We start from the raw sequence: 144,179 nt of genomic DNA, 5'->3' as shown, positions 1-144,179 counted from the left end.
TAAATAAATAAAATCAAGTCCAGCTCAAGTACAATAGGTAGAGTCAAGGGAAAGATACAGAGTGCAGGATATAGTTCTCAGTATTGATGCGCAGCGGTAGAGTTGCTGCCTCACAGCACCAGAGATCCGGGTTCGATCCCGACTACGGGTGCTGTCTGTACGGAGTTTGTACCTTCCCCCCGTGGGGTTTCTCCGAGAACTTCGGTTTCCTCCCACACTCCAAAGACGTGCAAGTTTGTAGGTTAACTGACTTGGTACACCTGCAAATTTTCCCTGGTGTGTGTGTAGGATAGTGTTAATGTGCGGGTGATCGCTGATCGGCGCGGGACCCGGTGGGCCGAAGGGCCTGTTTCTGCACTGTATCTCTATACAACTGTCGTACAGTGATGCAAATGAATAAAAGTTTATTGGCCAAGTATTCACATACAAGGAATTTGCCTTGGTGCTTCGCCCGCAAGAGACAACATGACATACAGTGAAAGTTAGGAATGACACATAAAACATTAAACATTAATAATAAAACATTATTGATTAAACATGTGAATTAAATAAAATACTGGAGCAAAAGGAGGCTAAAGATTTTTGATTATTGAGTAGAGCTACTACTCGTGGAAAAAAAGCAGTTTTTATGTCTGGCTGTGGCAGCTTTGACAGTCCTGAGAGAAGTGATTCAAAGATTTCAAGTGATCAGAAGGAGTTTGTTGGTTGCAAAGTACTTTAATAATCCAGGCGTTATCTAGCCTCAGAAAAGCAGGGTTTGCTTCAAGCTCTTCCTCCTTATGTATTTTAATTAATGATTAAAACTCTTTCTGTTTCTCCCCCCCCCCCCCCCTCCCCTCCCCCTCGCCTCTCAAGGAATTGAAGACACGTTCAAGACGGCCGCTACGGAAATGAGTCTAATGGCCGGAGGTGAAGACATAAATGCCACCGAATTATTTGGGATAGGTAAGAGGTTGCTTTTGCCTGATATAAAGTAAAATATAGAATAGAATGCCTTTTATTGTCATTCAAACAGCTTGGTTTGTAAGAAATTTCATTCCTACTGTCTTTTACATCACAAAAAAAACAGACACACACTTAACACAATTTACACAAACATCCACCACAGTGAATTTCCAACACATCCTCACTGTGATAGAAGGCAAAAGTCGTATCTCTTCCCTTTGTTCTTCTCTCCCGCGGTCCAGCAGTCCAACTGCAGCGTCAGGGCGACTGGGGCTCACGATGTTAAAGCCCCCGACGGGCGCTGGTAAATCCCGCGGCTGTTTAAGCCGTGCCGGGCGATGTTAGGCCCCACTCCGAGTCATTTAAACCCTGCGATTCCGGCGGGAGAAGCTCTGAAAAGCGGTCTCCCACCAGGGACCCGCGAGCTCCCGGTGTTCCTGTCCACCGGGCCTGTGGCCAGAGCCTCCGAAACTCCGAAGTCGGGTCGCAGCCGCCCGCCACCACAACTCTTCTCACTCCGAAGTCGGCCAATCCGCAGGCTCCGCGACTGGAGCCCTCAGGTTGGTTCCGGTTGGAGGCCGCCACCGGCTCCACGATGTTAGGCCCAACGACACCGGAGACCCGACAGGGAAAAAGTCGGGTCGCCGTACAGGGAAGAGATTAAACGGTTCCCCCCCTCCCCCACATATGCACAGCTAAAAAATTAATAAAAACTAGAATCAAAAACATACATTTAACGAGACAAAATTTAAAAAAAAGGCAGACTGCAGTCAAGCCGCTGCCGTTAGACGCCGTTAGACGCCGCCACTCTCCAAGTAAAATATAGAAACCAAAACATATAAATGTTGATCAATTGATTGATCGATCGATTGGTAAATTGATTGATCGATTCATTTACTGATTGATTGATTGATTGAAAGGTACAGCATGGAAACAGGCCCTTTTGCCCACCGAGTCCAGGCCGACCATCGATCACCTGTTCACCATAGTTTCCACTTTATCCCATTTTCACATCCACTCCCTGCACAAAGAGGGCTAATTAATCGACAAACCTGCACGTCTTTTTGAAACCGGAGCTCCTGGAGAAAACCCACGCAGTCCACGGGAAAAACGTGCAAACTCCGTACAGACAGCTCCCATAGTCAGGATCGAACCCGGGTCTCTGGAGCTGTGAGGCAGCAGCTCTACTGTGCCACCGTGCAGGTTATCCACTTTGGCGGCAAAAAAAAGGGGGCAGATTATTATCTCAATGGGGTTAGGTTAGGTAAGGGGGAGGTGCAGTGAGACCTGGGTGTCCTTGTACACCCGTCACTGAAAGTTGGCGTGCAGGTACATCAAGCAGTGAAGAAAGCTAATGGAATGTTGGCCTTCATAAGATGATTTCAGTATAGGAGTAAAGAGGTTCTTCTGCAGTTGTATAGGGCTCTGGTGAGACCACATCTGGAGTATTGTGTACAGTTTTGGCCTCCTTATTTGAGGAAGGACATCCTTGTGATTGAGGCGGTGCAGCGTAGGTTCAGGAGATTGATCCCTGGGATGGCGGGACTGTCATATGAGGAAAGATTGAAAAGACTAGGCTTGTATTCACTGGAGTTTAGAAGGATGAGGGGCTATCTTATAGAAACATATAAAATTATAAAAGGACTGGACAAGTTAGATGCAGGAAAAATGGTCCCAATGTTGGGCGAGTCCAGAACCAGGGGCCACAGTCTTAGAATAAAGGGGAGTCATTTAAGACAGAGATGAGAAAAAACTTTTTCACCCAGAGAGTTGTGAATTTATGGAATTCCCTGTCACAGAGGGCAGTGGAGGCCAAGTCGCTGGATGGATTTAAGAGAGAGTTAGATAGAGCTCTAGGGGCTAGTGGAGTCAAGGGACATGGGGAGCAGGCAGGCATGGGTTATTGATAGGGGACGATCAGCCATGATCACAATGAATGGCAGTGCTGGCTCAAAGGGCCGAATGGCCTCCTCCTCCACCTAATCTCATTGACCGGAAAGCAGCCGAGAGATATAACGTGCCTACCTGTGTTCCCACCTTATCTCCAATGATTATGAAACTGGTGACATGGCAGTGAACAGTCCCTTCTTCAGTCCCGACCCAAAACGTCACCCATTCCTTCTATCCAGAGATGCTGTCTGTCCCGCTGAGTTACTACAGCATTTTGTGTCCATTTTTGGTGTAAGCCAGCATCTGTAGTTCCTTCCTAAACTTAAAGAATGGTTCATTTGTTTAAGAAGGAACTGCAGATGCTGGAAAATCGACGGTAGACAAAATGCTCATTTTTGTCTACCTTAGAATGGTTCTTTCTTCGCTGAGTTCTCCGACTAGTTCTACTGTCCTCCTGATTAAATATTACTGATTGTACGCTGTGTTGTCACCTTCCCCTCAGCTAACAATGAACCATTCTACATTTCCTGATCACCATCCACTTTGATCTGTCATTTTCACACCTCACCCTTCCATATCTCTAGACTCCCCCAAATGGCCTAACTCTGCTCCTATCACTAACCCTGGGATGATTCCACAACTTTGGAACAATGGCCGTTTCATAGAAACATAGAAACATAGAAATTAGGTGCAGGAGTAGGCCATTCGGCCCTTCGAGCCTGCACCGCCATTTAATATGATCATGGCTGATCATCCAACTCAGTATCCCGTACCTGCCTTCTCTCCATACCCTCTGATCCCCTTGGCCACAAGGGCCACATCTAACTCCCTCTTAAATATAGCCAATGAACTGGCCTCAACTATCCTCTGTGGCAGAGAGTTCCAGAGATTCACCACTCTCTGTGTGAAAAAAGTTCTCCTCTTCTCGGTTTTAAAGGATTTCCCCCTTATCCTTAAGCTGTGACCCCTTGTCCTGGACTTCCCCAAAATCGGGAACAATCTTCCTGCATCTAGCCTGTCCAACCCCTTAAGAATTTTGTAAGTTTCTATAAGATCCCCTCTCAATCTCCTAAATTCTAGAGAGTATAAACCAAGTCTATCCAGTCTTTCTTCATAAGACAGTCCTGACATCCCAGGAATCAGTCTGGTGAATTCTCTGCACTCCCTCTATGGCAATAATGTCCTTCCTCAGATTTGGAGACCAAAACTGTACGCAATACTCCAGGTGTGGTCTCACCAAGACCCTATACAACTGCAGTAGAACCTCCCTGCTCCTATACTCAAATCCTCTTGCTATGAAAGCCAACATGCCATTCGCTTTCTTTACTGCCTGCTGCACCTGCATGCCTACCTTCAATGACTGGTGTACCATGACACCCAGGTCTCGCTGCATCTCCCCCTTTCCCAATCGGCCACCGTTTAGGTAATAATCTGCTTTCCCGTTTTTGGCCACTAAAATGGATAACCTCACATTTATCCACATTAAACTGCATCTGCCAAACATTTGCCCACTCACCCAGCCTATCCAAGTCACCTTGCAGTCTCCTAGCATCCTCCTCACACCTAACACTGCCCCCCAGCTTAGGGTCATCCGCAAACTTGGAGATATTGCCTTCAATTCCCTCATCCAGATCATTAATATATATTGTAAATAGCTGGGGTCCCAGTACTGAGCCTTGCGGTACCCCACTAGTCACTGCCTGCCATTGTGAAAAGGACCCGTTTACTCCTACTCTTTGCTTCCTGTTTGCCAGCCAGTTCTCTATCCACATCAATACTGAACCCTCAATGCCATGTGCTTTAAGTTTGTATACTAATCTCTTATGTGGGACCTTGTCGAAAGCCTTCTGGAAGTCCAGATACACCACATCCACTGGTTTCTCCCCTATCCACGCTACTAGTTACATCCTCGAAAAATTCTATAAGATTCGTCAGACATGATTTACCTTTCGTAAATCCATGCTGACTTTGTCCAATGATTTCACCACTTTCCAAATGTGCTGCTATCCCATCTTTAATAACTGACTCTAGCAGTTTCCCCACTACCGATGTTAGGCTAACTGGTCTGTAATTCCCCGTTTTCTCTCTCTCCCTCCCTTCTTAAAAAGTGGGGTTACGTTTGCTACCCGCCAATCCTCTGGAACTACTCCAGAATCTAAAAGAGTTTTGAAAGATTATTACTAATGCATCCACTATTTCTGGAGCTACTTCCTTAAGTACTCTGGGATGCAGCCTATCTGGCCCTGGGGATTTATCGGCCTTTAATCCATTCAATTTACCCAACACCACTTCCCGACTAACCTGGAAACAAGTGGATTGGACAGGCTAGATGCAGGAAAAATGTTTCTGGTGTTGGGGGAGTCCAGAACCAGGGACCACAGTTTACGAACAAGGGGTCGGCCATTTAGGACTGAGATGAGGAAAAATTATTTCACCCAAAGAGTTGTGAATCTGTGGAATTCTCTGCCACAGAAGGCAGTGGAGGCCAATTCACTGGACATTTTCAAGAGGGAGTTAGATTTAGCTCTTCAGGCTAACGGAATTAAGGGGTATGGGGAGAAAGCAGGAACGGGGTACTGATTGTAGATGATCAGCCGTGATCATATTGAATGGCGGTGCTAGCTCGGAGGGCCGACTTGCTTACTCCTGCACCTATTTTTCTATGTTTCTAAGAAAGAACTGCAGATGCTGGAAAAATCCAAGGTAGACAAAAATGATGGAGAAACTCTGGATACTTTCAAGAGAGAGCTTGATAGGGCTCTTAAAGATAGCCGAGTCAGGGGATATGGGGAGAAGACAGGAACGGGGTACTGATTGTGGATGATCAGCCATGATCACATTGAATGGCGGTGCTGGTTCGAAGGACCGAATGGCCTACTCCTGCACCTATTGTCTATTGTGAGGCAGCATCTATGGAGCGAAGGAATAGGTGACGTTTCGGGTCTCGACCCTATTCCTTTGCTCCATAGACAATAGACAATAGGTGCAGGAGTAGGCCATTCGGCCCATCGCTCCATAGATGCTGCCTCACACTAGGCAATAGATAATAGGTGCAGGAGTAGGCCATTTGGCCCATCGCTCGATAGATGCTGCCTCACACTAGGCAATAGATAATAGGTGCAGGAGTAGGCCATTCGACCCTTCGCTCCACAGATGCTGCCTCACACTAGACAATAGACAATAGGTGCAGGAGTAGGCCATTCGGCCCTTCGCTCCACAGATGCTGCCTCACTAGTTGAGTCTCTCCAGCATTCTTGTCTACTTTCCCTGTTTCTCCGTTTCCCTGACACTCTCCCTCTTCCCCCCCCCACCCCCCTCTCCATGGGCCCAGACACGGACAGCTGTGAGCGGTGGATGAACTGCAAGAGCGAGTTCCTGAAGAAGTACATGCACAAGGTGGCGACCGACCTGCCCAGCTGCCCCTGCTCCTACCCGACCGAGATCGCCTACAGCACGACGGACATCCACGACCGGGCCCAGCGCCGCCACTTCCGCTGGAAGGACGCCAGCGGGCCCAAGGAGAGCCTGGAGATCTACAAGCCCACCGCCCGCTACTGCATCCGCTCCATGCTGTCCCTGGACAGCACCACCCTGGCCGCCCAGCACTGCTGCTACGACCAGGCCATGCGGCTCGTCACCCGCGGCAAGGGCGGCGGCACGCCCAACCTCATCAGCGTCGAGTTCTCCGCCGAGCTGCACTACAAGGTGGACATCCTGCCCTGGATCGTCTGCAAGGGCGACTGGAGCCGGTACAACCAGGTCAGGCCCCCCAACAACGGCCTCAAGTGCACAGACAACCCCACGGACGAGGTGTACAGAAAACAGGTCCAGGAGGCACGGGAGTATTAGAGGCCGAGACTCTCTTTCTCCCTCCCTCTCTGTCATTCTCTCCATCTCTATCTCCCTATCTCTCTCGCTCACTCTCTTATTCCCTCCCTCCCTCCCTCTCCCTTCCTTCCTCTCTCCTTTCTTCCTTCCCCCTGTCTTTCTCCCCTCCATCTGCCCCTACTCTTTCCCCCTCTCCTCTCCCTCTCTCTCTCATTTCTCTCTTCTCCCTCTCTCCCCTTCTCCCTCTCTTGCTCTAGCTCTCCCCTTCCCACTCTCCTTCCCTCCCTCTCTCCCTCCCTCTCTCCTTTTCTCTCTCCCACTCTCCCTCCCTCTCTCCCTCCCTCCTTTTCTCTCTCCCACTCTCCCTCTCTCCCTCCCTCCTTTTCTCTCTCCCACTCTCCCTCCCTCTCTCCTTTTCTCTCTCCCACTCCCTCCCTCTCTCCCTCCCTCCTTTTCTCTCTCCCACTCTCCCTCCCTCTCTCCCCTCCCTCCCTCTCTCCTTCCCTCTCTCCTTCCCTCTCCCTCCCTCCCTCCCTCTCCTCCCTCTCCTCCCTCTCTCCCTCTCTCTCTCCTCCTCTTTCTCCTTCCCTTCATCTCTCCCTCCCTCCCTCCCTCCCTCTCTCCTTCCCTCTCTCCCTCCCTCTCACTCCTGGGCACCGATTCATGGACTGAACATCCTCCGCAGTCACTTTGTGGAGTAGCTGTCAGATTCCCGCCCGCTGCCAGACAAGCATTGCGTTAGGATGAGTGGAGGGAAGGAGCAGGAACACCAGGCTCTAGAAACTTCAGTCACTTGGCATCTTGTCCAAGCTTTCGAGGACCGTTTTGTGTTAGTCAGGGCTGGGCTCGCAGTTCAAAGGGAAAGTCGATGTCTCTTTTTTTCCCCTCGGGTCCAGGCAATGAAAGGGAAGCACATTTGTTTAATCTGATTCAGTGAGAGGGGGTGGGGGTGGGGAATAATTGCTGCAGTGTGCCCATGGCATTCAAAGCATTCTCTGGGCTGGAGTCACTTTCAGTGAATCAAACCATTAACAAAGGAAGTGCCACTTTTAAGAGTTTCGGCCCCTGTTTATTCTACTTTGGTTTTCGTTTCGTCTCCAGACCCCCCCCCCACCTTCTAATTTGTTTATACGGTTTTTTTTTAGCTTGTACAATACAAAAATGTTACCGAAGATCTTTGCTTTGTAAAGGTTGTGTCATAGAGAATTTTCTTATTGAAACCTCTTTTAAACAATGTCCTTAAGATTGTTAATGTCTGCATTATTTTTGTACAGTATTTATTGAGCCACAGAGACACACACGCTATCACACACACTCTCACACGCTCTCACATACACTCTCACACGCACACATACGTGCTCACACACACACACACGCACTCACGCGCACACACACATACGTGCTCACACACGCACACACACACGCGCTCACACACACGCACACGCGCTCACACACACACACACACATGCTCACACACACACACACACACACACACACACAGACACACACACACACACACACACTTACAGACACACACACACACATACACACACACACACACAAACACACACACACACACACACACACACACACACACACACACACACACACACACACACGCGAGCTCTCACACACACACAATACTTCATGTGGTTTGCTTATTTTAAATGCCATCTGGAACGTGAGCCAGATGAGGCAAAGTAAAGAATAAGCAAAGAGAATATTCATACACTTTTATGAAAAGCAAAACTTAAAATAAATATATATCTGAATTCCACGTCTAAGTTGGAGGTGTTCCTTCCCCTGACTCCCTCGGTTCCCCGTCCATTATTTCATGTTTAGTTTAGTTTACTTTTAAAGGTACAGCATGGAAACAGGCCCTTCGGCACACCGACCATTGGTCACGCTAGTTTAGCTCAGTTTCGTCAGATGTACCATGCATCTGTCTTAAAGCAGCTGATCGCAAGATAAATATTGGCCAGGATTTGCGGTGAACTCCACTGCTTTTCATCCAGGTTTGGTTTAATTTATTGCCACGTGCACTGAGGTACAGTGAAAAGCTTTTCCAGTCAGCGGAAAGACTATACATGATTACAATCGATCTGTCCACAGAGTGCAGATACAGGTTGAAGGTTGAGTAGGCTGGGTCTCTATTCCATGGAGCGCAGGAGGATGAGGGGCGATCTTATAGAGGTGTACAAAATCATGAGAGGAATAGATGGGGTAGATGCACAGAGTCTTTTACCCAGAGTAGGGGAATCGAGGACCAGAGGACATAGGTTTAAGGTGAAGGGGAAAAGATTTAATAGAAATCCGAGGGGTAACTTTTTCACACAGAGGGTGGTGGGTGTATGGAACAAGCTGCCAGAGGAGGTAGTTGAGGCTGGGACTATCCCATCCTTAGAGAAACAGTTGGACAGGTACATGGATAGGACAGGTTTGGAGGGATATGGACCAAACGCAGACAAGTGGGACTAGTGTAGCTGGGACATTGTTGGCCAGTGTGGGAGTGTTGGGCCGAATGGCCTGTTCCCACACTGTATCACTCTTTGACTCTAAAGGGAATAATGTCAATAACGTTTCGTGCAAGACAATGTCCAGAAAAGATAGTCCGATCAAAGATAGTCCGAGGGTCTCCAATCAGGGTGAAAGTAGCTGAGGACTGCTCTATGCTATCCCACATTCTCATCCACTCCCTACACATGTGGCTGGTTTTCTCTGAAGCTGAAGGGAGGCCATATAAAATGATGAGAGGCATAGATAGGGTAGACAGGCAAAGCCTTTTCCCAAGGGTAGAAAGGTCAAAGACTTAAGGGCTTGTGTCCCACTTAGATGATTTTGTAGGTGACTGCCTGTGACTGGACCCTCCCCCCACAACAATGTCTATGACAAGTTACCACCTAGTCGACGTCCAGCTACGGCAAGCTACCGACCATTGGCGACCCATTAGGACGTCCGCCTACGACCACACCCACGGCAACCTACGTCCACCCGCGCGCGACAAGCACGGACCCTGTCGGCGACAACTGAAGACGATCGTCAACCGGTACCTGTCGCCGGTTGCCGTAGGTAGTCGCCAATGGAATTCACCGAAGTCGGCACCCGGCGACGACCAACGTCACCCTGGCGACAATCTACGACAGCGCCTACGTCAGGAGAAGTCAAGCTGCGCTCATTGGCGTCAAACCCACTGTCGCTGAAACGTTTCAACACGTTGAAAATCCAGCGGCGACCAGAAAGACGCTACGACTCTTTGGGCGTCTGAGGAGACGACTCACGACCGTACGGGCGACACCCTAGCGGCCATGTGGCGACTGCCTAGTCGCTTGTAGTCGCCGAAAAAATAGCCTAAGTGGGACGGGGCATAAAGAGGGTGAGTGAGATGAGCAAAGAATTTGAGCGAGAGGGACAAAGTTTGAAGGAGATGTGTGGGGTAAATATTTTACACACTACGGCAGTCGCCAGGGGTGGTGGTGGGGGCAGATACGATGGCAGTCTTTAAGAGGGTTTTAGATAAGCACATGGATATGCAGGGAATGGAGGGATATGGATCACGTGCAGGCAGAGGGGATTAGTTTATCTTGGACTACGGTGTGGGGATTGTGGTCTCAATGGCCTGTTTCTGCACTGTACTGAACTGTGGAAAGGCACAAAATGCTGGAGTAACTCAGCGGGTGAGGCAGCATCTATGGAGAGAATGAATGGGTGATGTTTCGGGTCGAGATCCAAAACGTCACCCATTCCTTCTCTCCAGAGATGCTGCCACACCTGCTAAGTTACTCCAGCATTTTGTGCCTACCTTCGATTTTATCCAGCATCTGCAGTTCTTCTTTCTCATGCACTGTACTGCAACCGTGTTCTATCAAGGGGCAAGTTACAGGGGGGCCAATTAATCCGCAAACTCGAAGGGCTTCGGGACGTCACGAGGAAACCCACGCGGGTCATGGGGAGAAGGTGAAAACTCCGCACAGCCAGCACCCGAGACCAGGATCCAGCCCGGGCCTCTGGCACCATGAGGCAGCAACTCTACCAGTTATGCCACCTGGGCTTGCAGTCTTTTCAGGCCATGTCTTTGGACCTGCAATGGACACAAATAGACAATAGACAATAGGTGCAGGAGTAGGCCATTCGGCCCTTCGAGCCAGCACCGCCATTCAATGTGATCATGGCTGATCATCCGCAATCAGTACCCCATTCCTGCCTTCTCCCCATATCCCCTGACTCTGCTATTTTTAAGAGCCCTATCTAGCTCTCTCTTGAAAGCCTCCAGAGAACCTGCCTCCACCGCCCTCTGAGGCAGAGAATCCACAGACTCACCACTCTCTGTGAGAAAAAGTGTTTCCTCGTCTCCGTTCTAAATGGCTTACTCCTTATTCTTAAACTGTGGCCCCTGGTTCTGGACTCCCCCAACATCAGGAACATGTTTCCTGCCTCTAGCGTGTCCAAAGCCTTATATGTTTAAATAAGATTCCCTCTCATCCTTCTACATTTCAGAGTATACATGCCCAGCCGCTCCATTTTATCAGCATATGACAGTTCCACCATCCCGGGAATTAACCTTGTGAACCTACGCTGCACTCCCTCAATAGCAAGAATGTCCTTCCTCAAATTTAGAGACCAAAACTGTACATAATACTCCAGGTGTGGTCTCACAAGGGCCCTGTACAACTACAGAAGGATCTCTTTGCTCCTATACTCAACTCCTCTTGTTATGAAGGCCAACATGCCATTCGCTTTCTTCACTGCCTGCTGTACCTGCATGCTTACTTTAATTGACTGAAGAACAAGGACCCCCAGATCCCGTTGTACTTCCCCTTTTCTTAACTTGACGCCATTTAGATAATTATCTTCCTTCCTGTTTTTTTGTGATACCAAAGTGGATAACCTCACATTTATCCACATTAAACTGCATCTGCCATGCATCTGCCCACTCACCCAACCTGTCCAAGTCACCCTGCATCCTCATAGCATCCTCCTCACAGCTCACACTGCCACCCAGCTTTGTGTCATCTGCAAATTTGCTCATGTTACTTTTAATCCCTTCATCTGGTATTGGGCAGGATTGTGGGAGCAGTGGTAGAGTTGCTGCCTCACAGCGCCAGAGACCCGGGTTCGATTCTGACCTCGGGTGCTGTCTGTACGGAGTTTGCACGTTCTCCCTGTGACTGCATGGGTTTTCTCCGGGTGCTCCAGTTTTCTCCACACACTCCAAAGGTTTATAGATTAAATTTAGTTTAGTTTAGAGATACAGCGCGGAAACGGGTATTTCGGCCGACCGAGTACCTACCGACCAGCGATCCCAGCACACTAACACGACCCTACACACACTGGGTACAATTTATACATTTACCAAGCCAATGAACCTACAAACCTGCACGTCTTTGGAGTGTGGGAGGAAACCGAAGATCTCGAAGAAAACCCACGCGGGTCATGGGGAGAACGTGCAAACACCGTACAGACAGCGCCCGTGGTCAGGATCGAACCCTGGTCTCTGGCGCTGTGAGGCAGCAAATTTGATATGGGTGTGCAGGTAAGTCAACTGACCAGTGTCAAGGTCTGTTTTGGAACTGGGCGATGAGAAACAGGAGACAGAGATGGCAAATGTCCAAGTGAAATGCTGGAAGTGAATTTACAGACAGTTCTGTTCAAGAAAGAACTGCAGTTGCTGGAAAAATCGAAGGTAGATAAAAATGCTGGAGAAACTCAGCGGGTGAGGCAGCATGGAGACCCGAAACGTCACCTATTCCTTGGCTCCATAGATGCTGCCTCGCCCGCTGAGTTTCTCCAGCATTTTTGTCGACCTTATAGATAGTTATGCTAACTTCAAATAACACTGACTTAATTCCCTTCGCTTTGGCCAAAACCTCCGCTGCATTAATAGAATAACATTTCTTTGGAATTAAGTAATGCAAATATTTTGCTGGACAAGGAATAAATGAGTCATGTTCAGTTTGCGAAACTGTTAATGAAATAGTATTACAATTACTGGTGTAAATATTGATTGTGGCTTTCGTGACTGTGTGTTTTATAGTTAGGTACTTTTGAAGTCACTGTTGTGATGCAGGACAAAACAGCAGCCAACTTGTACAGCAAACTCTCTCAAACTACGAGCTAGCAAATAATTGGACCATCTGTGTTATAGCAGCTGATTGAAAGATAAGTATTGGCCAGGATTTGGGGGAACTCCTCTGCTCTTTATCCGAGTTTAGTTTAGTTTATTGTCACGTGTGCCCAGGTACAGTGAAAAGCTTTTAGTTTAGGTTAGGTTAGAGATACAGCTCGGAAGCCGAGTCTGCGCCGACCAGCGATCCCCGCACACCCAACGCAATCCTACACACACTAGGGGGACAATTTACATTTATACCAAGCCTATTCACCTACAAACCTGTGCGTATTTGGAGCGTGGGAAGAAAACGAAGATCTCGGAGGAAACCCACACAGTCACGGGGAGAACGTACAAACTCCGTGCTGACAGCACACGCAGTCAGGATCGAACCCGGGTCTCTGGCGCTGCGAGCACTGTAAGGCAGCAACTCTACCGTGCTGCACCATGTTGCGTGCTAACCAGTTACCAGAAAGACAATACATGATTACAACGGAACAATCCACAGTGTACGGATAAGTGATAAAGGGAATAACGTTTGGTGCAAGATTAAAATCCAGTGAAGTCCGATCAGAGATAGCCTGATGGTCTCCAATGTGGTAGATGGTAGCTCAAGACTGCTCTCTAGTAGTTGGTGGGATGGTTCCGGCAACAACTAAATGCAACGACAAAGGATCACGTAGAATGCAAAACAAGGAACTGCAGTTGCTGGTTTACAGAATAACCATATAACAATTACAGCACGTAAACAGGCCATCTCGACCCTTCTAGTCCGTGCCGAACACATATTTTCCCCTAGTCCCATACACCTGCGTTTGGACCATAACCTTCCATTCCCTTCCCGTCCATATAACTATCCAATTTATTTTTAAATGATAAAAACGAACCTGCCTCCACCACCTTCACTGGAAGCTCATTCCCTTCAGCCACCACTCTCTGAGTCAAAGAAGTTCCCCCTCATGGCCCCTAAACAGTTCCTTAATTCTCAAGTCATGTCCCCTTGTTTGAATCTTCCCTACTCTCAGTGGGACCCCTTTTCCACGTCAACTCTGTACAGAATAGAACATGAATTGCTGGAGTAACTCAGCGGGTCAGGCAGCAACTCTGGAGAACATGGATGGATGATTATAGACAATAGACAATAGGTACAGGGGTAGGCCATTCGGCCCTTCTAGCTATTCAATGTGATCATGGCTGATCATCCCCAATCAGTACCCCGTTCCTGCCTTCTGACTCTGCTATCTTTAAGAGCCCTATCTAGCTCTCTCTTGAAAGTATCCAGAGAACCGACTTCCACCACCCTCTGAGGCAGAGAATTCCACAGACTCACAACACTCTTTTCCTCATCTCCGTTCTAAATGGCTTACCCCTTATTCTTAAACTGTGGCACCTGGTTCAGGACTCCTTGTTTCGGGTCGGGACCCTTCTTCACACAGGTTGATTCCCGGGATGGCGGGACTGTCACATGTAGATCGAATGGAGCGGCTGGGCTTGTGTACTCTGGAATTTAGAAGGATGAGAGGGTATCTTATTGAAACATATAAGATTATTAAGGGTTTGGACACGCTAGAGGCAGGAAACATGCTCTGATGTTAGGGGGATCCAGAACCAGGGGCCACAGTTTAAGAATAAGGGGTAGGCCATTTAGAACGGAGATGAGGAGAAACGTTTTCACCTAGAAAGTTGGGAATCTGTGGAATTCTCTGTCTCAGAAGGCAGTGGAGGCCAATTCTCTGGATGCTTTCAAGAGAGAGTTAGACAGAGCTCTTAAAGATAGCGGAGTCAGGGGATATGGGGAGATGGCAGGAACGGGGTACTGATTGTGGATGATCACTGTGAATGGCGGTGCTGGCTTGAAGGGCCGAATGGCCTACTCCTGCACCTATTGTCTATTGATTGTGGTGAGAGGGTGGGGGGAGAAAGCTGGAAAAGAGGTGGGGACGGGACAAAGTCTGGCGAGTGATAGGTGGATACAGGTGAGGTGGGGGAGGGGTGGGGGAGGTGATTGATTGGCAAATGGTTGGACAACGGCCTAAGATGAAAAGGAGATGGAAAGGATGACAAGAGTGGACTAAAGAAGACAAAAGGGTGTTGGTGAGGAGAGGAGAGGAGTGAGATGTAACTCCTGAGGGAGGGACATAGGTGGAAGGGGAGAGGGGAGAGGGGAAGGGGGATAGTAGGAACATCGATCAGGCAAGAAGGGGGAACGGGGAAAAAAATAATGGGATCGGGTGTTACCTGAAATAGAACATTGAATTCACCTTCTAATTGAGGTGCACTCTGAGCAATAGGATGGAGTAGACTTGATGGGTCGAATGGCCAAATTCTGCTCCGATAGCTTATAACTTCTTAAGTAGATTTGCCCGCCCTCTGATGTAAATCATTACACCACTGTCGCCTGTATGTTCAGCTGCCCCGAACATTGGCCAAAAAAACTTTCAGTCTCTCTCTTCTTTGTGAAAATGCCTCAAAAACATGTGCCTGACCAAACGTTTGGCTCTCCGCCCTGTGGCCTACTTGCGTTACTTTGTACTGAATTCTGTTTGATAATTGTTTTTTGCTGAAGCACATTTGGCCAGCCCTGCTGCTAATAGACACTACATGGGTACGTTGATATTCTTATGTTTATCATGTTTCAACGGGATCCTTCCCAAAACAAGAACAGCCGTACAGATCGTACAAGAGACGCGAGCGGGCAGAAACTTGCGTTAGGTTGCCACAAAAGTAGAACTTGAGGTCAAATCCACAAAACGTTTACAAGCTGAAAAGATAAGACGTCGGAGCAGAATTAGGCCATTCGGCCCATCGAGGCTGCTTTGCCTTTCAATCATGGCCAAACTGGAATGTGGAATTCTCTGTCTCAGCACTCATTAGTAAGAGTGTCAAAGAATCAGGGAAAAGGCAGGAGAATGGGGTTGAGTGGGAACTACAGATAGACAATAGACAATAGGTGCAGGAGTAGGCCATTCGGCCCTTCGAGCCAGCACCACCATCAATGTGATTATGGCTGATTATCCACAATCAGTGCCCCGTTCCTGCCTTCTCCCCATATCCCCTGACTCCGCTATCTTTAAGAGCCCTATCTAACTCTCTCTTGAAAGCATCCAGAGAACCTGCCTCCACCGCCCTCTGAGGCAGAGAATTCCACAGACTCACAATTCTCTGTGAGAAAAAGTGTTTCCTTGTCTCCGTTCCAAATGGCTTACTCCTTATTCTAAAACTGTGTGGCCCCTGGTTCTGGACTCCCCCAACATCGGGAACATGTTTCCTGCCTCTAGCGTGTCCAAACCGTCAACAATCTTATTTGTTGTACTAGTGAGTTTGAAGGATACTGATGTAGCAGTCAAAGAGGGAATCAGAACTTTATTCCCCAGGGTTGAAATGACAATGACTATAGTGTCTAGCTTTAAGATGAAAAGTAGCAAAGAGACTTGCTGGGCAACTTTGTTACACAGTGCGTGATGCAGGAATGTCATGATGAATTTCTGCACTCGGGTGCAGGAGTGGGCCATTCGGCCCTTCGTGCCAGCACCGCCATTCAATGTGATCATGGCTGATCATCACAATCAGTACCCCGTTCCTGCCTTCTCCCCATATCCCCTGACTCCGCTATCTTTAAGAGCCCTATCTAGCTCTCTCTGTTCCCTCTGTAACCTGGCTTCTAAAAGGTACTGTTTCCTCGCTGTATCTGTAAACTAAAAATCCTCCCATAATCTGGGGTACTGTCCGATTCACCTCTACCCCATTGCGGACATTGGACTTTGTCGCTGGAACTGATGCTCTACAATGCTGACAACTATATTCTGAACTCCGATTCTTCCCCTTTGCTCTACCTATTGTACTTAAGTTTAACTTGAATGTATTTATACGTATTTACTTGATGGTGTTTTATCATTAATGTTTTATTATTATTATTAATGTTTAGTGTTTTCGGAGTCATTCGTAACTGTCACTGTATGTCATGTTGTCACGTGCGGGCGGAGCACCAGGGCAAATTCCTTGTATGTGAATACTTGGCCAATAAACTTACTTACTTACCTATATATAGTATTATCTGACTTGATTGGAGAGCCAATTAACCTACAAACCTGTACGTCTTTGGAGTGTGGGAGGAAATCGAAGATCTCGGGGAAAACCCACGCAGGTCACGGGGAGAACGCACAAACTCCGTACGGACAAGCACCCGTAGTCAGGATCGAACCTGGGTCTCTGGTGCTGTGAGGCAGCAACTCTACCACTGCACCACCATGCCTCCCATTAATGCAGAATGTTGTACCTAAGCGGAGACAACTGCATCATCCATCCCACCACAACCAGAGAGCAGCGCTGAACTACTAACTACCTCTCTGGTCACCCTCGGACTATTCTTGATTGGACTTTGCTGGCTTAACCTTGCACTAAACGTTATTCCCTTATCGTGTATCTGTACACAGTAAATGGCCCGATATTAATCATGTATTATCTTTCTGCTGACTGGTTAGCACGCAACAAAAGCTTTTCACTGTACCTCGGTGCACGTGACAATGGACCAACCTGAATTAGATTATTTTGTGAGAGTTAGTCATAGAGTGATACAGTGTGGAAACAGGCCCTTCGGCCCAACTCGCCCACACCGGCCAACAATGTCCCAGCTACACTAGTCCCACCTGCCAACGCTTGGTCCATATCCCTCCAAACCTGTCCTATCCATGTACCTGTCTAACTGTTTCATAAATGATGGGATAGTCCCAGCCTCAACTACCTCCTCTGGCAGCTTGTTCCATCCACCCACCACCCTTTCGACAATAGACAATAGGTGCAGGAGTAGGCCATTCGGCCCTTCGAGCCAGCACCGCCATTCAATGTGATCATGGCTGATCATCCACAATCAGTACCCCGTTCCTGCCTTCTCCCCATATCCCCTCACTCCGCTATCTTATTCCATAAGTGGAATTCTCTGCCTCCACCGTCCTCTGAGGCAGAGAATTCCACAGACTCACTACTCTCTGTGAGAAAAAGTGTTTCCTCGTCTCCGTTCTAAATGGCTTACTCCTTATTCTTAAAACTGTGGCCCCTGGTTCTGATCTCCCCCAACATCGGGAACATGTTTCCTGCCTCTAGCGTGTCCAAACCCTTAACAATCTTATATGTTTCAATGAGGTACCCTCTCATCCTTCTAAACCCCAGAGTGTACAAGCCCAGCTGTGTGAAAAGGTTACCCCTGGGATTCCTATTAAATCTTTTCCCCTTCACCTTGAACCTATGTCCTCTGGTCCTCGATTCACCTACTCTGGGCAAGAGACTCCGTGCATCGATTCTCCTGATCATTTTGTACACTGTAGAATTTTACAATGAAATTCTCCCATTATTTCAGCCAGGTTTATTTTGTGGATCAGAGACTGGCGGAGAGGTCAAGGGGGCATCACACTGAAGCTCTGGAGGGTTTGATGTGGTGAGGTATCCTGCTGATGTTTGAGTTGACATGAAAGCTGCCCTCAGTGATTTATTGAAGAGCCACAACAGAGCCCGGGCTTCAACCATTCATCAGCTCTGTCAACTACCTTTGATCTTTACTTGATCTTTGAAAAGTTTGATGGCAGCTTGGTGCCAAACAGGAAGCTTTCATGTCCGTTTTAGATGACAAATGTTAATCCGGGAAGAATCCACTGCAGATTAGAGGAAAAAAATAGTCTTTGAATACAACCTACAGTAGTGTATGTATACCAGGCTATTAGATTAGCAACTCCCACCATCACTAATTTGTTCACTAGATACAGGAGTTGAGGCTATGTTTTAAAGTTACTCTGGCAGTTGTCAATTCATTTCCCCATCAATAATAATTACTGAATTAGAGAAAATTATAACATCCTTTCCAATCATGTCATGCACATGTAACAGTTCCAAAAAAACTTTTAAAAGAAATTATTAAATCTCGATCTGTCAGCTTCACTTGCCTATGAGGAGATTTACTAGAATGTTGCCTGGGTTTCAGCACCTAATTTACAGAACAAGATTCTGAGGAAGGACATTCTTGCCATGGAGGGAGTACAGAGGAGGTTCACCAGACTGATTCCTGGGATGTCAGGACTTCCATACGAAGAAAGACTGGATAGACTCGGCTTGTACTCGCTAGAATTTAGAAGATTGAGGGGGGATCTTATAGAAACGTACAAAATTCTTAAGGGGTTGGACAGGCTAGATGCAGGAAGATTGTTCCCGATGTTGGGGATGTCCAGGACAAGGGGTCACAGTTTAAGGGTAAGGGGGAAATCTTTTAGAACCGAGATGAGTAAAACATTTTTCACACAGAGAGTGGTGAATCTCTGGAATTCTCTGCCACAGAAGGTAGTTGAGGCCAGTTCATTGGCTATATTTAAGAGGGAGTTAGATGTGGCCCTTGTGGCTAAAGGGATCAGTGGGTATGGAGAGAAGGCAGGTACAGGATATTGAGTTGGATGATCAGCCATGATCATATTGAATGGCGGTGCAAGCTCGAAGGGCCGAATGGCCTACTCCTGCACCTATTTTCTATGTTTCTATTATAGGTCTTTATTCTTTGGAGCACAGAAGGTTAAGGGGGGACTTGATAGAGGTCTTTAAAATGATGAGAGGGATAGACAGAGTTGACATGGATAAGCTTTTTCCATTGAGAGTAGGGAAGATTCAAACAAGAGGACATAATTTGAGAATGAAGGGACAGAATTTTAGGGGTAACATGAGGGGGAACTTCTTTACTCAGAGCGTGGTAGTGGTAGCTGTGTGGAATCGATTTTATCATTTAAAAATAAATTGGATAGGTATATGGACGGGAAAGGAATGGAGGGTTATGGTCTGAGTGCAGGTAGATGGGACTATATGAGAGTAAGTGTTCGGCACGGACTAGAAGGGCCGAGATGGCCTGTTTCCGTGCTGTAATTGTGATATGGTTATATGGTGTGCAGGAAAGGCTAATTCAGAAGATGACGGCAGGGCGGTGCAGCGGTGAAGTTTCTGCCTCACCGCGCCAGAGACCCGGGTTCGATCCTGACTACGGGTACTGTCTGTACGGAGTTCGTACGCTCTCCCCGTAACCATGTGGGTTTTCTCTGAGATCTTCAGTTTCCTCCCACACTCCAAAGGCGTACAGGTTTGTAGGTTAACTTAATTTGTGAATTGTCCCTTATGTGTAGGATAGTAGTGTACGGGGGGATCGCTGGTCGGCGCGGACTCGGTGGGCTGAAGGGCCTGTTTCCGTGCTGTATCTCTAAAGTAGGAATAGGAATAGGAATAGGAATACTTTATGGTCACGTGACTACACACAGTGAGATTCTTTGCTTGTATATACAAGTCTAAAGTCTGTATAATGTCTACAAATCCAAAGTCTAAAGTGCTCTATAAACGATAATTGAATTTTTTTTCTATAACTAATAGCTAATCCAATACCTTGTTCGAATTCAATAACATAGAAAATAGGTGCAGGAGTAGGCCATTCGGCCATTCGAGCCTGCACCGTCATGCAATACGATCATGGCTGATCATCCAACTCAGTATCCTGTACCTGCCTTCTCTCCATACCCCCTGATCCCTCTAACTCCCTCTTAAATATAGCCAATGAACTGGCCTCAACTACCTTCTGTGGCAGAGAATTCCAGAGATTCACCACTCTCTGTGTAAAACAATCATATTAATGATGAATTAAGTTTTTAGATGTTTTTGAAATCTGCATTGATGTCTTCATGAATCTAGTGGTGATGTTTCATTTTCAAGAATTCTGTTGTTTTGTTACCCCGAAATATATCACTGCAGTTTCAGTTTAGTTTATTGTCACGTGTACCGAGGTACAGTGAAAAGCTGTTGTTGCGTGCTAACCAGTCAGCAGAAAGACAACACATTATTACAATCGAGCCATTCACAGTGTACAGATACAGGATAATAGAATAACGTTTAGTGCAAGGTAAAGCCAGTTAAATCCGATCAAAGATAGTCCGAGAGTGAGGTAGATAGTAGTTCAGCACTGCTCTCTGGTTGTGGTAGGATGATTCAGTTGCCTGATAACAGCTGGGAAGAAACTGGAGGTGAACGTTTTCACACTTCAGTACCGTTTGCCTGATGGGAGAGGGGAGAGGAGGGAGCGGCCAGGATGAGACTGGTCCTTGATTATGCTGCTGGCCTTGCCGAGGCAGCGTGAGGTGTATATGGAAATGGAGGCAATGGAAGGGAGGTTGGTTTGTGCGACGGTCTGGGCTGCGTCCACAATTCGCTGCAATTTCTTGTGGTCTTGGATGGAGTTTCCTTGTTGCTGCTCTTTACACTAATCTCGTTCACTTCCTCCTTCACTGGCTGGGTCTGTTCTTAAGTTGTTGTTGAGGGAGTTTTATCATTTCTGCACATTTTCTTCTGTCTGGGTCCAAATTAGTCCCAGCACGTACTCCCGAAACACACATCTTGCCAATTCCCCCCAAAGAAACGTTTCACCTGCCTGTCGTATCTAATCCAAGGTGAGGTCACCTGCTGGCTGTTATTAAATATTATTCTCTAAGCTTTATAGCCCAGAATAATCAATTTGGTGATGCAAAGTTTGTCTGAAGTTCCTCAGAGTTTTGAACTTTTTCAGTGGTTTAAATCAATATCCAAAGAAATTGTTGGACAAAACCATCGCAGTTTAGATTGTCCTGCTCCCACACATGTGGGTTTTCTCTCTATGGCAAGATCAGGAACGCCGTGTTATAGGTTTCAGATGAACAGAAGGAAATATAATATATTTTAGTGCGCAATTTAGTTTTAAAGATACACGCCCTTCGGCCCATCGAGTCCGCACCGACCATCGATCCCCGCACACTAACACTATTCTACACCCACTGGGGACAATTTACAATCTTACCAAGCCAATTAACCTACAAACCTGCGCGCCTTTGGGAAGTGTGGGAGGAAACCAAAGTTCTCGTAGAAAACCCACTAGGTCACAGGGAGAGCGTACAAACTCCGTACAGACAGCACCCTCAGCCAGGATCGAACCCGGGTCTCTGGCACTGCAAGCGCTATAAGGCGCCTGTCCAACTTGGGCGTTATTTGCGCGTCATTTACGTGACATCATTTACGTACGCATGGCGCGTGGTGAGACGTGGTGGCGTAGGCAGTGATGCGCGGTCACGTGCAGCACCCAGGGAAATTGGGATTCACGAAGTCGTGACGCGCAAATGGCGCCCAAGTGGGACAGGCCCTTGAAGCAGCAACTCTACCGCTGCGCCACCGTGCCGCCCCAACTCTGTGGAAAGAACATGCCAGATAGTTTTGGCTCGCTCTCAACTTCAAACCCTTTAGTAGTGAAACGTGAAAACCTGATTTTGGTTCCCGATTAAAGATGCATCATATAAAATGAATGTTATTTTACAGTTTAGAAGGATGAGGGGAGGATCTCATTTTTGTGCCTCAGGATGAATGGATGAACCTTTCGGAAGGAGATGAGGAGGAATCTCTTTAGTCAGAGGGTGATGAATCTGTGGAATTCTTTGCTACAGACGGCTGTGGAGGCCAAGTCGTTGGGTATTTTTAAAGCAGAGATCGACATATCCTTGATTATTAAGGGTGTCAAAGGTTATGTGGAAAAGGCAGCACAATGTGGTTGGGAGGGAACGATAGATCAGCCACAGAAACATAGAAAATAGGTGCAGGAGGAGGCCATTTGGCCCTTCGAGCCAGCACTGACATTCATTGTGATCATGGCTGATCATCCACCATCAGTGACCCATGCCGGCCTCCCCATACCCCTAGATTCCACTAGCTCTCTTTGAAATTAATCCAGTGTATTGGCCTCCATTGCCCTCTGTGGCAGAGAATTCCACACATTCACAACTCTCTGGGTGAAAAAGTTTGTTCTCATCTCAGTTTTAAATGGCCTCCCCTTTATTCTTAGACTGTGGCCCCTGGTTCTGGATTCGCCCAACATTGGGACCATTTTTCCTGCATCCAGCTTGTCCAGTCCTTTTATAATTGTATACGTTTCTGTAAGATGCCCTCTCATCCCTCTAAATTCCAATGAATACAAGCCCAGTCTTTTCTCATATGACAGACCTGGCATCCCGGGGATTAACCTAATGAACCTAGGCTGCACTGCCTCAATAGCAAGGATGTCTATCCGCAAATTAGGAGACCAAAACTGTACACAAATGTCCAGGTGTGGTCTCACCAAGGCCCTGTACAACTGCAGAAGGATCTCTTTGCTCCTATACTCAAATCCTCTCGTTATGAAGGCTAACGTGCCATTAGCTTTCTTCACTGCCTGCTGTACCTGCATGTTTACTTTCAGTGACTGTTGTACAAGGTCACCCAGGTCTCGTTGCACTTCCCTTTTTCCTAATCTGAAACCATTGAGATAATAATCTACCTTCTTATTCTTGCCACAAAATAGATAACCTCACATTTATCTACATTATGCAGCATGTGCCCTTTCACTCAACCTGTCCAAGTCTCCCTGCAACCTCCCAGCATCCTCTTCGTAGTTCACACTGCCACCCACCTTTGTGTCATCTACAAATTTGCAAGTGTTACTTCTAATCCCATCATCTAAAACATTTATATTGTAAATAGTTGTGGCCCCAGCACCGAGCCTTGCGGCACTCCACTCGCCACTGCCTGCAATTCTGACAGGGACCCGTTTATTCCTACTCTTTGTATCCTGTCTGCCAACCAATTCTCTATCCATGTCAATACCCTACCCCCCAATACCATGTGCTCTAATTTTGCCCACTAATCTCCTGTATGGGACCTTATCAAAGGCTTTCTGAAAATCCAGATACACTACATCCACTAGCTGTCCTTCATCCATTTTATTTGTCACAGCCTCAACAAATTCCAGAAGATTAGTCAAGCAGGATTTCCCTTTCATAGATCTATGCTGACTTGGACTAATCATTTTACTGCTATCCGAATGCGCTGTTAGTACTTCTTTAATAATTGACTCCAGCATCTTCCCCACCACCGATGTCAGGCTAACTGGTCTATAATTCCCCGTTTTCTGTCTCATTCCTTTCTTGAAAAGTGGGATAACATTAGCTACCCTCCAATCCACAGGAACTGACCCTGAATCTATAGAACATTGGAAAATGATCACCAATGCGTCCACGATTTCTAGAGCCACCTCCTAAGCCACTGTCTATAGTATCCTGGGATGCAGACCATCAGGCCCTGGGGGTTTATCAGCCTTCAGTCCCATCGGTCTACCCAATACTATTTTGCGCCTAATGCAAATTTATTTTAGTTCTTCTGTCTCCCTAGATCCTCTGTCCTCCAGTACATCTGGGAGATTGTTTCTGTTTTCATTAAGGAAGCCTCAAACAAAGTACCTGCTCAACTTTTCTGCCATTTCCTTGTTCCCCACAATAATTTCACCTATTTCTGCCTTCAAGGGACCCACATTTGTCTTTACTAATCTTTTTCTCTTAACATACCCAAAGAAGCTTTTAATATTCTTCTTTATATTCTTGACCAGTTTACCCTCGTACTTCATCTTTTCACCCCCGTATTGCCCTTTTTGTTACCTTCAGTTGTCCTATGAAACCTTCCCAATCCTCTGGCTTCCCGCTCCTCTTTGCTGTTATACAACTTTTCTTTTAGTTTTATTCTATCCCTAACTTCTCTTGTCAGCCACGATTGCCTTACTCCCCTTAGAATCTTTCTTCCTCCTTGGAATAAAATGATCCTGTATCTTATGGATTATGCCCAGAAATTCCTGCCATTGCTGTTCCACCATCATTCCTGCTAGGATCATTTTGCAGTCGACCTTGGCCAGCTCCTCTCTCATGCCTTCATAGTCCCCTTTGTTCAACTGAAACACTGACACTCCTGATTTAACCTTCTCCCTCTCAAATTGCAGATTAAAACATCATATTATGGTCACTACCTCCTAGCGGTTCCTTTACCTTGAGTTCCCCTATTAAATCTGGTTCATTAGACAACACTAAATTCAGAATTGCTTTCACTCTGGTAGGCTCCAGTACAAGCTGCTTATGATTGAATGGCAGAGCAGACCCGATGGACTGAATGGCCTAATTCTGCTCCTATGTTTTATGAACATAATAACGTTTGTTTCTTTTAGCATGTATATTTACCAGATAATTACTCTTTAATTACTCTGTGGAATTCTCTGCCTCCGAGGGCGGTGGATGGCAGTTTTCTGAATACCTTCAAGAGAGAGCTAGATAGGGCTCTTAAAGATAGCGGAGTCAGGGGATATGGGGAGAAGACAGGAACGGGGTACTGATTGGGGACGATCAGCCATGATCACATTGAATGGCAGTGCTGGCTCAAAGGGCCGAATGGCCACTCCTGCACCTATTGCCTATTGTCTACTTGAGGTAGTGGAATCATGAAATACATGGTACAGGTAACGCTCAAAGAAGCAGACATTTAAACAAGATTTTTATTGTATTTTCTCATATTGATATACAATTTCCTATTAGTTTGAGCACTTCATATCCTAGTCTTGCTAAAATTGCAAATATCCACACACACATCTTTTGCAAGTGAGAGAAATCTGCAAAATTTTATTAAAGCTATATAAAACATGAACAATATTTTGTCTTTGTCAATTTTAAAGCACCAAAGCAAGCTCTTCATTTAGCCCTGACAATCTACGTATAATATAGTGGAATCACTACAGTGCAACACCAATTCTGATCAGATCAAGCTTTACTCGAGATAGTTACATTTAAGACCTATTTTTACCTTTGCCGTAAACTCGATTTAAAATAGCACATTTAAAATCAACGGTAAAATATCAAGTTACAATATATAACGTCTGTCATTTTCCCATTTTCGTAATTTGAGTTTAGGTTCAACATTTTCATTAACTAGTGACAAATCCCCACTAGCTTGTTTTTTCAGTTGGTGAGGGAGTCCTTTGTTGTTTTTTTTATCACGTTTAAGATGAAATAGTACTGGCACTCCAAAGCAGACAGCAAACGACATCAACTTATTTTAAGAAACATCTGAAGGAAGACAAAAATGCTGGAGAAACTCAGCGGGTGAGGCAGCATCTATGGATAGAAGGAATGTGTATATATATATAATCAATGGTATATGGACACACTGATCTGTTCTGTATTATTTATGCCTACAATCTTCTGTTGTGCTGAAGCAAAGCAAGAATTGAATTGTCCTATCTGGGACACATGACAATAAACTCTCTTGAATCTTGAATAGGTTCCCTGAAACGTCACCTATTCCTTTGCACCATAGATGCTGCCTCACCCGCTGAGTTTCTCCAGCATTTTTGTCTACCATCGAATTTTTCCAGCACCTGCAGTTCTTTCTCAACAAACATTTGATGTCAGTCCACATACAGCTTTGAGGCACGTCTGTAATTCAGACTCCTTCAATATAGCGGACCAATAGTCACCAAGTGTTTTGACAAGCTGGTGACAATATCCTTTCAACTGCATATGGGAGAGAATGGCAAATAAAGACTGTCATAGCAATTTGAGGGACTTCTCATGCCATGAAAACAAAGTGCAATCTTACAGACTGTCTTTAACATTGTATCACTAGACTTGCTCACTATGATTGTCCTGGGTCCACACACACAATAAGAGTAAAAACTAGCTCTGGCTTAATACCTCCGATACAATCAACTTCCAGCATTTCAAACTCAAGGGGAAATTATACGGGCTTTGTTCCCAAACCAGGAATTCACTGGCGTTCTGAGTTCCCCCATCAGTTACCAAGAACCGCTGAGAAAATCTGGTTATACGTGAGAGAGATTCACTATTACTATTGGTTGCAGAAGCCTCACCAGAGGTTACAGCCGATTCTCTTAAAGCAAACACTGGATTGCCAAAGGAGAAATGGACATTGGATTACAACATCATTGCTTCACCATTGGCGGTGATAGCAACTCCAAGGCCCTGTCCCACTGTACGAGGTAATTCAAGAGTTCTCCCGAGTTTTCCGCTGATTTGAACTCGGAGAATGTTCCTAGCAGGTCCGTAGGAGTTTGTGGATGTCTCGTAGCGGCTCGTACGAGTAACGGCCGCTACTTGGGAAATCTGGTAAACGCGCGACGTTTTTTTCAACACTGAAAAATGTCCACGAGTAAAAAAATACTTGTGATGAAAAAAATGGCTACTTTTTACTCGTACGAGCCATTACGAGGCGTCCACGAACTCTTGCGGACCCGCTACGGACATTCTCCGAGTTCGAATCAGGGGAAAACTCTGGAGAACTCGTGAATTAACTCGTACAGTGGGACTGGCCCTTAAAGCTCCATAAATATCTTCTTGTTTCCTCCCTCTCTTAATCTCAAAACCGACCCATCTGTTCAGCCTCTGGTCCTTCACCTTGGTATCACCATATGTGGTTCAGTAACATCTGAAGTGCCTGTGGATATTTGAACCACATGCAAAATCGTACACAGATAGTTGTCGCCATAAAACTTCACCCTCGTGTTCACTCGAAGTTGCATAAATAGGTTAAATCAGCAGGATCAAGTGTTTGCACACAATTACAGAAAAAAACAGAGCTTAAATTATAGCAAATATGAAAGAAATACCGTTTTACAATGCATGGTTGAGTCGAGGAAGGGTCTCGACCCAAAACGTCACCCATTCCTTCTCCCCAGAGATGCTGCCTGTCCCGCTGAGTTACTCCAACATTTTGTGTCTATCTCTAGTGGAGTCAATCTGACCTCAGTGTATATCGAATGTCTGTTAATTGTATGCAATTTAAAGTAAAAACAAAAGATCTACAGGCATTGCACCAAGTTTTGTTAAATGTACATTTTCACCACTAATATCTTAAGCATTCACTCACTCTTACATCACCAAATTGTTTGTCAAATTCTTGGTGAATTCATGATCATCCCCGGCATGACAGCACTAACAGCATGGTTAATAGTTTCACGTTTAAATAATTCACTGCGAGGTTTCATACCATACCTGCCACACCGATGCACACGCAATCACATCTTTTATCGGTATCTCCAAAAAATTTAAACTTATACACTGTATATCTGATCAAAACCTCACGTTAACTAACAGCCAAACATTGGTACATGCGTTATTACTAATTAGCCAGGTATCTTTCGCTGTAATCAGCAATGCTGAAATTCACGGACACTTTTGTTAGTTACTAATTCTAGTGCCAAAAAAAAACAAATGTTGCTGGTCTTTTAGACAGCAAATATGGAATGCAATGCACTGACTGAAACTCAAGTCAGCGGGAAAGAAGGGTGTTTTTTGTTTTACATTTATCTTTTTGGGACAATATATATCAATCAGGAAAACTCGCACCAATCTTGTGAATGCTCCAGTTTTAAACTGAAACGGGTGCAGGTCAAAGTAAAGCAGCACTTACTTGCATAATCAGGATATATATATATATATATATATAAAGTACAAAGTGCAATTTTTATTGTGGTACCAAAAAAGATAAAGCTCTCAATACGCTTTCATTGATCACATTTAAAATATAAATAGGCTATAGTTAGGTAGTCCGTCTGAGGCTGTGTACGGTAGCACTATTGGGATGAAACGTTTAGTTCACCGAGGTCCGTAGCCTGCAAACACCACCTTCGATTGCTAACGACTGCCCTGCCACAGCTCCTGGCGGAAGCCTTGAAATATGAGTCTGTGGAACAAAAGACATTCACCGTTAAGATTTCACACCAACAACAAAACTCAAGACGCAAAACAAGTGTCCCTGGTGTGTATAGGATAGAGCAGTGGTTCCCAACCTTTTTTTAGCTCATGGCCCCCTTGCGATCTTTTAATTTTTCTGTGCCCCCCCCCCCCCCCCTGACATTATTAGCGGAAAAAAAGTACTTCAATATTTTAATACCTTCCATAAAAATATCAGTGTCTATTAATTGCACATATATTCTCTTTTATTCTATTCCACAAACATCAAAAATATTTTGTGGGTTCAATGAAACCATTTATAATCATACATTAAAAATATATTTCAACTACATAGATTTAAATTTATTAGAAGTGAAATTTAGGAGGCAACAGGGTGGTAGCTCTGTGGCCCCCTAAATCCCAAAGTTTTTCTGTGGCCCCCTGAAATTTGCCATGGCCCCATATTGGGAACCACTGGGATAGAGTTAGTGTGCGGGGATCGCTGGTCGGCGCGGACTCGATGGGCCGAAGAGTCTGTTTCCGCGCTGTATCACTAAACTAAACATATAGAATCTCACTTTTAACAGTTTCTGAGATTCTGATATTCACAGGCGCTTATAAATAAGGTAGAGTTGATGCCTTCTGTTATCTGATACATCCTGCTGCAGTTAGTCGAACGTGGTCCAATAACTTGCATTGTGGATGTCTCCAAAATGCAGAGTACGACACAGGTCACGCTCGATAAACCTTAAAAATAGCAAGACCTTAAACGCCAATCGATACATGAAGTGACAGGATATAATTGAGAAAAGCATCAACACAGTTTATAGGCTTTAAACATTATTTAACTTGTTACATGATGTGCCTTTCACCATTAACATCTTGATTCTATTTAAATAATTGTTTATTTACAAGCACATCTGCTCAACCAAAGCAAAAGAATTGAGAGGTTTTAATAATCAGACCCATAAAAGTGGAGCAAACACACGCAGTTACATTGGTCGATTCTGTTTTTCCAAATGTTGCAACATCCTCTCCTGATAAAAAAAAAAAACATCTATTGATGCTCCTGAACTCATCATCAGTGATGTAAGCTGGGGTCAACGGGTCTTTCAACATCACCCAGGCGTGGTTGATCAGACCACGACTTGTGTTCAGGTGGCATTTCTGTAGGTCTGAAATCTAATCATTTCAGGAAAGCTTAAAAAAGCAGCAGGATTCAAATTAATATTAATTGTCGAGACCCACAGGTGAAAACTAACATTTTGGGCTCTGTATTTGGGCTCTGCTTAAGGATAAAGGGGAAATCCTTTAAAACCGAGATGAGAAGAACTTTTTCCACAAAGAGAGTGGTGAATTTCTGGAACTCTCTGCCACAGGGGGTAGTTGAGGCCAGTTCATTGGCTATATTTAAGAGGGAGTTAGATGTGGCCCTTGTGGCCAAGGGGATCAGAGGGTATGGAGAGAAGGCAGGTACGGGATACTGAGTTGGATGATCAGCCATGATGAATGTCGGTGCAGGCCCGAAGGGCCGAATAGCCTACTCCTGCACCTAATTTCTATGTTTCTATGTTTCTATGTATTGAAGGTATTTGCCAAGGTATATCTGGAAATGCATGATATAAAGAATTTATTTGAAATGATCAAGTCTGAAGAATTCTGAGTCTGAAGAAGGGTCCCGATGCGAAACGTCACCTATCTATGTTCTCCAGAGATACTGCCTGACCCGCTGAGTTACTCCAGCACTCCGTGTTCTGCAGTCCCTTGTTAAGGGCTTGGACACGCTAGAGGCAGGAAACATGTTCCCGTTGTTGGGGGAGTCCAGAACCAGGGGCCACAGTTTACGAATAAGGGGTAAGCCATTTAGAACGGAGACGTGGAAACACTTTTTCTCACAGAGAGTGGTGAGTCTGTGTAATTCTCTGCCTCAGAGGGCGGTGGAGGCCGGTTCTCTGGATGCTTGCAAGAGAGAGCTAGATAGGGCTCTTAAAAATAGCGGAGTGAGGGGATATGGGGAGAAGGCAGGAACGGGGTACTGATTGTGGATGATCAGCCATGATCACATTGAATGACGGTGCTGGTTCGAAGGGCCGAATGGCTTACTCCTGCACCTATTGTCTATTGCGACTTCTCTGAATCCTCTTACTTTGCATCTCCACTTTGCTTCTTGACCTGACAGAAAAACTTAAATACCTTACATTTCTTATCCCGTTTTTAGTACTTTTGAAGTAGGCAGCATCTGTCAAATACCTCAATGAAGACAAAAGCTGGTTTGGTAATCCCCCACTAATGAATGCAAACCAAAATGGTGGATAATGTTTTCTGTGACAAAATATTTTAAGATTATTGTCATTGAAAATAATAAATGTAGGAAAATATATAGAAAAGATATATGACTTTAACATCAAGTCTGAAGAAAGGTTGCCTATTTCCTTCGCTCCATAGATGCTGCCTCACCCGCTGAGTTTCTCCAGCTGTTTTGTCTCACAACAAGGCAAGATTTGTTTCATAAAAGCAACATCTTTTCAAAGTGAATTCATATATCTTTTTTGTTTACTCCTGTGGTATATGACAAATAGATACAAACAAGCAAGTAGCAACAGTTGCTGAGCAAATACAATGGATAAAAAGCAGTAATGCAAACCTTGCAAAAACAAAACAGATTTTAAAACTCAAGGAAAATGGAAAAGGTGAGGCTAAATCTGTCTGTAAAAGCTGACCAAGATCATCATTTTTCACCTGCGTTAACAAAGAAAACCAAATGTGGGCTATTTCTGACACTACAAGGTCCTGTAAAGGGGCTGTCCCACTGTGGCGACCTAGTCTGCGAGTTTAGAAGAGTTTGCCCTCGACTCATACTCGCAGCATGGTCGACACGAGGTCCTAGGAGGTCACTGGAACTCTCCTTCATGCTCGAAGAAAGTTCCCGAATACTCGCGGCCTCAGTTTGGTCGTGGAAAATCTTTCAGCATGTTGGTCGGCATGGTTCTTTTAAACTCATAGTGCAGTGGAGTGGGGTCGCTATGTAGTTACAGGCAGTCGAGGGCAGCTGTAGGCAATCTCCTTCGCTGACCGGGCTCATTGGCTCATTGGAGTTTTCAGGACCAAGGAAAATAGACCGGAAATGTAAAATGCCCGCTAAACTTTATTAAACGTTGTTTGATTTCTTAAAAGTGTCTCCGCTCCTTCCCTCCCCCCCCCCCCCCCCCCCCCCCCTCCGCGCTCTCTAAAGGATTTACCGTTACTGTGCAGCCAAACCAAGATGGAAAAGCTAAGGTAAATGTAAGACAGAGACCGTTCATCGAGGGTGTGAATTTCAGACAGCGCTCCCCCGCTTTCCCTAGCCCCCGCTTTTACGATGTGTTTGTGCGTGTGTGTGTGTGTGTGCGCGCGCGTGGCCGGTCGATCCAGCTCACGGTTTCATCGCTGACGGTCGATCCAGCTCGAGGTTTTCCAGGCGAGTGCCCTCGAGCTTGAAGGTCGAAGACAGTCGCTGAAAAGTCGCGTCAGTGGAACAGGCCCTTTAATTGAAGCCAAGTACTCCAGATGGTAGAGTTGCTGCCTCACAGCGACAGAGACCCGAGTCCGATCCGGACTATGGGTGCTGTCTGCATGGAGTTTGTACGTTCTCCCCGTGACCCGCTCGGGTTTTTTTTCCAGGAGTTCCAGTTTCCTCCCACACTCTAAAGGCGTGCAGGTTTGTAAGCTAATTGGCTTCGTGTAATTGTAAAAAAGAGTGTGGAGGATAGTGTTAGTGTGCGGGGATTGCGGGTCGGCGTGAACTCGATGGGCCGAAGGGCCTGTTTCCGTGCTGTGCCTCTAAACTAAACTAAACAATAGAAGCCAACCACGTAGATGAAAAATATAACACTTTTCTCAAAACACCATATCATATTTTAAGTTATCTCGTTAGCTTAAATAAGGTAGAGTTGTAACATCTAATTTGAAGAGGCCAAATGTCAGATTCACTGCAAAATTATCTTTTCGATCAAACCTACCCCGACCTACCCCCCCCCCCCCCGTCCCCCGAGTGTTTTGTGGTTACTTGGTGAAAAACATTTGAGGCCTCAGACTCAAAGTGAAGAAGGATTAGTCTCGTAAAGTAAGGTCAAAAGCGGGAAGAGCAGCTGCATCTGTCAGGAGGACTTCAACAATACCAGCTGCACAATTTGTGGCCAATATGGAAACAATGTACACCAGATGTCAGAGAAAGGAAGGGAAGCTACCCAGCGAACGGCCAAATTACCGTGCCTTTAATGTCCCAGCCGTCACCTTTGTTCACCGCCCGGGCCACATTTCACACATAGGCCACGACTGCTACGTCCAAAATATAAATCAAGCTTCCGACTTTTTGAACATCGCTCCGCATATTTAATAGCCCGGCACAAAAAACGTCTCCAATTCTTTTCGCTTTGAAGTGAGTGGCAGAAATGAAATGCGAAAAAAAGTTACCACTTAGAGAAAAAAAAACTCAAAGCACCATCATCGCGGATTTGGACTGCCGAACAATTTATGATTTGGTAATAGAAAACAATCTTCAAGGGATGTTCCACACTTCAAAGCTACTGAAAAATCCCACATGAGTTTTAAAGTCCGCCAACACATGATCTATATTAATTGGAAAAGACATCCTCCTCACAGTTTTGTGTGTGATCTCTGCAAATAATATTTTGGATAGACATCTGTAAAATGTATTAATGAAAAAACAATTTTGAAACTGCCTCTATAAGATATTAAAAAAAAAGGTATCAGAGCGAAAACATAGACAAGAAAAGTTATTGGTACTGTCTTACATTTACCTTAGCTTTTCCATCTTGAGTCGACATGTAGCCAACACACATGCTCTCGGTGGTATGACTCCATAAAAACTCAACTGCATGGGAGAAAGTTTAAAATATGATGAAAGTAAATTCAAGTTGCATAATAGAAGCAGTTATTCAGGTCAAATACAACGCCTAACAAGACAGTCGGAACAGTTTTCCCAGGTTGGAAGCGTCAAGGACTTTGAGGCGAGAGAGGGGATAAGTTTGAAAAGGAGATGTGTAGGAAGGAACTGCAAAGCAGACAAACAAATGCTGGAGTAACTCAGCGGGCAAGGCAGCATCTCTGGAGAGAAGGAATGGGCGACGTTGTTTTGGGTCGAGACCCTCCTTCGCATTCGAACCTGAAGAGGGGTCACGGTGGCGCAGCGGGGGAGTTGCTGCCTTACAGCGAATGCAGCCCCGGATTCGATCCCGACTACGGGTGCTGTCTGTACGGAGTTGTACGTTCTCCCCATGTGGGTTTTCTCCGAGATCTTCGGTTTCCTCCCACACTCCAAAGATGTGAGTACATGTTTGTAGGTTAATTGGCTTGGTAAAGGACCTGTCCCACTGTACGAGGTAATTCAAAAGTTCTCCCGAGTTTTGATTCCTGATTCGAACTCGGAGAATGTCCGTAGCGGGTCCGTAGGAGTTTGTGGATGTCTCGTAGCGGCTCGTACGAGTAACGGTAGGTACTTGGGAAATCCGGTAAACTCGTGACGTTTTTTCAACTGTGAAAAATGTCCACGAGTAAAAAAATACTTGTGATGAAAAAAATTGTTACTTTTTACTCGCTACGGATATTCTCCGAGGAGAAAACTCGGGAGAACTCTTGAATTACCTCGTACAGTGGGACAGGCCCTTAAATGTAAACATTGTCCCTAGTGAGTGTAGGATAGTGTTAGTGTGCGGGGATCGCTGGTCGGCGCGGACCCGGTGGGCCGAAGAGCCTGTTTCCACACTGTATCACTAAACTAAACTAAACTAAACTAAACATGAGATGTCACCCATTCCTTCTCTCCAGAGTTGCTGCCTATCCCGTTGAAAGGAGGCAAGTTGAATTTTATTTTTACACAGAAAGTGGTGGGTGCCTTGAACAGCTCCCAGGAGCGGTGGTGGTGGAGGCAGATACAATAGTGGAGTTTAGAAGGTTTTCAGAGAGGCACATGGATATGCAGGGAATGAAGAGATATGAGTGAGGCAGGTAGGGTTTGTCTTGGCATCGTGTTCAGCACGAATGTTGTGGGCCGAAGGGCCTGCTCTTGTGCTGCGCCTTTCTATGTTCTGGTCAAACAAAAAGCTGTACATTTTCCAAAGAGCAGCAAGTTCAATTTCAGTTGGCACGCCATGACAAAGCTAGTCCATTTCATTTTCTAATACAAATCTAAATTTCGCTATGTTTAATGAAGGAAGATTTGCTTAAATTAAAAATAATTTAGTGCTCAAACTGCAAGCGAATTGTATTTAAAGTCAATTGTTCGGTATTTTCCTAATTTCTCCTCTGTTTTAATGATCAGCGGGAATCTCTCTTATCCATGACCATAGGATAGGGTTGGTAAAGAAAAAGAAGTTTACATTCATACATTAACACTAGAACAACACTTGTTATGATACAAAGTTAATCATGAACTCATAAATGATAGGAGCAGAATTTGGCCATTCGGCCCATCGAGTCTACTCCGCCATTCCATCATGGCTGATCTATCTCTCCCTCCTAACCCCATTCTCCTGCCTTCTGCCCATAACCCCTGACACCCGCACTAATCAATAATCTATCTATTTCTGCCTTACAAATATCCATTGATGGCCTCCATTCACCACCCTCTGACTAAAGAAGTTCCTTCTCATTTCCTTCCTAAAGGAACATCCTTTAATTCTAAGGCTGTGACCTCTAGTCCTAGACTCTCCTACCAGTGAAAACATCCTCTCCACATACACTCTATCCAAGCCCTTCACTATTCGGTACGTTTCAATGAGGTCCACCCTCATTCTTCTAAACTCCAGTGATTACAGGCCCAGTGCCGCCAAACACTCATCATAGGTTAACCCACTCATTCCTGGGGTCATTCTTGTAAGCCTCCTCTGGACCCTCTCCAGAGCCAGCACATCCTTCCTCAGATATGGTGCCCACAATTGCTCGCAAAACTTCAAATGCAGACTGACCAGCGCCTTATAGAGCCTCAGCATTACATCCCTGCTTTTGTATTCTCTTGAAATAAATGCTACCATTGCGTTTGCCTTCTTCAATATAATTTTCAGTATAATTTAATCTCTTTTGAGGGCTTGTGTTAGGGCGGGCGAAGAAAGAAATGCCTTTCATTCCCATTTTCCATGACATCCAACTCAGTCCAGTTGGCAGGAAAACTTGGAAGCATGCATATAAAAATCTGGATCCTCATCTGGCGGCTAGCCCCTCTCTCTATGCAGTAACTTCATGCACATATATACAAGGGTGGCACGGTGGCGCAGCGATATAGCTACTGCCTCACAGCGCCAGAGACCTGGGTTCGGCCCTGACAATGGGTGCTTGTCTGTACGGAGTTTGTACGTTCTCTCCATGACCTGCGTGGGTTTTCTCTGAGATCTTCAGTTTCCTCTCACACTCCAAAGTCATATAAGGTTGTAGGTTAATTGGCTTGGTATCAATGTAAAATTGTCCCTAGTGTGTGTAGGATAGTGTTAATGTGTGGGGATCACTGGATGGCGCGGACTCGGTGGGCCGAAGGGCCAGTTTCCACGCTGTATCTCTAAACTTAAACCTCTCTGTCCATAATTAAGTCCAAATTAAGTTCTAGAGCAATGATGTATAGGGGCCACAATGCTGCTTTAATGATATTACTGAGGTCTGCAGATTGGTTTGACCAGTATAATACATTGGTTTATGAATAAAAATATATTGTGTCTTCAATTGTCACAATCTAAGAATAAGGGGTAGGCCATTTAGGACTGAGATGAGGAAAAACTATTTCACCCAGAGAGTTGTGAATCTGTGGGAGTGGAGGCCAATTCACGGGATTTTTCAAGAGGGAGTTAGATTTAGTTCTTAGGGCTGAGGGAATCAAGGGATATGCGGAAAAAGCGGGAACGGGGTACTGATTTTAGATGATCAGCCATGATCATATTGAATGGCGGTGCTGGCTCGAAGGGCCGAATGGCCTACTCCTGCACCTATTTTGTTTTCTATGTTTCAAAAACATCAACATAAAATCAATAAGAAAAAAAGCCTCCTTCATTTTTCTTTTTTAAAAGTACCTTCGATGTGGAGAAAAATAAAGGTTAGGTTAGGATGTTGCCTGGGTTTCAGCAACTAACTTACAGAGAAAGTTAGGTCTTTATTCTTTGGAGTGCAGAAGGTTAAGGGGGGACTTGATAGAGGTCTTTAAAATGATGAGAGGGATAGACAGAGTTGACGTGGATAAGCTTTTCCCATTGAGAGTAGGGAAGATTCAAACAAGAGGACATGACTTCAGAATTAAGGGACAGAACTTTAGGGGTAACATGAGGGGGAACTTCTTTACTCAGAGAGTGGTAGCGGTGTGGAATGAGCTTCCAATGGAAGTGGTGGAGGCAGGCTCGATTTTATCATTTAAAAATAAATTGGATAGGTATATGGACGGGAAAAGGAATGGAGGGTTATGGTCTGAGTGCAGGTACATGGGACTAGAGGAGAATAAGTGTTCGGCACGGACTAGAAAGGCCGAGATGGCCTGTTTCCGTGCTGTAATTGTTATATGGTTATATGGTTATAGGAAGGAAAATGGCTAATTCTATCCTCTGGCATATCACTAATTTCAAATTCAGTAGCAAACATGCCAGTTATCCCCGCACACTAACGCTGTCCTATACACACCAGGGATTATTTACAATTACATCAAGCCAATTAACCTATAGACCTGTACGTCTTTGGAGTGTGGGAGGAAACTGGTGATCCCGGAGAAAACCCACACAGGTCACGGGGAAAACGTACAAACTCTGCACAAACGGCACCCGTAGTCGGGATCGAACCCGGGTCTCTGGTGCTGCGATGCAACAACTCTACCGCCGCACCACCACGCTGTCTTACGTGCTAAGTAAAAGATCCAACAGACGGAATGTGAACAACAAACCACCTTGATTGGGATGTTTGAGAAAGAACTGCAGATGCTGGAAAAAAAATCGAAGGTAGACATTTTTGTCTACCTTGATTGGGAGATCAATAGGTTCCTTACTTATGTGTGGGAAGGAATTGCAGATGATGCTGGTTTACACCAAAGATAGACATAAAATGCAGGAGTAACTGAGCAGGATGGGCAGCATCTCTGGAAGGAAGGGATGGGAGAGGTTTCGGGTCGAGACCCTTCTTCAGACGGAGAGTCGGGGAGAGGGAGGCATAGACACAATGGAAGGGTGAGGTGTGAAACATATCAAAGGGGACGATGATCAAGGAAATGTAGAATGGTCCATTGTTAGCTGAGGGGAAGGTGACAACGAGGCGTACAGTCAGTAATATTTAGTCAGCTGGTAGACAAAAATGCTGGAGAAACTCAGCGGGTGCAGCAGCATCTATGGAGCAAAGGAAATAGGCAACGTTTCGGGCCGAAACCCAAGGGTTGAAGCCCGAAACGTTGCCATATATGCTGCTGCATCCGCTGAGTTTCTCCAGCATTTTTGTCTACCTTCGATTTTCCAGCATCTGCAGTTCCTTCTTAAATATTTAATCAGCTATCTGGTACGACACAGAGTAACGATTGTATTGGAAACGTATTGATTACCTAGGAGGGCTGGTGTGTTCAGTGCCGACTCAGAATCCATTGAACATCTGCAGCAACGGAGAACTATGACTCCGCCAAGTACAGAGTCCTCACAGGCTAGGAATGGTGAACCTATGAAGAACACAAAACGTGTTACTGCAGTTGGACGACAAACTTAAAACAACCGAAATAACAAACTTAAAATATCGGAAGAAAGGGCTCGACCCGAAACGTCACCCATTCCTTCGCTCCAGAGAGGCTGCCTGTCCCGCTGAGTTACTCCAGCATTTTGCGTCTACCTTCGATTTAAACCAGCATCTGCAGTTCTTTCCTACACAAACTTAAAATAATTCCAGTTTGCAAAGTCCAAAAGAATTACCGCTGCAAAATTGAACCTATTCCCCATAAAAGCAAACTATCTGTAAATCATCAAATGTCTCCGTTTTACACACAGCGCCCGTCCCATTTGCATGCGATTGCGTGCGTTTGGCGCGACCAAACGGAAGCGCTCACGCAAAGTTCGCGCGTATCGTCATTTGCGTCATGCTTACCAATCAGCTTGGCCGGAGGCGGGCCGACTGAATTTTGGCGTCGCACGGCGTCGGGCGGTGACGTCATCACGCAACGCCACATGCTAGGCGTACGCCGTCAAGACGCTGCGTACGACCGCAATGCGCCTGCGTGCCGACAAGCCATTGGCGCGCAAAGATTTTGGCCATTGCAAGAATTTTGGAGCCCTGCGCGATGTCGGGGCCAGCCCCGCACAACTCGGCGCTTCTAAGTGGGACCGGCCCCGCGCAGCCATACGGTGCCCGTACGCCTCAAGCGAACACGAGGTCACGTAATTTGCGAGCCAAGGCCGCGTAAGTGGGACAGGCCCTTAACTCTCAGGATCAATGTCAGATCCATGTAGAAGGCTGACTTAAGAAAAAGCCCAGTTTAATTTGAGGAAGGACATTCTTGCTATTGAGGGAGTGCAGTGTAGGTTAGTGAGGTTAATTCCCAGGATGGTGGGACTGACATATGATGAAAGGATGGGTCGGCTGGGCTTGTATTCACTGGAATTTTGAAGGATGAGAAGGTATCTTATAGAAACATATTCAATTATTAAGGGATTGGACAGGGTAGATGCAGGAAACATGTCCCCGATGTTGGGAGAGTCCAGAACCAGGGGCCACACAGTTTAAGAATAAGGAGTAGGCCAATTAGGACTGAGATGAGGAAACACTTTTTCACACAGAGAGTTGTGAATTTGTGGAATTCTCAGCCTCAGCAGTGCGGGGCGATTCGCTGGATGCATTCAAAAGAAAGTTAGATAGAGTTCTTAAGATAGCGGAATCAAGGGATATAGGGAGAAGGCAGGAACGGGGTACTGATTGTGGATGATCAGCCATGATCACATTGAATGGCGGTACTGGCTCGAAGGGCCGAATGGCCTACTCCTGCACCTATTGTCTACAGTGGCTTGCAAAAGTATTCATACCCCTTGAACTTTTCCACATTTTGTCACGTTACAACCACAAACGTAAATGGATTTTATTGGGATTTTATGTGATAGACCAACACAAAGTTATGCATAATTGTGAAGTGGAAGGAAAATGATACATGGTTTTCACATTTTTTTACAAATAAAAAACTGAAAAGTGTGGCGTGCAAAAGTATTCAGCCCCCTTTACTCTGATACCCCTAAATAAAATCCAGTGCAACCAATTGCCTTCAGAGGTCACCTAATTAGAAAATAGAGTCCACGTGTGTAATCTAATCTCAGTATAAATACAGGGATTGGAATTGGGATTGGTGACCCTTCGATGCTGAAGCGGAACTTGTCCATGACTTTGCCCTTCTTCAGCACTAGGTCACTGGTGCTGAAGAAGGGCAAAGTCATGGACAGGTCACCAATCCCAACTGTCTCCGAAAAGCCAGTGAAGAGTCTTGGCAAGGTGTTTAACAGCAGCCTGAAGGATACAGCATCTGTCCAGGTAACCTGTCAGGAGCTGGAGAGCTGGTTGAGAGCAGTGGACTAGTCGGGGCTTCCCGGCAAGTTCAAGGCATGGATTTACCAGCATGGTATCCTGCCAAGGATACTCTGGCCACTGCTTGTCTACGAAGTCCCAATATCCATCGTAGAGAGATTGGAGAGGAAAGTCAGCAGCTTTCTCAGAAAGTGGCTGGGACTGCCCAGGAGCCTTAGCAGCATCGCCCTTTACGGAAATAACACCAAGCTCCAGCTGCCCCTGAAGTCCCTGGAGGAGGAGTTCAAGGTGATTCAGGCCAAAGAGGTGATGCTGTACAGGGGCTCCAGCGACCCCAAGGTGGCTCAAGCAGGGGTGGAGGTAACTCTGGAGGAGCTGCAGAGATCCACAGCTCAGGTGGGAGAATCTGCCCACAGGACAACTATTAGTCGTGCACTCCACAAATCGGGCCTTTATGGAAGAGTGGCAAGAAGAAAGCCATTGTTGAAAAAAAGCCATAAGAAGTCCCGTTTGCAGTTTGCCACAAGCCATGTGGGGGACACAGCAAACATGTGGAGGAAGGTGCTCTGGTCAGATGAGACCAAAATTGAAGTTTTTGGCCTAAATGTAAAACGCTATGTGTGGCGGAAAACTAACACTGCACATCACCCTGAACACACCATCCCCACTGTGAAACATGATGGTGGCAGCATCATGCTCTGGGGATGCTTTTCTTCAGCAGGAACAGGGAAGCTGGTCAGAGTTGATGGGAAGATGGATGGAGCCAAATACAGGGCAATCTTGGAAGAAAACCTGTTAGAGTCTGCAAAAGACTTGAGACTGGGGCGGAGGTTCACCTTCCAGCAGGACAATGACCCTAAACATACATCCACAGCTCCAATGGAATGGTTTAGATCAAAGCATATTCATGTGTTAGAATGGCCCAGTCAAAGTCCAGACCTAAATCCAATTGAGAATCTCTGGCAAGACTTGAAAATTGCTGTTCACAGATGCTCTCCATCCAATCTGACTGAGCTTGAGCTATTTTGCTAAGAAGAATGGGCAAATATTTCAGTCTCTAGATGTGCAAAGCTGGTAGAGACATACCCCAAAAGACTTGCAGCTGTAATTGCAGCGAAAGATGGTTCTACAAAGTATTGACTCAGGGGGGCTGAATACTTTTGCACGCCACACTTTTCAGTTTTTTATTTGTAAAAAATGTGAAACCATGTATCATTTTCCTTCCACTTCACAATTATGCGCCACTTTATGTTGATCTATCACATACAATCCCAATAAAATACATTTACGTTTGTGGTTGTAACGTGACAAAATGTGGAAAAGTTCAAGGGGTATGAAAACTTTTGCAAGCCACTGTATGTATCTATGTAAACACAAAATGTAAACTTTGTCACAGTTCTGATGCAGGAAAGAAAACTGATTTCTTCTTTGTGAAAATCCAGAGAGATTAGAAGCGTTCCAGATACATGGGAACAAATGATTATCAGTTGTCAAAGGAGAATATTTCAAAAAATCTGTCTGGTATGTCAAAGGAATAAGAATAAGGGGGCAAGCCATTTAGAACAGAGATGAGGAAACACTTTTTCACACAGAGAGTTGTGAGTCTTTGAAATTCTCTGCCTCAGAGGGCAGTGGAGGCAGGTTCTCTGGATGCTTTCAACAGAGAGCTAGATAGGGCTCTTAAAGATGGTGGAGTCAGGGGATATGGGGGGAAGGCAGGAACAGGGTACTGATTGTGGATGATCAGCCATGATCACATTGAATGGAGGTGCTGGCTCGGAGGGCCGAATGGCCTACTCCTGCACCTATTTTCTATTGAGTATATCATGAAAAATCTTTGTTAATAAAATACCACCATATATGAAAAGGAGTATCTCAATGCATAACATTTTTATAGCATCTGGTTTCATGATCAACAGCTATCTTTCCACAGACCCTGCTGCCAACACAGACTCATCTGCATTGCTGGACAGTGATACATATCCTGTCACAATGAAAGCAATTAGCCACATTGAAATCATAGCTCGGAACAAGATCAAAACAGAAAGACTGCAATTTCTCAGAATCACATTTCCAAAATATCTAATTATGATCAACAAAATTATTCTTTGCTTTCAATGGTTAATTAAGTTAACGAGTGAAAGTGAGTGGTTGCTGGCGAAGAACAGATTATGGAGATTGACACTGTGAATGAGCTGAATTAATAACTGAGGGTGCTCCAGCGCACTTGTCATTTCAACTCTGTATAAGTGGAAGAGATGAATCATTAGACACAGTAACCTTGCCCGGCCAGTTTCCTTTAAGGTTGCAACGTTAGTTTTGTACATTCGCCCCGTGACCTGCGTGGGTTTTCACCGAGAACTTTGGTCTCCTCCCACACTCCAAAGACGCACAGGTTGGTAAGTTAATTGGCTTGGTATAAATGTAAAAATTGTCCCTAGTGTAAGGGTATGGACACGCTAGAGGCAGGAAACATGTTCCCGATGTTGGGGGAGTCCAGAACCAGGGGCCACAGTTTAAGAATAAGGGGTAGGCCATTTAGAACGGAGACGAGGAAACACTTTTTCACACAGAAAGTTGTGAGTCTGTGGAATTCTCTGCCTCAGAGGGCGGTGGAGGCTGGTTCTCTGGATACTTTCAAGAGAAAGCTAGATAGGGGTCTTAAAGATAGCGGAGTCAGGGGATATGTGGAGAAGGCAGGAACGAGGTACTGATTGGGGATGATCAGCCGTGATCACATTGAATGGCTGGCTCGAAGGGCCGAATGGCCTACTCCTGCACCTATTGTCCATTGAATGTTAGTGAGCGGGAATCTCCGATCGGTGCGGACTCAGTGGGCCGAAGGGCCTGTTTCCGTGCTGTATCTCGAAACTAAACAAAACGCTTTATACCCCCCCCCCCTCCCCGAACAATGTCTCTTAACACTACCTCACCTTTATTAATTTTATTTGCCCTTCTTTTATCCAGATGTGAATATGTATAAACATCTGTGAATACTCCATTAAAATTGAATCTGAATTAAACAGAGGCATGGATAAGTTTATTCTCTGCAGAATTTCATAAATAACTTTAAAACTACATGGTAATCTCCAGAAGATTAGTCATGCCATTGTGGTTACAGACAAGTCCAAGCGTTAGATAAAATTTCAATTCGCAGCTAGAAAACGCAACAATTTCAAGTATTTCTTAGCCTGAAAGCTGGTGTGGATCATAATGGGAACAGCATGTTTTAGTTAAGTGGATCTCTTACTGTGAAAGCAGTCGAACTGAAGCAGTTAAAAAAGGGAACTCTACAGCTTATTTTTCCTATTGAAAAGTAGGCAGAAAATGCAATGCAATAGAATAATGATGTTTATACTGCCCATATTGTGATATTGACACAAAATGCTAGAGTAACTCAGCAGGACAGGCAACATCTCTGGACAGAAGGAATGGATGACATTTCTGGTCGAGACCCTTCTTCATGCATCGACCCTAAATGTCACCCATGTCTTCTATCCAGAGGTGCTGCCTGCCCCGCTGAGTTACTGCAGCATTTGTGCCTATCTTTGGTGTAAACCTCGACCTGAGTGCAGCCTTCGATACAGTGAACCATAACATCCTGCTTACCAGACTTGGGGACCTCGGCATTGCACTCAGCTGGCTCTGTCCCTACCTTTCCAACAGATCCCACTTCATCTCTCTCCACAACCACACCTCTGCTACAGCCACAGTCACTCAAGGCGTTCCCCAAGGCTCCGTACTCGGCCCCCTCCTCTTCATCATCTACATCCTCCCCCTTGGTCAGATACTCCGCCACTTCAACCTGGACTTCCACTGTTACGCCGATGACACCCAGATCTACCTCGGCACCAAATCCCCCCACAACCCCCCCCCCCCTCTCCCATATCAACTCCTGTTTGTCAGCTATAAAAACCTGGATGCAACATAACTTCCTCAAACTCAACAGCGATAAAACAGAATTCCTCCTCATAGGCTCCAAAGCCACACTCAGCAAAATCAATAACCCCACTCTCACCATCGACGGCACCACTGTCTCCCCATCTCCCAAGGCCCGCAACCTTGGCGTGATCTTTGATTCCACCCTCTCCCTTGAGCCTCACATCCGCCATGTCATTAAAACCTCCTTCTTTAGAAACATAGAAACATAGAAAGTAGGTGCGAGAGCAGACCACCAGGTCCATCGAGCCCGCACCGCCATTCGCTCATGGCTGAACACTAAACAGACACACTCACCCACAAACAGTAGACACAAGACACAGAACACAAGACACTACCCACCCCTTTATACCGCTATCACCCCTCTCCACCCCAAGAACCTCGTGATCTCCTGGGGGAGGCAAAAAACCGGATAAAAACCCAGGTCCAATTCGGGAAAAAAAAACGGGAAATTCCTCTCCGACCCCAATCTAGGCGATCGACACTTGTCCAGGAGATCACTCAGGTCTTACTATACTAACCATACCTAGGTCCATATCCCTGCCCTCTCCCCGTAGCCCCTTATCCCCTTGGCAGCTAAAAAAACATCTATTTTAGTCTTAAATATATTTAAAGTTTCTGCTTCCACTGCTCCCTGGGGCAGTGAATTCCATAAATTAACCACCCTCTGGGTGAAGAATTTCTTCCTCATCTCAGTTTTAAAAGAGCCCCCCCTTATTCTGCAACTATGTCCCCTAGTTCTAGTTTCCCCGATCATTGGGAACATCCTCGGTGCATCCACCCGATCAAGGCCCCTCACGATCTTATATGTTTCAATGAGATCGCCTCTCATTCTTCTAAACTCCAAAGAGTAGAGTTCCAGCCTACTTAACCTTTCCTCATATGTCAATCCCCTCATTGCAGGAATTAATCTTGTAAACCTTCGCTGCACTGCCTCCAGGGCTAGTACATCCTTTCTTAAGTATGGACCCCAGAACTGTACACAGTATTCCAAATGTGGTCTCACTAATACTGTGTACAGCTGCAGCAAGACCTCCGTGTTTTTATACTCAATCCCCCTAGCAATAAAGGCCAAAACTCCATTGGCCTTCCTGATTGCTTGCTGCACCTGCATACTAACTTTCAGTGATTCATGTACTAATACCCCTAGATCCCTTTGCGTTGCATTACAACGCAGCTCCTCTTCATTTAGAAAATAACTTGCCCTATCATTTTTTTTCCCAAAGTGAATGACTTCACATTTATTAGTATTAAATTTCATCTGCCAAGTTGTTGCCCACTCACCTAGCTTATCTATATCCTTTTGCAGACTCTTCCTATCCTCCTCATCCCCTACTTTTCCTCCCCATTTTTGTATCGTCCGCAAATTTTGATATATTACACTTGGTTCCCTCCTCCAAATCATTTATATAAATTGTGAACAACTGGGGTCCCAGCACCGACCCTTGCGGAACCCCGCTAGTTACTGGGTTGCCATCCCGAGTATGAACCATTTATCCCCACTCTCTGCTTCCTATTTGTTAGCCAATCCTCTACCCATGCTAATATATTACCCCCAATCCCATAATTTTTTATTTTTAGCAATAGTCTCTTATGTGGCACCTTGTCAAAAGCCTTTTGGAAGTCCAAGTATACCACATCCACCGGTTCCCCTTTATCCACCCGGGTTGTTACTTCCTCAAAGAATTCGAGCAGATTCGTTAAACAGGACTTCCCCTTCACAAAACCATGTTGGTTCTGTCCGATGAAGTCATGTTTATCCAAGTGCCCCGTTAGTGTTTCTTTAATAATTGTCTCTAACATTTTACCCACCACCGATGTTAGACTAACCGGTCTATAGTTACCCGCCTTCTGTTTACTTCCTTTTTTTAAATATAGGTGTTACATTGGCCATTTTCCAATCCACTGGGACCGTTCCTGCCTCCAGGGAGTTTTGGAAAATTATCACCAATGCATCCACAATCCCCACCGCTATCTCCCTCAAGACCCTTGGATGTAATCCATCAGGCCCAGGGGATTTATCCTCCTTCAGTCTCATCAATTTCCCTAATACCACCTCCTTGGTGATCTTAATAGTATTAAGCTCCTCCATTCCTACCGCCCCCTGTTTATCCAGCGTTGGAATATTTTTTGTGTCTTCCATGGTGAAGACTGATACAAAATACTCGTTTAATGCCTTTGCCATTTCCATGTTCCCCACCAACAACTCTCCAGTCTCACCCTCCAATGGACCAACGTTCACCTTAGCCACCCTTTTTCTCTTTATATAGCTATAAAAACTCTTACTATTAGTTTTTATGTTGTTCTTTCTTCTCCGCAACATCGCCAAACTCAGACCCTCTCTCACACCTCCCGCTGCTGAAAGACTCATCCATGCCTTCATCTCCTCCCGACTGGACTACTGCAACTCACTTCTCCTTGGCATCAGCTCCACCTACATCAACCGACTCCAACTGGTCCAGAACGCAGCCGCCCGACTCATCACCCACACCAAATCCTGGCATCACATCACTCCAGTCCCCAACAAAACTTCACTGGCTTCCCATCTCCCACCGGATCACCTACAAAATCCTGATCCTCACCTACAAAGCCCTCCACCATCTGGCCCCCCCATATCTCACTGACCTCCTCTCCCCCTACCAACCCTCACAGTCCCTCAGATCCACATCAGCCGGTCTCCTCTCCATCCACAAATCCAACCTCCGCAGTTTTGGGGACAGAGCCTTCTCCAGGGCAGCTCCCAGGCTCTGGAACTCCCTCCCCCAACTGATCCGCAATTCCTTGTCCCTCACCATCTTCCAGTCCCGCCTCAAGACCCATCTCTTCACCTCTGCCTATCCTTAGCCCCACGTCCCCCTCCCTTTTCATCTGTGCTTGAATTGCCTCATATTGTGTTTTGAATTGAATTCTGTCTTTGATTTGTGTACTAGTCATGTCTCTACTATTTATTTCATTCCGCTTACATGTTTTTCCTCTACTTGCTAAATTTTTGTAAGGTGTCCTTGAGACTCTTGAAAGGCGCCCATAAATAAAATGTATTATTATTATTATTATTATTATTAAACCACATCTGCAGTTCCCTCCTACACATCATGTCTAGGCTGGTCTTTTTCTACACCTTTCCAATCAATGACACTACTCCTTGGTTCACTCATTCTTCCCCACCCAAACCCCCTCCTCCCCAGGTGAGTGACGTTTCAGGTCGAGATCCTTCTTTAGTCTGAAGAAGGGTCTTGACCCGAAACGTCACCAATTCCTTCCATCCAGCGATGCTGCCTGACCCGCTGAGTCACTCCTTTTTTTAACATCTTCGGTGTAAACCAGCATCTGCAGTTCCTTCCTCCACCTCCTGGTTCAGGAGCAGCTTCTTTACAACATCCATCAGGCAATTGAACGTTATAAACACCAATCAATCTTCGAACTACGAACTTTCTTGGTTACACACGAGCATCTTCAGCCTTTGGTTTTGTTTTGCACTAATATTGTTTTTTTTAAATGTTTTTTTGCTTGTTTATTCTGTTATCTATTGGGTACTATGTTAACAAAACTTGTGCTGCTGCAAGTAAGAATGTCATTGTTCCATTTTGGTGCAAATGGCATGTAAGCACTCTTGGCTCTTGTTGCCCTTCTCCTACAGTATCCTCCCCACTGCGACTCAGTATCATGAATAGTTTGAATGATGAGTTCAAGTAATCCTCTGCCTCCCTTTCTCCCGAAGTACTCACAGTGCCTTTAAATTTAGTGAGAAGGAACCGCAGATGCTGTTTAAACCAAAGATAGATACAAAAAAGCTGAAGTAACTCAGCGGGACAGGCTCATGGGCGAGACCAAACATAGACTGGGCGATCGTTTTGCTGAAGTCCGCCTGGACCTGCCTGATCTTCCAGTGGCTAAACACTTTAATTCTCCTTCCCATTCCCACACTGACCTTTCTGTCCTCGATCTCCTCCTTTTTCAGAGTGAGGCTAAACTCAAATTGGAGGAACAGCATCTCATATTTTGCTTGGGCAGCTTACACCCCAGTGGTATGAATATTGATTTCTCCAACTTCAAGTAGCCCTGGCATTCCCTCTCTCTCTATCCCTCCACCAAGTCGCACTAGCTTCTCGTTTTCACCCAACAAACAGCTAATATGGCCTATTTCCTTCATCATCATTACTTTTTTTGCATATCTTTCATTCATTGTTCTTTATCTCTCCGCATCACCATCTATATCTCTTGTTTCCCTTTCCACTGACTAGTCTGAAGAAGGGTCTCGGCCGACGTCAGAAGATCATTCAGGGGGTGAACCTTCAGAAAGCGCCTGGACCTGATGGTATACCCGTTCGAGTTCTCAAAACATGTGCAGACCAACTGGCTGGAGTTTTTACAGACATTTTCAACCTCTCACCTCTGAGGTTCCCACCTGCTTTAAGAGGGCATCAATAATACCGGTGCCCAAGAAGAGTAAGGCGACGTGCCTCAATGACTATCGACCAGTGGCACTAACGTCCGTGGTGATGAAGCGTTTTGAGAGGTTGGTTATGGTGCACATCAACTCCTACCTCGACAAGAATCTCCACCAACTACATTTCGCTTACCATCACATTAGGTCCACGGGGGATGCAATTTCACTGGCTCTCCACTCCGCACTGGACCACTTGGACAATAAAAACACTTACGTCCGGATGTTGTTTATAGACTACAGCTCGGCGTTCAATACCATCATCAAGCTGGTTACCATGGGGTGGAGGGTATTGCACGTGCAACCTGTTTCTCTCGCGGTTCACACTCGCCAGCCGCCTGCCTCTTTTGCGGGCTGGAAGAGTCCGTGTACCACGTGTATACGGAGTGCGTGAGGCTGCAGCCACTGTTCCAATACCTGAAGGGGCAGCTCTTTGCCTTTTGGCTGCATTTCTCACCCACCATCCTCATCTTTGGACACCCTGTGCGTAGGGGAGAGGGCAGGGCCAAAGAGGTCTTGGTTGGGTTGCTCCTGGGCCTGGCCAAGCTGGCCATCCGCGAGTCACGGCGCCAGGCTGTGGAGGGCTTTACCCGAGGCGGCTGCCTGCCCTTTTCCGTGGTTACGTCCGTGCCCGGATGGTGTTAGAGAGGGACTACGCCCTGTCCATGGGCACTCTGGGGGATTCCCGGGACCGCTGGGGGTTTGAATGTATTCTGAGCAAGAATTGCAATATATTTGTTTGGTAGTTTACTTTGTATATTTGTTTGTCTTGTATTATGGCGGTGGGTTCTGCTTTGTTTCATTATATTGTAAATATTATTTTAGTATTTGAATAAATATTTTTGAAATTTTTTAAAAAGTAATTAAAAAAAAAAAAAAAAGCTGGTTACCAAGCTCACGGAACTAACTGGGTCTCTGCGCATCCCTCTGCAATTGGATCCTCGACTTCCTCATCTACAGACCACAGTCTGTTCAAATTGGCGGAAATACTTCATCCTCAGTAACAATCAGTACGGGCGCACCTCAAGGCTAAGGTGCTGTACTCACTCTATACTCATCACTGTGTAGCCGGACATAGTGCGAACTCCATCTTCAAGTTCGCCGACAACACCACCGTTGCAGAGTATACAAGTGGGATCGACCGATTGACCAAATGGTGCCAGCACAACCTGGCTCTCAATATCAGACTGCGGACTCTGGAAGAGGTAGGATGAGGACCCACAATTCTGTTTATATCAACAGGACGATGGTGGAGAGAGTCAAAAACTGCAAATTCCTGGGCGTGCATATTTCTGAAGATCTTTCCTGGACCCAGCACACTGATACAATTATAAAGAAAGCACATCAGCGCCTCTACTTCCTGAGAAGATTACAGAGAGGATTCTCTTGAACTTCTACAGGTGCACAGTAGAGAGCATATTGACTGGTTGCACCATTGCCTGGTTCGGCAACTTGAACGTCCAGGAGCGGAAAAGACTGCAAAGAGTTGTGAACACTGCCCGGTCCATCACTGGCTCTGACCTCCCCACCATCGAAGAGATTTATAGGATTCGCTGCCTCAAAAAGGCAGCCAACTTCAGACTCACACCATCCTGGTGTGAGTCTGAAGAAGGGTTTCGGCCCGAAACGTTGCCTATTTCCTTCGCTCCATAGATGCTGCTGCACCCGCTGAGTTTCTCCAACTTTTTTGTGTAACCTCAGACTCACACCATCCTGCCCACGCACTCATCTCACCACTGCCATCGGGAAGAAGGTACAGGAGACTGAAAATTGTAACATTCAGGAACAGCTTGTTCCCTACAGCCATCAGGCTATTAAACACAACAACCTCATATAAGCTCTTAACTACAATAGACTATTATTATTATTATTATTGCACCATTATTGTTTGTTTTTTTAGTATGTGTGTATGCGTGTGTGTGTGTGTGTGTATGTGTATATATGTGTGTGTATGTATATACACACACAACTTTTTGTTCTCGCTCACAATTATCGTATTATTTACAGTGTACTATATTTACATATTCTGTTGTGCTGCAGCAAGTAAGAATTTCATTGTTCTATCTGGGACATCGGACAATAAAACACTCTTGGCTCTTGACCAGAAACGTCACCCATTCCTTCTCTCCAGAGATGCCGCCTGTCCGGCTGAGCTACTCCAGCTTTTTTAGTCCATCTTCGCCTTTAATTTTAGTTGAGATTCTGGAGCTGCCGAACAGCACCAACCCTTCAAGCAAACTCACATTGGCATCCATTCACGGCACCCATGATAAACAGCTGTCCAGTCAAAACACACAACTAAGCAGCGGAACTGCAGATCAGACACATATCTGTGATTCATTTCTCATCGTTCCCAGAACACCAGTAAAAATAAAACCAATCTCCAAAAAGAAATGCATTATACATGTTAGCTTTCATTTGTGTTCCAAAATTATATTCTTTGATTTTAATGTTGAAGTGGCTTTGAATCTAACAGAAGGCAAATGATGTAAGCTACAAAGTCATCTTGGTCCGGGAAGGTGAGAGTTTATGGTGTAAAGAAGAGATAAAATAAATGAATAAGGTGTGAGGGCAAAGAGTAAAACACATTCAGAAGTTTTGCACTGCAAATAATATTTAGATGCACAGGCTCTCTTGCTCAGAGTAGGGGAATTGAGGACATAGGTTTAGGACATAGGTTTAAGGCAGGTCTGCCAACATTGAGTGAGAGTTGGGAGTGAGAAATTGTGAGAGACCAAGCCCGAGGGAGCATAGCTCATCCCATTGGTACGTAACATTTGCATTTTTCAGCTTGAAATTGTGCAATATGGTGCATACTGTAGCGAGTCTTTTAACTTACACTTGAATGCAATATATATGCTTTAAATTGGATTGGAGCGTTTTTGAAAGGGGGGAGGCTGTGTGATCACTGGCCTTGGGGGTACTCGGTGAGGGAGTGGAGCAACCGAGTGGGGAGAGGGTGTGGAAGAAGGGTGGCCCCCCTCCCAGGGTAGGAACCTTTTGAAATTTGATGTATTAAAATCATGTTTTGGTGCACTGCAGAAGTATAATTTAAATGTTTTTTGTTTGAAGTATTTTTAAAAGGTAACTTTTTAAGGGGTAACTTTATCCACACAAAGGGTGATGGGTGTATGGAACAAGCTGCCAGAGGAGGTAGTTGAGGCAGGGACCATCCCAACATTTAAGAAAAAGTTAGACTGATACATGGATAGGACAGGTTTGGAGGTATGGACCAAAAACAGGTGGCGTAGCTGGGACATGTTGGCAGGTGTGGGCAAGTTGCACCGAAGGGCCTGTTTTCACACTGTATCACTCTATGACTACATTATACCTCCACCATGCGTGAATGCTTCAAAATCAAGTGATCTAGTTTTATTGCCATATACTCAAGCATAGAAACATAGAAAATAGGTGCAGGAATAGGCCATCGGCCCTTCGAGCCAGCACTGCCATTCAATATGATCATGGCTATTCATCTAAAATCAGTACCTCTTTCCTGTTTTTTCCCCATATCCCTTGATGTCGTTAGCCCCAAGAACTAAATGTAACTCTCTCTTGAAAACATCCAGTGAATTGGCCTGCACTGCCTTCTGTGGCAGAGAATTCCACAGATTCACAACTCTCTGCGTGAAGAAAGTTTGTTCTCATCTCAGTCCTAACTGCCCCCCCCTTTATTCTTAAACTGTGACCCATGGTTCTGAACGCCCCCAACATCGGGAACATTTTTCCTGCAGTTACAGTAAGTGAAAATCTAGCAGGCAAGCAGGATGCTTTCACCAACCACCCCCATTTGAAGTCCACTATCTTCCACCGTATCTACCCAGTGCTTGGTACTTACTTCCAGCAGCCACTGGTTGTCCTCCAGGATGCACCGAGCCGCAGCCTGATCCATGCCGGTCACCTGGGCGAATTCGGCACAGAGACTCTCACGGCAGCGGCGCTCCTCCCCCTCTTCCCTCCCCCCTCTCCCCCCCCCCCCTCCTCTCTCCTCTCTCTCTCCCTCCCTCACCTCTCTCTCTCCCTCTCTCTTTCCCCTAACTCTCTCCCCCCCTCTCTCTCTCCCTCTCTCTCTCTCTCCCTCTCTCTCTCTCTCTCCCTCTCTCTCTCTCCCTCTCTCTCTCTCTCTCTCTCCCTCCCCTCTCTCTCTCTCTCTCTCTCTCTCTCCCTCTCTCCCCTCTCTCTGTCTCTCTCTCACCTCTCTCTCTCTCCCCCTCTCTTCCCCATTTCTCCCTCCTACCTCACTCTCCCCTTGGCTCTCTCTTCCCTCTCTCTTTCTCCTCTGTCTCTATCTCCTCTTTCTCTTTGCCCCCCCCCCCCCCCTCTCTCTCTTTCCCCTCTCTCCTCTCTCTTCCTTCTCTCTCTCTCTCTCTCTCCCTCTCTCTCTCTCTCTCTCTCTCTCTTCTCTCTCTCTTCTCTCTCTCCTCTCTCCCCCTCTCTCCCTCCCTCTCTCTCTCACTCTCCCCCCCCTCCCTCTCTCTCTCTCTCTCGCTCTCACTCCCCCTCCCTCTCTCCCCTCTCCCCTCTCACCCCCCTCTCTCTCCCCTCCCTCTCTCCCTCCCCTCTCTCTCTCTCTCCCTCCACCTCCCTTTGAGAGTCTGTCCCTTCGGCACAGAGACTCTCGCGGCAGCGGCACAACGCTTCTGACGGCTCCGCGGCCTGGGACACTCGCACTGTCCGGAGCGCTCCATGGCCAGAGCTGCAGCGAGCGACTCGTCAGCGCCGCAAACACTCGACAGCGCCGGCTCCCCGCATCTGTTCCTGCCGCTGGTTCTGCTCCCATCCCTCCCGCAGCCCCGGCTCTCCAACACCCGCGGACCATGCAGTTTATCCGAGTTTTGAAATTTTTGTTGATTTCACAAAATTTCTCACCACTGAGCGCGAGAAACTTCTGATCAGCGTGAGGGCGTGAGAGTTTGCTTGAGGGCGTGAGTCTCACGCTCAAAGCGTGAGAGTTGGCAGCCCTGTTTAAGGTGAAGGGGAAAAGATATAATAGAAATCCGAGGGGTAACTTTTTCACACAAAGGGTGGTGGGTGTATGGAACAAGCTGCCAGAGGAGGTAGTTGAGGCTGGGACTATCCCAACGTTTAAGAAACAGTTAGACAGGTGCATGGATAGAACAGGTTTGGAGGGGCATGGACCAAATGTAGGCAGATGGGACTAGTGTAGCTGGGACATTGTTGGCCGGTGTGGGCAAGTTGGGCCAAAAGGGCCTGTTTCCATGCTGTATGACTCTATAATATGTGACCACTCCACCAATTTGTATGATGTTATTGTAATTAAATTCAAGGTTGGATTATTAACCTTCATTAAAATAATAAGAAGTATAATGCTGTTAGTTGCTACACTTTAGAATCATAGCCATACGATACAGAAAAGTTTATGGGCAAACTGGAATTTAGCACTGTAAACTTTTGTGCTTCCCCCAGTGCTGTAACCTACCATCGGGAGTCCTATATAGTAAGTACTTAATGCGGTAAATTTGGGATTTTTTTTAAAGAACTTTGAAAACAAAAGTATGCAATGAACTTGGATTTGGAAAGAGTTTTTTTTTTTTTTTTTTTTTTTTTTTAAATCTGTTTTTTTTTTAAAAAAGTGCCCTTTTTACCCTCAAAGAACCAATTCTTAAATATTTCCACTCCCTGTCACCCTTTCCCTGGGCCTCCCCTCCAGCACCCTCCACCCCACTTGCCCAAATTTAGCAATATCTCCGCTGCATACTGCTTATAAGCTGCACAAGCAAAAAACATCTGCCATCAGTTTGTCTGTCACCTGCTGCTTAAAGAGCTCCGAATGACTACGCCAGGCATTCTCAATTTGGCCGGGGGCCCGCGGATCCCGCTGGGATTCAGATCTAAATTGTAAACAGGATGCTGAGTGCCGACGGCGAGGGCTACAATCAGTTGCTCTCGGGACAAATGTAACTAAGCTGCTTTCCCGCCTGCTGGCTCAAGCCCACTGTCCTGCCAAGTATTCTTTCAGCTCTGCTAACAAACAGCCTGTTCAAGGCATCCCTTTTGCGGGAAGACAGTAAAAAAGTGGACGTACACACACACACACACTGTGCACCTTTGATGTCCCCTACCCAATTATAAAAAGTGACAAGTAAAAATGCATCTGCATTTTATGAAATATTCCACTGGCATGTAAGATCCTTCAGATCTTGACCATGAGACGAAGCTTGTACACAGATCGGCCGGACATTATGAAATGTCGGACATTTAGAATATTTCTGCGAAGAAATAAACAAATACTGATTCTATTGCGATTCCACCTCCGTCATATTGAAATATAAGCTTATGAATGCAATTTTACTACTCTGTACTGCCCCAATATAAATTCATTTCCAGAGTAGTTAATTTAGTTTTGAGAGCTTAGATATACAGCATGGAAACAGGCCCTTCAGCCCACCCACCGTGACATTTTATTCGTATGGCTGTATGCTGACCACAAATTTCACTGTACCGATTGGCACATGTGACAATAAATGTCGCTTGTCTTGTCTCAGTTCAGTTTGTCAGTTTGGTTTATTGTCACATGTGCCGAGGTACAGTGAAAAGCTTTTGCTGCGTGCTGACCAGCCCGTGGAAAGACAATAGCAAGATTCAAGATTCAAGAGAGTTTATTGTCATGTGTCATAGAAACATAGGTGCAGGAGTAGGCCATTCGGCCCTTCGAGCCTGCACCACCATTCACTATGATCATGGCTGATCATCCAACTCAGTATCCTGTACCTGCCTTCTCTGCATACCCCCTGATCCCTTTAGCCACAAGGGCCACATCTAACTCCCTCTTAAATATAGCCAATGAACTGTGGCCTCAACAACCTTCTGTGGCAGAGAGTTCCAGAGATTGTCCCTGATAGGACAATAAAATTCTTGCTTTGCTTCAGCACAACAGAATATAGAAGGCATGAATACAGAACAGATCAGTGTGTCCATATACCATTGTATAAATATATACACACATGAATAAATAAAACAGATAAAGTGCAAATAAACAGATAATGGGGTATTAATGTTCAGAGTTTTGTTAGAGTTGAGTTCATTAGCCTGATGGCTGTGGGGAAGAAGTTGTTTCTGAACCTGGACGTTGCAGTCTTCAGACTCATGTACCTTCTACCTGAAGGTAGCGGGAAGATGAGTGTGTGGCCAGGATGATGGCCCACACATGATATGTCCATTCCGACGACCCATCACACTATTTCAGTGTTATCCCAAATTCTGATCCACCTCCTTACACTAATGAGGCATTTTCTCACAGGGGCCAATTAATCTGTAAACCCACACGTCTTATGTGATCTGTGAGAGGAAATTGGACAGCCTGGAGGAAACCCACACGGCCACTATGAGAACCTGCAAACTCCACACAGACAACACCCGAGGTCAGGATCAAACCCAGGTCTCTGGCGCTGTGGGGTAGCAACTCTACCAACCGCGCCACAAATATATGCATATGCAAGGAATATCTCTGAACACAGTCTTATATTTATTCGTCAGTGCGGCACTATAACACCTTAAAGGGCTTGTCCCACTTACGCGATTTTTTTTGGCGACCATGTCGACACGTGACGCCTGTATGGTTGTGAGTAGTCGCCCAAAGAGTCGTACCTTTTTCTGGTCGCCGCTGGATTTTCAACATGTTGAATATTTTCGGAGACCTGCTGCGACTATGATGGGTCGCCGAAAAAAGTCGCGTAAGTGGAACAGGCCCTTTAAGGATTCCACACACAACTTAACCTATGATCAGCCAGACGTGACATGAAAAGACACTACTAAATGACGATTAATTTAGTACAAATGTAATCTTTACTCTTACCCAATAATGGCCCTGTCCCACGGTACGAGTTCATTCCAAGAGCTCTCCCGAGTTTAATAATAATCAAGCTCGTGGTAAGCACGGAGAATGAACATAGCGGGTACGTCGGAGCTCGGGGACGTCTCTTCGCGGCTCGTAACGCTAACGGCAGGTACTCGGGAAGACTCGCTAGCGGCAGGTAAGCTCGGGAAGACTCGTGACGATTTTTCAACATGTTGAAAAATGTCCACGAGGACCCCGAGTACCGACGAGTGGCCATCACCGTAAATCTCCGAGTTCGAATCAGTGCAAACTCGGGAGAGCTGTTGGAATGAACTCGTACCGTGGGACAGGGCCATTAAGGTACGTTGAATTGGACTGGCAGTTCAATGCTCTGTGCGAGTACATGGCATTATTTTATTACCGATATGCAAATTTACCAAATTATCCACCCTACAATGTTTTCCTTTCAAGGAGTCCTTTGAAGTGAGATTGATTTAAAAAAAAAAAAGAATCAAAATTTGCCCAACAAAGCTGCCTTTCAAACTTGAATGTAATGGCCCAGTTTCAAAAGAAAGCAGGTGCAACTATTTCCAATGCAACATATCCCACTGGCAACACAGCTGAATTAGTGATTAATTTTCTGGGCAGCAATAAAATAAAAGCAAGTGGTCTGAATAAGTGGCATGTTTTGACAAGGATCAATGTCCTTCCTGAGCAGAGATGGTAAGTAAGCTTAGCTGTCAGAAGCAATTAAAAGAAATCAGTACTTTCGAACACCATATCATTTAGTACACAATAGGACACAACATGCTGGAGTAACTCAGCTGGTCAGGCAGCATCTCTAGAGAACATGGATAGGTGACGCTTTGCATGGGGATCTTTATTCTCCTGACTAGCGGCATAGAAGATTGGGAAGGGGATAGAAAGGAATATTTTATAGACAATAGGTGCAGGAGTAGGCGATTCAGCCCTTTGAGCCAGCACCGCCATTCAGTGTGATCAAGTCTGATCCTAGAAACATAGAAATTAGGTATAGGAGTAGGCCATTCAGCCCTTCGAGCCTGCACCACCATTCAATATGATCATGGCTGATCATCCAACTCAGTATCCCGTACCTGCCTTCTCTCAATACACTCTGATCCCCTTAGCCACAAGGGCCACATCTAACTCCCTCTTAAATATAGCCAATGAACTGGCCTCGACTACCCTCTGTGGCAGAGAGTTCCAGAGATTCACCACTCTCTGTGCGAAAAAAGTTCTTCTCATCTCGGTTTTAAAGGATTTCCCCCTTATCCTTAAACTGTGACCCCTTGTCCTGGACTTCCCCAACATCGGGAACAATCTTCCTGCATCTAGCCTGTCCAACCCCTTAAGAATTTTGAAAGTTTCTATAAGATCCCCTCTCAATCTCCTAAATTCTAGAGTATAAACCAAGTCTATCCAGTCTTTCTTCATAAGACAGTCCTGACATCCCAGAAATCAGTCTGGTGAACCTTCTCTGCACTCCCTCTATGGCAATAATGTCCTTCCTCAGATTTGGAGACCAAAACTGTACGCAATACTCCAGGTGTGGTCTCACCAAGACCCTGTACAACTGCAGTAGAACCTCCCTGCTCCTATACTCAAATCCTTTTTGCTATGATCATGCCCAATCAGTACCTCGTTCCTGCCTTCCCCCCATATCCCCTGACTCCGCTATCTTTAAGAGCCCTATATAGCTCTCTCTTGAAAGTATCCAGAGAACCTGCCTCCACCGCCCTCTGAGGCAGAGAATTCCACAGACACCACTCTCTGAGAAAAAATGTTTCCCCGTCTCTGTTCTAAATGGCCTACCCCTTATTCTTATTTTTTTTCCTGTGGGAGGGCTATCTAAGACAAAAGGGTAGAGATAAGTTGCTGGAGTAACTCAGTGGGACTGACGGCATCTCTGGAGGGAAGGAATGGGTAACGTTTCAGGCCGGGACCCTTTTTCAGTGGAAAGGGAAACAAGAGGTGTAGACGGTGAAGTAGTGAGATACAGAACAAATGAATGAAAGATATGCAAAAATATAATGATGATAAAGGTAACGGGCCCTTGTTAGTGGTTTGCTAGGTGAGAACAAGAACCTGGTGCGACATGGGTGAGGGAGGGATTGAGAGAGGGAATGCAGGGGCTACTTGAAGTTAGATAAATCAATATTCAAACAAAAGGGCATCAGTTTGAGATACGTTGCGGGTTCAGAGGAGATTTGAATGGGATATTTTTTAGCGTGGTGCGTATTTGGAATGCACTATCTGGGGAGGTAGTGGAGGCAGGTACTCTAATGTGGGTTAATGGGATCATTGTTGATGGGTACAATAGTCAGTGTGATGTGGTGGGTTTAAGGGATCGTTTCTTCAATCCCTTCAATGCTTTATCCTAAAGTGACCTTGAGGGGCCTGGATATCTTCCCATTGCCACCTAAAAGTCGTCTTAAGGTGACATTAAGTGTAAAAATGCAGACACTTCCATGGCACAGTGACGCCAGGTTGTAGGTTTAGGTTCATTATAACCATATAATGTAGATAAATGTGAGGTTATTCACTTTGGCGGCAAGAACAAGGTGGCAGATTATAGACAATAGACAATAGGTGCAGGAGTAGGCCATTCAGCCCTTCGAGCCAGCACCACCATTCAATGTAATCATGGCTGATCATCCACAATCTGTACCCCGTTCCTGCCTTCTCCCCATATCCCCTGACTCCACAATCCCAAAAAGCTCTATCTAACTCTCCCTTGAAAGCATCCAGAGAATCGGCCTCCACCGCCCTCTGTGGTAGAGAATTCCACAGACTCACAACTCTCTGTGTGAAAAAGTGTTTCCTCATCTCTGTTCTAAATGGCTTACTCCTTATTCTTAAACTGTGGCCCCTGGTTCTGGACTCCCCCAACATCTCGGAGCATGTTTCCTGCCTCTAGTGTGTCCAAACCCTTACTAAGCTTATATGTTTCAATAAGATATCCTCTCATCCTTCTAAATTCCAGAGTGTACAAGCCCAGCCGCTCGAATCTATCAACATATGACAGTCCCGACATCCCGGGAATTAACCTCGTGAACCTACGCTGCACTCCCTCAATAGCAAGAATGTCCTTCCTCAAGTTTGGAGACCAAAACTGCACACAATACTCCAGGTGTGGTCTCATTAGGGCTCTGTACAACTGCAGGAGGATCTCTTTGCTCCTATACTCAACTCCACTTGTTATGAAGGCCAACATGCCATTCGCTTACTACACTGCCTGCTGTACCTGCATGCTTACTTTCAGTGACTGATGAACAAGGACCCCCAGATCCTGTTGTACTTCCCCTTTTCCCAACTTGACGCCATTTAGATAATATTATCTCAATGGTGTCAGATTATGAAAAAGAAGGAAAAGAGGGAAGGAACAAGATAAGGAGCAGGAAAGAAAACCTGCGGATGCTGGTTTTCACCGAAGATAGACACAAAATGCTAGCGTAACTCAGCGTGACAGGCAACATCTCTGGATAGAACGAATGGGTGACCCTTCTTCAGACTAAAACTTTCTACGGTTTTAAGGAGCATCTAAAAGGTGGAAATGGAGGGAGAGACACAAAAGTTTAAGGAGGTCATTTGGGGAAATTGAGAGTACAGTGTCAAGAGGCCAGAACTGGAGGAACACAGAGGGTCCAAGGGCTGAAGATAATAGAATAGCAAGGCATTTAAAAAAAAAAGGCTTAGAATTGAGCGACTTTAACTGGGATCCAGCGAAGGCAAGCAAATAGAGGAGAACAGTAGTTGTTGATCCGGTTCCTCTCTCCCCTCCATTGAGTCTGTCCAAAGCAAGCACTGTCTGCGGAGGGCGCTCAGCATCGCCAAGGACTGCTCTCACCCCAACCATGGACTGTTTACCCTCCTACCATCCGGGAGGCGCTACAGGTCTCTCCGTTGCCGGACCAGCAGGTCGAGGAACAGCTTCTTCCAGGCGGCTGTCACTCTACTCAACAACGTACCTCGGTGACTGCCAACACCCCCCCCCCCCCCCCCCCCCCTAACATTATTATTATTTATTCAAATCATTTGCTATGTCGCTCTTCCAGGGAGATGCTAAATGCATTTCGTTGTCTCTGTACTGTACACTGACAATGACAATTAAAATTGAATCTGAATCTGAATCTGAATTAGGTCTCAAGCAGTAGACCTTGCCTGTCCTCGTGTTTACATGGAGTGGAATGAGACATTAAATCTGGAAAATGCTGGAGATACAGCACTTCTGCAAAAGAGGTACAGAGTTAATAACTCAACAGAGATTAATGATCTCCCTTTGCACAGATGTTGCACCATCTGCAGAGTATCTCCAGCGTGTTCTGCATTTATTTTAGCTCGCCAGAATGTTCAGTTTTTTTTGCATCTTCAATTAAATAGCAGGGTGGCACAGAGTGAGTTGAAAGAGCTTTAAGGCACCAATTAAGGCTCTCGAAGCAGTTGAGCTGAGGCAGGCGGAGTTGTGAATAGTTACAAATCTCTTTCTACTCCCCTATCCGTGCTATCAATAGGTCTCCTCAGGACATCAAGGATCTGCAAGAATTTATTTCAACATCAAGAACCAGGGGGGTGGGAAGCACAGGTTTTAGGTGAGAGGGGAAAGATGTGATAGGAACCTGAGGGGCAACATTTTCACATTGATGGTGGTGGGTATATGGAACGAGCTGCCATGGGTCCTATCAACATTTTCCTCTCTCACCTTAAATCAATGAATGTCCTTTGGCTCTTGGTTCCCTTACTCTGGGTAAAAGACTCTGTGCATCTAACCGTCATCCTCTTCTCCGTGGATTGTCACCTTGTCGTGGTGGAGAAGCTCGTGTGGACCTGAGATCCTGAGAGCGATGCCGTCTGGAGCTGTGCTCCTGGTAGGGCCACCCTTGGCGGTAAGGTCGAGGGGAGGTCTCTGACAAAGAGTGGTCCAACCAAGACATCAACGGTGGAACAGGCGGAGGACGATGGCTGACCTTAGTGGAGCTAACGTCACAACGGCTGGGAAGGCGGATGAAGGCTGCGGCAGAAAATGGTCTCCGGTCGTCTTGGACTCCATGCCACTGGATCCTGACCCAGATCATAGGGTGGTTGTCTGTGCACCAGTCTCCCCACGTTAAACAAAGTCACGCACAGGCGTCCTCCCAAAAGAGGACGGTAATACTCGTTTCGAGTGACCGCTGGTGATGATGAACCCTCATCCTCTTGCGTCCAATAAAGTCCTATCTTGCCTGGTCTTTCCTGCTTCGGGCCCTCAAGTCATGGTAACATCCTCATTAAAAAAAAAGATTGCCAACATCCTCGTTCTTGCCTCAATGTCACTGTGACTGAAGCCACAATTACATATATCTTCAGCTACATGTTTCAATAGACAATAGACAATGTGCCATTCAGCCCTTCGAGCCAGCACCGCCATTCAATGTCATCATGGCTGATCATCCACAATCAGTACCCCGTTCCTACCTTCTCCCCATATCCCCTGACGCCGCTATCTTTAAGAGCCCTATCTAGCTCTCACTTGAAAGCATCCAGAGAACCGGCCTCCACCGCCCTCTGAGGCAGAGAATTCCAGAGTTTCTAAAGCATGTCTCGTGTTAAATTTTACTGCAAATGTTAGTTCAATCAAGCAGCTATTTAAATTTAACCATCACACTTCTCCAAACACAATTGCTCCAAAGTTTTAACCCATCCTTAGTTCTTCACAGTAGGCTGGAGATGCAGCTCCACCCGCAGCGTTACTCCAGTACTTTGTATCCCCATTCCGTCAATCCCGTTTTGTCCTTGCTTATAAAAAGTTCATAAGTTGTAAGAGATATCTCCACCGTACAAAAATACCCATGGGCTTGGCCTCCACAGCCTTCTGTGGCAATGAATTCACCACCCTCTGACTAAAGAAATTCCTCCTCAAAAAGTTGAATACTTTGGTGGTAAAAGGAGAAAATAGAAAGCTATGCTTGAGCAGGTATGAAGATTAAAAGAGACCTCGCGCTGCCTCGGCAAGGCCAGCAGCATAATCAGGGACGAGTCGCACCCTGGCCATTCCCTCTTCTCCCCTCTCCCATCGGGCAAAAGGCATAGAATTGTGAAAACGCACACCTTCAGATTCAGCAACAGTTTCTTCCCGGCTGTTATCAGGCAACTGAATCATCCTACCACAACCAGAGAGACAATAGACAATGGACAATAGGTGCAGGAGTAGGCCATTCAGCCCTTCGAGCCAGCACCGCCATTCAATGTGATCATGGCTGATCATCCCCAATCAGTACCCCGTTCCTGCCTTCTCCCCATATCCCCTGACTCCGCTATCTTGAAGAGCCCTATCCAGCTCTCTCTTGAAAGCATCCAGAGAACTGGCCTCCACCGCCCTCTGAGGCAGAGAATTCCACAGACTCACCACTCTCTGTGAGAAAAAGTGTTTCCTCATCTCCATTCTAAATGGCTTACTCCTTATTCTTAAACTGGCCCCTGGTTCTGGACTCCCCCAACATTGGGAACATGTTTCCTGCCTCTAGGGTGTCCAAACCTGATAGTAGAGCAGTGCTGAACTACTATCTGCCTCACTGGTGACCCTCGGACTATCTTTGATCGGACTTTGCCTTGCACGAAACGTTATTCCCTTATCATGTATCTGTTCACTGTAAATGGCTCGATTGTGATCATGTATTGCCTTTCTGCCAACTTTCCACACGAAACAAAAGCTTTTCACTGTACCTCGGTACACGTGACAATATGCTAAACTCTATTGCATTAGAAGGAAGAAGTGAATGGAGCTTACGAACAAATTTCTTTTGCATAGTCTCCAACAGGGCTTGGTGGGCATCTTCGGACTGAAGGGCCACTGAACATTCCCTGGCCAACATGGTCCGCACTAGATGTTCACCACAGCCTAAATTGGGAAACAGTTTAAGACATAGCAGATTAAGAAATCAGATTTGGAAAGATGATCACTTAAATATAAACAGAGTAAAACAGATGGAAAAAGGGTAACAACCTCTTCAGGGCAGCACGGCGGTAGAGTTGCTGCCTTACAGCGCCAGTGACACTGGTTCGATCCTGTCTATGGGTGACAATAAACAATAGATAATAGGTGCAGGAGTAGTCCTTTCGAGCCAGCACCGCCATTCAATGTGATCATGGCTGATCATCCCCAATCAGTACCCCGTTCCTGCCTTCTCCCCATATCCCCTGACTCCGTTATTTTTAAGAGCCCTATCTAGCTCTCTCTTGAAAGCGTCCAGAGAACCTGCCTCCACCGCCCTCTGAGGCAGAGGGCACTGTCTGTACGGAGTTTGTACGTTCTCTCCCGTGACCAGCGTGGGTTTTCTTCAGGATCTACGGTTTCCTCCCACACTCCAGACGTACAGGCTTGTAGGTTAATTGACTTGGTGTAAATGTAACATCTGTCAAGGACCGTGGGGTGGCTGTCTGTGCGCCAGTCTCCCCACGTTAACCAAAGTCACGCACAGGCGTCCCCCACCAAAGAGGACAGTCACGCTCGTTTCAAGTGACCGCCGATGAATTGTAAAATTGTCCCTAGTGGGTGTAGGATAGTCTTAGTGTGCGGGGGGGGGGCTGAAGATTGCAACCTTCACGTGGTCTGCCCTGTTTCAACTAATGAAATCAACTCGACATGCATAAAACTGTATTGCGTACAGTTTTGGTCTCCAAATCTGAGGAAGGACATTATTGCCATAGAGGGAGTGCAGAGAAGGTTCACCAGACTGATTCCTGGGATGTCGGGACTGTCTTATGAAGAAAGACTGGATAGACTTGGTTTATACTCTCTAGAATTTAGGAGATTGAGAGGGGATCTTATAGAAACTTACAAAATTCTTAAGGGGTTGGACAGGCTAGATGCAGGAAGATTGTTCCCGATGTTGGGGAAGTCCAGGACAAGGGGTCACAGCTTAAGGATAAGGGGGAAATCCTTTAAAACCGAGATGAGAAGAACTTTTTTCACACAGAGAGTGGTGAATCTGTGGAACTCTCTGCCGCAGAGCGTAGTCGAGGCCAGTTCATTGGCTATATTTAAGAGGGAGTTAGATGTGGCCCTTGTGGCTAAGGGGATCAGAGGGTATGGAGAGAAGGCAGGTACAGGATACTGAGTTGGGTGATCAGCCATGATCATATTGAATGGCGGTGCAGGCTCGATGGGCCAAATGGCCTACTCCTGCACCTAATTTCTATGTTTCTATGCTTCTAAAAGGAAGATCAAATAGAACAAGTTGACCAACAACTTTAGGCTGTGCACGCCACACGAAAGAAGAAGAGGAAGTGTGCGGGGATCGATGGTCGGCGGGGCCGGTGGGCCGAATGGCCTGTTTCCGCGCTGTATCTCTAAACTAAACTAATCTAAACCTTCCCATGTTACTTAACATTAGCCAGCGTGTTGTGTTTGAAACTATGTTTATTTGAAGCAAAAATCAACGTTAAAGCCTTCACCATGTTTTCCCTTTCGCAATTCTGTCAGAACTCTATTCAAACCACAATGGAATTATTCTTCAAAGGAAAATCAATCTGAGTAACGATGATTGGACGGGAATCTCAACCAAAGGCTAATAAGATGCCTCGGAGTGACACACACACACACAAATTTATTTGTTGAAATTAACAATAATAGTTTGGTAACCATAACTCAAACAATCACCACCACTTGTGTGCTTCGTGTTCATTGGGTATCACGGAAGAATTGGGATTTTTTTTTCAAAAGGTCTTTTGATGCAGACATCTTTCATGTTTGCAAATTAGAAACAGGTGCATGTGCAAGAACACACATCCATTTACTGCATTAAGATACACACGTTTTCAATTTCCAAACTTGAAAGAACCTCCCGTTAAAGAGACAAAAAAAAAAAAAAAAGTTTGTTTCTGTTCTGTCCACCATATGATAAAGACTTTGCAGCCTGTGACATTTTAGTTTTAATTTAGTTCAGAGATACAGCGTGGAAACAAACCCTTTGCCCACCGAGTCCACACCGGCCAGCGATCCCCGCACATTAATACAATCCTACACACACTAGGGACAATTTACATTTATACCAAGTCATTTAATCTTCTTCTTCTTGCGAATGAAACATAAATAAACCAAAGGAATAGTTAGATCTCAAGCCGGGTGGGTGTTGAGCAGCCAGGTTGTTGTCTCTGTTGGCGTCAATGTCTGCCAGGCCCTGACACAGCTCCATTTGGTGGGTGGTAGAGCGGGCACCCAGAGATGACATGGTTGGCTGTCTGTTGTTCTGTTAACCTACAAACCCGTACGTCTTTGGAGTGTGGGAGGAAAGCGAAGATCTCAGAGAAAACCCACACGGAGAACGTACAGACTCCGTACAGACAGCACCCGTGGTCGGGATCGAACCCGGGTCTCCGGGGCTGTGAGGCAGCAACCATGTTGTTAATGCACAGCCTTGGCTACCTTTCAAGAGCTTTTTGATACAAAATACCTTTAATGGGAACCGCACTACTAAACACAGCGCGGTAGAGGTTAGGTGCACTAAATGTCGACAGAAAGATTTGCTAGGGGTGGCACAGTGATATAGCTGGCAGAGCTGCTGTCTCACAGTGTCAGAGACGCAGGTTTGATCATGATCTCGGGTCCTGTCTGTGTGGAGATTGCATGCTCCGGGCGTTCTGGTTTCCTCTCACATCCCAAAGACATGTGGAGATAGTGCATGGGAAAGTGGGATAACCTAGAACGAGTGTAAACGGGTGGTCGATGGTCGGCGTGGACTCGTGAACTTGTCCACTTACTTACTTAGCCCACTAATTGTCACAAAGTCATACAGGATGGAAACGGGCCGTTTGGCCCAACTTGTCTATACCAACCACGATGGCCATCGACGCTACTCAGATTGATTCCATTTGTCCATATTTGGCCCATGTCCCTCTAAACCAAGGGTTCCCAAACCTGGGGTAAACTTACCCCCATGGGGTAAACATTCGCCTACCTAGGGGATAAATTTGTTGATTCTGGATTTGTACATATTTTTTCTCATTGACTTACTGTGTTCGGTTCTGGTATACTGGTATCTGTTCATCATTTGATTTCTATGTATAAGTTATATATCCTCATTTATAAGTGAAATAACATTGTTAATGGTATCAAAGTTGCCAGGGGTACACGGGACAAAAAAGGTTGTGAAGTCCTGCTCTAAACCATGCCCGCCCACGTGTCTTTTAAATGCTCTATCATACCTGCCTCAACTACCTCCCCAGACAGCTTGATCCATACACCTTGCCCTCTGAGTGAAAAAGTTGCAACTCAAGTGAAATCTTTCCCCTCTTACTTTAAACCTATGTCCTCTGGTTCTTGATTTCGATTAGCGCGGGTGTCAGGGGTAACGGGGAGAAGGCTGGAGAATAGGGTTAGGAGGGGGAGATAGATCAGCCATGGTTGACTTGCGGAGTGGACGTGATGGGCCGAATGGCCTAATTCAGCTCCTGTCACTTATGAACTTATTTCCCCTCATTTCCCCTGTGGGTAAAAAGCTCTATGCATTCACCCTGTCTATTCCCCTCATGATTTTGTGCAACTTTATAAAACCACCCCTCAGCCTCCGGCCCTCCAAGGAATAATGTCCCAGCCTGCCCAACCCAACCTCTCACTGTAGCTCAGGCTTCGAGTCCTAGCCAAACCCTCGTAAATCCCATCTACGCTCTTTCCGGCTTGTATTCCTTTGCAAGCTAATTATACTAACTTCCTCCTTCACCTCTCGCCGTTACTGTATTACCTATGAATTTGTATGGCGTGCACTCAGTCCCTTTTTCCAAGTTAATAATAGTTTCTAAATAAGTTTATGAACAGCTTAAAGATCAAGACCTGGTCTTTGTGGCGCCCAATAACAACTGTCAATCTGAAAATAACTTAAATATTCATATTCTCTTCTCTGTTCTTGAACTAATCCTCTAACAATGCCCGTATGTGATCTCTAAACCCACCAGCGCTCACTCAATTTTACAATCAGTTGCCTGGTACTTTAAGTAAAATGGCTAAAAATGCACTAATGGCAGTACAATAGATAAAGCAAGGGGGAAGATGCGACACATGCTCAAACGATGCTGATGAAGGAACTGATGTAGGTGCTGGTTTAAACCGAACATAGACACAAAAAGCTGGAGTACAGGGCCTGTCCCACTGCGGCGACCTAATTTGCGAGTTTAGGATAGTTTGCGCTCGACTCAAACTCGCAGCATGGTCAACATGTGCTCTTAGGAGGTCACTTGAACTCTCCTTCATGCTCGAGGAAAGTTCCCGCATACTCGCGGCCTCAGTTTGGTCGAGGAAAATTTTTCAGCATGTTGAAAACCTTTCCGCAAGTAAAATTTAGTCGGCATGGTTCTTTTAAACTCGTAGTGCAGTGGAGTGGGGTCGCTATTTAGTTACAGGCAGTCGAGGGCAGCCGTAGGCAATCTCCTTCACTGACCAGGCATTTTGATTGGCTCATTGGTGTTTTCAGGACCAAGGAAAACTGACCGGTGGGTAAAATGCCCGCTAAACTTTATTAAACGTTGTCTGGCTTCTTAAAAGTGTCTCCACTCCTTCACCCCCCCTTCTTCTTTCTTCTCTCCCCTTCTCTCCTCTCCCCTCCCCACCTCCGTGCTCTTGAAAGGGCTTACCCGTACACTGTGCAACCGTCTTTTACCTTCCTGTTCATCGCGGGTGTGAATTTCAGACAGCACTCCCCCGCTTTCCCTGGCCCTCGCCCTTCCGATGTGTTTGTGTGTGTGTGTGTGTGGTGGGACAGGCCCTTCACTCAGCGGGTCAGACAGCATCTCTGGTCTCGAAAGTAAACATGCAGGTACAGCAGGCGAATGGCATGTTGGCCTTCATAACAAGAGGAGTTGAGTATAGGAGCAAAGAGGTCCATCTGCAGTTGTACAGGGCCCTAGTGAGACCACATCTGGAGTATTGTGTGCAGTTTTGGTCTCCAAATTTGAGGAAGGACATTCTTGCTATTGAGGGAGTGCAGCGTAGGTTCATGAGGTTAATTCCCGGGATGGCGGGACTGTCATATGTTGATAGAATGGAGCGGCTGGGCTTGTATAGTCTGGAGTTTAGAAGGATGAGAGGTAATCTTGTTGAAACATATAAGTTTATTAAGGGTTTGGACACTCTAGACGCAGGAAACATGTTCCCGATGTTGGGGGAATCAGGGGCCACAGTTTAAGAATAAGGGGTAAGCCATTTAGAACGGATATGAGGAAGTACTTTTTCCACACAGAGGGTTGTGAATCTGGAATTCTCTGCCTCAGAAGGCAGTGGAGGCCAATTCTCTGTATGCTTTCAAGAGAGTTGGATAGAGCTCTTAAAGATAACAGAGTCAAGGGATAAGGGGAAAAGGCAGGAATGGGGTACTGATTGTGGATGTACAGCCATGATCACAGTGAATGGCGGTGCTGGCTCGAAGGCCTACTCCTGCACCCATTGCCTATTGACCCGAAACGTCACCTATTCCTTTTCTCCAGAGATGCTGTCTGACCCTCTGAGTTGCTCCAGGTTTTTGTGTCTATCTACACCAGCTTTTTGTGTCTATCTATGGTCAAATAATGCCTTAAGCTATTCTGCAGGCTAGTAACTAAGGAAAGAACTTGAAAAGCCCAGACTCATACAGCATAGAAACAGGCCCTTTGGCCCAACTTGCCCCATCTACATTAATCCCACCTGCCTGCATTTGGCCCAAATCCCTCTAAACCTATCCTATCCATGTGCCTGTCCAAATGTATTTTAAACATTGCGATAGTACCTACAACTGGCAGCTCATTCTATACACCTACCACCCTTTGTGTGAAAAGGTTACTCCTCAGGTTCCTATTAAATATTTATCTCCTCACCTTACACCTGTATCTGGTTCCTGATTTCCCCACATTAGCAAGATTGAGAATATAAATTGGCAAGTTGGGGAATTGTTCTATTTTTCCCACCAGTATTGTTATGATCAAAGGATGGTGGAAGCAAATTCATTCGGACTTTAAAAAAAAAATTAATTTAGCTATTTACTTCATGTAGAACATTGTGGATCCATGGGTAAAGGCCAGGAGGGTGGGATTCATTGAATTGGTTGGAGAGCAAATGTGGACAACAGGATCAACAGGCTCCTTATGGTGAAAGACATGGATAGAGTGGAGGGCATTTCCACTAGTGGGAGAGTCTAGGACCAGAGTTCATAGCCTCAGACTAAAAAGACGTTCTTTTAGGAAGGAGATGAGGAGGAATTTCTTCAGTCAGTGGGTGGTGAATCTGTGGAATTCATTACCATGGAAGGTTGTGGAGGCCGTCAATGGATATTTTTTAAGGTGGAGATAGATAAGATTCTTGATTAGTAGGGGTGTCAGGGGAGAAGGCAGGAGAATGGGGTTAGGAGGGAGAGATAGATCAGCCATGATTGAATGGCGGAGTAGGCTTTGAGTCATCGAGTCTTGATGGGCCAAATGGCCTACTTCTCCTCCTATCACTGATGAACTTAAATGCTGCACCATTCTGGATATGGCATGGCCGTAATGCTGACAATGTTTGATTTCACTTTGTTTTATGTTTGCTAATACACTATCTGCTGTTGTCAGACCTAAACCGTACAAATCACGAGCCATCGTGAATACATTATGCAAGCAGCAAAATGTATTTGGTCTGAACCACAATGCTACATATTAACCAACCAGCGTCTGCAGTTCTTTCTTCACACACAGATAACACCAAAGGGTCTCCTCAAGCCCATGGACTCCTTCTCAACACGTCCAAATCTGATTGTAATCACTGTTATTCTCATGCAAGGGTTTGGCACCTCTACAAACATTTGCATCAACCAAGGCCACGCACTGTATATTTACAGAGATAAAGATCACCAGTTCCATCAACGATGTCTTTGCAATTCAACTTAAACCGACTCATGTAGCTGGGATACACACAGAAAGCTGGAGTAAGTCAGGGGGACCGGCAGCATCTATGGAGAGAAGGAATGGGTGACGTTTCGGGTCGAGACTCTTCAGTAGCTGGGACATTGTTGGCCGGTGTGGGCATGTTGGGCCAAAGGGCCTATTTCCACAATGTATCACTCCAGAACCTTCTGCGTTTGAAAATCAACAAACCCGATCCAAAATCCATTCGCAAGTGACACAGGACTGAGTTTTCACAAGTGACACACTTTCGCCAGCTTATCACAGAATTTTTTTGAGCAACTTATTTTTCTAATAGTCAAGTCAATATCCTTCCAGTGAATTAAAATTGTAACTCTCTACTCGTAGGGTGGGGAAATGTTTGTTCTGGTTCCTCACATACGGCAAATAAAGGAGGAGTCAAAAGCACACACTTTTACCTGCTGCGAATTCTCCAAGAAAGAAATAAGAGTCCATTAGTGAAGCCAAATGCAAATTGGGGGTGGGACAGCACCTCATATTTCGTTTGGACAGCTTACAACCCAGCGGTATGAATATTGATTTCTCTAGCTTCAAATTACCCTTGCATCTCACTCTCTCCCCGTCCCTCACCCACCCTAGTCGTCGTACTAGTTTTGCTGTCGTTTTGATGAGTTTTACTGTCTGTATAACTCGTTAACGATTAGCCCACAGCCAACAACAGACCATTGTGGTCTCCATTGTTGGACAGGCTAGGCTAGATGCAGGAAGATTGTTCCCGATGTTGGGGAAGTCCAGGACAAGGGGTCACAGCTTAAGGATAAGGGGAAAATCCTTTAAAACCGAGATGAGAAGAACTTTTTTCACACAGAGAGTGGTGAATCTCTGGAACTCTCTGCCACAGAGGGTAGTCGAGGCCAGTTCATTGGCTATATTTAAGAGGGAGTTAGATGTGGCTCTTGTGGTTAAAGGGATCAGAGGGTATGGAGAGAAGGCGTGTACTGCATACTGAGTTGGATGATCAGCCATGATCATATTGAATGGCGGTGCAGGCTCGAAGGGCCGAATGGTCTACTCCTGCACCTAATTTCAATGTTTCCATGTTTCCACCTTTCTTTGATCGTTGTTACTTTTTGCATATCTTTTCACTCATTTGTTCCACATCTCCCTATACCACCGATTATATTTTTTGTTTTCCTTTCCCCTGACTCTCAGTCTGAAGAAGGGTCTCGACCAGAAACGCCACCTGTTCCTTTTCTCCAGTGATGCCACCTGAACCGCTGAGTTACACCAGCTTTTTGTGTCTATCAGTCATAAAGTATTCATGAAGACAGGCTTGGAGGTGGCGGTGAATAATGCAGGTGAAGGACTTTGCAGTTGGAGCTGGTCTTCAAAAGAAAAAGGACAGGATAATTTATCAATTGGACCAAAAGCGCAATAATAATGAACAATTAGCAAACAAAGTAGTAACTATATGCTAATTGAAAAAAATTACATATGTTGGAAATCTGAAATAGAATAGTAAACTGCAAATATTCAGCAGATCAGGCAGCATATGTGGGAAGAGAAGAAATCATTCTGTATTTCCTGATTATTCTGTATCTTCTCTCTTTCTATTTTTTTTTCTTGTTTTTTCTCTTTATGTACAACTACTACGGACTGACGCAAAACTGCATTTCGTTGTACTGATACTTGTATTTGTGCGATGACATTAAAGTTGAATTGAATTGAATTGAATTGAAGAGAAACAGTGTTAAAGCAGAACCTGCAACAGAAGTGGAAAAGTGAGAAATAAGTTAGTTTTAAGTTGAGAAGTTGGTGGTGGTGGGGTTGGATAGGAAAAGTGAATATGCTTTATACGATGAGGCTAGAGTTGTCCTGGCTTAGTTTACTTCCGTTTAGAGATACGGCGCGGAAATAGGCCCTTTCACCGACCCACGCACATTAACACTATCCTACACACGCTAGGGACAATTTACATTTATGCCAAGCCAATTAACCTACAAACCTGTACGCCTTTGGAGGAAACTTGAAGATCTAGGAGAAAACCCACGCAGGTCATGGGGAGAAGGCACAAACAGACAGCACCCGTGGTCAGGATGGAACCCGGGTCTCCAACGCTGTGAGGCAGCAACTCCACCGCTTCGCCGCCGTGCCGTCCATGTGTTTACAACACGTTTCTTTACCAACCACTTTCAAAATCCTCATTATTGTCTTCTTTGTACCGAACCTTTGGCCTCCTCTTCCAACAGCGTCTGCTTGTCCTGTGCAAACCCAACTTAAAAATTGTGGAACACCCTCACGATAGTAAACAATACGGTTTTTTGACACACACGGTGGGTGGATAAAGGTTAAAAACACTCCCTTTCCTCTTCCCCCCCCTCCCCTGTAACCCAAATAGACTTGCGTCAATGTCTCTGCACCTACATTCCTTCCTCTAGCTGCACAATTTACCAATCCTTTTGTCTCACACCTTTTTATTTTCATGGCCTTTCTCCAACCATCTGCCTATCAATCCCCCCCCCTCTCTGTTCACCTTTTACCTCCCATGCTTTGTCAAACTCATCCTCTCTTCTCGCTTTCATCTCCCTCCTGTCTTCCCCCTATTCAGTCTGAAGAAGGGTCCCTAGCCGAAACATCACCTATCCATGTTCTCCAGAGATGCTGCCTGACCGGCTAAGTTACTCCAGCACTCTGTGGTAGACGCAAAATGCTGGAGAAACTCCGCGGGTGAGGCAGCGAAGGAAATAGGCCATCTCTGTGTGTGTCTTTGTTGTTGTTAACCAGCTCCTGCTGCCTCACCCGCTGAGTTACTCCAGCGTTGTGTTCACCTGCAGTATCCTGTTTCTACTTAAAAGCACCCACACTGTGTTCATTCAAGTTATATTATTGAAGCAGCTCCTCTTTTAATAAAATGGACAGCAATGAAAAATATTTGCATTTGTAGTTAATACCTGATGTACTCACAGCTGTAGAATACACATTATGGCCACCTGCGTTTTCTGCCCAGCAACCGCATCCATATACAGCTGCCTAAAACAAAATCCAGGCAAGTGTTGGAAAATTGTCTTTTTAAACTCCTAGAGATAGAGAAATGCACTAAATATGTTCAATTTTTTCCATGAATATATTACTTATTATTGTCACTGTATGTCATGTATTGTCACGTAACTATCACTGTATGTCATGTTGTCACCTGTGGGCGGAGCACCAAGGCAAATTCCTTGTATGTGAATACTTGGCCAATAAACTTATTCATTCATTTATTCATTCATTCATTCATTCATTGTTATCAGGTATCAGAGGTTATGGGGAGAAGGCAGGAGAATGGGGTTTTGGAGGGAGAGATAGATCAGCCATGGGCTTGCATGGTATAGTAGACTTGATGGGCCGAATGGCCCAATTCTGTCCCTCTCACCTATGACCCGATTAACATCTTTGCGGTGAGATTCACAATTTGTTCTACTGTCGCGATCTCACTGTATTTCACAGTTTTGAGTTTAGTTTCTTGCCATGTGTGCTGAGGTACAGTGGAAAGCTTTTGTTGCGCGCTAACCAACAACAAACAGAGGCCACCATTATTGGCAAAATAAACTCCCAATCTACGCACCACGTTAATCACTACATCTCTGCACGTCATGTCACACACGTGCTTGCATCTGTACTTTTTTTTTCTTGAAGGGAGAGGGGAAGAGCAATGGACAATGGGGGGGAGGGACAAAGGACAATGGGGACCCGGCGTGGGGGAACTGCTGTGGGGGAGGGGAGAGGGGCAAAAGGGGCGCGCTTTGTAACCTTGTCAGCACCGTAGGTGGCTGCTATTTGTATACATTGCATATGCAAGCAAAGAATCTCACTGTGCTTAGTCAAGTGTTCCTATTCCCATATAGAACATCAGTCTGAAGAAGGGTCCCAACCCGAAACATCATTTTCTATGTTCTACAGACATGCTGCCTGACCCACTGAGTTACTCCAGCACTTTGTGTCTTTTTTTGTAATCCAGCATCTGCAGTTCCTTATTTCCTTACATAGAACAAGTACTGCCTCCTTTCTTACTTGCCACCCTCCTTTTTGATGCTTCGCATCTCCCTTCCTGGCACAGTGGAGCTGCAGACAGTACCGCTGCCTTGCATCTGCAGCAACGTCAGTTTGATTCTGACTGTGATGCTGTCTGTGTGGAGTTTGCATGATCTGCTTGTGACTGTGTACGCTACCCCAGGTTCTCCAGTTTCCTCGACATCTTGAGCTGGTTGGTAGGTAAAATGGCCACTATAAATGACCCCTGGTGTAAGTGGTTGATGGCGTAATAAGGTCATAAGATAATCAGAGTAGAATTAGACCATTTGGCCCATCACGTCTACTCTGCCATTCAATCGTGGCTGATCTATCTCTCCCTCCTAACCCTATTCTCCTGCCTTCATCCCATAACCTCTAACAACCGTACTAATCAAGAATCTATCTATCTCTGCCTTAAAAATATCCACGCATTTGGCCTCCACAGCCTTCTGTGGCAAAGAATTCCACAGATTCACCATGTCAGGCTTGTGTTAATGGATATGATCGAGGGAATAGATCACTTAGATTGTATAGGGAACTAAATGGAGGAATGGGATTCCTTTTAAAGTTAACGCACTCATCGGGTGGAATAGGTCCTTAGGAAATATAAAATCTCTTCATTTACAAGGTTCTTTGTCCAACACTACCCATCCCTCCATCCCCATTCCTCCATCCCCGGTTTTCCGACTCTCTGGCACAACTGTTCAATTTATAGAAACTTCTAGAAACATATGAGATATATAACATTCTTAAAGGATTGGACAGGCTAGATGCAGGAAAAATGTTCCCGATGTTGGGGGAGTCCAGAACCAGGTGTCACACAGTTTAAGAATAAGGGGCACGCCATTTAGGACTGAGATGAGGAAAAACCTTTTCACCCAGAGAGTTGTGAACCTGTGGAATTCTCTGCCACAGAAGGCAATGGAGGCCAATTCACGGGATGGATTCAAAAGAGTTAGATAGAGATCTTAGGGATAGCGGAAACAAAGGATATGGGGAGAAGGTAGGAACGGGTTTATACTGATTGTGGATGATCAGCCATGATCATGTTGAACGGCGGTGTTGGCTCGAAGGGCTGAATGGGCCTACTCCTGCACCTATTTTTCTACGTTTTTATGTTTCAAAGTGAGTATAATGATGTTATTTTGTATTTCGTTACTACAAGCAAAATGCAATTTTGATTTTCTCTCATTGCAGCAAAAAGGCAACTTTTATAAAGCAGCTCAAATCTCTCTCTACACCTGTTTGGCCATGCCTGATACACCAAGTCACGGGGACAAAATAAATTAACAATGACCGCCACTTTATAGAGGACTTGATGGGCCAAATGGCCTAATTCTGCTCCTATCACTTATGAGTTTATATATTCCCAAATACAATAATGCAAATAGTAAATACTTATAGGAGTAGACAAAATTTCAAATATTTGATTTTCTTTAAAAAATCATCTGCAAACCAGACAGATAGTGAAAGGCCTGGATGGAGTGAATGTGGAGAGGATGTTTCCACTAGTGGGAGAGTCTAGGACCAGAGGCCACTTTTTACACATGCAAGAGGTTAACTGTAGTTCTCTGTCATCTGTGTGCCTGCGGTCTCCATTTACCTGGCAACAACTGAAATCATGACTTTGTTTTGTGCTAGCAGCTGAAGTCAATTAAAACAAAACATTTACACAATGATATTTTAAAAAAAATGTCAAATCAGACAAGATGCAATATTTTTGTCCAAATTCAAAACAAACTGCCTCAAGGAAAATAGGGCTAAGAAGATGCACCCAGCAAGGATCAATTCATATCACTAAAATATGTATTCTGAAACCAAAGTTGCACTGGTACTTGGGAAGGAAAGGTTGGGTGGATATGGGCCAAATGCAAGCAGGTGGAACTATTGTAGATGGGGCGTTTATGTCGGCATGAGCAAGTTGACCATCAGGTTAGGCAGTCGACACCTTGCTCGTCAGCACTGCCTGCATCACACGAGAGAATAACAAAATATTTGCTCAAAGTACAATATTTATTTCACATTGCTCTCAATGCATTTGTTCTAATACGAAAAATGAATATGCTGCAATTTTATTGGGAAAGAAGCAGCCAGCATCATCACAGACCCCCCCCCCCCCCCCCCGGCCATATTCTCATCTCACTCCTTCCATCGGGGAGAAAATACAGGAAAACAGTGACCATCTGGTTCATGAATAGCTTCTTCCCGACAACCTATTGAACGTTGCCCAACACTTCTCTTCTTCTTATGCCCCCCTTCGGTCATGGCTGTCCATGTGTGTCTCCAGGGTTGGAGGACGCCTGTACGTGACTTTGTTTAACGTGGGGAGACTGGTGCACAGACAGCCACCCCACGGTCCTTGACAGATCTGGGTCAGGATCCAGTGGCATGGAGTCCAAGACGACGGGAGACCCTTTTCTGCCGCAGCCTTCATCCGCCTTCCCAGCCGTTGTGACGTTAGCTCCACTAAGGTCAGCCATCGTCCTCCGCCTGTTCCACCGTTGAGGTCTTGGTTGGATTGCTCTTTGTCAGAGACCTCTCACTCGACCTTACCGCCATGGGTGGCCTTGGCCCTACCAGGTGCATAGTTCCAGACGGCATCGCTCTCAGGATCTCAGCTCCACACAAGCTTCTCCACCACGACAAGGTGACAATCCACTAACCTATGAACTATCAACTGTGTCTGGCTACTCCAAGGACTTTCGGTCTTTTTCTGCACTCATATTGTGGTCATTAAATTATTGATTTTTTCTTAGTCAGTTTATTATTATTGTCACGTGTACGAAAGTACAGTGAAAAGCTTTTTGTTGCGTGCTATCCAGTCAGCGAAAAGACTGTACATGATTACAATCAAGTTGTCCATAGTGTACAGATACAGGACAAAGGGTATGTTTAGTGCAGGATAAATTTCAGTAAAGTCCGATTAAAGATGGCTCGAAAGTCACCAATGGGGTAGATGGGAGGTCAAGACCGCTCTCTAGTTGATGAGTGGAGGGTTGAGTTTATTATATGTTGTGGGGCCAGACAGCACGAAAAACAGGCCCTCCAGCCCAACTTGGCCCTGCCGACCAAGATACCCCATCTGCACTAGTCCCACCTGCCCGTGTTCGGTCCATAGATGTATCTATGACTATTTATGTGCATTGTGTCACAGGTCTGATATGCTGCTGCAGGTAAGAATGTCATTGTTCCATTGTCATTACTTGGAACAATGCAGTTCTTCTGCACTTGCATAGGGCTCTGGTGAGACCACATCTGGAGTATTGTGTACAGTTTCGGTCTCCTAATTTGAGGAAGGACATCATTGTGATTGAGGCAATGCAGCATAGGTTCACGAGATTGATCCCTGGGATGGCGGGACTGTCAGATGAGGAGAGGTTGAAAGGAGTTTAGAAAGATGACGGGGGATCTTATAGAAACAAGCTAGATGCAGGAAAAATGTTCCCAATGTTGGGCGTGTCCAGAACCAGGGGCCACAGTCGTAGAATAAAGGGGAGGTCATTTGAGACTGAGGTGAGAAAAAACATTTTCAATCAGAGAGTTGTGAATTTGTGGAATTCCCTGCCACAGAGGGCAGTGGAGGCCAAGTCACTGGATGGATTTAAGAGAAAGTTAGAGCTCTAGGGGCTAGTGGAATCAAGGGATACGGGGAGAAGGCAGGCACGGGTTATTGATTGGGGACGATCAGCCATGATCACAATGAATGGCGGTGCTGGCTCGAAGGGCGATTTGGCCTCCTCATGCACCTATTTTCTATGTAAATGGGTCTGCAATCATACATTACAATCGCTCCACACTATTTTTAATCTCTATCATGTATCTGTACACTGCAGGCGGCACGATTGTAATCCTCAGTCTGAAGAAGGGTTTTGGCCCGAAACATCGCCTATTTCCTTCGCTCCATAGATGCTGCTGCACCCGCTGAGCTTCTCCAGCATTTTTGTGTACCTACGATTGTAATCATGTATGGTCATTCTGCTGGCTGGTTAGCACACAGCAAAAAAGCTTTTCACTGTACCTCACCTATTTTCTATGTTTCTATGTTTTTATTACCTGACAATTAAACACTCTTGACTTGGATTGAGGCCAATGGTAAAAAATATATTCAGCATGTCAATGCAAATATCACAAGAATGAAACAAGCAAAATTACCTGGCCAACTCTCCCGGGATGTTTCATCGCCAAGCCTCCACTTGAAACAGCGGCAGCCACGTTCCCTTCATGGTCCACCACGACTGCCCCAACAGTATCAAGTGAAGCCGTGACATTGGTCTAAAAATTAAATTAAAAACACCATCAGATGAAGTACTTAACCAGAGGCTCTTGAAGCCAGAATAGCATGTTATTAACCCACAGGATTAAGGAAAAAAATTGAATTTATAACACGGTTCTCAAGTGCTCCAACGCACTTTCCAGGCAATGATGTAATTCTGAGCTGTGCCAGTGAACTAAAGCAGGACAAACACACAAACTAATTTGCACAAACCAGAACCAACAAACAGCACCGCGATAAACAATCAAATCATCTATCTTAGTCGCGTCGAGTGAAACGCAAGAGTAAGGCAAGAGACAAAATTACTTTTGCTTCTTCAAATAGAACTGCAGGACTTTTAAATCCATGAAGGCAGAGGGATTATAATTTATCTTCTGTAAATTGGTGTCAACCATCTACGCCACCCTCAATGAATGTATAATTGAAGTCCATGAATCCATCTTCTGAAGTTAAGTACAATCATTGAACCAAGCGGCCATAAACATCGAATGTACTCAATGCAAGTACAGCAAAGCTACTCTTTCAAAGAATCACAGCCTTTTTGTTGTTTGAGTGAAGGCTTTTTACTGTTGCGAAATGGATATAAAGCTTTGGAACTGTGATAAGGATTTAAATTTCATGACTAAATACTTTAATATCAAGTGCATTAAACATTCATTTCCAGAAGGCAGATATATAGTTTAGTTTGGGGATTCAGTGCAGAAACAGGCCAATCGGCCCATTGAGTCTGCGCAGACCAGCGATCCCTCATCCCCATAGACACAAAATGCTGGAGTAACTCAGCGGGACAGGCAGCATCTTTGGAGAGAAGGAATGGGTTGAGGCCCTTCTTTCGACACACCTACACACCCTACATCCCCAATGTAGTATAACATTAATTAGCCCTTTGATATCAAAATTAGTTCATTTATTTTAACACTGTTCTTCAAAAGCAATTCTCTCGTGTCTTTTAATTTCTAATACCAAGATGGTCAATCTGATGACAGCAGTGAAACAAAGACGCTCGTTCAAGCCTAGAACAGTTACGCGCATAGATCCAGCTATCTCTTTGACACGAAGTGTTCCTTTTCCAGAATTATTCAATTCTCATACACAGCAAATCGCATATTTTAAACTAATATTTATGAGGATGTAAGTTAGAAATCGGAACAAACACTCAAGGTTCATAAGATCATAAGTCATAGGAGCAGAATTAGGCCATTCACCCCACCAAGTCTACTCTGCCATTCAATCATTGCTGATCCATCTCTCCCTCCAAACCCCATTCTCCTGCCCGCTCCCCATAACCTCTGACACCCGCAGGTGACGACACAATTTATCACCAACAACAATTTTTTTAAAGTCATCACACTGATTTTCATTTTGAATTATTTCTGAGAGACTGAAAATCCGGATATTTGATGGAAGACACAACGTGCTGGAGTAGCTCAGTAAGTCGGGCAGCATCTCAGGAGAACACTGACAGGCAAAGTTTCGGGTCGGGACCTTGCTTCAGACTGATCACAAATCAAACGTCACGACCCCCGAAACATCTCTTATCCACGTTCTCTTGAGATGCTGCCTGATCCGCTGAGTTACTCCAGCGCTCTGTGTCTTCTTTTGTAAATCAGCATCTGCAGTTCATAGTTTCTACAGATGTGTGTTTAAATCTTTTCAGGCCCAGAGGGATTGGGAGCCAGAGGGAGCAGTAATTTTGACCCAGTATGTGATTAGGGATTGTCTAACAATTATTACATTTTGGTACGAGAATCAAGGGGAAGCAACATAAGCGGTCAGCGGTAGAGTTGCTGCCTTACACAAAATGCAGCGCCAGAGACTCGGGTTCGATTCTGACTACGGGTACTGTCTGTACGGAGTTTGTACCTTCTCCCCGTGACCCGCGTGGGTTTTCCCCGAGATCTTCGGTTTCCTCCCACACTCCAAAGACGTACAGGTTTGTAGGTTAATTGGCTGGGTTAATAGGCTTGATAAAAATGTAAAATTGTCCAAGTTGGCGATATGCAGAGTACTGCCCTACCGACTACAAAATTCAGAAGGTTCATAAGTCAGGGAAACAATCCTGAAAGAATTGCAGAAACAGAGATCTGGCTGTACATGTGCGTGCGAAGAAAGTAGTTATAAAAGCATGAGGGGACATGAACTTTATAAAAGAGATTGAGCACAGGAACAAGAAAGTCATGATGTATTTTTGTAAGCGGCTCTTTCATCTACAAGGAAGTATTGAGTATCTCAGATCTGTGTACTGGCAGCACATAGATGCATATAAATAGCGGAGGGAACTCACCATCTCATAATCCATCAGCCCCAAAGATAGACACAAAATGCCGGAGTAACTCAATGGGTCAGGCAGCATCTCTACAGAAAAGGAATGGATGACGCTTCTTCAGACCCACCTGCTCTTCCATGCACCTCCTGCCCCAGGAGGGTGAGCAATTCCAATGCTGGTCCCATCAGGACTGGACTGAAGCAATTCATCCTGTCTTCAGGGACAGACAAGTAGAAGCACAAAATCCCTGAAGCAACACACTTGGAATTGTGCGAGTGCTTTGGGTGCGAGGAATGAGATTTATCAGAATAATATGTACGAAGGAACTGCAGATGCTGGCTTGCACCGAAGATAACCATGAAATACTGGAGTAACTCAGCGGGACTGGTAACATCTCTGGAGAGAAGAAGGAATGGGTGACGTTTCGGCTCGAGACCCTTCTTAAGACACATCTACACTCCCCGAATCCCCATATAGTATAATGTTCATTAGTCTTTTGATATCTAAATTATAGACTCTGAAGAAGTCTCAGATTCCGAAGAAGGGTCTCGACCTGAAACCTTACCCATTCCTTCTATCCAGAGATGCTACCCGTCCTGCTGAATTACTTCAGCATTTTGTGTCGATCTTTATCAGAATAATTCCAGATCTTAGGGACTCCAACAAGAATGGATAGAGAAGACAGGCACAAAATGCTGGAGTAATTCAGGCAACACCTCTGGAGAAAAGGAATAGGTGACGTTTCGGGTTGAAACCCTTCTTCAGAGCCTATGATTGTCCCCCTCGGAGCAGGAAGGTCGAGTGAGATCTAATACAGGTATTTGAAATCATGATGGGCACAATAGTTTGGGGGGGAAAACATGCCCATTGACAGAAGGATCCAGTGCTTGAATGGCAAAAGAACCAAACGAACACGTGACAAAGTCTATGTCCCGACCCAAAACATCGTCTATCCATGTCCTCCAGAGATGCTGCCTGACCCGCTGAGTTACTGCAGCATTTTGTAACTTAAAAAAAAGAATAAACCTAAAATTTCCAAATTTTTGGGTGGACATTTTTTAAAAATTATTTCTGAAGTTATCAATATCCAACTGGACCCAGAGCCAAAATTAATAATATTAGGATTGCCAGAACATAGCACAAACTTCACGATAAGTCAGAGACACTTTCTTGATTACAGTCTAATAACTGCGAAAAAATTAATACTAACATTTTGGGAAAAACCAGCAGCCCCCACAATTAAAATGTGGATTACGGAAATGACTGAGACCTTGCGTTTGGAAAAAATAAGATTTGTCTTAATTGACAAACCAGAATTGTTTGTTAGAAGACGGTCTCCGTTTATTGAATTTTTGAAAAAGTGAATTGGTTTAACACAAATTCAGGGTTGAAGCGTGAGTTTGGGACTGGATGAATAGTTATACTCAACATTTCCTGGATCTATCTCCACAATCTTGTTATTGGTAGTTACTATTTAAATATTTTTTATTATTTTATACAATTTTTTAACAAAACAGAACAAAACAAACAAAAACAAAAAAAAAAAAACTGAAAAAGACAACAGGAAAACAAAAGGAAGGAAAAAAAAAATTATAATTAAAAAAAAAAAAATAATAAAACAAAGCCGCCAGACATAACAGTATTGGTACAATCCACATGGTGCTACACAGTCATGCATTGCAAAAGCAGAAGTAAAGGTCACAGGACTACATCACTGCAGATAATATGAAATTATGAAATTATTGGACTTTGAGACGGTTGATAAATGGTCCCCAAACACTTAAAAAGTTGTTTGGTACCTTGGAGTTGTAGAAGCGTATCCTTTCCATCTGTATGATTATTATCATTTCATTGAGCCATTTTTCGAAGCAGGGGGGTGTATATGATTTCCAGTCAGTTAGGATCATTTTCTTGGCTCCCACCATACCAAGCATCAGTGCTTGTTGTTCTTCAGACGTGAAGTACAAAGCAGTCTCTGAGCATCCAAAAAGTGCTAGTTCTGGATCAGGGAGAATATCTTTTCCATAGACCCCAGAAAACCACTTAAATATTTTAGACCAGTATCATTGTATATGAGGACAGAGCCATAAAATATGTGTTAAAGAACCATCTGCACTTTTGCATCTGTCACATAATGGAGAAATAGCAGGGTAGATTCGATGTAATTTGGTCTTTGAGTAATGGAGTCTGTGGATGACTTTAAACTGAATCAGTTTATACCTGACATTGATCGAACAAGTTTGGATTCTGGTCAGACCTTCATTCCAAGTATCGTCAGTTAATAGTTGCCTTCTACGTCTCCTTTTTTTCTCTATTACTTTCTCTCATCTTTTTCTCCCTTCATCTTTATTCTTTAAAAAAAAAACTGAAGCTATGTAAGAAATCTGTAATTAAATTGTTGCTTACTATTATTTATATACATGCGTCTAATGAAAAATATATATTTTTTTAAATAATAAACCAGCATCTGTAGTCCCTTGTCTCTCTCTATTCTTTCCTTTATTTTTATACAAAGTGAAGGAGTGCTTGGGCTGATTGTGGGACTGTTCCAAAGGAGTAGCTGTGATCACTTTAGGGCAATATTGAGGGAGTGCCTCGGGCAATGTTGGACGAACTGGCATCTGCAAAACCCAGCATGCGCAGGAGAATAGAGGGTTTTACTATGAGCGGACAAAAAAGTTAAATGGAAAGCAAAAAAACAAAAACCTTGCAAACCTTCAACTCAAGAGTTATGCCTAGTCCTGGTTACATCCATTTAAAGTACAGGATTGAGCTCTGCACTACGAGCTGTCTGGATACATTCCTCGTGGAATGTAGATGAAAGGGGAAAAGTAATTGAGTTGTTTATAATAATTAAAGGAGTTGGGAGGGTTGATAAAGGGAAATTATTTTCTCTTGGGAGTCTAGAACAGGAGGCCATGACCTGAAAATTAGATTTAAGCTATTCAGTCATGACAGCAGGACACAGTTCTAAACACAGCGGATAGTGCAGTGCGCCCTCATCTTCCAGAAACAATATACACTACTGAAGTGAGGTCAGATAAAAATGTATTGAAATTTTGTACGGCATGAATTTTAGGATTTTAGGGAATCAAAATGGGGAGATGAAGTGAAAACACAGATTAATCGTGACATCATTGCAAGGCAGAACTACGCAACAGGCCTGTATATTCTGCTGCTCTGAGAATAGCAAGGACTGTCTTTCTTCTTCTAAATCTAATTGTGCTACTATAATTTTTTTGGAACTTCTTTCAAGGACCCCATGCCCCCTGCTAAATTAACAACAACAAAAACAAACCAGTTCACTTTTGAGTCTTCTTTTTGCCAAAATTGAATGAATTCTGACAAACACAGTGAATGGCAAGGTTCTTGGGAGTGTTGTTGAACAGAGAGATCTTTGAGTTCAAATATATAGTTCTCTGAAAATCGAAAACAAAAGGTTGACAGTGTGATGAGGAAGCATATGGCTTGCAGGGCTTCTTTGACCATGCCACTAAGTCCAAGAGATGAGATATCATGTTACTGCTGTGAAAAAAAAACCCTACTTAGGCTGCAGATGGTGACTTGTATGAATTGTTGATCACCACATTAAAGGAAGGACATAATTAAACTGGAGGGGGTGCAGAAAAAAATCACGAGGATGTTGCCTGGATTGGAGGACTTGGGGTATCAGGAGAGATTGGATAGGCCAGGTGTGTATGAAGGAACTGCAGATGCTGGTTTAAACCTAAGATAGACACAAAATGCTGGAGTAACTCAGAGGGACAGTCAGCATCTCTGGCTGAAGGAATGGGAGGCGTTTCAGCTTTGAAGAAGGGTCTCGACCTGAAACGTCGCCCGTTCCTTCTCTAGAGAGATGTTGCCTGTCCCACTGAGTTACTCCAGCATTTTGTGTCTATCTTTGGATAGGCTAGGTCCGTTTTCTCTGGAGCAAAGGAGGTTGCAAGGTGCTGTGATGGAGCTTTGTAAAAATATGTGAAGAAGGAAGTTTGAATAGCATTGACTCCTGCAAAGATTTTAAAGTCAAAAGTGCAGCAAGCAAAATATTTTCAGTACAAAATGCAGTTAACCAATGGACATTTCTAATGTATACTAAATGTTGTAAATGTTAATATCCTGCAGATTAATACAGAAAGACAATAGACAATAGGTGCAGGAGTAGGAAGACTGTTTGTGTCCTCCATTGTGAAGACGGATCCAAAGTACCTGTTCACCTAATCTGCCATTTCCTTGTTCCCCATAATAAATTCACCTTTTTCGGTCTTCAAGGGTCCAACTTGGGTCTTAACTAATTTTTTCCCCTTCACATACCCAAAGAAGCTTTCACTATCCTCCTTTATATTCTTGGCTAGCTTACCTTCATACCTCATCTTTTCTCCCCGTATTGCCTTTTTAGTTATCTTCTGTTGCTCTTTAAATGTTACCCAATCCTCTGGCTTCCCGTTCATCTTTGCTATGTTGTACTTCTTCTCTTTTATTTTTTATACTGTCCCTGACGTCCCTTGTCAGCCACGGTCGCCCCTTACTCCCCTTGGAATCTTTCTTCCTCTTTGGAATGAACTGATCCTGCACCTTCTGTATTATTCCCAGAAATACATGCCATTGCTGTTCCACTGTCATCCCTGCAAGGGTATCTTTCCAGTCAACTTTGGCCAGCTCCTCCCTCATGGCTCCATAGTCCTCTTTGTTCAACTGTAATACGGACACTTCCGATGTACCCTTCTCACTCTCAAATTGTGGATTAATACAAGAATACCAGATAAATTTGAGATAAAATCATTGAACAACAAAAATAGAAAGGAAAGTTTGTCTCAGCTAAGAAACATGTACTCTTCCATCTAAAACTCAACCATAATTAATTAAAAAAATACTTAGAATACTGAATTATGAACAGTAGATGGAATATCTCTGTATTTATTTCCATTGTGATCTGTTACTTTGGGACAATAGCAAAATGTATGGTAATTGCTTAGACAGAAAGACTGTTAGATCGTCAACTGCCCAACTCAAACATCCCCATCTACTGGCTAGAAAAATAATTGCAAATGCAGTAGCTCAAGAGGTAGTGGATAGTTACCAAGGACACTGCATATGAAGGTTGCTGTGACAGATAATTATTTTTGGCTTCAATGTACTTCCATTTAATATCATCTTTTAAGCATGTTATATAGATGGTGAGCAAACTGCATTCACAGACATTTCATATATTGACGATGAAGAGTTGACACTGCCAGTACATTTCTAGATGGCAAATATATAATGCACTAGAGAGGATGCGAAAACAAACAAGCACTTCGTTTCTAAGCAATGAGCAGAAACTCACAATGGATTGACATTTATACCAGAAGCTTACTGCAAGTAACCACTGCCTTCTGTGTCAGATAATTCCACATTTACACAATTCTCTGGCTGAAAAGGTTTTCCCTCATTTCAGTCCTAAATGGCCTACCCCTTATTAGAAACATAGAAATTAGGTGCAGGAGTAGGCCATTCGGCCCTTCGAGCCTGCACCGCCATTCAATATGATCATGGCTGATCATCCAACTCAGTATCCCGTACCTGCCTTCTCTCCATACCCCCTGATCCCCTTAGCCACAAGGGCCACATCTAACTCCCTCTTAAACATAGCCAATGAACTGGCCTCCACTACCCTCTGTGGCAGAGAGTTCCAGAGATTCACCACTCTCTGTGATTCTTAAACAGTGACCCCTGATTCTGGACTCCCACAATATGAGGAACATTTTTTCCTGCATCTAGCCTGTCCGATCCCTTAAGAATGATATATGTTTTTATAAGATCCCCTCTCATCCCTCCAACTTCCCGTGAATAAAAGCCCAGTCGATCCATTCTTTCAGCATATGACAGTTCCGCCATCCCGGGAATTAACCTGGTGAACCTACGCTGCACTCCCTCAACAGCAAGAATGTTCTTCCTGAAATTAGGAGACCAAAACTGTACACAATACTCCAGGTGCAGTCTCACCAGGGCCCTGTACAACTGTAGTAGGTCCTTCTTGCTCCTCCACTAAAATCCTCTCGCTATGAAGGCAAATATGCCATTAGCTTTCTTCACTGCCTGCTGTACCTGCATGCTTACTTTCAGTGACTGATGTACAAGGACACCTAGGACTCGTTGCACCTCCCCTTTTCTAAATCTGACACCATTCAGATAATAAGCTACCTTCTTGATCTTGCCACCAAAGTGGATAACCTCACATTTATCTGCCATGCATCTGCCCACTCACCCAACCTATCTAAGTCACCCTGCAGCCTCATAGCATGCTCCTCGTAGTACACACTGCTACCTAGCTTTGTGTCATCAGCAAACTTGGAGATGTTGCAGTAATTCCTTTGTCTAAATCGTTAATATATATTGTAAACAACTGGGGTCCCAGCACTGTGTTTTGTGGCATCCCACTAGTCACTGTCTGCCTTTCTGAAAAAGACCTGTTAATTCCTACTCTTAGCTTCCTGCCTGCCAACCAGTTCTCTATCCATGTCAGTACCTTACCCCCTTTCTTTTTTTAAATTTATCCTGCATAAAGTACATTTTAATATCTCAGAATTATGATAATGATTCCGACAGCATTATGCGAGTAACAGTGTTTCTGACGTACGCAAATGAGTTGCAAAAGTAGGTTCTGTACAAACAAATTTACATTTTAGTTAAAGATCAAACTTATTCCATCCAAACCCATTGCTAAAAATCAGCAAAATTGGAGAATTTTCAAATGCATAATTTGTTTAGTAATCGTAAATTTCGCATTCAGCACATCTTTGCTTAAAATGGACTACCTGTATTATGGGCAGCAGTGGCTTGAATTTTGACTATCATTGCTGTCTGCATGTAGTCTGTTTTTCCATGTGACCACAGGGGTTTCCTCCAGGTGGTCTGGCTTTCTCCCATAACACAAAATACACCACACTGTTCCCAGGTTGGCCACTGTAAATTGCATTTGATCTCCGGCTTCCTCCCGCACTCCAAAGACTTGCAGGTTTATAGGTTAATTGGCTTGGTGCAATTGTAAATTGTCCTTAGTGTGTGTAGGATAGTGTTGGTGTGCGGGGATCACTGGTCGGTGTGGACACGGTAGGCCCAAGGGCCTGTTTTGCCGCTGTATCTCTAAATTAACTAAAAAGCACAAAGAGCTGGAGGAACTCAACTGGTCAGGCAGCATCTGTGGTGGGAATGGACAGATACATTTTGGGGTCAGGACCCTCCTTCTACTTTTGGATGATAGTACCCAGTAGTAACTGATTCGAACATAAACCAGAATGAGCCATATCGCCAAAATGGAGGATTAATAATACATCAAAAAATACTGTTACATCACATCAATAGGATGCAAAATCTGTAGTTTTGATGCAAACAATGGAAATAATGCATTAGTAATCTCAGAAACAATCCAATGCATTCAGAATGTAGAAACAAGATGCTGGTTTACCAAATAGTGAAAGGACTAGAGCATGTATATGGAGAAGATGTTTCTAGTGGGAGAGCCCAGCACCAGTGGCCAGACACAGCCTCAGAATAAAAGGACGTACCTTTAGAAAGGAGATGAGGAGGAAGTTATTTCATCAGAGGGTGGCGAATCTGTGGAATTCGTTGCCACGGACGGCTGTGGTGGCCGTCAATCGGCATTTTTAAAACGGCGATTGGCAAATTAGTGTGGGTGTCAAAGGTTATCGGGAGAAGGCAGGAGAATGGGGTTGACAGGGAAAGATAGACCAGCCATGAATGAATGGTGGAGTAGACTCGATTGGATGAATGGCCTAATTCTGCTCATATGCCTTATGAAAGACTGGAGGAACTTAGCTGGGCCGGTAGCATCCTTGGAGAACATGGATAGATTATGTTTCCAGTCTGAAGAAGAGTCCTGACTCAGAACGTCACCTATCCATGTTCTCCAGGAAAGCTGTTTCACCTGCAGACTTACTCCAGGTCTTTCATCCATAAGTCCTAGAGACAAAGCTTCTTTCAGTCTCCTATTTATGTTCGCTGAAAATATTTAAATGTAACCTTTACACAAGGTGTACTTCTTCAGTTCTTTCTTTCTGAAATCTAATGCCTGGAAATGGGCACGCGACCTCAAAGAATATACAACAGTAATCTTTTAAGCTAATAAATCTTTTAAAGTTATAGACAGTACACGTCTCAATGGGTGAGGTGTGGTGAGCAAAGCTCAATCACGCCAAAAATCCCCAAATTTCTCCCATTACCAAGCAATCTTGGTGTACACAGAAAACAAGCTGATTCTTCCACGGCACGGTGGTGGCGCAGCAGTACAGTTGCTGCCTCACAGCGCCAGAGACCCGGGTTCGATCCTGACTACGGGTGCCGTCTGTATGGAGTTTGTACATTCTCCCCATGACCTGCGTGGGTTTTCTCCAGAATAGAACCATAGAAACATAGAAATTAGGTGCAGGAGTAGGCCATTCGGCCCTTCGAGCCTGCACCGCCAATCAATATGATCATGGCTGATCATCCAACTCAGTATCCCGTACCTGCCTTCTCTCCATCCCCCTGATCCCCTTAGCCACAAGGGCCACATCTAACTCCCTCTTAAATATAGCCCTCAACTACCCTCCAGAGAGTTCCAGAGATTCGTGGCAGGTTCTTCTCATCTCGTGGATTCCCCCTTATCCTTAAGGCTTGGGGAAAATCATCGGAACAATCTTCCTGCACTAGCCTGTGAATTTTGTAGGATATAAGATTACAATCTTCTAAATTCTAGAGAGTATAAACCAAGTCTATCCAGGGTCCTGACATCCCAGGAATCAGTGGTGGTCTCTGCACTCCCTCTATGGCAATAATGTCCTTCCTCACCAAAACTGTACGCAATAAGGTGTGGCCTGTTTCAACTGCAGTAGAAAACCTGTCCTATATTCTCTAAACTAAGTTTCCTCCCCACAAAAACATCGTAAAATTGTCACTTCCAGCTGGTGGTCGAATTCTTGCACATGCATGCCTAAAAGAGACTTGATGCCAAAACAATAAACACAGGGTAAACTTCAGCCCTGAAGGAGATTGTACTACTGCATCAAATCTCATATCTTAGAAGTTTATTCAGTCAGATCTGGTTATGCACCTTTCTTGTTCTCGTAAAGATGTTGTTCGGAAATTGTCGCCTAAATCAGTGCAATTAACAATTGTAGTTTCCTTTTGTATTTCCTTTGATAATTTTTAACGGGTTTAAATACAGTGTAATGCATGACTCAAACAAAAATGCTGGCAATACTCAGCATGCCGAATACCATCGGCCAAAACAGAAAGGGCATAGGCCTTCAGTCTGAAGAAGGGTCCCGACCTCAAACGTCACCCATCTTTTTTCTCCAGAGATGCTGCCGGACCCGCTGAGTTAAGGGGCCTGTCCCACTTAGGCGATTTTTCAGCGGACTGCCGTGGAACACACACACACGCACACACACACGCACGCACACGCACACACACATTCGTTTCACTGTGCCTTAGTTGGTGCACGCGACAAATAAATTTGACTTTGTCGGGTTGGGTGAGGAGGAAAGCTGAGGGAGGCGAGGCAGGACAAAGCGTGGTAGCTAAGAGGTGGACACAGGCGAGGGGGCTCCTTGATAGGCAGATGGTTGAATGGCCATCTGCATTTTCAACACTCCCAAGAGCAGCCTGGCCCCCTGGTTCTGGTTGCACACTTAACCACACAGGTTGTTACTGATATATGCACAATATCAATCAATTAAAATATTTAATTTGTATTTTTTGATGGGTAAAAGACAATAGACAATAGGTGCAGGAGTAGGCCATTCAGCCCTTCGAGCCATTCAATTAGTACCCTGTTCCTGCCTTCTCTCCATATCCCATAACTCCACTATCCCTAACAGCTCTATCTAACTCGACCACTTTCTTACTTACGACACAAGACTGAGTATTTACCACTGGAAATAAGGTTCACAACACAATGCACTGACATATGTAACATCCATTATATGTAGATGCCGGGAAGTGTGTTCAGCTCTGGCTGAACAACTTCTAATCTTGTGTTTGGACTCGATAAGAAGAAGAATGTGTATGGATTATATAATTCGCTTGTTTGCCCAAAAATAAACCTCAAAGCACCCAACTTACTCTCTCTGGGAAGGCCTTTTGGACTTTTGAAACAATTCAATAGAGCGCCCCCTACCTTTGTCCAATCTGCTCGACAAACTAATGATTCTACCATGTCAATGCATGGGAAAAATCCTTAATTAGTTTTTTTTTTAAATCTGAAAATGTCTACATTAAGTTCCATAGGAGAGAGATCTCAAAGAAGACTAGAAAAAAATGTGTGAATATCCAGAGGGCTTCATTCCCTTAATCTAACTTTACATTAGAGATACAGCATGAAAACCGTGTGTGGACAGGACACCGAGGCCAAGAAGACAAAGCCAAGTTGCCCAACGGACATGAGGCCGAAAAGCCATGACGCCGAAAGGACATGAAACCGAAAGGTTAGGGTTAGGGTTAAAAATATTGAGTTTTGAAAGTGTTTCATATCTATTTACATTTTGCCTTCATGTCATTTCGGCGTCATGTCCTTTTGGCTTCGGCTTCTAGTCCGGGTACCGTGGAAACAATTCCTTTGGCCAACCGAGTCCGCGCCGACCATCAATCATACATTAACACTATCTGACACATTAGGGACAATTTTTTTACATGAAGCCAATTCACCGACAAACCTTTAGCCTTTGGGAGTGTAGGGGGAAACTGGAGCACCAGGAGAAAACCCACAGGGAGAACATACAAACTCTGTACAGACAGTTGCTGTAGTCAGGATCACACCCGGGTCTCTGCCGCTGTAAGGCAGCAATTCTACCACTGCGCCACCGTGCCGTACGTTTGCTCCCTGCTTTTGGAAATAGTGAATCTTCTATTAGCATTCTTCAGTACCCTCAACTGATCGTATTGTTGCATGGGCAAACTTGGAATAACACATGGGATTTGACAATACTATGGTTGAGACAATGCTATTAGGTTTGTGCTTGCTACTCTACAGTTTGCCTGCAGAGGCCACTGTCAAGAATTACATAGACAATAGGCGCAGGCGTAGGCCCATTCGGCCCTTCGAGGCAGTAACTGAAGTAAAAATGGCTAATCCATCCCATGGTGAATGCCGCAACTTAATTCATTATTTTTATCACGTCACCCTGACTTGAATCGACCTTTTATTAAACAGGAATATATTTTTCATCATTCATCAAAATGATTAAACATCCATCAAGAAAGTCCAAGCGCTTTATACAAAAACAAATTATGTTTAAAGAATCACAAAGTATTAAAACCATCGGTTTTCCACTGGTGGGAGATTTATCCTTCAGATTACAGTCACTTTCAGCAGCGTGGAAGAATTTCATAAGGAATAACACATGGGATTTTTTTTTTTTTTTTTTTTTTTTTCTTTTTTTTTTTTTTTCAAATTACATTTATTGCGTAGGATTTTTGTATGTAAAAATGGCTAATCCATCCCATGGTGAATGCCGCAACTTAATTCATTATTTTTATCACGTCACCCTGACTTGAATCGACCTTTTATTAAACAGGAATATATTTTTCATCATTCATCAAAATGATTAAACATCCATCAAGAAAGTCCAAGCGCTTTATACAAAAACAAATTATGTTTAAAGAATCACAAAGTATTAAAACCATCGGTTTTCCACTGGTGGGAGATTTATCCTTCAGATTACAGTCACTTTCAGCAGGTGAAGAATTTCATAAGGTCATATGGAATAGGAGTAGAATTAGGCCATTCGACCCATCAAGTGGTACTCCGCCATTCAATCATGGCTGATCTATCTCACTCTCAAAACCCATTTTCCTGCCTTCTCCGCGTAACCTCTGACACTTGTGTTACTCAAGAATCTATCTATCTCTGCCTTAAAACTATCCACTGATGTCCTCCACAGTCTTCTGTGGCAAAGAATTCCACAGATTCACCACCCTCTGACTAAAGGAATTTCTCATCTCCTTCCTAAAAGAACGTCCTTTAATTCTGTGGCTATGACCTCTAGTCCTAGACTCTCCCACTAGTGGAAACATCCTCTCCACATCCACTCTATCGAAGTCTTTCACTATTCGGTATGTTTCAATGCAGTCTGCCCTCATTCTTCTAAACTCCAGCGAGTACAGGCCCAGTGCCGACAAACGCTCATCATCGGTTAACCTACTCATTCCTGGGATCATTCTTGTAAAATCATTTCAAAATGACTTGCGAAGTACATCACATCACATCAGTCTCAGGCCACCAAGTTAACCATAAAATCAACTGGTAGTTTACTATTAAAAGAACAATATTCTGGAACTTGGCAAATTATGTTTCTGCATGAATTAAACTGAACTGTAAACTGAATGACAAAACTGGAAATACAAAGGGCTAGAAGTACTCTGGAGTTGAGGCATATTCTACGTAGAAAAATAGTGTTTCAGGTTTATGAACATTAATCAGGATGGAAAATTTAGTTTAGTTTAGAGATACAGCATGGAAACAGGCCCCTCGGCCCACCGAGTCCGTACCACCTGTAATCCCCGCACATTAACACTCCCCTACATACACTAAGGACAATTTTATATTTACACCAAGCCAATTAACATACCAACCTGTACGTCTTTGGAGTGTGTGAGGAAACCGAAGATCTCGGAGAAAACCCACGCAGATCACGGGTAGAACGTACAAACTCTGCACAGATAAGCACCCGTAGTCAGGATCGAACCCGAGCCTCTGGCTCTCCAAGGCAGTAGCTCTACCGCTACGCCACCATGCCGCCCTTAAAGTTTAACAGGTCTTAAGGGTATACACAAGCCGAAGAAATGGAGGATGATGGTTTTGTTTAAGTTTAAAGATACAGCATGAAAACAGGCCAATTCGGCCCACTTAGTCCACACCGACCAACAATTTCCCACACACTAATTCAATCCTACACTCCAGGGGCAATTTACAGAAGTCTATTAACCTACAAATTTGCACGCCTTTAGAATGTGGGAGGAAACCGGAGCACCCGGAGAAAACCCGGATGGTCACAGGGCGAATGTGCAAACTCTGTAAGGACAGCACCTGTAGTCAGGATCGAACCCGGGACTCTGGCACTGTAAGGTAGCAACTTTAATGCGGGCCACTGTGTTGGTTGCAAAGGACAATAGGGAAGCACTCCAGTTGGATTGAAAGCAGGTACATTTAAAGCAGGTAAAGATAGTCCAAGGTAAAATACAGATCAATGAAGAACTGAAAATAAAAGTAATTGCGGCATGATGGAGAGTGGAACAGAAGAAAAATTACGTATGGTATAAAAAATACCGTTTTGATATTATTGAACTCAATGCAACCTTGAAAGCAATAAGTGAAAATATTGTCACACTTTTATTTTTGGAATTGCTTCTGGTCCAGGTGCCTTTAACGCAGTGTCACTGTGACAGTGCAGTGAAGAGAAGAAAGGTCAGAGTGAAAGGCCAAGATCAAGTGGACTGAACAAAAATGCTCCACTAAACAGACTCCTGACCTGCGTTTTGCGAGGAGAAACCATAATTTACTGAGGTATAGGTAAAGTCTACGATTTGGAAAAGTGCTCAAAACATGGCACAAACAGCAGGTATTTCTGATGAAACCAGCGTAGAATGGAATTTGTGTCTCCTTATTAAGCTTCAAATGGAAACTGAAGGCTAGTTGTCTGCAAGTTGCAGGCTGGCCCTTTGATCTATAGCTGGGCCGGGTTCTGGGCCCTAATCAAATTACTGGTCCTTTGAAGGATAATGGGTGGATTCCAAACCATGACAATCGGACTGGAATAACTTCAATTTCGTGAAAATATCAAAGTACAGGCTTACAGATGAAGGCAATATACCTTAACTGGCTGAAATATCAAGAGGGTTTTTTTGTTCTGAGAAATTCAAAATATGCATTGTTTAAGCCATCAGGAGATTCTGTTTAACAGCTGGCAAGCTCATTATCATGCATTCCACACATCCCCTACCAACGTGTCTTTGAACTTAAAAGACTGACAGCTCTTTCGTGTTCTTCTGGCCTGGAATATTTCCAAAATCTTTTCACGAACATCGCTGGAATTGTCATTCGGATTGAGTGGGTAGACAAATGGTGAAGTTGTGTGGAAGACTTCATCAGATCATAAGACATCGGAGCAGAATTAGGCCGTTCGGCCCATCGATTCTGCTCCGGCATTCGATCATGGCAGATCTATTCTTCCCTCTCAATCCGATTCTCCTGCCTTTCCCTCGTAGTCTTTGGGACTCTTACTGATCAAGAATCCATCAAGTGTATGAAGGAACTGCAGATGCTGGTTTAAACCGAAGATAGACACAAAATGCAGGAGTAACGTAGACTGCCAGTCTGAAGGGTCACAACCCGAAACGTCACCAATTCCTTCTCTCCAGCGATGCTGCCTGTCCCGCTGAGTTACTCCAGCATTTTGTGTCTATCGTCAAGAATCACTCAATATCCACTTTAAAAATACCCAATGCCTTGGCCTCCACCGCCATCTGTGACTATGAATTCTACAGATTCACCATCCTCTGATTAAAGAGATTCCTCCTAATCTCCATTTTAAAGGTCCATCCTTCTATTCTGAGGATTTGCCATCTGATCCCAAAGCCTATTCATTTGGAACACTTGGAGGACAGTATTTTTTGTTAACTGTGTCACTATTTCTACTTTAGATGTTGCCTGAACATTGAGTTACTGCAGCATTTTATGTTTTATTAACTATTTTTACTATTAGGACTTTTCTATTTTGACATGACATATCACAGTCAAGAGTGAACCTGGGCCATTCAAACACAATCTTCAAACAATAGACAATAGACATTAGGTGCAGGAGTAGGGCATTCGGCCCTTCGTGGCAGCACCTCCATTCAATGTGATCATGGCTGATCATCCACAATCAGCACCCCGTTCCTGCCTTCTCCCCATATCCCCTATCTCCGCTATCTTTAAGAGCCCTATCTAGCTCTCTCTTGAAAGTATCCAGAGAACCGGCCTCCACCACCCTCTGAGGCAGAGAATTCGCCAGACTCACAACTCTCTGGGTGAAAAATTGTTTCCTCGTCTCCGTTCTAAATGGCTTACACCTTATTCTTAAACTGTGGCCCCTGGTTCTTGACTCCCTTTCTACTTTGACATGACATATCGCAGTCAAGAGTAAACCTGGGCCATTCAAATACAATTTTCAAAGAATAGACAATAGACAATAGACGCCAGAAATCCAGGTTCGATCCTGACCTCAGGTGCTGTGTCTGTGTGGAGTTTGCGCGGATATGCAGGTTGATTGGCCTCTGTAAATATCGAATGTGTAGGGGGTGGATGCAAAAGTAGGATAACATAGAACTAGTGTGAAGGGGTGATCGATGGCCGGCGTGGACTTTGTGGCTGTTAGGCCTCTTTCTATGCTGTGTCTCTAAACTATGTTTTGGTGTTTGAGTTCGTAAAGTCAAACTAGAAACAAAATCTTCTCTTCCAAGAGACACAGGCAAATGTATTGAAAGAAAGTCCAAATCAAATTAACAGAACATCACCGGGTGAAAGGGTTAGACCCATGCATTCAAAATATTACAAGAATTTCAAAGATAAAATCAAGAATATTTATAACTAGTTTGGATAGTAGGTAAATGTAATGTTTTTAAAGTACAATTAATGATTCTGGAGGCTAAGGGGCATCAGATCAAATGAATGCCAAACGTCTTAGCCATCTTATAACATGTTCTTAATGTTTTGATTATGATTACTTCTGAAAAAGAATTATAATATAAATTGTTATTTTATGCCAGTTACATTTTTGATTCATAGTTTCTGGTATTAGTGTAAACATCTATGTGCAGTAGTCTTCGTGAATATAGTTGACTAAATACGAATCAATCAGCATTAACAAATTTAGACATGTTTATTGGAGCTAGTCACAATAATTTTTCGTCCATGACTGACCACTTATTTGAAAGTGTAATGCTATAGACACTTATTAAATAGTATGGGTGTCAGGGGTTATGGGGAGAAGGCAGGAGAATGGGGTTAGGAGGAAGAGATAGATCAGCCACGATTGAATGGCACATAGAAACATAGAAAATAGGTGCAGGAGGCCATCCGGCCCTTTGAGCCAGCACCGCCATTCATTTTGATCATGGCTGATTGTCCCCAACCAATAACCCGTGCCTGCCTTCTCCCCATATCCCTTGATTCCACCAGCCTCTATTAAAATACAAGGCACAGTGGGCTTGATGGGGCGAATGACCTAGTTCTGCTCCTAACACTTATGAACTTATAAATACAAAACTCAAATATAGATATGAATATGTCAACAAAGGGGAAGAAGATGTGCCGTTATAGGTCTAAAGATTAACCAGTAACGCCAATCATTAAGTGTGCTGAAATTATTTTATCCGATAGGAATTAAATTAATTGCATTCTTTATCACATCTTCCAATATAATTTCAAAACTATAGACACAAATGAAAGAAGAAACTACTTATAATTTTCCCTTAGTCATAAATATTTGGTGCCATGTTTCCCGAGAGAAAGTACAGTGACCATTGGGGAAACAAAATTAACTGGTGGAACAAGCGTCTATATCAGTTGTCTCCAAATTCTTGAAAAAGGATCTGCATGCTATTACAAGTCATGGTTTAGGATTCATTTAAAAAGTCAAACTATTCTCGTTACATTAATGTTTTATTATTATTAATGTTTAGTATTTTCCGAGTCATTCGTAACTGTCACTGTATGTCATATTGTCACGTGTGGGCGGAGCACCAAGGCAAATTCCTTGTATGTGAATACTTGGCCAATAAACTTACTTACTTACTTACACTTAGGGTAAAAATAAAGACACTAACGTTTTCAGTCACTTCTCTTCTCTTCTTTGTCTGAATCATTTCTGTTTCCACCTTCTCTGCAAGCTCCAGTTTTCGTCTGTTTTTCCTAAACGCAGATAAGCTGAACTCTAAAAGGGATTGAAAAAAAACCGCTTTGTATTAAAAAAACAAAATAACATAATCAAAGCTGGAAATACTCAGAAGATCAGACACTGGGACCACTCATATCACTTAATCAGATTTATCATACCTTAATTGTCTTTTTCAGCAATTTGAAACATGTTATCTGCAGCGTTTAATATTTCCAATGAAAGGTCCAGTAATGTTAACACTTTCTGTCTCCACTATTTGTAGTAAACATATGCATAAATGATTAAATATGCTAATAACTTGCTCCTAAAAAAATCAATGGCTGCTAAATGGAATTAATGTTTTGTGTACATTTTTGTGGTAACAAAGGCAAGTGTGACCCTATGACTATGAGTGTATACTCCCTGTAACTCAGAACTGCGATATAATGGTGCCCACAGATTTGGAACATTAATAATTCATCAGTACTCCATATAATACAAAGCCAAATTACCACGGATGTTATATGGCCTTGGAGCGCTGGAGGCTCAGTGGTGATCTTGTAGAGGTGTATAAAATCATGATGGGTATAAATAGGGTGTATGCACATAGTCTTTTAATCAGGATAATCAAGAACCAGAGGTCAAGTTCAAGTGAGTTTATTGTCATGTGTCCCTGTATAGGACAATAACCATATAACATATAACCATATAACAATTACAGCACGGAAACAGGCCATCTCGGCCCTACAAGTCCATGCCGAATAAATTTTTTTCCCCTTAGTCCCACCTGCCTGCACTCGACCATAACCCTCCATTCCCTTCTCATCCATATGCCTATCCAATTTATTTTTAAATTATACCAATGAACCTGCCTCCACCACTTACAACTGGGAGCTCATTCCACACCGCCACCACTCTCTGCGTAAAGAAGTTCCCCCTCATGTTACCCCTAAACTTCTGTCCCTTAATTCTGAAGTCATGTCCTCTTGTTTGAATCTTCCCTATTCTCAAAGGGAAAAGCTTGTCCACATCAACTCTGTCTATCCCTCTCATCATTTTAAAGACCTCTATCAGGTCCCCCCTTAACCTTCTGCGCTCCAGAGATAAAGACCTAACTTATTCAACCTATCTCTGTAACTTAGTTGTTGAAACCCAGGCAACATTCTAGTAAAATGAAATGAAATTCTTGCTTTGCTTAAGCACACGGAAAATAGTAGGCATTTACTACAAAACAGATAAATGTGTCCATATACCATGATATAAATATATACACACATGAATAAATAAACTGGCAAAGTGCAAACAACAGAAAGTGGTTATTAATAATCAGAGTTTTGTCCGAGCCAGGTTTAATAGCCTGATGGCTGTGGGGAAGTAGCTATTCCTGAACCTGGTTGTTGCAGTCTTCAGGCTCCTGTACCTTCTACCTGAAGGTAGCAGGGAGATGAGTGTGTGGCCAGGATGGTGTGGGTCTTTGATGATACTGCCAGCGTTTTTGAGGCAGCGACTGCGATAAATCCCCTCGATGGAAGGGAGGTCAGAGCCGATGATGGACTGGGCAGTGTTTACTACTTTTTGTAGTCTTTTCCTCTCCAGGGCGCTCAAATTGCCGAACCAAGCCACGATGCAACCGGTCAGCATGCTCTCGACTGTGCACCTGTAGAAGTTAGAGAGAGTCTTCCTTGACAATCCGACTCTCCATAATCTTCTCAGGAAGTAGAGGCGCTGATGAGCTTTTTTGATAATTGCGTTAGTGTTCTCGGACCAGGAAAGATCTTCAGAGATGTGCATGCCCAGGAATTTGAAGTTCTTGACCCTAGGTCATAGGTTAAGGTGAGAAGGCAAGATTTAATAGGAATCTAAGGAGCCGCTTTATAAGAGGGAAGTGGGGATATGGAACGAGCTGCTGAGGAGGTAGTTGAAGCAGGTACTATAACATAATTTAAAAGACATTTAGGCAGGAACATGGAAAGGAAAGGTTATGGGCTGAACATTTTGGAAATCTTGCTGTCAACTGCACCATGCAAAAACGAGAGCAAATATAAATACATGTTTTTCCTTTCTTGAATGTGAAACATTTTATATTTCTGGAAACACAGTTCTGGTCATCTGCTCCAGATTCAGGGACAGTTCCTTCCCAGCTGTTATCAGGCAACTGAATCATCCTACCACAACCAGAGAGCAGTGCTGAACTACTATCTACCTCTTTGGTGACCCTCGGACTATCCTCGATCGGACTTTGCTGACTTTACCTTGCACTAAACGTTATTCCCTTATCATGTATCTATGCACTTTAAAAGGCTTGATTGTAATCATGCATTGCTTTTCTGCTGACCAGATAGCACGCAACACCAGACTGATTCCTGGGATGTCAAGACTTTCATATGAAGAAAGACTGGATAGACTCGGCTTGTATTCGCTAGAATTTAGAAGATTGAGGGGGAATCTTATAGAAACGTACAAAATTCTTAAGAGGTTGGACAGGCTAGATGCAGGAAGATTGTTCCCGATGTTGGGGAAGCCCAGAACAAGGGGTCACAGTTTAAGGACAAGGGGGAATTCCTTTAGGACCGAGATGGGGAAAACATTTTTCACACAGAGAGTGGTGAATCTCTGGAATTCTCTGCCACAGAAGGTAGTTGAGGCCAGTTCATTGGCTATATTTAAGCGGGAGTTAGATGTGGCCCTTGTGGCTAAAGGGATCAGGGGGTATGGGGAGAAGGCAGGTACAGGATACTGAGTTGATTGATCAGCCACGATCATGTTGAATGGCGGTGCAGGCTCGAAGGGCCGAATGGCCTACTCCTGGACCTATTTTCTATGTTTTCACTGTACCTCAACACACGTGACAAAAAGTAAACTGTAACTGCAGAAGAATGAAGAAGCTGAAAACGTCTTACTTGTTGTCATGATGTCAGGAGGACATGGTACAATTCCATGATCCACAGCCCATTTATGAGCCCCTTCTCCAACTAAAAAACTAAAGCAAAAGAGAAATTCATTGATTGTTCAAGAAAAAACAGTAGTAAAGAAATATCTAATGCAAATTGAACGCACAGCACATAATATGATATGAGATGACAGGAAAGATATCGCCCTTCCCCTTTGCAAGCAGATAACAATCGATGTTCACTTCTACAGCACCAGAAATATGTGAAGTGTCTCAAAATATTTTAAAGGGTGCACCTCAAATCATGGAAAATGCAAATATGAGCAAGTTGATAAGGGTTCTAAAATTATTCTTAGATAGAAATACGAGGGAGAAAGGATAATCTAAGGAAGGAGGTGGACAAAAAGGCTGGAGAAACTCAGCGGGTGTGGCAGCATCTATGGAGCGAAGGAAATAGGCAACGTAGATGCTGCCGCAGCCGCTGAATTTCTCCAGCATTTATGTCTACCTTCGATTTTCCAGCATCTGAAGTTCCTTCTTAAACATCTAAGGAAGGAGTTCCTGCAGACAGTAAATGCAAGGGACAGAGGAGTAATCTCATCGTGGGGGGGAAGTGGAGGTGGAGGTGGAGGTAAAAATAGAAATTGATTTGGGATTAGGGAGTTTACACTGCCGAATTACAGAAATGTAACTTCAGCCCACTTGTCTATGCTCCACCCAATGAGCCTTAGCAAAGTTATTCCCTCATGGAAAGTATCCATGCATTAAGGATTAACAAAATAAATATTATACATTACTATACATACTAGTAGTGGGCCCCCCTCGGTCATGACTGACCATGGGTGATGCATCCTGGTCGGATGCAAGCCTGGGCGATGTCATATGGAGGACAGGCTGCTGCCCATGCATCACGTCCCCCCCTCTCCACGTCGCTGATCGATCCAAAGGAACAACAGGGACGTTACAGTTTGGCACCAGCGCCATCGCAGGAGCTGCCAGAGCGAGGTTGTAGACAACGACGAACTGCCTTAGGGGCTCCGACTCCGGATTTTCTTGAGGTTTTCTCCTGGAGCCTTTTCCATGACTGGATATGGCCACAAGGCAGTGGAGGTTTTAAATCGGAGTTTTCCCTCTCCTAGATGGACTGCCTTCCCAGGTTGACGAGCCCCATCTTCACAGGGCAGTATGTACATACTATATATGTACTATACATACATTTAGCTAGATTCAAGTATTTGACACCATAGCTCATTATTGACTGTAGTTCTTAAGGTCTGAAGAAGGGTTTCAGCCCGAAACGTTGCCTATTTCCTTAGCTCCATAGATGCTGCTGCACCCGCTGAGTTTCTCCAACATTTTTGTCTACAATTGATAGACGTAGTTTACAAGATTGAAGTCTTACTAAATAAACTAGAATGCTGCACTATAAAAATAAAAATGTGTTAGCATGTCTTTCTCAGAAATCTGATCAAAATGAAAATAGACAATAGGTGCAGGAGTAGGCCATTCAGCCCTTCGAGCCTGCACCGCCATTCAATGTGATCATGGCTGATCATCCCCAATCAGTACCCCGTTCCTGCCTTTTCCCCATATCCCCAAGACTCCACTATCTTCAAGAGCCCTATTGAAAGTATCTAGAGAACCGGCCTCCACCGCCCTCTGAGGCAGAGAATTCCACAGACTCACAACACTGTGAGAAAAAATGTTTCCTCGTCTCCGTTCTAAATGGCTTACTCCTTATTCTTAAACTGTGGCCCCTGGTTCTGGACTTCCCCAACATCGGGAACATGTTTCCAGCCTCTAGAGTGTCTAAACCCGTAACAATCTTATATGTTTCAATAAGATATCCTCTCATCCTTCTAAACTCCAGAGTGTCCAAGCCCAGCCGCTCCATTCTCTCCGCATATGACAGTCCCGCCATCCCGGGAATGAACAGGCATTCCTTTCTCATCTTTGACAAGGAATTAACAAAGTCGTGAAAATTGTTTTTTGATGGAATAAAGACGTCGGTTTAAGAACAGTTAAGAATGGGAAAAGATTTGGAAAGGCAGAAATCTTCAGGGTGGACGTACTAGGAATTATACAGTTTTCTGCACAGATGCAATTACATTTGGCAACATCTGGTGTCATTGAAACATTTTTTTAAAGATTGGCTCGCTTTACATTCACAAAGAAACCATTAAAGCACTAAAAGGTAATTCTACACTCCACAACTCTGCTACATTGGTTGAGAATGAAAGTCCAAAAAATAAATTAAGCTCGTTTCATGTCCTGAGATGATTGCTTTCAAGGAATCTTTGCAAATGCTTAAGTTTAATGTTGCTATTGTTAAATGTTGAAGACATAATATTTAGAACATTTTAATACTAGCTCCTCTTATAATATTTCTAAAATGTTAATGTTATTTAATCGGCTTTTATTCTTTCCCTTATTAATTTAATTCCCATATTAATTTAATTCCCTTATTAATTTAATTCCCTTATTAAATTATAGTTTGAAAGAGCTCTTAAAGATAGAGGAGTCAGGGGATATGGGGAGAAGGCAGGAACGGGGTACTGATTGTGGATGATCAGCCATGATCACAGTGAATGGCGGTGTTGGCTCAAAGGGCCGAACTACCTACTATCTATTGTCTATTAATTAGTTAATTCCCTTAATTAATTAAAGTTAATTGGCAGCAGGTTGCTAAAACACTTCAAAATATTTGCATCTCCATTGTCCCTCTTGATTGATACCTCTCCTCACCTTCAGTACATTTTTAGTGTTGCAAGTAAGTGTGTACACTCGAGCCACGAGATGCTTACTCTCCAGATTTATCGGGCAGAGATCTCAATAACACACGGGACTAGAAATATTATTGTTGAGAGAGAGAAATTCTTATTGGCATGAAGTGGACCCACACCATTTCAGCTGGATCGCGGTGGAAGGAAATTTCATTTGCACTTGTCCCAAGAACAATTTTGATTGCAAAATTAACCACCTTAGGGTGCAATTTGATCAGGGTATTACAAAGGAGCTTCACAGCTGTAAACTAAAGGGCCTGTCCCACTTGGGCGTCATTTACGTGACATCATTAACGCATAGGATTATGCAACATCATTACGCGCGGCGCCCCAGGATTTTGGGATTCACGAAATCCTCGCACGCCACCTGCGTGATGTGCAAATGACCCCCAAGTGGGACAGGCCCTTTAAACACATCCACTATCTTATACTGTAGTTGGACTGGAATGGGTAGGATTAAAAATGTCTTAAAAATGTTTTTGTCTGGAAATAACATGTAGTTATTCACAAATACTGCAAAACTGGCAAGAGCGATTTCAAAAGAAATAGAGATGAGAGTTTTACTGCAACACTCGTGTAAAAGCATAAAACAGCATGAATCACTGTGCAAAAAAAATTCTTATTCCACTCATAAAAACACATTCTGCTTTCAAGAAGCGATCATGCATTGAATACCTATGACACAATAAATGTGTGAAATAAATAATGTGAAAACATTACCAAGGAGGAATTCTGCCAGCAGAGAGCTTCCCCTTCTGTGCTTCACTTAATAGTTTATTTGCAACTAAGATCGGATTCTTGATCCCTAGAAGTAAAAGTGGATATTTTTAATGCACTTGACCTCACAATAATTTGAACCACATTATTTTGTAAAATACCTTAGCCAAAGTCCATTTTTCACTCTGCTACATAAATACATAATTGTCTGTAAAGTTCTCTGGAACAGACTTATGGTACCTTTTACGACTCTGGCATGTCTTCCTTCATGTGGTACGCTTTTCAACTTCCCTTAAAAATGTATCAATGGATTGAGAATTAACTTCAGAATCCACTCATTCTGTTACTTGAAGGACTTTGGCTGATTGAAGTATTTTCAAAAGAAATCTTTGGATTTATTCTCACTTTGTTCCTGCGGATATTTTAAAGCTTTAAAGCAGGTTTTTTTCCCCCCTCACGTTGTAAATAGAAATAGACAATGCACAATATTACAAGAAGCAGCATGGACCTGAATATAGAAGATAGCCACAAAAAGCTGGAGTAACTCAAGCGGGACAGGCAGCATTCACTGGAGGTACTCTGCAGCCTGTCCCGCTGAGTTACTCCAGCATTTTGTGTCTATCTCCGGTGTAAACCAACATCTGCAGTTCCATCCTACACATTGGACCTGCATATAGATATACCTACATGCACTACATGAAATGTGATTGGGCTGAGGTTAAATTCTTTCAAAAACACTCATTCAAAAACACAATGGTCATCTCCACTTTTTGTTTCGAGATACAGCGAGGAAGCAGGCCCTTCTGCCCACTGCGTCCGCATCGACCTGCAATCCCCTGCACATTAACACCATCCTACACACACACACACACTAGGGACAATTTTACATTTATAACAAGCCAATTACCTACAAACCTGTACGTCTTTGGATGTGTGGGCGGAAACCGAAGATCTCTGTGAAAACCCACGCAGGTCACGGGGAGAAGGTACAAGCTCTGTACGACAAACACCCGTAGTCAGGATCGAACCCGGGTGTCTGGCACTGTAAGGTAGCAACTCTACCGCTGCGCCACCTTGCTGCCCTTTGCCCTTCCATTCCTTTAATTTCTTCCATTCCCTTAACTTCTGTTAATGGTGCTCCTTCCATTTTTGCATTCCCTTTCATGTTCCACCTTAAACCATACTTCCTTGACCTGGCTTTTGATAATCAAAGCTAATATTTTCTCGTGTGGCCGAGCATTATATTATTTCCCTTTGATTAGTGAACCACTTAGGGATCCTTTAGCAACATTAGAAACATAATGGAGGTTGTTATTGACAGCAGGTTTACTTCACAAGCCAGATGAACATTGCCTTTTTGAACTTGTCAATCTCAAGGTGAAGTTGTCAGGCAGCTTTCATGCTAATAGACACAAAATGCTGGAGTAACTTAGCGGGATAGGCAGCATGGGCCAAAGGGCCTGTTTCCGCCTTGTATCTCTAGACTAAACTGGGACAAGATGACGGAGGGTGTTTGAGGATGAGAATGAGTGAGGGCAGCAAGCAGGGTAAATGGTGAATGGGATGGGATACGTGTTCGAAGTTTTTAAATTTATTCAGTTTACAGAGACTAAGACGAAGGCAAAGTTCGGGATGAATTGTAACAATTGAAAATCATAACTATATGGTTGGTTGTTTCACGAGCAGGGATGAATCTGCAGTTCTTTCCTATAAATCAGATTATAACAATGAAATGGAAATGTAGTAGTGATAGCAGGTTTTTGTAAAGACAAATAATTGCCAACATGAAGTAATAGTCTGAAGACAGATCTTGACACGTATCCATATTCACTAAGGCGCTGTTTGAACAGCTGAGCTACTCTAGCACTTAATGAATTTTGCTTGAATGTTTAGTTTAGTTTAGAAATACAGCACAGAAACGGGCTCTTCAATCCACTGAGTCTGCACCGACCAGCGATCTTGCACATTAGCACTAGCCCACACACACCAGGGACAATTTACTCACACCAAGCCAATTAACCTACATACCTGTACGTCTCTGGAGTGTGTGAGGAAACCGAAGACCACGCGGTCACGGGGAGAACGTAAAACTCCCAGCAGACAGCACCCGCAGTGGGGTCAAGGAAAGAGCCTTCACCTCGCGGCCCTGTTTCCACCAATCTTTCCATCCCCACGCACAAGAAATGACAAGACAGACACCATTGTATGCAGATGCCGAGAGGTGCGTTCAGCTCTGGCTGAACAACTTCTAATCTTGTGTGTGGACTCGATAAGAAGAAGCACCCGTAGTTGGAATCGAACCCGGGTCTCCAGCGCAGCAAGGGCTGTAAGGCTGCAACTCTACCACTGCGCCAACATCGCCGCCCATAAACATGGAGTTTATTTAGTTGTTACAGGTGCACAACCTTTTATCCGGTGTTCCGGAAACCGAAAACCTCCGAAAACCGGCCATTTTTTCCAGGATGTCATCGGCACACCAAAGCTCGCGTTTGGCGCCAAACTGGACCCGAAACAACCCACGGTCAACCCAGGTCTGTACTACTGTAACGGCTGCCTCCTCCCCGGAGACCGGGGAGACACTTAAACATCTGTAAATCATTGCTTAAATGTTAGTCAGTTAGTTTGGAGGGCTTTTATGTGAAGGGGGGGTTGAAGGGGTAAACTTTAATTCTTAGTCCCCTACCTCGTCGGAGAGACGGGGAGCGGTCAATGCCTTACCGGGTCGCCGTGCAGTAAGCTCCGCAGCGCTGTGGCCGCCAACTCCCAGCTGGGGCTGCGGGCGGCGCCGGTTGTAGCTCCGACCCCGGCAACTCTACCCATGGCTGCGAGGCGCTCCAAATCCAGCGCAGCCCGCGGCCGGACGCCCCCCACCCCAGCTCCACGATGTTGGGAGTCGGCGGCGTCGCAGCGCTGGGATACCAGTGGGGAGCGGGCAATGCCTTACCGGGTCGCCGTGCGGTAAGCTCCAGGGCGAGGAGGCCGTCTTCTCCCAACATTCGCGGAGCTGGGGCCGCGGGCGGCGCTAGATTTGGAGCGCCTCGCAGCCAGGGGTATAGTTGCCGGGGTCGGAGCTACAACCGGCGCCGCCCGCGGCCGGAAGGAGCCCCCAGCTCCGCGATGTTGGGAGTCGCCGACCAGGTAGGGGACTAAGAATTAAAGTTTCCCCCTTCACCCACCCACCCCACCACCACCACCACATAAAATCCCTCCAAACTAACTGACTAACATTTATGCAATGATTTACAATGATTCCCCGGTCTCCGGGGAGGAGGCAGCTGCTCCAGACTTTTCAAGCCGCCCGCGCTACCTACCTAATCTACGCTAAAAATCTTCCATTCGGAAATCCGAAAATGTCCGAAATCCGACAAGTGTCTGGTCCCAAGGCTTTCGGATAAAAGGTTGTGCACCTGTATTTAACTACTTGTTATTAATTGAGGATCTTTTTTCCACTCGAATGAAATAATGAACATTTGGATCCAGTCAGTTCCTCTGCTTTGTACAGGATTTAATCATAGGACATGTCCTTTAAGTAAATGAACCATAACCGGGAAAAAATACGCCAACGCCATTTATTAATTGGGCAATAAAACTGCAGCTTGACAAGACAGTAAATAATGGCAGTCAGAAAGATTGAAAGATGTTGTGTGCAAATGGGAAAGTTGGGTTACAAGAAAATAATGTACTACCTTGCTTGGAAGCAGTTTCAAATGGTCAGCTGAATTGTCAAAATATTATTACAATTAAATTATTTAAGTAAGTAAGTTTGTTGGCCAAGTATTCACATACAAGGAATTTACCTTGGTGCTCTGCCCACAAGTAACCATTTTTTAAATTGTTTAATGATATTCATGCATTAGTTCAAAGATTTAATGGCATAGATAACAAATTATTTTACTTCCAGCAATGTTCAAATTCAACCATTTTATGAAGTTAAAATGTGATTCTTTCTTGATTAGTACAAGTGTCAAAGAGGTTACGCGGATAAGGCAGGGGAATGGGGTCAGGAGGGAGAGATAGATCAGCCATGATTGAATGGCAGAGTAGACTTGATGGGCCGAATGGCCTAATTCTACTGCTATTACTTATGACTTTATAACCTCCTTTACTCCTTAGACATTATAAAATGAGATTTGAAATAGGGTCTTGATCAGTTGCGCAATGCTATATAAAAAAAATCAAATGTAAATTATTCTTCCTGGTTACCCAGCCTAACAAAAAACAAATTAAAAACAAACACATGGTTACCAGCTGTGATGAACTATTTTCCTAACATTGACAACAATGATCAGCATGATTAAACCATGACTTTGCCATCTGATATGTGGTCATCTTCACTTGTGGTAAAACAAAACATGAGATTGTTGGCAGCTACAAACTCTGGACCAGTACAAATACAAAGAGGATCTGAGTAAGTTCCATCCAAACAAGTTGAATGCTATTTTTGTTGTGTGCTATTTTAAGAAGTTAGTCAGAGTGATTGGAAAGTTCAAACGGCAACTAGCTTTCTTTGAAATGTTTTATGATGGAAATTAATGCCACATTCGGGAGATTAAGAAAACGAAAGATCGTTTCTTTTTCGGTTGAAATGAAACTGTCGCAGTCAGAAAGTCGTAGAGTGGAAACAGGCCCTTCGGCCCAACTTGCCCACACCGACCAACATGTCCCATCTACACTAGTCCCGCCTGCCTGTGTTAGACATTGGACAATAGACAATAAGTGCAGGAGTAGGCCATTCGGCCCTTCGAGCCAGCACCATCATTCTTGGTTCTCTTGGTCCTCCAAAATATTCTAAATGGAATTTAAACTGGAGGTGGTGGAGGGAAGACTTAATCCAGAAAGGGTTATTGGGAAGAAAGTGCTACCTTAAATTTAGTTGCATCGGGTTGGGTAACTATAGTAGGGTGGAGATTATTCCATGCTTTAATTGTGCGGGGGAAAAAAGAACCATTCAATGTGATCATAGCTGATCATCCCCAATCAGTACCCCGTTCCTGCCATCTCCCCATATTCCCTGAGTCCGCTATTTTTAAGAGCCCTATCTAGCTCTCTCTTGAAAGCATCCAGAGAACCGGCCTCCACCGCCCTCTGAGGCAGGGAATTCCACAGACACCACTCTCTGTGAGAAAAAGTGTTTCCTCATCTCCGTTCTAAATGGCTTACTCCTTATTCTTAAACTGTGGCCCCTGGTTCTGGACTCCCTCAACATCGGGAACATGTTTCCTGCCTCTAGCGTGTCCAAACCCTTAACAATCTTATATGTTTCAATAAGATCCCCTCTCATCCTTCTAAACTCCAGAGCGTACAAGCCCAGCTGCTCCACGTGGCCCTTAACAATCTTATATGGGCGTTTGGCCCATATCCCTCTCAACCTGTCCTATCCATGTACCTGTCTAATTGTTTCTTAAACGTTGCGATCGTACCTCCCTCAACCACCTCCTCTGGCAGCTCATTCCATACACCCACCACCCTTTGTGTTGAAAAATATACCTCTCAGATTTCTATTAAATCCATCGGCCAAATATATCTGAGTGATCTTCCCTTTGGTTCCTCGCTGCCCAACAATCCTGGATATGTTCATGAAAGAATCACTAATGAAGATTAAACATCCCCATGAAAAAATAACAAGTAGACATCCAATTTCTGATGCCCAAATCTCCATTTGCACAGAATCTTCAGCATGTTAGGCATTTCAATCTGCTTCACTGAGTCATGGTTGAATGTAAATGTGGAGATGGGGAACGAAAACCGAAAATCTAGTAAAACGGATACTCAGTAAACTGAACCATTCTATATACAACTGGTCCTGAGCTACTATCTACCTCTTTAGGGACCCTAGGACTATCTTTAATCGGACTCCACCTTGCACTAAACGCTATTCTCTTTGTCATGCACCTGTACACTGTGGACGGCTCGATTTTAATCAGGTTTAGTCTTTCCGCTGTCTGGTTGACACGCAACAATAGCTTTTCACTGTACCTCGGTACACGAGACAATAAACTAAACTGATCTTCAAGGAAATTCTTGAAGGGACTGTGCAAGTTGGAGTGGAAGAGGGTTTAGAAAAGGCCATTCAAGTGGTGAGAACTCATTTATTCGTTTTTCTTTCGACAAATGGAGCCCAAAGTGGCGCAGGAGCAAGACGATTCTTTGCGTGCTGGTCCTAGAATTGGATTTGCTATTACACCTGTATGATATCTGTACACTGAGGACGGCTTGATTGTAATCACGTATAGTCTCTGTCTGAATAGCACGCATCTTTTCACTGCAGCTCGTTCACTTAACAATAAATCATAGATACATGGAAAATAGGTGCAGGAGTAGGCCATTCGGCTCTTTGAGCCTGCACCGCCATTCAATATGATCACGGCTGATCATCCAACTCAGTATCCCTTACCTGCCTTCTCTCCATACCCCCTGATCCCTTTAGCCACAAGGGTCACATCTAACTCCCTCTTAAATATAGCCAATGAACTGGCCTCAACTACCTTCTGTGGCAGAGAGTTCCAGAGATTCACCACTCTCTGTGCGAAAATAAACAGAGCTAAATGGTGCCAGACCAGCTGAGCAGTACCAATATTTTTCTGTTTTTGTTTCAGATCTCTAGCGTGTGACATTTTACATTTTTATTAGAAGGATACTGGGGGTGAGCACGCAGAGAAATCGGAGAGGTTTAGATGAGTTATGCTTACAGCACGAGTCAGGAGGATATTTGGGAGAAGTGTTCAAAACCACAAATAGTTTTGATAAAATAAGGAGTAAGTGTTTCCAGCGTTAGGATGGCCTAGAGAGCAGAGGGAAAAAGCTAAGATGGCACGGAAAAGAACCAGAGGCAACATGAGTTATGTTGTAGATAGACACAAAATGCTGGAGTAACTCAGCGGGTCAGGCAGCATCTCTGGAGAAAAGGCTGAGGAAAGGTTCCGACCTGAAACGTCACCTACTCCTTTTGGCACTTTGGTCTTCATCAGTCAGACCATTGAGTATAGAAGTTGGGAGGTCATGTTGCAATTGTATAAGATTTAATAGGAATCCGAGGGGTAACTTTTTCACACAGAGGGCAGTGGGTGTATGGAACGAGCTGCCAGAGGAGGTAGTTGAGGCTGGGGCTATCCCATCGTTTAAGAAACAGTTAGACAGGTACATGGATAGAACAGGTTTGGAGGATTATGGACCAAGCGCAGGCAAATGGGACAAGGGTAGCTGGGACATTGTTGGCCGGTGTAGGTGAGTTGGGCCAAGGGGCCTGTTCCCACACAGTATCACTCTATGACCCGCTGAGTTACACCAGCATTTTGTGTCTATCTTTGGTGTAAACCAGCATCTGTAGTACCTTCCCACACACACATGAGCTAAACTGTGTCGTGATCAGATTGTACGGTCTAAATTGGTTATTTAAACAGAACTACATTAATAGGTGAAAGGAAAACATTTATTTAGCTGTGGAAGAGCAGGTGAGTGACACCAATTGTACAATTTTACCAGACGTTGGTACAAATGGCTTCCTTTCATCTTGTATTGATTGATTAAAAGATAGAACATGAAAAACAGGCCCTTCGGCCCACCGAGACCCCGTCAACCACCGATCATCTGTTCACACTACTTCTATGTTATCCAACTCTGTCATCCACTCCCTACACACAAGGGGAAATTTATAGACAATAGACAATAGGTGCGGGAGGCCATTGGACCCTTCGAGCCAGCACCGCCATTCACTGCGATCATGGATAATCATCCACAATCTATAATCGGCAATTTACGATCGGTTACAATTAACCGACAAACCCACACATCTTTGGGACGTGGGTGGGAACTGGAGTGCCCATGGGGACAGAGGAAGAACGCACAAACTCCACACAGCTAGCGCCTGAGCACAGGACACCAGCTCCACCAGCTGCACACCTGTGCCACCTAAACATACCGATATTCTATTATTCTATGAAATTTAAAATACTGAATCTTAAAAACATATGATATAAAATATCTGGATGTTAATGACAGAATTAAATTAGGTTAAAAATCACCCCTTTTCAGCATTCAAAGGAACTCTTTTATGATAGAAATTGCATCACTTTCACTTTTATTCTATGTGGTTAATTTTTCAAAGTAAAAGTGTACGTACCCCTGAGTGCTCCTACAGCTCCAAAATTCAAGGACTTTCCATCCATTGTACTGGCATCACATTCTATATCGCCTGAGAGATTTAGATTGGAACCCATTCCTGCATTGGTGAAAGGAGAGTCCTAGAAATGGAAAGCTGATTGTAATTACACAAATAAATGAGGAAATAAACTCGCATTAAAAAAAATTATTCGCGTCGGTCGGCTGGACTAGGAACGCGCCTGAAGGCTTGTCGGTCAGCTAGTCAGGGAACTCGCCAGAAAACTCATCGGAGTCCGCCTGAGGGTCCGCGGTCAGTGGGACCTCACCCACGGGGCGAGTGGGGAGCTGGAGATGTCGGGCATGAAGAGCAAGGACCAAGAGGGTGATCCGGAGTAATGTCTCCAGCGCCCTCAGGTAGGACCCTGGGACACACACACACACAAAGATGGCTGGGCAAGGAGAGAGAGACGTTGGCACGCGGGAACTGCTCCAGTACATTGAGCGAGTGGGCCGACCGGACTTTGAACGTTGAATAATGGCGCTAAAAAATGGCGGCGTCCATATGTGTAATATACTGAAGGCAAAATGAATTTCACTGTACACTTACATATATGAAGAATAAAGCACTATTGACTATTGAGGTTTATAGAAGCTAAATTCAATCGATCTGAAATAATATTTCAGGAGTCACATATAGTATATTCTTCCCAAACTATTATTCCTGAAATTCTTCATACAAGAAAAGAAGCAGAAACAGGTTGTCAATGTTCTGCCATTCAAAAAGATTATTAATTATCTGACATTTGACTCCACTTTCCTGGACTGTTACCATACTCTCTGTTTTGGTCTCATAATCCTTGATTTCCCAAGTCCAAGTTATTGAGTTAGTTTTGTGAAGTACAGTGAAAAGCTTTTGGTTGTGTGATGTCCAGTCAGCGGAAAGACCATACATGATTACAAGCGAGCCATCTACAGTGTACAGATACAGGATAAACGGAATAACGTATAAGGCAAGACAAAGTCCAGTAAAGTCTGATTAAACATAGTCTGATGGTCTCCAATGAGGTACACGATAGCTCAGGATGGCTCTCTAGTTGATCACCCCAAAATTAGTGGTACAGTGGACATGTGAAGAAGATTGTCTAAGGCTGCAACATATAGAGATCAACTGGGAAAGTGGACAATGTGATGGCAGATATAATTTAACAGGTTAATTGTGGACAAACACGGTGAATGGCAGGCCGCTGGGGAGTGTTATTAAACAGATATACCTTGGTGTACAACCACATAGTCCACTGAATATGGGAACATGGTGGTGAGGAAAGCTTACAGGTTAGCTTGCTTTCGTCAATCAAGCTATAAGCGTTGAGATGTTCTGTTCAATTGTACAAAATGGTAGTTAGGCCACACTTGGAGTATTATGTGCAGTTCTGGTCGCCACTCTGTGGGAAGGACATGAAAGAGCGATATACATTTATGAGAAACCTAGGCTGGGTGGATAGCCAGTATCTATTTCCCATGGTATTGGTGTCTAATACTAATGGGCAGAAGGTTAAGATGAGAGGAAAGCGGTTTTAAGGGGATCTGAGGGGTAAATTGTTCATCTATCATCCTGTTGTCCACTTTCCCAGTTGCTAGGGCACCATGGTGGCTCAGCGGTAGAGCTACTTCCTTACAGCACCAGGGACCCTTGTTCGATCCTGACTACAGGTGCTGTTTGTATGTACGTTCTCCCCGTGACCTGCGTGGGTTTTCTCTGGGATCTCCGGTTTCCTTCCACGTCCCAAAGATCTACAGGGTTGTGCGTTAATTGGCTCGGTATAATTGGAAATTGTCCCTAAATTAGGATAGCATGTACAGCGAGTTGGTCACACCGCAGGTAATAGGTAAGAGGACAGAAAGGGAACGGGTGGCCAATAGCCAGCAAAGCAGTAGGCAGGTAGTGCAGGAGTCACCTGCGGTCATCTCCCTCCTAAACAGGTATACCATTTTGGATACTGTTGAGGGAGATGGCTCATCAGGGGAATGCAGCAGCAGCCAAGTTCATGGCACCATGGGTGGCTCTGCGGCACATGAGGGGGGGAAAAGAGTGGAAGTGAAATAGTAATAGGGGATTCAATTGTCAGGGGAATAGATAGACGTTTCTGCGGCCGCAAACAAGACTCCAGGATGGTATGTTGTCTCCCTGGTGCAAGGGTCAGGGATGTCACTGAACGGCTGCAGAACATTCTGGAGGGGGAGGGTGAACAGCCAGTTGTCGTGGTGCATATTGGCACCAACGATATAGGTAAAAAAAGGGATGAGGTCTTACAAGATGAATTTATGGAGCTAGGAGATAAACTTAAGAGTAGGACCTCAAAGGTAATAATCTCTGGATTACTACCAGTACCACGGGCCAGTCAGAGCAGAAATAGGAGGATATTGCAGATGAATACGTGGCTTGAAAAATGGTGCAAGGGGGAGGGATTCAAATTTTTAGGGCATTGGAACCAGTTCTGGGGGAGGTGGGACCAGTACAAACAGGACGGTCTGCACCTGGACTGGAATGGAACCAGTCCTTGGGGGAGTGTTTGCTAGTGCTGTCGGGGAGGATTTAAACTAATGTGGCAGGGGGATGGGTACAAGAGCAGAGAGGCAGGGGGGTGTAAAATGAGGGTAGAAGCAATAGGTAGCAAGGTAAAAAGTAAAAGTGGCAGGCAGACAAAACCAGGGCAAAAATCAAAAAGGGCCACTTTTCAACATAATTGTATAAGGGGTAAGAGCGTTGTAAAAACAAGCCTGAAGGCTTTGTGTCTCAATGCAAGGAGTATTCGTAATAAGGTGGATGAGTTGAACGTGCAGATAGCCATTAATGACTATGATATAGTTGGGATCACGGAGACATGGCTCCAGGGTGACCAAGGCTGGGAGCTGAACATCCAGGAGTATTCAATATTCAGGAGAGATAGAGAGAAAGAAAAAGGAGGTGGGGTAGCGTTGCTGGTTAGAGAGGAGATTAACGCAATGGAAAGGAAGGACATTAGTTTGGAGGATGTGGAATCAGTATGGGTAGAGCTGCGAAACACTAAGGGGCAGAAAACGCTGGTGGGTGTTGTGTACAGGCCACCTAACAGTAGTAGTGGTTGGAGATGGTATCAAACAGGAAATTAGAAATGCGTGCGACAAAGGCAAAACAGTTATAATGGGTGACTTCAATCTACATATAGATTGGGTGAATCAAATTGGCAGGGGTACTGAGGAAGAGGATTTCTTGGAATGTATGCGGGATAGTTATCTAAATCAACATGTAGAGGAACCAACGAGAGAGCAGGCTATTTTAGACTGGGTATTGAGTAATGAGGAAGGGTTAGTTAGCAGTCTTGTTGTACGTGCCCCCTTGGGCAAGAGTGACCATAATATGGTTGAGTTCTTCATTAGGATGGAGAGTGACATTGTTAATTCAGAAACAATGGTTCTGAACTTAAAGAAAGGTAACTTTGAGGGTATGAGACGTGAATTGGCCAAGATTGACTGGCAATTAATTCTAAAAGGGTTGACGGTGGATATGCAATGGAAGACATTTAAAGATTGCATGGATGAACTACAACAATTGTTCATCCCAGTTTGGCAAAAGAATAAATCAGGGACGGTAGTGCATCCGTGGATAACAAGGGAAATCAGGGATAGTATCAAAGCGAAGGATGATGCGTACAAATTAGCCAGAAAAAGCAGCATACCAGAGGACTGGGAGAAATTCAGAGACCAGCAGAGGAGGACAAGGGGCTTAATTAGAAAAGGAAAAATAGATTATGAAAGAAAACTGGCAGGGAACATAAAAACTGACTGCAAAAGTTTTTATAGATATGTGAAAAGAAAGAGATTAGTTAAAACAAATGTAGGCCCCTTGCAGTCAGAAACAGGTGAGTTGATCATGGGGAACAAGGATATGGCGGACAAATTGAATAACTACTTTGGTTCCATCTTCACTAAGGAAGACATAAATAATCTGCTGGAAATAGCAGGGGACCGCGGGTCAAAGGAGTTGGAGGAATTGAGTGAAATCCAGGTTAGTCGGGAAGTGGTGCTGGGTAAATTGAATGGATTAAAGGCCGATAAATCCCCAGGGCCAGATAGGCTGCATCCCAGAGTACTTAAGGAAGTAGCTCCAGAATTAGTGGATGCATTAGTAATAATCTTTCAAAACTCTTTAGATTCTGGAGTAGTTCTTGAGGATTGGCGGGTAGCAAACGTAACCCCACTTTTTAAGAAGGGAGGGAGAGAGAAAACGGGGAATTACAGACCAGTTAGTCTAACATCGGTAGTGGGGAAACTGCTAGAGTCAGTTATTAAAGATGGGATAGCAGCACATTTGGAAAGTGGTGAAATCATTGGACAAAGTCAGCATGGATTTACAAAAGGCAAATCATGTCTGACGAATCTTATAGAATTTTTCGAGGATGTAACTAGTAGCGTGGATAGGGGAGAACCAGTGGATGTGGTGTATCTGGACTTCCAGAAGGCTTTCGACAAGGTCCCACATAAGAGATTAGTATACAAACTTAAAGCACACGGCATTGGGGGGTTCAGTATTGATGTGGATAGAGAACTGGCTGGCAAACAGGAAGCAAAGAGTAGGAGTAAACGGGTCCTTTTCACAATGATGGGCAGTGACTAGTGGGGTACCGTAAGGCTCAGTGCTGGGATCCCAGCTATTTACAATATATATTAATGATCTGGATGAGGGAATTGAAGGCAATATCTCCAAGTTTGCGGATGACACTAAGCTGGGGGGCAGTGTTAGCTGTGAGGAGGATGCTAGGAGACTGCAAGGTGACTTGGATAGGCTGGGTAAGTGGGCAAATGTTTGGCAGATGCAGTATGTGAGGTTATCCATTTTGGTGGCAAAAACAGGAAAGCAGACTATTATCTAAATGGTGGCCGACTAGGAAAAGGGGAGATGCAGCGAGACCTGGGTGTCATGGTACACCAGTCATTGAAAGTAGGCATGCAGGTGCAGCAGGCAGTGAAGAAAGCGAATGGTATGTTAGCTTTCATAGCAAAAGGATTTGAGTATAGGAGCAGGGAGGTTCTACTGCAGTTGTACAGGGTCTTGGTGAAACCACACCTGGAGTATTGCGTACAGTTTTGGTCTCCAAATCTGAGGAAGGACATTGTTGCCATAGAGGGAGTGCAGAGAAGGTTCACCAGACTGGGATGTCAGGACTGTCTTATGAAGAAAGATTGGATAGACTTGGTTTATACTCTCTAGAATTTAGGAGATTGAGAGGGGATCTTATAGAAACTTACAAAATTCTTCAGGGGTTGGACAGGCTAGATGCAGGAAGATTGTTCCCGATGTTGGGAAGGGGTCACAGCTTAAGGATAAGGGGGAAATCCTTTAAAACCGAGATGAGAAAAACTTTTTTCACACAGAGAGTGGTGAATCTCTGGAACTCTCTGCCACAGAGGGTAGTTGAGGCCAGTTCATTGGCTATATTTAAGAGGGAGTTAGATGTGGCCCTTGTGGCTAAAGGGATCAGAGGGTATGGAGAGAAGGCAGGTACGGGATACTGAGTTGGATGATCAGCCATGATCATATTGAATGGCGGTGCAGGCTCGATGGGCCGAATGGCCTACTCCTGCACCTAATTTCTATGTTTCTATTAGTGTGCGGGGATCGCTGGTCGGCACGGACTCATTGGGCCGACGGGCCCGAGCGCGCTCTGTATCTCGAAACTAAACTAATCTGGAACGAGCTGATGGAGGTGGTGTGGAGGAGACATGAAACGGTGACATTTAAAAAGTATCTGGACAGATAAATGAGCAGGGCATGGAGGGATGTGGAATTAATGCAGGTCTAGTGGGATAAATATAGATATAGACTAGTTGGTCTGATATAGACACTGTGGCCTGAAGGGGCCTGTTTCTATGCCATACGACATTGGACCTATTTTCTATATTAATCAGAGCAATTACTACATTTTATTATTGGTTGGAAAAGGACGACAAAGGCCTAAGAATTGAATAACTCAATTCCATTGAGGCAAGGCTAAACAGAAACAGATTCTCCAAAAACAAAACAAAACTGGGATGAAGTCATTCTCACATACTTCATTCAGCCAACTGCCCCATGCTAACTACATATGACCAGGTATCTGCAATACCTGTCAACCAATACCAGATTCAGTATCTAAAGGGCATGTCCCACTTGGGCGACTGACGCCTGTAAAACCGTCCAGTTGCATAACATACACGCTGACATATGCGGTCATGCGGGTGATGACTGGTTATGGTTGAGGCTGTAAAATATTCTTCCTTCAATGCATGGATTTTAAACATTCATATATTAAATTTAATACAATGAAATCAATTGTGCAAATGAAAAGATGTCCGAGTCGTTCAGTTTTATTTATCGATGTATTGGTCCGCTTCCAGATCCATCTCTATAACTTTTAACAGGGATGGATTCAGTGAGTGTAGACTGAACCCCCCTCTCCCTTCCTCCCGCCCCCGTCCCTCCTTCTCCACTCTCCCCTCTACTCCCCTCCCCTCGCACTCTTCTTCCCTTCCCCCCTCTTCCTCCCTCTTCCTCCCTTCTCCCTGCTCCACTCCTCTCCCCCTTATCCACTAGGGCCCCGTTTCCATGCTGTATCTCTAATGTCTCAGCAATGTAACACAGGGGTGCAGTGTTGCAACGTTTGTCATGTTCATTAACCACACAGATATTAGGCAAGGAGGGAGAGTTAGTAAGCTTGCAGATGACACAAATTTGGTGGTGTTATTGACAGCGGGGAGGACAATCTTAAGACTACAGAATGATACTGTTCAGCAGATAAATGAGGTAGGGCAGTGGCAGGCAGAATTTAATCTCGGTAAGTGCGAGGTGACGGATTTTGAGAGGGTCATACAAATAGCCAAAAGAGGAATTTCCTTTCATATTATAAAAAACCACTAATGGAACAATGGCTCCTTTCTTCCATGTTTTAATCCTTTTGATAATTTAACTTGTGGGCCAGCATGAAAGGGCCAGATATAAAAAGTTTAAAAGTGGAAGTTTGGACTCTGATCAATCTCCTCTCCTGTTCAAGAGAAAAAGAATATTGATAAGCTAAAGATATGAACTATGAAATAAGTTTTCTGCTCATCTCCTCACCTCTAGTTCAATAAGGGCTGCAGCCACTACATCCACTGCAAGAGCACCAGTTTGCAGTTTCTCTATTGCCTGAAATGCAAAAGTTTCTATTTTAAAACATATTCACTTTAGTTTAGTTTATTGTCATGTGTACTGAGGTGAAAAGCTTTCAATTTCATTTCAATGTTATAGCTAAGTTTTCAGCATTTTGCAAAAATGTTTAATTTACGCTGCGCTGGAGGGTCTGTTGCCAGGACTAGATCGTATAGAAGTATATATAATCATGAGAGGAATAGATCGGGTTGATGCACAGAGTCTCTTGCCCAGTGCAGGGGTATTAAGGACCAGAGGACATAGGTTCAAGGTGAAGGGGAAAAGATTTAATAGGAATCTGAGGGGTAACTTTTTCACACAAGTGGGTGTATGGAACGAGCTGCCAGAGGTGGTAGTTGAGGCTGGGACTATCCCAACGTTTAAGAAACAATTAGACAGGTACATGGATAGGACAGGTTTGGAGGGATATGGACCAAACGCAGGCAGGTGGGGCTAGTGTAGCTGGGTCATGTTGGCTGGTGTGGGCAAGTTGGGCCGAAGGGCCTGTTTCCACGCTGTATCACTCTATGACAGTAAAAAAGATCGAAAAACAAGAGCAAAAAAAGATCAACCAGTTTAAATTGCTGCAGAAGGCCGTGGAGGCCAAGCCAATGGATATTTTTAAGGCAGAGATAGATAGATTCTTGATTAGTACAGGTGTCAGGGGTTATGGGGAGAAGGCGGGAGAATGGGGTTGAGAGGGATAGACAGCTCAGCCATGATTGGTTGGCAGAGTAGACTTGATGGGCTGAATGGACTAATTCTGCTCCTATCATTTATGAACTTGCAATTATAAACCCACAAATAGCAAATAGCCCTACCTTTTGGCAAGCCTTCTTGCAAACTTGTTTATACTCCTTGGCCTTCGATTCAGAATGATAACCTGCTCCTGAAATAATCAAATTTTAACAAATTAATTAATACCTAACAAATTATCCGTCTGTACACGAGAATAAAAGCAATTTGGTGAGAGGCATCCTGCCTTGATACATAGTTATGTCATTGTATCAGGTTTGAAACCTATGAGTTTAAAATATGCCATACAAACACAAGGAATAACATTCTCTATTATTGTGTGGCTTAAGTAGAGATCCCACGTATTACATCATCAGCTCCCCAGCAATAGACAATAGACAATAGGTGCAGGAGTAGGCCATTTGGCCCTTTCGAGCCAGCACCACCATTCAATATGATCATGGCTGATCATCCCCAATCAGTACCCCGTTCCTGCCTTCTCCCCATATCCCCTGACTCCGCTATTTTTAAGAGCCCCATTTAGCTCTCTCTTGAAAACATCCAGAGAACCTGCCTCCACCGCCCTCTGAAGCAGAGAATTCCACAGACTCACCACTCTCTGTGAGGAAAAAGTGTTTCCTCATCTCCGTTCTAAATGGCCTACTCCTTATTCTTAAACTGAGGCCCCTGGTTCTAAACTCCCCCAACATCGGGAACGAGTAGTCTGGTAACTTTTCAATTACGGGTTGGTGTTGTCAAAGAATCAAACTGCATGCCCACCATTCTTCTTCTTCTTGCGTATGGCGTGCACAGCCTAAAGTTGTAGGACAACTTGTTCTCTTTGATCTTATTTGATTGTGCACGCCAGGTTGATTGCATTCGTTGAAACAGGGCGGTCCACGTGAAGGTTGCAATCTCCCATCCCAATGCTCACCATTAAATAGGAGCTAGTGCAGAGCTAGCAGATCAAAATTAGGAAGGCACAAAGTGCTGGAGTTATGGCCCTGTCCCACGGTACGAATTCATTCCAAGAGCTCTCCCGAGTTAAAAAAAAAATCACACTCGTGGTAAGCCCGGAGAATGAACATAGCGGGTACGCCGGAGCTCGGGGACGTCTCTTAGCTGCTCGTAATGCTAACTGCAGGTTCTCGGGAAGACTCGCTAACGATAGGTAAGCTTGGGAAGACTCGTGAAGATTTTTCAACCGACGAGCGGCCATTACCGTAAATCTCCGAGTTCGAATCAGGGCAAACTTGGGAGAGCTCTTGGAATGAACTCGTACCGTGGGACAGGGGTTGAACTCAACGGGTCGGGCAGCATCTCTGGAGAACATGGACAGGTGATGTTTCAGGTTGGGACTCATCTTCAGACCCAAAACGTCACCTATCCATGTTCTCTAGAGATGCTGCATGACTCGCAGAGTCACTCCAACACTTTGTGTCTTCTTTTGTAAAACAAAATCTGCAATTCCTTGAATAACTCTAACTGTGGAAAGTAACATAAATTAAATTCCAATTCAGCTATTTCATGCAGTGAAATAACTTATTAAGAATAACAATTATACATCACTCTTTATGTAAATAAATACACAATATATTTTCTGATTAGTTACCCAAACCTAATCCCATTGCTTGTCAATTTGAAACTGACAGACTGTGCCCCAAAGAGGTAACAGTGTCTGATTACTGCTGTTGTTATCCACCTACACTTGCCAGGCTTTACCAACCACGGCCTTTAATCTTTTCCAGTTTTCTCCCCACCAACTCCATGAGTCTGATGAAAGGTCCCGAGCCAAAATATCGTCGACCATTCCCCCTCCTCCAACCATCCCCCACCCCTCCAGATGAAACCTGACCCTCTGTGTTCCTTCAGACCTTTGTTATTTTTTGCTCAAAATTTCAACATCTGCAGTTTCTTGCGTGTTGTCACTGAAGACATTTGCTTTGGAAACTGACACGGCAATCTCTGTGATTAATACTTGTAGAATACTTTATCAAACAACGTTACAGCCACTGATATATTATGGCCGTCAAAACTATTGGTGCCTTATTTGCCACACATGCGACTGCACAGTTAAATTATTTTTCTATATTTTACACATGCTGGTGCCGCCATTTTTGCCGTCATTATTCAGCGTTCGGTCGACCCGCACGCTTGATGTACTGGAGCAATTCCCACGGTATTGGACTTGGGATATTCTGAATTTGTATCATTGTAACTTCACAGGGAAAGAGAATAAAAAAATATTCATATCAACTGACCCTCATTAAAATTATTTGCTGCTGACTTACTTAGAGTTGCTGCCTTACAGCGCTTGCAGCGCCGGAGTCCCGGGTTCCATCCCAACAACTGGTGCTGTCTGTACGGAGTTTGCACGTTCTCCCCGTGGCCTGCGTGGGTTTTCCCCGGCTCCTCCGGTTCCCTCCCACACTCCAAAGACGTACAGAAATGTAGATAAATTGGCTTGGTGTCAGTGTAAATTGTTCCCGGTGTGTGTAGGATAGTGTTAGTGTGTGGGGATCGCTGGTTGGTGCGGACGCGGTGGGCCAAAGGGCCTGTTTCCACGGTGTATCTCGAAAACTAAACACTTATGGAAAAATCAATTCATGGACAATTCTCAGGAACATAATTCAGGTATAGCCTGTTCATTCTAGTCAATATCGAAGGAGAAGGCTGTATTAAAAAGCTATGAAAACACTACTGTATCACAATTTTTCCGCTTTGCTTATTAAATCAAGCATATGATGTCACAAAGATGGTTAGATTAACTTTAACAAGCCAGAACATATTGAATTTTGCCAATGATGATCAAAATTGTTGACAATCAGCCATTTAAACAGCATCAATTCCCAGTCTTGCATGCACGTTTTGTGAAGAACTGCAGCCCGGGACAAATGGCAGATTCAGGCAGGCGGGAGATGCACATTCTCAAAAAAGTGCAGTTTTGTTGGGAATGATGAGTCATACGCTCCGAGATCCCACTGGAAGTGCAATTCGAGACAAAAGGAACTGCAGGTGCTGGAATCTTAAGCAAAACACAAAGTGCTGGAGGAACTCAGTGGGTCAGGCGGCATCTGCGGAGGGAATGGACAGATGACGTTTCGTGTCGGGACCCTTCTTCGAACTGGTTGGCATACGGGAAAACATGGTCAAAGAGCAGGACATCTGCAAGAATCACAGAGGGTGAGCAGTGAGAGAGGGCCTCAAAGAACTCTCGCCAAAGAGAGGTGGAGAACTTCTTCAAAGTGGGCATACTTTGAGGAGATTTCGCAGCGGGGTAGTTCCGGAAGCGGCGGCGCTGCCCAAGCAGCTGCGGTTCGCCTGCAGTCCGTCTGTCTTCCTTTTTTTAGTTTTAGTTTTGTCTTGTTAGATGTATGCATTAGTCTATTTTTAGTTGTGTATGTGTGGGGGGGTGGGGGAAACTTTTTTTTGATCTCTTCCTTCAACGGGGATGCGACCTTTTCCTTGTCGTATCTCCCTCTCTGCTGAAGCCTAATATCGTGGAGCTGACGGTCTCCAACTGGAATTGACCTTGGGGCTCCGGTGGCAGAGCCTGTGGACTCACCATCGTGGAGCTGGCTGACTTCGGAGGCTGTGGTGGCACCGTGGTTGCGACCCGACTTCGGAGCTTCGGAGGCTTCGGCCGCGGGCCCTGTGGAGAGTAACATCGGGAGCTCGCAGGTCCCTGGTTGGTGACCGATTTTCAGGAGCTCCCGCAACAGCAGCTTCGTCCACCCCGAATCGCGGGGTTTGAATCGGCCCATTCGCGGAGCTTAAAACCGGCCGCGGGATTTACCATCACCCGGCGGGGGCTTCAACATCGAGAGCCTCGATTGCCTCGACGCAGCGGGAGAACAAGCAAGGAAGAGATAAGACTTTTTGCCTTCCATCACAGTGAGGAGGTGCCTGGAGATTCACTGTGATGGATGTTTGTGTTAAATTGTGTTCATTGTGTGATTGATTGGGTTTTTTCCTGTCATGACTGCATGGTACATAATTTCATTCAAACTTTGGTTTGAATGACAATAAAGGAAATTCAATTCAATTCAATTCAAATGAAGACCTAAGTAACTGTGGATGCTGGCATCTTGATCAAAATGCAAAAGTATTCATTGGGTCAGGCAGGATCTGTGGAGGGTATGTGGACAGGCAATATTTGGGGTTGGGATCCTTCTTCAGACCAATGGTTTCGGAGACAAGATTATTTTCCTTTAGAATAATGCCTTCAAATATGTTTATTGTTTTATTGAGACTTTTTATTAGACTTTTATTTTAATTTCATGCTTCAACTTTAATAGTTTAAATGTGTCTGAAGTTCAGGAATGTTTTTTGAATCTTGCTCTGACAGATGGCTCATACAAAAATAATTTTGGAAATAGGAGGAACAGAACCTAAAGACAAAGAGCAAAGGTGGAGGCAGGGAAATATTATCGAATAATCTGCAGGGGACCAACCATAATGAAGAAATATCCAAGAAAGCACACCGATGTCTCTACTTCCTCTGAAGACTGAGGTAATTTAGCATAGAAACATAGAAAATAGGTGCAGGAGGAGGCCATTCGGCCCTTGTAGCCAGCACCGCCATTCATTGTGATCATGGCTGATCGTCCCCTGTCAACAACCCATGCCTGCCTTCTCCCCATATCCCTTGACTCCACAAGCCCCTAGAGGGATATGGGGAGATGGATCCAATGGATGTGTAGGAAGGAACTGCAGATGCTGGTTTAAACTGACGATAGACACAAAATGCTGGAATAACTCAGCAGGACAGGCAATATCTCTGGATAGAAGGAATGGGTGACATTTCAAGGGTCTCGACCCAAAATGTCACCCATTCCTTCTTTCCAGAGATGCTGCCTGCCCCGCTGAGTTACTCCAGCATTTTGTGTCTGTCTCCAATGGGTTTGACAAACTACTACAGATGAATTATAGAAAGCATATTGTCATTTTGCATCATAGCATGGTTTGGGAAAAGCTCTGCCCAAGACGTGGCCCAGACTCCCACCACTGACTCCATCCACACCTCACTCTGCTTCGGAACAGCAGTCAACAAAATCCAAGACCTTTTCCACCCTGGCCACTCCTTCTTCTCCCCGCCCAACTTGGCCAGATGATACAGGAGTTTGAAAGCATGTACCATCAGACTCAGGAACAGTTTCTACCCCTATGTTATCTGGCTTCTGAATGGTCCTTCAAAAAGATAGGGTACTGGTTGATTCACCTCTACCCCATTGCGGACATAGGACTTTGTCTCTGGAACTGGGGCGTTATAATGCTGAGAACTATATTCTGCACTCAGGGTGATACAGCACGTAAATGGGCCCTTCAGCCCAACTTGCCCATGCTGACCAAGATGCCCCATGTACAGTAGTCACACCACCACATCCCTCGAGATCTTTCCTATTCATGTACCTGTTAAATGTTCTTCTTGGATCGGCCTCAACTACCCTCTGCATTCTGCACTTTGGATCTTCTAAATAGGAAACAATTCCATTGCACAACACCCCTTTAGGAAGGCACACTGTGCACTTGAATGGAACTAAAATGTAAGTAATCATGGACTCACCAAAAATCAAACTGGATGTTTGTACTTTTGTACACATTTTTTTACTTCATGGTGAAATGGACAAGCTGAGTGAAGAGCGGCAACATTGCAAATGAAATACAATGTGGAAAAATATGAAGTTCTCCACATTGGTACAGGAAATATAAATATGGAAAATAGGTGCAGGAGTAGGCCATTCGGCCCTTCGAACCAGCACGGCCATTCAATATGATCATGGCTGATCATCCAAAATCAGTACCCAGGCCCTGCTTTTTCCCTATATCCCTTGATTCTGTTAGCCCTCAGGGCTAAATCTAACTTTTTCTGAAAACATCCAGTGAATTGGCCTCCACTGTGGCCGTGAATTGCACAGATTCACAATACTCTGGGTGAAAAGGTTTTTCCTCATCTCAGTCCTAAATGGCTTACCCCTTATTCTTAAACTGTGACCCCTGGTTCTGGACTTCCCCAACATGGGTAACATTTTTCCTGCATCGAGCCTGTCGAATCCCTTAAGAATTTTATATGTTTCTATAAGATCCCCTCTCTCATCCTTCTAAATTCCAGAGAATATAAGCCCAGTCGCTCCATTCTTTCATTATATTACTGTTCATTATAGTACAGCATCCCGGGAATTAACTTGTTGAACCTAGGGTGCACTCCCTCAATAGCACAAATGTCCTTCCTCAAATTAGGAGACCAAAACTGCACACAATACTCCAGATGTGGTCTCACCGGGGCCCTGTACAACTGCAGTAGGGTCTTCTTGCTCCTATACTCAACAGAAGATAACTAAAAAGGCAATACGGGGAGAAAAGATGAGGTGCGACGGTAAGCTAACCAAGAATATAAAGGAGGATAGTAAAAGCTTCTTTAGGTATGTGAATGGGAAAAAATTAGTTAAGACCAAAGTTGGACCCTTGAAGACTGAAAAAGGTGAATTTATTATGGGGAACAAGGAAATGGCAGGTGAGTTGAACAGGTACTTTGGATCCGTCTTCACTAAGGAGGGCACAAACAATCTTCCTGATATACTAGTGGCCAGAGGATCTGGGGTGACGGAGGAATTGAAGGAAATCCACATTAGGCAGGAAATGGTGCTGGGTAGACTGATGGTACTGAAGGCTGATAAATCCCCAGGGCCTGATGGTCTGCATCACAGGGTACAAGAGACAGTGGCTTTAGAAATCGTGGACGCATTGGTGATAATTTTGGAGGGTAGCTTTTGGTGAATTGGCGGATTGGAGGGTAGCTAATATTATCCCACTTTTTAAGAAAGACGGGAGAGAGAAAACGGGGAATTATAGACCAGTTAGCCTGACATCGGTGGTGTGGAAGATGCTGGAGTCAATTATAAAAGATGAAATAGCGGCACATTTGGATAGCAGTGACAGGATCGGTCATCAGGGATTTACGAAGGGGAAATCATGCATGACTAATCTTCGTGAATTTTTTGAGGAATAACTAGAAACATGGACAAGGGAGAGCCACTGGATGTAGTGTACCTGGACTTTCAGAAATCATTTGATAAGGTCCCACATAGAAGATTAGCAGGCAAAATTAGGGCACATGGTATTGGGGGTAGAGTGCGGACATGGATAGAAAATTGGTTGGCAGACAGGAAACAAAGAGTAGGGATTAACTGGCCCCTTTCAGAATGGCAGGCAGTGACTAGTGATGTACCGCAAGGTTCAGTGCTGGTATTCACAGCTATTTACAATATACATCAATGATTTAGATGAAGAGATTCAAAGTAACATTAGCAAATTTACAGATGACACAAAGCTGGGTGGCAGTGTGAACTGTGAGGAGGATGCTATGAGAATGCAAGGTGATTTGGACAGGTTGGGTGAGTGGGCAGATGCATGGCAGATGCAGTTTAATGTGGATAAATGTGTGGTTATCCACTTTGGTAGCAAAAACAGGAAGGCAGATTACTATCTAAATGGTGTCAAGTTGGGAAAAGGGGAAGTACAACAGGATCTGGGGTTCCTTGTTCATCAGGCAATGAAAGTAAGCATGCAGGTACAGCCGGCAGTGAAGAAAGCGAATGGCATGTTGGCCTTCATAACAAGAGGAGTTGAGTTTAGGAGCAAAGAGGTCCTTCTGCAGTTGTATAGGGCCCAAGTGCGAACACACCTGGAATATTGTGTGCAGTTTTGGTCCCCTAATTTGAGGAAGGACATTCTTGCTATTGAGGGAGTGCAGCGTAGGTTTACAAGGTTAATTCCCGGGATGGCGGGATTGTCATATGCTGAGAGAATGGAGCAGCTGGGCTTGTACACTCTGAAGTTTAGAAGGATGAGAAGTGATCTTATTGAAACATATAAGATTATTAAGGGTTTGGACACGTTAGAGGCAGGAAACATGTTCCCGATGTTGGGGGAGTCCAGAACAAGGGGCCACAATTTAAGAATAAGGGGTAAGCTATTTAGAATGGAGACGAGAAGGAAACGCTTTTTCTCACAGAGAGTTGTGAGTCTGTGGAATTCTCTGCCTCAGAGGATGGTGGAGGCTGGTTCTCTGGGTACTTTCAAGAGAGAGCTAGATAGGTCTCTTAAAGATAGCGGAGTCAGGGGATATGGGGAGAAGGCAGGAACGGGGTACTGATTGGGGATAATCAACCATGATCACATTGAATGGCGGTGCTGGCTCGAAGGGCTGAATGGCCTACTCCTGCACCTATTGTCTACTCAAATCTTTGAGTTTGGTTTGATTGTATTTACGCAGAGTGTAATCTGATTTTCAGTATTTACTTTATTGTCATTTCACCGAGTACTTGCATACACAGAAGAAACAAAGAATTGTTTCTCCTCAGTTTTTGTCAGTGCAATTAATAAAAACAGAAATAAATACATACAACAAAAATTATCATATCTAAAATAGACCTAAAATTGAACTAAAAACAGACATTCAAACCAAACAGTGACTTTTTATCGGATCGCATGCAAAAAACCTTTTCCCTGTACCTCAGTACACTTGACAATAATAAACCTAAACCCTGAATTAATGGACAGATCCATTTGTGCATACAGTCGATACAAAATACTTGTGGTGCTATGCTCTTTCAGGTTACTATGTTATAATCTGGTCGCTATGGTACAATCTCTACCAGACAAGTTATAGAACATAATAGTACATACAGCACAGGAACAGGTGGAACAGGTCCTTCAGCCCACAATGCCTGTACCAAAATTGCCAACCTCTTTTTTGCATCATAGCCTGGTTTGGCAACAGCTCTGCCCAAGACGTAGTTCAGTCTGGACTGATCAGACTCCCACTACTTACTCTGTCTCCAACTCCATTCTGTGGAATTATTTGCCATAGAAGGCCGTGGAGACCATGTCAGTGGATATTTTTAAAGAACAGATTGATAGATACATTAGTATGGGTGTCAGTGGTTATTGGGGGAAGACAGGAGTATGGGGTTAGGAGAGAGAGATAGATCAGCCATGATTGAATGGCGGAGTAGACTTGATGGGCCGAATGGCCTAATTCTACTCCTATTCCTTATGACCTTTGGCCCAACTTGCTCTCACTGACCCATTTGCCCCATCTTCACTTGTTCCACCTGCCTACGTTTGGCTCAACCTATCCTATCCATGTGTAGGAAGGAACTGCAGATGCTAGTGTGCACCGATTTTAAGATAAAATGCTGGAGTAACTCAGCAGGACACCCAGCATCTCTGGAGAAACGTCACCCATTCCTTCTCACCAGAGATGCTGCCTAGCCGCTGAGTTACTCCAGTATTTTGTGCCTATCCCATCCATGTACCTGTCTAAATGTTTCTTGAATGTTAATTTCCTTTAAACTTTGCCCCTCTCACCTCGCTTGACACTTTATCACTTCCATCCTGGAGAAAGAGGTAATGACTGTCTACTCTGAAGTCGTGTGATCTATAAGCACTTGGTTAAAACTGTCAAGGTGATATTTGTTTTAACATGTGTTATCTACCACCAATAAACGTGAATCTGACTGGGAGATGGGACGGTCTGAAGAAGGGTCTCGACCCGAAATGTCACCCATTCTTTTTCTCCAGAGATGCTACCTGTCCTGCTGAGTTACTCCAGCATTTTGGGTTCAATCTATCCTTGTACGTGTCTAAATGTTTCTTAAACGTTAATCCCATTCAAACCTTGCCCTTCTCACCTTAAAGCTGTGCCCTCCAGTATTTGACACTTCCATCCTGGGGGGAAAAAGGTAATGACTGTCCACTGTGAAGTTGTGTGATATATAAGCACTTGATACAACTGTCAAGGTGGATATTGGTTTTAACATGAAACTTAATGAACAGTGAAAGGCCTGGACAGAGTGGATGTGGAGATGATGTTTCCACTCGTGGGAGAGTCCAAGACCCGAGGTCATAGCCTCAGAACAAAAGAACGTTCCTTTCGGAAGGAGATGAGGCGGAATTTCTTTCGTCAGTGGTTGGTGAATCTGTGGAATTCATTGCCACAGAAGGCTGTGGCGGCCAAGTCAGTGGATATTTTTACGGCAGGGATTGGAAGATTCTTGTGTAGGAAGGAACTGCAGATAGACACAAAAGGCTGGAGTAACTCAGGCAGCATCTCTGGAGAGAAGGAATGGGGTGACGTTTCGAGTCGAGACCCTTCTTCAGACTGACAGTCATGGGAGTGCGAGACATAGAGATATGGAAGGGTAAGGAGTGAAAACGAGAGATTGAAGGGGACGAGGTTCAAGGAAAATGTAGATCGGATCATTGTTAGCTGAGGGGAAGGTGACAACGTTGCATAAAATCAGTAACATTCAAACTGGAGGACAGTCAAGCAAGTCGGAGAACTAGGATGGGGGAGGGATGCAGAGAGAGGGAAAGCAAGGTCAAAGTCAGGGAAGTCAATATTCATCGCTGGGTTGTAAGCTGCCTAAGTGAAATACGAGGTGCTGTTCCTCAAATTTGTGTTGGGCCTCACTCTGACAGTGGAGGAGGCCCAGGACAGAAAGGTCAGTGTGGGAATGGAAAGGGGAGTTAAAGCGTTTAAACACCAGGAGATCACGTAGGTCTAAGCGGAGATACATTCATGATTAGTACGGGTGTCAGGGGTTACGTGGAGAAGGCAGGGGGATGAGGTTAAGAGGGAAAGATTGATCAGCCATGATTGAATAGTGGTGTAGACTTGATGGGCCGAATGGCCTAATTCTGCTCCGAGAACTTATGAACAGAAACTGCACCATTCAGGATATGGCTTGGCCTATTTATGGTCTCAAAACGGACAATATTTGATTTAGGTGGGTGGGAGTGGGGACATATCCTCCCTCTGAAGATAAGACACAAAATGCCTGGAGTAACTCGGACAGCAGCTCAGGAGAGAAGGAATTGGTGTCGTTTTAGGTTGAGAACCTTCTTCATGTCATAGGGAATAGAAGTAGAATTAGGTAATTCGGCCCATCGAGTCTACTCTGACATTCAATCTCTCCCTCCTAACCCCATTCTCCTGCTTTCTCCCCATGACCTCAGAAAGCTTTATCTGCAGTGTCCTCTCTCTAACCGTGAGCATTGCTGAGTGGAGGGAGGGAGGGAGGGAGAGAGAGGGAAGGGAGGGGAGGGAGAGAGGGGGAGAGGGAGAGGAGGGAGGAGAGAGGGGAGGAGGGGGGAGAGGAGGGAGGGGGGGGGGAGAAGGGGGGGAGGAGGGAGGGGAGGAGGGGAGGAGGGAGGGGAGGAGGGAGGGGAGGAGAGGGGGAGAGAGGGGGGGGGGAGGGAGAGGGAGGAGGGGGGGAGAGGGGGGAGAGAGGCATGGAGGGGGGAGGGAAGGAGGGAGAGAGGGAGGAGGAGGAGAGGGAAGGAGGGGAGGGAGGGGGGGGGGGAGGAGGGGAGGGAGAGGGGAGAGAGGGAAGAAGGGGGGAGAGGAGGAGGAGAGGGAGAGAGGGGCGGGAGAGAAGGAGAGGAGGGGGGGGGAGGGAGAGAGGGGGAGAGGGTGGAGAGTGGCATGGAGGGGGAGAGAGGGAAGGGGGAGAGAGAAGGAGGGAGAGGGAGGGAGAGAGAGAGAGAGAGGGGAGAGAGGGGGGGAGAGGGGGGGGAGTTCACCTTTCGGGGCGGGAGGAGGGGGGGGAGGCCGATGGGGAGGAGGGAGAGGGGAGGGGGGGGAGGGACGAGAAGCCCGGAGGGGAGGAGGGGGAGAGTGCACCAGCACGAAGCCCAGAGGAGGTCCGCGCCGCCATCTCTGTCGCTCCTCCTCATCGCCGAGGTCCCGTCTTCTCCCCGTCAGAGGGAGGAGGGGGGCGAGCGAGGAGGACGAGGACGAGGATGAGGAGGAGGGAAGCTGGGCCCGGGGCCCGAGCAGAGATGAGGTCACACACGGGCGCCAGGGGCCACCGCCGCCTGCCATCGGTCGCTCGCCTCGCTCACTCGGTCAAGGTGGCGGCGCGGGCGGGGGAGGAGGGAGGAGGAGGAGGGGGAGGAGGAGGAGGAGGGGGGGGGGGCGGGCGGGGGGTGGGGGGGGGGAGGGAGGGGGGGGTGTATCCGGATTAGGCGGAGGTGGGGGGATTGGACAAGAAGCCCGGATTCACCTGGGGCGTGCACCAGCACGAAGCCCAGGTTCCTCCCGTCCGCGCCGCCATCTCGGTCGCTCCTCCTCATCGCCGCGGTCCCGTCTTCTCCCCGTCAGGCGGCGGGATCGGATTAGGGAGGACGAGGATCGAGGATTGGAGGAGGAGGCCGCTGGGCCCGGGGGGCCCGCTCTCTGCAGCCTCCATGATGGGGAGGGGGCGCCATGGGCCGCCGCCGGCCGCCTGCCATCGGTCGCTCGCTGGATCAAAACTCGCTCGGGTCCGTCAAGATGGATGCGGGGGATCCGGAGGAGGAGGAGGAGGTGATCCGAGGAGGGGAGGGGGGGGATCGAGCGGTGGGGGGGGGGGGGGAAGGGAGGGGGAGTGCCGGACGGGTGGGGAGGGGGGGGGGGGGGGGGGCGGTGTCCAGATTAGGTGGGGGGGATCCGGATTAGGGGAGGGGATCCGGATTAGGAGAGGGGATCTGGATTAGGGAGGGGGATCCGGATTAGGAGAGGGGATCCAGATTAGGGGGGGGGGGGGGGGATCCGGATTAGGAGAGGGGATCCAGATTAGGGAGGGGATCCGGAAGGGGATGGGGATCCGGACGATTAAGGGGGGGGATCCGGATTAAGGGGGGGTGGAATGTCTGGACGACGGTGCGGGGATGGGGAGGCTGGATTAGATGGGGGGGGGATCCGGATTAGGAGAGGGGATCCAGATTAGGAGAGGGGATGGAGAGGAGAAGGGGGGCGTGTCTGGATTAGGAGGGGATCCGGATTAGGAGGGGAGGCCGGATTAAGGGGGGGGGGGCAGTCTGGATTAAAATGGGGAGGGGCGTCTGCCCATCTGGACCTCGGACAGGGATTCCAGATTAGATGGGGGGGATCCCGATCACCCCTGCCAACTTTAATTAGGAGGGGGGGTCTTCGTGGCGATCCCTGGAAGCGACGACACGTTGCGCTCTGACGCTTCGGGTGACCAATTCTGTCGTCATGTTGGACGACGACAGAAGCCAATGTCGTCTGACACACGAGTAAACTAACTTTAATAGCACATATAATAATAATAATTTTATTTATAGAGCACTTTAAAAACAAACATAGCTGCAACAAAGTGCTGTACATCACTAATCATTGACAAAAAAGTTAATACACACCAAAAATAACAATCAAAAGAAATAGTAGGAAAAGACATGTAAAATAAAGAAACATCAAAAACACCAAAAACGGAAGCAAAGCCTCAGACATGGTCAAAAGCCAGGGAGTACAAATGCGTTTTAACACTGGATTTGAAGATGGACAGTGAGGGGGCCTGTCTGATGTGCAGCGGCAGGGTGGGGGGGGAGTGGGGGAGCAGCAACAGAGAAGGCTCTATCCCCTCTGAGCCTCCGACTAGACCTCGGTACCTCCAGGAGCAGCTGACCAGCTGACCTGAGGGACCGGGCAGGAGTGTATGGGTGGAGCAGCTCAGAGAGGTAAGGCGGGGCGAGCCCATTCAGAGATTTAAAAACAAATAACAGTAACTTAAAATGAACCCGAAAGTGCGCCGGGAGCCAGTGTAGGGAGGCCAGAATTGGCGATATGTGCTCCCTCTTTCGAGTCCCTGTTAAAAGGCGAGCAGCAGCATTCTGAACCAACTGGAGACGAGCCAGTGAAGATGATATTTCACTTATTTATGAACAACTAATGATGAGCAGATACCGGTATACCAGAACCAAACACAGTCAGTCAATGAGAAAAAATATGTACAAATCCAGAATCAACAAATTTATCCTCTGGGGGTAAATTCACCCCAGGTTGGAAACCCTTGACCTAGGGCTATGCGAGATTCCGGTTGCCAAACACTTTAAGGGTATCGACCCGAAACGTCACCCATTCCTGACACCCAGCGGTATGAACATTGAAGATAGACACTAAATGCTGCAGAACAGTCAGCATCACTGGAGAGAAGGAATTGGTGATGTTTCGGGTCGAGGCCCTTCTTCAGACTCAATATGAATATTGATTTTTCTTAATTAGAACTAACCCTTGCTGTCTATCCCTTCCCCACCCAAGTTCTCCGACTAGTTTCACTGTCCTGATTTATTTTAGATTGTATGCCTCCTTGTTATCTTCCCCCCAGCCAATAATGGACCATTCTACATTTCCTGATCATCGTCTGGTTTGATTTATCATTTTCACTTCTCCTTCCATATCTCTGCCTCCCTCTCACCCTGACTCTCAGTCTGAAGGGTCGACCCTAAATGTCACCAATTCCTTCTCTCCAGAGATGCTGCCTGTCCTGCTGAGTTACACCCGCTTTTTGTCTCTATCCGGCGGTTTAACGGACAGACACAACCTCCACCCCGAGCGCAGTTTGGCTCAACCGCTCCCAACCCACTGCCCAATCACCGGTCACCCTCCAGGTTAGCTGGTTTCCCACTTCATGCCTTGGTGGCCCCGACTGCTTCCCAAGATGGCGGCCGGGGGTGACGTTGGTAACGAACCGGTCAGTACCATTGAAAGTCGCTCAACATGGTAGCTTTGATGTGTAGGAAGGAACTACAGATGCTGGTTTACTCTGAAGGTAGACACAAAGTGCTGGAGTAACTCGGCAGGTCAGGCTGTATCTCTGGAGAAAAGGAATAGGTAACGTTTCGGGTCGAGGCCCTTATGTCTTCCTTTTAAATGCAGAACAAGTACTACAGCACTTTGTGTCTTTTTTAGTCTTAAGAAGAGTTTCGACCCGAAACGTCACCTGGCCATTTCCCTTCACAGGTGCTGCCTGGCCAACTGCGTCTATCCAGTAAACCACAATAACGAGAGTTAGGTGTGTGGATCAGCTTGCCATGTTTGAACTCCACCTACAGTGACTTTGGTTCTTGCGCTCCCGACTAACTGGAATATATTGTAATACTCTAGAACATCAAAAAAGTGAATTAAAATAACATCCAATAGTCAATAACATTTGCTTGTCAACCATAATCCAGAACATGTCAGATTATTGGACGGAAAATATTTTGTACCAAAACTCTAAGGCTCCTCATAAATTTCTATTCAATTTCAGTATCATCCTTGTTCAGAATTATTTTTTTCTTCAACTTCAGCATGCAATCCCGCACCTAACCTTGGCTTTACAATCAACAGGCAAAAACAGTTTTAAATATGGTAACTCTGGCAAAACAAGTTTAAATGCCATATTTCAAGTTCAAGGCATGCATGAAGATGGCAAACCAGGATCCACTATCCTTGCCTTCAATAGCAAAAATAAAAGCAAATGTAATAAAATTTAACTTGTTACTCTGAATTATTTTGAGTTACTTTGAAAGATGGGCGAATCCCGGGTAAATTATTTTGCTCCTCATGGTTTGATAACTTTTCAGAAAACGATCGATTCTTTCCAAGGCTTTCACGCATGCTGGATCATTTTTTGTGTTCGGTAATATTTAAGGCAATGAACTTTGTCTCTTCAGTCTGAAGAAGAGTCCTGACCTGAAACGTCACCTATCTGTGTTCTCCAGAAATGCTGCCCGACTCCAGCACTTCATGTCCTTTTGTGTAAACCAGCACCTGCAGTTCTGTGTTTCTACAACTTTATCTCCCTTTGTGTTTTATAAATAAAAACAAATCAAGTGTGACGTTTGAGCGTGCCTTACACCAATTCATGCATCATAGTTCCACTATTTTTTTAATTATCAAATCTGCAGAAATAGAGTTCCACAAAATTATAATAAATTTCCATAAAATGTATTGTTACAAAGTTCTGTTTTGTTAAATTTAAAGTAGTTACCATGATGAATAAAAGTAATTGTGTAAAACATGGAGAATCTGTTCTAATTCTGCAAGATTTACCATGGTAATTGCCTTTATCTGATCGTTAATGGAAAAAAATAAGCATTATTAAAGAAACAGATAAGACGCCCACATCCCTAATGTCATGAATTTTGATCTGAAAGAAATTAAAGGCATTTCGTGAAATTGATCATTGACCTTCATTTTTTTTTAAATTTTGCTTTCCATACAGCGGTTATCCGCAGAAAGCATCTTCCTGTTGATATCTGGTGACGTTTTAGAAAACATCTGACTATTACTAACATGATCAAAGAACGTTGAGCGTGTGGACATAAACAAAAATTAAAAAAAGAGCAATTACCCACAGTTCTTTAAAGCTTGATTCCCAGCAGTGGGAAAAATTAAATGGAAAAACTGTTGGTAAAAAATACAGCAATATAGTCAAAAACGATGACAAGGAACTGCAGATGCCGGAGTCTTGAGTGAAACACAAAGTGCTTGAGAAACTCAGCATGTCAGCCAGCATCTCTGTTGGACATGGATATGAGACATTTTGGGTCAAAATCCTTCTTGAGACTGTGGCGCTTAGTGTTTTAGTGAACAATGATACTGGTCCTTCAGGATCTTGTGAATTAAGGGCCTGTCCCATGTGGGGGTCATTTGCGCGTCACGCTGGTGGTGCGCGAGGATTTCGAGAACCCCAAAATCCAGGTGCGGTGAGCACAACCGCGCATCACAGCCTATGCCACCATGTCTCACCACGCGCCATGCGTGTATTATGCTTGCGTCAATGATGTTGCATCAAAGAAAACCACCCAGTAACTGATGCTGTCCTGACCTGGATGTCTACCCTTGGTCTACAACTTTAGGCTGTGCATGGCCATACGAAAGAAGAAGATACACATTGAACTCTTGCAGATTTAAAATTATCCCAAAAATTTACTTTTCATACACTTGATTCCATGCAATATCACAAATGTACACACTCAAAACTTAGAGGAATATTTCAAATTAAAAATGATTTCCATCTTTGTTCACAGGTTGTGTTAGACAACTTTTTGTTTCTTTCGGGCTTGAAATTGTTCTGTTTTTGCTTTCACTGATTTTACAAGTAAGGAAAGTCCATGGTCTACAGGTTTCTTGACAGTCACCGTTTCCTCTCCAGAAATCTCACTCTTTCCCGCAAGAGATGCTGCCTGCTTCTGCTGCTCTTGTCTCTGTCTTGACTTCTCTTGCAGAAAAGACTGTGTGGCATTAGTCTTCTTAAAACCGGGGTCTGAAGGGTCCAGATTGAAATGATGTGAAGAATAAATGGCTCGAAACCGAGGGTCAGTAACGTCCACCTGCAAGAAAAACACTTTCTTAAACATGTAATCCTAAATCTCATTTCACATAGCCTTACCACGTAATACATTTTGTTGGTTCACATGCTTGATCAATGGTGTTTTATCATGAATGTTTTATTATTATTAATGTTTAGTGTTTTCTGAGTCATTCGTAACTGTCACTGTATGTCATGTTGCTACTTGTAGGCGGAGCACCAAGGCAAATTCCTTGTATGTGAATACTTGGCCAATAAACTTACTTACATGACAAAAAATAAGGCAACCTCAATCTTGCCAGTGATCTCCATTGTGATAGGACTGAAAAGTTTGAATCTTTGAAAATAACTCAATTATGGCCACATAGCCCCTGCCCCCAGACAATACATTGGGGGCTTTAATACAATTGATGCCTTTTACATTCTGCCTTTTATATTCTGAGGATTTGGGCCAAACGCAGGCAAATGGGACGTGTAGGTGGGACATGTTGGCCGGGGTGAACAAGTTGGGCTGAAGGGCCTGTTTTCACGCTGTATCACTCTGAATCTAAGTCACCATTTAGAAGTTCTTTCCTCACAATTACCCAATTTCCAAATTCTTAAGGGGAATGTGTGGATGCAGGAGGTAGCACCAATGTAGTGGCGATAGAGTTCGGGATAGGGCCACTGTACGCCTCAAACAAGGATTGTACCCTACAAAGAGGCAGGGGTAGCTAGGGCCCATGCCCAAAATTATAATGTGAGTTTGTTTTCTCCTTTAAAAACCCAAAATCCAAAACAGCGGATATTAAATAAATAATTGCCCAGAAGATGTCTTTTTCAAGGAGTCCTTCTTTTTAATTAGTTTCTTCTTGCTAAGATTCTGTTTTTTCATAATTAAAATGTTTTTGGTCTTCCTCTTCATCATAGTGTAAAAGTTATCCCTCAGGTTCCTATTAAATCTTTTCCCCTTTCACCTTAAACCTATGTCCTCTGGTCCTCGATTACCCTGCTCTGAGGAAGAGACTCTGTGCATCTACCCAATTATTCCTTTCATGATTTTATACACCTCTATAAGATCGCCCCTCATCCTTCTGCGCTCCATGGAATAGAGTCCCAGCCTACTCAACCTCTCCCTGCAGCTCAGACCCTTGAGTTCATGCCAACATCCTCTTTACTCAAGCCTCGTGGCATCAAGTTTTCAGCCAAATACCATTAAAAAAAATATCATCTGAGTTTGCAGTGTTTCATCCTTCCCTTCTGTTAAGAACCCTAAAATACATAATGGGTGGAATTAAATGAATAATTACCTGGAAGTTGTCTTTTCCAAGGAGCTCTTGCTTTTTAATAAGTTTCTTCTTTTTCATCTTGCTAAGATTCTGTTGTTCCACTATTTTGTCATAATTAAAATGTCTTCGGTCTTCCTCTTCATCATCCATCATCAGCAAGGCCATTTCTGCCTGATCATGACACATTAAGCAAAGTAAGGTCTCCAAACATTTTACTCACAAAAGAAAGTAAGGATTTGTAAATCTTATTTAAGGCAAAAGATGCCGATATCAGAGATCGGAGATGGAGGATTTGGATGCCACGGACACCAATGTTAAACCAAGTGTACTTAGCGAGCATTTATGTTCCTATAAATCCTATTCACTTTTCAGTTTCATCAATATTCCAAACCTCCACATGGATTTATCATCAGTTTTCTACAAATACGATGGAACTTTATTGATCCCAGGAGGGAAATAAGTCTGCCACAGTCATAAAACACAACAAAGATACATGAAACATGAAATTCAAGTGACGATTGGAAAGTTCAGGATTGGGGATGTGCAAAGATTGGGGAGTTGGGGGGGGGGGGGGGGGGGGAGGGAGTCAGCCCACCCCACGACAGAAGGGGGAGGAGTTGTATCATTTGATAGCCGCAGGGAAGGATATCCTGTGGCGTTCTATCCTGCATCTATTGGAACCAGTCTTTTAACCATATAACAATTACAGCACGGAAACAGGCCATCTCGGCCCTACAAGTCCGTGCCGAACCTTTGTTGAAGATGCTCCTCAGGTTGACCAATGTGTCATGGAGGGGGTGAGCTGTATTGTCCAGGATGCTCCACAGTTTGACGAGCATCCTCCCTTCCAAGACCCCCACCTCCCGTGAATCCAACTCCACCCCCAGGATGGAGCCAGCCTTCCTGATGAGCTTGATTCTTGTTGGTGTCCACGGCCCTCCCCCTGCTGCCCCAGCACATGACACCGTAGAAGATGGCACTGGCCACCATCGATTGATAGGACATCTGCTGCATCTTACTGCAGACGTTGAAAGAGCGGAGCCTCCTCAGGAAGTACAGACGGCTCTGTCCCTTCTTACACTGCACCTCAGCGTTCCTGGACCAGTCCAGTTTATTCCTTCGCTCCGTAGATGCTGCCTCACCCGCTGAGTTTCTCCAGTATTTTAGTCTTCTTTTACCTCTTGGTAAACTGCACATCCACATCATTGATGGAGACAGGGGACAGGGGTGTTCCTCTCCTCCTAATGTCCACCACTAACTCCTTAGTCTTGTCGGTGTTGAGCTTCAGGTGACTCTGCCCACACCACTCGACAAGTTGTTGACAACACCTCTGTATTCAGCTTCTCTCCCCTCACTGATGCAGCCCACAAATGCAGAGTAATCCGAATACTTCTGCAGGTGGCAGGTATTGTGGGCGAAGGTGGATATGGCGAACAGGAAGGGAGAGAGAACGGAGAGAGGACTAGTCATCTGTGGGGCCCCTGTGTTGCCCACTACCTTGTCTGAGACACAGCTCTGTACCCTGACATACTGTGGTCGTCCAGTCAGGTAGTTGGTGATCCAGGACACCAATGGAGCATCCACCCGCATCTTTGTCAGTTTGCTCCCCAGCAGTGCAGGCCGGTTGGTGTTAAAAGCACCGTAGAATTCTGTGCAAATTTTAGAGGAAACTTTTGTGAGGGTGGTACCCCCGTACACCTCCTGGCTTGGCTCTTCATGATGGCGGACGTGCTGGCAATGCACATAAGCAGCTGTGCATTTTGCAGATGCCCCACATTGCAGCCACCGTGCACTGGTGGGGGAGGGAATAAATGTTTAAGATCTTGACCGGGGAACTCCTTCATTGACACCTCACCTTGCTTGCCCATTGCATCCCTAGTTGAACTCGTGTTGGCCCCCTGGCTTGATAGTACCGACTCAGTAGAGCATGCCGGGCCCAAAGTCACATATTGTTATTGGTCACAGGGAGAAGGCAGGAGAATGGGGTGAGGAGGAAGAGATAGATCAGCCATGATTGAATGGCGGAGGGGACTTGATGGGCCGAATGGCCTAATTCTACCCCTATCACTTGTGACATTACGATAATAGAATTCTGCAGCGGCTGATTGTCTCTGGCTTTAAGAAATGCCAGACCTATTGAAAGTTTATGCCATTTAGCATGACACCAATGCCACACACCATGGTGAAGTGTATCCTCGAGATGAGCATTAGATTTTGTCTTCATCTCAGCTGTTATCGGGCAATTGAATGGTCTGCTCACAAGCTGGTGTGATTGTGACATTCCATCTACCTCATTGGAGATCTTTAAATTTTCTATAATGGGACTTTATTGGATTTCAATGTTACGTCCTTGCACTAAATGTTGTACCTTTAATCTTTGCACTTTGGATGGCTTGATCGTATTCACGTATAGTCTTTTTTTGACTGGATAGCACGCAAACAAAAGCTTTTCACTGTATCTCGGAGTTGTTACACGTGATAATAATAAACTAAATTAAAAATGTATCACGATACACACCCGATTGCTTTGTCCAAAGCTGCCACTTTTCACAATGCAACAAAGTTCTACAAATAGTAACCATATAAATGCGCTATTTAAGAATAAAGGGATGTGCGGATGGTGCACATTACACACGCATAGTGCGTGATGACATAGGCAGTGACGCGTGGCCGCGCAAGACTTTGTGATGTACAAAATCTTAGCACGCCATCTGCGTGACGCGCAAATGGGACAGGCCCTTAACTGATTGGCACTGGTTACAGATAAACTTTAATATAGAAAAAGGGGAAGCAAATCTTCCTCTTAATTTCCAGCAGCAAGATATTTTGGCCTAGCAGTATCTATCATTGAAAATATCTCAATTGCATAATAATATTCACTGCAGAGAGCATATTTTTAATTCCCGAGCCGTTTTTTACCTTTTCTTTCTCTAAATTGGCTTCATCTTCTGGCGTCAATGGTTTATTCTTGGACCTTTGGATCTTTTTGCTCGCTTTCTTCAGCTGTGGTGCTAGAGAAGAAATACATCAGGGAAAAACGTGATGATATAGTTAATATCGTTTGCACATCAAAAAAATGCAAAATCAAGCAAGATGTTACTAAATAGGAAACAATTCCATTGCACAACATCCCTTTAGGAAGGCACAAACGCAGTCCTCTTGAATAGAACTAAAATGTAAATAATCATGAAATAATTTAGATTTTTGTAGTTTTGTACACATTTTGTGACTTCATGGTGAAATCGACAAGCTGAGTGAAGGGCGGGAACATTGCAAATGAGATACAATGTGGAAAAATTCTCCACATTGGTACAGGAAATAGAACATAGAAAATAGATGCAGGAGTAGGCCATTCGGCCCTTCCAGCCAGCACCGCCATTCAATATGATCATCCAAAATCAGTACGCTGTTCTTGCTTTCTCCATATATCCCTTGATTACCTTAACCCAAAGAGCTATATATAACTCTCTCTTGAATACATCCAGTGAATTGGCCTCCACTGCCTTCTGTGGCAGAGAATACCACAGATTCACAACTCTCTGGGTGAAAATGTTTTTCCTGCCTCTCAGTCCTAAATGGCCGACCCCTTATTCTTAAACTGTGACCCCAGGTTCTGGACTCCCCCAACATCGGGAATATTATTCTGGCATCTAGCCTGTCCAATCCCTTAAGAATTTTATATTTTACTAATGATAGAGGGAAACAACACATTCGCCTTCATCACGAGAAGGTTTGAATGCAGGAGAAATAAAGGCATAATGCAATTATGGAAAGCCTTTCTGATATTGCAGCTGAAATATTGTGAATGGTTTTGATCTCTTCAGCTGGAAAGGATGCAGTTGATAGAATGAGTGGAGTGAAGATTTACTGGACTGGTTCCAATGAAGGCTGCTCTGCAAAATGAGAACGTTGGGACTGTATCTTCTAGTGTTTGGAAAACAAAATTACATAGAATTCTTAAAGGGCCTGACGGGTCTGATGCACGGAAGATGTTTGTTCTAGCAGAGTCTTCTTCTTCTTCTTGCGTATGGCGAGGACAGGCTAAAGTTGTAGGCCAAGGGTAGATAACCAGACTGGGTAGGACGGCTTTGATGCCACCAGGGAAAAGCCTCAATGGGCAGTGATTCACGATGTGTGGGATGGTGTGGTCTGGATGTCCGCAGTCGCAAGCAGGGCTGTCTGTTATCCCCCACTTATGCAGGTGATGGGCTGTTCTTGCATGGAGGGTGTGGATTCTGTTCAGGGTTAGTCATTGCTTGCAGTGGGAGATTGCAACCTTCACGTGGTCCACCCTGCTTCGACGAATGCAATCAACCCGATGTGCACAAACAATTAGATATAGTGTTTTGGTGTCAACTTTGGCCAACAGGGGAGTACAGGGCCAGAACAAGGAATAGGCCCTTTAGGATCGAGATGAGATTTTGCTCCTCCGACTTGAAGTCTGGTGAACCTTTGAAGTTCTCTGACTGGCAGGCTGTGAAGGTTCAGGCATTCTGTGCATTCAAAACATATTGATAGATATCTGGGCATGAAGGAATCCAGGGATATGAGCAGACTGTTGGTCGAAGATCAACCATGATATTAATAAATTGCACAGCTGGCTTCAAGAGTTAGATGATAGCCTTATGTTTTTTTAACATCTGCGTGTAACTGAATCGTAATACTTTTTAAAATTAAGTTTGGTTACATGATTAGAGTAGGTTTTAAAATGTAAATAGAAAGCAATTTTGAATAGTTTCTCCTGTAGAATTTTATCTAGGATTTTCTATTAATGTTATTAATTGATCACTGAATTCAAAACCATCACATATTACTAAATGCTACTCCTGAAACATTAACTTAGATTAAATGATAAAATATTGTGATATAGGAACATGGGCATCATCTCTGGAGAACATGGAGGTGATGTTTTGGTTTGTGACCCATCTTGAGGCTGATCGCGGGACGTGGGGAGGGAAGAAAGCAGGAAGAGAGGAGGGGCAGGACAACACCTGGCAGGTAATGGGTTGAAGGTAGACACAAAATGCTGGAGTAACTCAGCGGGACAGGCAGCATCTCTGGAGAGAAGGAATGGGTGACGTTTCGGGACTCGCAATAACCAACCTGATCTCCCGGTGGCTCAGCACCAACTTCCCCTCCCATTCCGAATCCGACCTTTCTGTCCGGGGCCTCCTCCATGGCCAGAATGAGTCCCACCATAAATTGGAGGAGTAGCACCTCATATTTCGCTTGGGTAGTTTACACCCCAGCGGTATGAGCATTGACCTCCAATTTCAGGTAGCCCTTGCTTTCTCCCACTTTCCCCTCCCCTTCCCAGCTCTCCCACAGCCCACTCTCTCCGCCTTTCTTCTACCCTGTCCCCACCACCCCCACATCAGTCTGAAGAAGGGTCTCGACCCAAAACATCATCTATTCCTTCGTTGCAGTCTTCAGGCTCCTGTACCATCTACCTGAAGGTAGCAGGGAGATGAGTGTGTGGCCAGGATGGTGTGGGTCTTTGATGATACTGCCAGCCTTTTTGAGGCAGCGACTGCGATAAATCCCCTTGATGGAAGGAAGGTCAGAGCCGATGATGGACCGGGCAGTGTTTACTACTTTTTGTAGTCTTTTCCTCTCCAGGGCGCTCAAATTGCCAAACCAAGCCACGATGCAACCGGTCAGCATGCTCTCTACTGTGCACCTGTAGAAGTTAGAGAGAGTCTTCCTTGACAAACCGACTCTCCGTAATCTTCTCAGGAAGTAGAGGCGCTGATGAGCTTTCTTGATAATTGCATTAGTGTTCTCAGACCAGGACAGAGATGTGCACGCCCAGGAATTTGAAGCTCTTGACTTCGATGGATAGTGAGGAGTTACTAGAACCATCACTGTAATCGCAGTTAAATGACTTGTTCTGCCTTTATAGCACACATTTATTGTTATATTAGCTATAAATGCATCGAAGTACAAAGCAACTTACCCGACTGCCCCAGTTCATCT

The 144,179-nt window shown here is 44.7% G+C and overlaps 3 protein-coding genes across 9 annotated transcripts in view; 1 reads left to right on the top strand and 2 right to left on the bottom strand.

The window, feature by feature from the left end:
* The window catches only part of ism1 (isthmin 1), an 81,004-nt gene extending 74,059 nt beyond the window's left edge, over nucleotides 1–6,945 (top strand). The window contains exons 5-6 of the mRNA XM_055638915.1: nucleotides 856–945; nucleotides 6,167–6,945. Coding sequence (XP_055494890.1) covers nucleotides 856–945; nucleotides 6,167–6,684 — 608 coding nt within the window. The 3' untranslated portion in view covers nucleotides 6,685–6,945. The remainder of the gene's footprint in view (nucleotides 1–855; nucleotides 946–6,166) is intronic.
* An 18,179-nt stretch (nucleotides 6,946–25,124) lies between these two features.
* tasp1 (taspase, threonine aspartase, 1) lies at nucleotides 25,125–120,739 on the bottom strand. Of its 7 annotated transcripts, XR_008723814.1 has the most exons (13): nucleotides 119,878–120,725; nucleotides 118,985–119,053; nucleotides 111,872–111,992; nucleotides 103,756–103,840; nucleotides 100,263–100,342; nucleotides 97,286–97,419; nucleotides 78,084–78,203; nucleotides 72,830–72,908; nucleotides 62,806–62,916; nucleotides 37,889–37,999; nucleotides 33,129–33,208; nucleotides 26,022–28,345; nucleotides 25,125–25,729 (listed from the first exon to the last, which is right to left on the bottom strand). XR_008723814.1 is itself a non-coding variant. In XM_055638909.1 (12 exons), the coding sequence occupies exons 3-12, from the start codon at nucleotides 111,966–111,968 to the stop codon at nucleotides 28,253–28,255; spliced, it is 990 nt and encodes a 329-aa protein (XP_055494884.1). In that variant the 5' UTR covers nucleotides 111,969–111,992; nucleotides 118,985–119,053; nucleotides 119,878–120,725; the 3' UTR covers nucleotides 25,125–28,252. The 7 variants fall into 7 exon arrangements, 6 of the variants coding, with proteins under 6 accessions (XP_055494884.1, XP_055494885.1, XP_055494886.1 ...); XM_055638909.1 differs by having other exon boundaries at nucleotides 25,125–28,345; XM_055638910.1 differs by having other exon boundaries at nucleotides 25,125–28,345; nucleotides 33,135–33,208; nucleotides 119,878–120,711.
* A 15,791-nt stretch (nucleotides 120,740–136,530) lies between these two features.
* Nucleotides 136,531–144,179, bottom strand: part of esf1 (ESF1, nucleolar pre-rRNA processing protein, homolog (S. cerevisiae)) — a 57,125-nt gene continuing 49,476 nt past the window's right edge. The window contains exons 11-14 of the mRNA XM_055638907.1: nucleotides 144,160–144,179; nucleotides 141,123–141,214; nucleotides 138,225–138,374; nucleotides 136,531–136,957 (exon numbers count right to left, since the gene is read on the bottom strand). The exon at nucleotides 144,160–144,179 is cut by the window's right edge and continues 62 nt beyond it. Coding sequence (XP_055494882.1) covers nucleotides 136,661–136,957; nucleotides 138,225–138,374; nucleotides 141,123–141,214; nucleotides 144,160–144,179 — 559 coding nt within the window. The 3' untranslated portion in view covers nucleotides 136,531–136,660. The remainder of the gene's footprint in view (nucleotides 136,958–138,224; nucleotides 138,375–141,122; nucleotides 141,215–144,159) is intronic.

This window comes from Leucoraja erinacea, chromosome 8, assembly GCF_028641065.1.
Source record: "Leucoraja erinacea ecotype New England chromosome 8, Leri_hhj_1, whole genome shotgun sequence".
Taxonomy (NCBI): Eukaryota; Metazoa; Chordata; class Chondrichthyes; order Rajiformes; family Rajidae; genus Leucoraja; species Leucoraja erinaceus.
The sequence above is the reverse complement of the archived record's forward strand: the minus strand, read 5'-3'. Positions and strand labels throughout refer to the sequence as shown.

Bases quoted from the DNA above. Each gene is read 5' to 3' on its own strand.
- tasp1 (XM_055638909.1), bottom strand. From the start codon at position 111,968: ATGGGTTCCAATCTAAATCTCTCAGGCGATATAGAATGTGATGCCAGT. The intron at 103,841-111,871 runs GTACGTACACTT...TTTTACTTCTAG, and splicing joins AGCTGTAGGAGCACTCAGGG to GGATCAAGAATCCGATCTTA. The intron at 97,420-100,262 runs GTAAGACGTTTT...AATCCCTTTTAG, and splicing joins TCCTGACATCATGACAACAA to AGTTCAGCTTATCTGCGTTT.